The following is a 109,117-nucleotide window of genomic DNA, read 5'->3' as shown; positions in this document are numbered from 1 at the left end:
AAATTGGCTGGTGAATGTATGTAACATTTGAATAATTCCTTCCAATGCTTGTATGAAAAAGCTAAGCCTGTTATGAAAGAAAAACATTTTAACATCGTCATCCTCATGACTGCACTTCATGTTGCGATTTGCGGGGTCCAAGCACTTTTATTCAGCTCTATTAAAAAACAAACAAATCAGGTTATTCAGTTCACACTATAAATCAAGTGTTGTGATTTATATCATTTCAATTCTAACACTTGTATGATTCAAATGCACAGCGTTAGTTAGTCGCCTCTTAACAAAGAACAGTTTATAGAGAGTTAATAACGTAATATGGTATGCATGATGGGATTTTCTGTCTGGCTTTAGCAATGGCTGTTTTATCAAACGTGTCTCTCTCCAGCTAGACACAAGTGGCATGGAGACGCTTGTTCATAAATGTTATGTCCGAGCCAAATTAAAATGCAAATGGATATGCTCGGAGGTGTAAGCTGATTGTTGGTGTGATGATCAGGGTCGTGTAGAGCTATAAAATATTGTCTTCTGTAAGATGAGTGCTGGTTTATGAGTCATTGGAGGTAATAGAATAAAAGAGAGAGACATCCGGCCAAATCCCTCTACCAGATTTAGAGGGGATTTAAGTTTAAATAAAACTTCCTGTTATTTTTTCTTGCTATTTAGTCATTTTTGCCTTTTGTTTACTTACACTACAGCACTGAATTCATGGATCTGACTGGTCAGAAATCAAAGGTTTATATGAATGCGCTCGCTAATATGTTACTGATTCAGCTAAACTACAGGGCTCTGTATGGCAGATGCTCTACAAAAGCTTTGGAAGGAGTCTCCAGTGCCAGTGTTTGTAAAAGTCAGAGGTATAAAGCTGTAAATTTACGTTTGCAGACACTGGTCAATTCTTTAGTATAGAGATTTTCATGGTTTTTGGTTTCTATGTGATGATAAGATGCATATTTTGTCTTATTAACTGTAAGGCGTGTGAGGGGACTACTGGTATTAGATAAGTGATTACTGTATAACTGTACATTAACATGAATTATAACTATAAACGGAAAAAAAGCACAATATGTCATGCTATAATTAATAAAACACTGTTAGGAGTAGAAAAGGAATAAAATGCTTTGAGACATAAATACCGTCAACTTCAAGCTGGTAAATGTAGCTCTAGTTGGTGTTGGGCTGCTTCACACCACTGCATCATTGATTATTTTCCTAGAAATCACCCTCATAGTGTTTTATTCCATTCTCATTAAATAAACTTTAAAGGAACAGAGTAATTCTACTCTCGTTCTTCATCAAAGATCACCCAAAAGCATTATAGAAAAAGGTCAGTAAGTAAATTCCTGACTGGGAAATCCAGACCCCCAGCGTATACTTCATCATGAACGATTACAGGCGATGAATCATAGCTCACTGTCAGCTTTGGAGACTCAGCTGACTCTCGAAACCTGAACGAAGATCATTCACACAGTCAGTCATCAGCTCATCTATAATAAACTGTTTAAAAGCTGATGATCAAAGATGATCGAGGGCTTCGGAGCCAAGCTCAGTTCTTCACAACACTGCCAGTTTCCATAGAAACAAAAGTTCTTACCGAAGCACATCGCACTTTTGGACGTTAACACGGCACACATTGTTCTAATCACCATGGTAAACCGCAGTGTTAAAATAGTCAGACTTGTCATCAGATTATATCAGGCATCAGGTGTGACGCAGTGGAATACAATAAGGACCAATTAATTAAGTCAGTCACCCAAAGATCCCAGAAAATTACACTGATATGATGGAGGTGTATTTTAATGAACTCGAAATGAAGATGCATTGTGTTACATAATGATAAGAATTATATTCCAAAAGGTTATATTCTTTATAATCAGCTTTATTCTTAACTGAAAAACTGCTCAACCTCGAGTTCAGTCATGATGTCATGGCCAATCACAACATCAAGAGTTTTTACTTTAGATCAATCAACATAGACACAGTAGTTGGATAAATCTATGTTCAATTGATATATTCAATCGAGATAATAACGAAATTCTCAAATAGAATCAACATAGAACAAAAATGGACTGAAAATAGAATTACAATAAACATCTAGAAAATTGTGAGCTTTTGTACATAAGACTTGCTTCACTTTTAAAATAGTGCAATATTGATATATAAGATATGATTAGATATATAAGTTTCTTTAGTTTTAAATTGACTGTTTATATATATATAGCCCATGCATTTCACTCCTAGGCCTTCACTGGCCTTCACCAAATCAATTTCTTCTCCTCTGTCAGCCATTGTGATTTAAAATATACATATTTTATTTAGTTTGTGCGGTTCGCTGCCTACTCCAGTTATCCAATCAAAGGATGGGAGGAAATCGCTGACGTAATCGTATGCCTGCTAGATGGCCCCAGTGACGCCAACTCGAAATCTGATTGGTTAAGGTAACAATTTCATTGCCACTTATTTTAAGCTACGGGCGCCTGCACTATTGATTCTGAAGGCCTTACGGCAGATTTCTTTCACCCTGGCAACACATGATGTCAGCCACTGGCTGAAATATGATTGGATAAATACTCTTAGCACAAATATATACTACTGGAAGCAGCGCAACCAAGAGAAAAGCTATGAAATGTAGAGAATAGACTATTATATATTATTAAACATATATATATATATATATATATATATATATATATATATATATATATATATATATATATATATATATATATATATATATATATATATATATATAGTTTTTTACATGAGGACATGGTTTAGCCTCCTCTGTTACAGGTTAATAATACAGATGACAGGATAATGCAGAAGACAGGAGAGTACTGTACTCCTTAGTTCTTCTGCAGCAAAGAAAGATGAAGGCTGGAGAAGCTTCTGGAGCTGATGAGAGTTCACAGTTGAGAGGTGTGTTGTGTGGCCTCGGTGAACAGTCTCTGGAGGAGAGACACTTTCAAAGCAGCTCTTAACATAGCAGCTGCCTTTGATTTCTGCACCAGGGAGGTCACAGAGAATGTCCTGAAGATCATTTTTGTTTTAATGAGGATTGATTAGCTCAGCTTTAACCTCCCCCAAACCTCCCGCCCTCTCTCCTGAACACACACACACACGGCACACACACGTCTCTGTTTCATCATGCTGTTCTACTGATAGCATCATCAAAGGCTCGTTATATCCGTGTCTGATCTCATCTCGCTGTCTCTCTAAGGCCACATCCCTTCATCTGTGGTAATTAGTTTTAAAACATAGAGCTGCTTGGATCTGCACTAGGTAAATAAGGTGCTCTATGTTGGCGTGACCTTTTAGGATTTCTCCTAAATGTGGTGCTGAGACAGTAGCAAAGCCTTTGGCTGGTAAATCAGGTCATCTGCATGCCTGGCAGGACACTAACACGCCATAAAGGCTTAGTCACGGCTCATGTAGCTGCCTGCATTGACATCAGCGCTTGGTGTCAATAGCGGCAATGTGGCTTGCAATATGATCCTCTCTTAATCAGTGTAGTTTTTTTCTCACACACATTATGCACAATCTTACCTTTCCTTACAGGAGAGGATGTAATGAGACACGCCCCTGATTTTCTGGGGTCTGCTTTCGGACATCATCATCATCATCATCAATGAGGTAAACAAACAAATTCTGTTCACTGGCTTTTGAAATACTACCAATATAAGATATGCTGGGGTTTTCTGTTGCCATGGAGACACCACTGACAATCCTTTAGCCCGTCTTGCCCTGTGACACACCCACACAGCTCTGATCAGGCATAAAATGAGTTTTCTTGCTTTTGAAGACACCCTGAAATCAGAGCTGACCTTTTTTTTTTTTATCTTGTTAGATAATAGCTGTAGTCAGATTCAGCCATACAAATTACTTCAAAAAACTATATTCTTCTTTCTACAAAAATCCAAGATGGTGCAATCTGTTATTTACTTATCAAATTTTTCCTTTTATTTTCCCTTTTTATATAAGTCTTATTCCTTATATACTACAGCATTTTACTATCACTAACAATTATTTATTTATTAAAGAACTTGTTATACGTGTTATTTATTTATTGTTACATTTTATGCTGTGGAATATCCTCAAGTGTTTTATTCCTCTTATACCACAGCAGTAAAGACTAAACTTTAATTCATTTAAACTTTTTATTTATTAAAGACAAAAATAAATATCTTCCAGAATATTCCAATAAAGTGCCATGATTTTTGCCTTCATTTTTTTGTAGATATAGAATAACCAAAAATGTTGTCATGTCTTCCACACCTCCTAAATAAATACAGCTACTCACACATAGTGTTTCATTCAGAAATACATCAAGTTGTGGGAAAAAAAAGAGTTTAAAATTCTGTTTCGTGAAATTGTTCATACTTTGGCTCAATATGAGTTAATTAGACTTAATGCAATAAAAGAATTTTTTGCTTACATTCTTTTCTGGCCCTGAAATAAGCTCCACCCCTTTCTCATAAAACTCAACCCAGAAAGTATCATTCCAACAGATTAGATGGGGTGTTTTCGTTGCCGCTGCGATTCTTCTGGCAGTGAGCAGAGGCCTCGAAGAATGACAAACTGCACCTTTAAACTGGTTACAATGCATTACAGTTACCAAGACAACTTTCCAGCAGGAGGCAGGAATAAAGAGAAAAAATGCTGTGTGTTCGTGGGTTTGAGACTTATTTAAGTACACATAAATGTCAGGGTTTGAAATACAGGCTATAGGCAGAAAGAAAGGCGAGCCAGAATTGAATCTCCGGTCTAAGATTCATCGTTTTGCAACCAAATCAACTCCTCCGTCTCTTTTACGCTTGGTGCAGCATCTGCTGGTTACAAAATGTATTGCTTTTCTGACTGAGCAAAGTGGAAGAAAGGATTTTTTTATGTTTTATTACAAAATGTGGTGTTGTCTAGAATGTGATTACACTATTAATCCTGCTTACAATGTTTTACGGACTGAAAATGTGGTTGCAGAAAAGTTTATTAAAAAGTGTACAAAGTGCTTGTACAAGACTAGTTAAAATATACTGTATATATATACAGTATATAAATATGTATATATTATTAATAATAATAATAATAATACTATTTGTAAATGTAAACATTCTATAATTACACCTTCCTCTCTGTTTGTCAGCAAAATAGGTCGTTTGTAAGTTGTTAATTTGTTGTGATACGATAGAGCTGCTGAATTCTTGACTCTGATTGGGCAGGATTTCTGGGAGAAGATATTTTTGAACAGTTATGGAAGGAGTCTCCAGTGTCAGGACTTATCAGTAACAATCAGAGGTGAAGCTGTAACATGAAGTTTTCCAAAACACAGAGGAGGTCGACGAGGTGTTTTTTTTAACCATAAGTCAGACAGAGAGAGAGAGAGAGAGAGAGAGAGTGAGAAAGAGACAGATTGAGAGAGACATGAATGAAAGAGAAAGTGATAGAGAGAGAGAGAGAGAGAGAGAGAGAGAGAGAAAGGGGGGGAATAGAGTGGCAGAATGAGAGTATGTGTGTGTGTGTGGGTGAGAGAGAGAGAGACAGACAGACAGACAGAATGAGAGAGAAAGTGATAGAGAGAGAGTGAGAAAGAGAGAGGGGAGGGGGATGGGGATGGGGTGGCAGAATGAGAGAATGTGTGTGTGTGTGTGTGTGTGTATGAGAGAGAGAGAGAGAGAGAGAGAGAGAGAGAGAGAGAATGAGTGAGAAAGAGAGAGGAGGTGATAGAGAGAGAGTGAGAAAGAGAATGAGAGAAACAGGTACCTGATTCACGCAGGTTGCATAACACTAACTGTAAATAATATAAATATATATAACTATATTTAGTTGTTGGTCTTGACAAATTGCTGTAGTAAATGAATAAAAGGTCAAGATATGTTGCTATCGGAAGATAACTACTTATCACCTCACCAGTTGTTGATTATTTATATTAATAACCAGACGCACTCCGTCACCATTTACTCAGCAGCAAGACTTTTATTACATGCAGTTACACACTCCGTCATTGCACGAGAGGCACTACAAGCGCTTGATAACCACTTTGGGGGAAAAAACACGACTGACCTCGAACATAGAGTTCACGATTTTTTCACGCAAAGAGTCAACAGTCACGTTCACGAGCAAAACGTTACACATTGGCGGTGGCTCTCGGACAAACTCATGCAGCAACAGCCACAGGGACTCAACCTACACAGCAGTGATACCTGAGTGACAGTTACAATCGTGTATGGAAAAGGTAAAAAAAAAAGTCATTAAATTAAAAATAAAACAGCCATTCATGTGGATAACGCATCGAATATTTCTTGGAATTCACATACGATTTGCCGCAACTTTAAAATGATGGCCAAATTCAGCAACAACAGATTCACGGATTTCATAAATACACTAATAACTAGCACACGAGAGATAACCTTCACATGGCATTACAGAAAAAAATATATAAATAAAAATAACCAATCATAGTTAGGCTGGGTCAGGCACTTAAGACTGGAGAGCACTGACAGGAAGTGCTGTCTCAGCAACGATTTGACATCTTGTTAAGTCTCCAAGTACAATCAAATAACACTGCATGGTAAATATTATACTGTATAACCCACTGCTGCCTTTTACAACAGAAGCAGGCGTTTATTGAAATGTTCATCCATCCTTTGGTGCCTCGATTACAAGAACATCCACAGAACGTTGTTAGAACGTTGTGAGAAGATGACCATCAATGAAACAGCCGTGTTTCTTTTTTTTTTTTAATTAATGTAATTTTTTTTAACCGGCACACAAAATGTGCTTTAATCATTACACAACGAAGCAGTCCACCAAATCAAAATACGTTTACAGTACATAACTGCTCCGAAACGAAACACAAACAAGTTCCGGTTACATCCTGCTTGTTTTTTTTTTGTTTTTTTTCCGCGACAGAATGATAACAAACGTTAGCATGCGTCAGTGTTAGCGTCCATGCGACATCCCTGAGTGGATGTGCCAACAGAATCCACATCAGCTATCCCAATGTATACTAATGTGTACTAGTTTGCATAAAAACCGCCGTTATGAATAATTTACCGTCAAATTATCGCTGCACCAAAGTTTCGTGTGCGCAGAGCTTATAATGTTACAAATTTTTTGGCTTTCATAGAATCTATTGCGGCACTGCAGCATTTTAATAACATGACGATCAAATTAAAATGTGATGTTTTCATTTTTTTCGAGAAAGAAAAGAATGCAAAAGATGCAAGAGCTCAGCACACCGTATAATTATCACATCACACGTCATTTTAAAATCCACTCAGTTTGTACTGAACCGACAGACCGACGGTTTGACCACTTGCATGGAGTTTGGATCAAGTAAAACCAGACACATGATGCAGTACAGGATAAAATCCCAAATTCTCCAAATCTCCAGCAGTGTATTTGAAAGATCTACATGCTGTTGGGGTTGTAGCACAACATATTGAGCTGCAGGTTCTCGTCCCAGTGTCTGAGGATGATGAAGAGCTGATTGGCTGCCGCCTTGACCGCCGTCAGCTCTCGTCCCTCAGGCACCACCTGCGCATCCAGCCACAGGCTGGCTTTGGCCGCTATCAGCTCCCATTCTATGAAGTAGCTCGCTGAGTTGTTCTCGAGCCACGCCAAGGCCACGGCCGTAGCCCACACCATGCCCTCTGGCTCCTGTGCCGTCCTCTGCGTGCCTCCAGGTGAAACTGGTGTCTCCATGCTCCCCAAATCGGACCCTCGTCCGCTGTCGGACAGCGAATAGCTAGGAGAGAATGATGCCTCTCCCAAACCAGATGAGCAGCTTTCGGTTCGAGGGCTGCGAGGCACAGTGTCCTCAGATTCAGAGAGATCGGAGTCTTTAGGCGGAGGTGAACAGCCGTGATGGACCTCCAGGCTGTCGGTTCTCCTGCTGCTGTGGGAGTGGGAAAGGTGCGTGAGGCTGAGTCTGTGGCTGGTGAACGGCGACGTCCACTTCAGTTTGTCCATGGGGACGTGGATGGCCTCGCACAAGGCAGCGTCCAGGATGAACGCACCACAAGAGAGCTGCAGAGACACCTGCAACAGTCAAAAACAACATTAGGAAGTGTGAGGGAGACCAGGAGCAGTGTCCAGCGTGATCACGTGATCAGAAGCCTGCTGTAAACTTCAGCTGGCTTCAGTGTTACATTGTGTTTTTAGTTTTTTTCTTGTATTTCTGTTTTTGCTGTTGTGCGTGTGATTATTTCTTTTTGTTTAGGTTGTTGTGTTTTAGTTTACTTTTTTGTGTGTTTTTAGTTCTGATGTGTTTTGTGTGGTGTTCTTGCTGTTGCTGTTGTACTTTCGACTTGTAATGATGCGTTTATTTGTTATATTCTTAGTTTTTCTGTTGTGTTTTTCCCTGCTGATGGTGTATGTTTAATTTTTGTTTAGTTTTTTTTTTGTCTGTTGTGATTTTAGTGTTGTTATTATGATTTCGGTTGTGTTTGGCTGTTGAAGCCCAGTAAACATATTCATGCTGTAGACCGCAAGAAAGTCTGAATCCAGTAGATACTGTACTAGGGTCACTGAGAGAAAATGTCCAGCTCATTCTACAAAAGAAAAAGAAGAAGACAACTGTTGTAACCACGTTTCCCAAACCAATTCTGTGCCATTATTCTTCATTGTTTGGTGTTTTTTCCATACATCATTAGAGCTAATTGCTCCCTGGTTGTCAACATTATTTCAGCCTGAGAGGACTAGAGACCAGTTGACATTTAATTTCAGTTTCAATACTCACCTGCTTTTTAGGAGCAGCTACATAGTGAAGCGTCCTCGGAGACGACTGACCAATTTTAGCCATTGTTTCATTAATTTCTATAAATCCAAATAACTTTTAGATGTAGTGGCACACAACAGACAAAAAAAACTGTCATTTTAACAAGCAAGGAAATGTTTTACAGATAAGAAAATGCTACCTGAAATAAATTTTTTATCAGGATTAATATTTCATTATGCGCTTTGTCAGTGTTTTTGTAATAATGAAGGAAGATCATTGTCAGATTTTATGGGTTTTTCATTAAGCTCAAAGACATTTTGCACATGATAATGAGAGGAGCATCTGTTATGATGAGAAAATATTCTTCTTATTACAAAAATATATTTGACTGTTAGAACATTTAAGAGAAAATCATTGTTATTTTTATCTTGTTGTTTACAATGCATTGCATTGTAAAACATGGCAATATTACAAGAAGGACATACGAGAAAAACATCTCGTTATTATGAGAAAATATGTTTACAAGAAATATTTTAATGTGAGAAAATGATCACATTAGTGTGATAGTAATATCTCATTATTAAGACAAAAAAATCTTGTAATTATGAGAACATATCTCATTATTGTCAGGAAACATCTTGTTCTTTAAGAAATGCATCAAATTACGCAAAAAAAAAAAAAAGAATCTTGTTATTACAAGAAAAGTTTCTCCGGAAAAGCACCTTGTTGATATGGAAAATCATCATCATATGAGAAACTTCTCATTATAACAAGAACAGCATACTGTTATGGGAAAACATCTCATTATTATGCACAATCTTGTTATTATGAGGAAGAGGTCTTGTTAGTTTGCGAACACCTCTTGTTATTGCCATCTTGTTATTACAAGACTGGATTCTTGTGTAGTTGAGTTCAGATTTGCTCATTTACCTCAACTGTATGTGGCACAGGGGGTGTGGTCAAGCGAAAGGGGGAGGAGTCATGGAATGATACCACACTATGTGTGATTTTAGTTGCTGTATTTATATGCTCTATATGTGCTGCTGAACAGCTCAGAGCGAGACTGTGAGGTATTTGTTACGAGTTACTACAATTTGTGAAATATTACTTATTCTTTTTGGATGGTCTTTGAAAGAAAATCCTGGATTTGGTATAATGAAATCCAGAAGCCTGAAGCAAAAAAACTTTCAGTAAATACTTAATCCTTGGGGATTTTTGACTCTATTTTTGAGAAAAACTGACTGATCCGATTACAGTCGCTGTCGTGCTCTAATAGTATTAACTAATCTGTAGTGAAAGCTGAACATGGCGTAAATAGGCGTGTGAATAGTTGATTTCTGTGACCTTTTTACTCAAAAATCAGCCCTGTTCAATTTGTTAGGCCAATTACACAGGATGATGTGCATTAAACTCCTCCTGCAATCTATAGAGTCTACAGCATCGACTAGAAAAATAGATCTGATATACAGGAACCTGATGAATGTCACAACTGGAGGTTAATTCTAAGCTAATTAGGCCATTTTTTTTACACGTAGTTACACATGTAAACACATTTTGAAACCTTAATAGAAAAGAAAACAATGGAAATATTTTTTTTTTGTTATGAACATTTTGGATTCTATTTTATTCTTCCCCTGGAATTTCTTACAACCTCAGAGTTGTTTTTTTCTCCACAAAGAAATCAATATCTTTCATTATTAGTTTACACACCAATCTGTTTCATGTTTACATGAACAGTCTGTTGCGAATAATTACTCACATCCTTCCTAAATCTTTCTAAAAAATTCCATGTATTCCTGTTTCTAAGGAAGAGAGGTTTGCTAATTAGCTGTTGCTAATAGTATAATAAGTAATAAGTAATTAAGAATAGGGTTATTTAAAATTTAATAGTGTGATTTATTCTCAGGGAGATTGTTTTTTACCTTTACCACTTTAATATGAAGAGAATGTAGTTGGTTTTCTTTAGCAATTCTACACTAGATAAACTCTTATGTGTATGTAGTGTCTCTGGAATTGCAATCAACCTGATTATGCCAATATGTTGTTTCTGTGTTTAGGTATTTGGTCATAAAACGGAAAAAAATATGGTATAAGCTAAACAAATGTCTATAGTAGTTTGTCATAAAAATGATCTAGAATTTAAAAGAAATGTATTACTTGCCGTTTTACTTCTATATTATATAAGCAAATGCCTTATCACGGAAATATATATTTTTGGAACTATATGTATTTTTGTAGCTATATTATTAGATTATTAGATGCATGTTTGTTTATGGGAATGACTAGGGACATCTGTCGAATTTAACTTATTCCTGTGAAATATTTTGAATGTTGTGGCTTTACCACAGTCATTGGTTCAAAGCCATAAGAACTCCATTCATTTATGTGCACACACACACACACACACACAACAAATTTTTAGTAATTGTACTGTACTTTTGTATCTATATTTTGCATCTTTTACCATTGCTTTGCTTTTTTGTATTTATTCCAGTTCAGACAGTGAATGTTTTTTTGTGTTTCCAGGCTTGACACAAGCTCCACAGTGGTACAGAATGAAACACTACGAACCAGAGGGATGTAGTCCTTGTTGTCATTATCGCTCTCTCCCACTGAATCAGCTTTGCTTTGTGCACGGCACATGAAGCCCCGGGCTGCTTTAGTCAGGAGTCGTGTTCTGGTGAGGCTCAACCTGAGAGAACAAAAGGGGAAAAAAATATTGAAAAACATGAAATGCCACCAAAGCTTCATGACATGACTCTGTGGAATGATTTCGCTTCAAACAGCACTTTTAGATTAACTTCAGCATGAGTTTACAGGCCAAAGGGGCTATTGAGAATTCGATATCAAATATACATCACGTACAAGTGGATGAGCAACTGTCTTTCAAATCATATTACATAGAAATACATGTGCTTCCCAAGAGCTTCGACCTCAATAAAATTTGAGACGTAAACATACCCAAGACGTTAAACATCAATGGATTTTACATGTGACAGAAAGCAGCAAGAGCAGCGTCTCAGACAAAACAAACACCCAAAGAAGACAAAGAACCACAACTGGCTCTAATGAAAATGTCTGCTCATGAATCTGAATCAGCCCATTTGCTGTCTTACTATTGTCTTTTGTGTCTTACTATTTCCTGACCATGAAACCCTTGAAATATCTCTGATATGTTTAGTGATTCTGGGACTAATTTATCAGTTGTTACCACGCCGATATTTTTGCTAGTGTAGTTACAATGGAGAACAAATTACACTCATTTCAAACATACTGTAAGGGATATATTTTTCCACTGACTCTAAAAAACAAAAGAGCAAAGCTTTTTTAATTGCTCACCTTTTTACAGAAATTAAACACGTTAATGAGAACAGTTTGACTCTAGTGTCTAATACAGGGCTAATATACACTGACCAGGCATAACATTATGACCACCTGTCTAATACTGTGTTGGTCCCACTTTTGCTACCAAAACAGCCCTGACCCATTATGCACTGTGTATTCTGACACCTATCTATCAGAACCAGCATTAACTTCTTCAGCACTTTCAACAAAAGTAGCTCGTCTGTTGGATCGGATCACACAGGCCAGCCTTCGTCACCACTGTTCCTGTTCTAGATACTGACCACTGCAGACCGGGAACATCCCACAAGAGCTGCAGTTTTGGAGATGCTCTGATCCAGTCGTCTAGCCATCACAATATGGCTCTTTGTCAAACTCACTCAAATCCTTACACTTGCCCATTTTTCCTGCTTCTAACACATCAACTTTGACAATAAAATGTTCACTTGATGCCTAATATATCCCACCCACTAAGAGGTACCATGATGAGGAGATCATCGGTGTTATTCACTTCACCTGTCAGTGCTCATGATGTTATGCCTAATCTGTGTATATAGGTCTTGATTCAACAAGAAAAAAAAAATATATATATATATATACAAGATTATATTTGTGTATAGTGTAAATGATGCTTTTGGGGTTCACAGGCATGCAAAACTGTGACATTGTCCTGATTAGAATTTTGTGATAATTTATAAAGACTTTTCTGTTGCACCACATTGAAACACTCTCCATGTTGGACTTTCATTTGATTGACAACCTCATCTGAAAAATCAGTCAAAATACATCAATGAGAAGAAAGAAATGAGTAGGAAATAAACAGATTGTAGATTAATTTATCTAGTTTGCCATGTTATTTACATCTGAAAACTTGAACGCTTTTCTGTCGCACTACATGGAAAGCCTTTCCATGCTGGATTTGTTTCGTTTGACTGACAACAACCCTTATAAAGCAATCACAATGCATGTTATCAAATAGTAGATTGACTGGTGGCAGTGTTTGCGATGACAATTACTTCTGCATCCATTTTCACCTTAAGAAAAAGCTGAAAGACTGCAGGTAATTTATAGTTTCTTAGTCACAGTCTGTGGTTAGCCAGTTTAAGTGGACTTGGACTGTTTTTGAGAGTCACTATTCTTTTCTCTATTTCCTCTCAAAATTGAATGACATTTACAAGCAAAGAAAAATACACTGAAAACTGGTGTTCTGTCATTTACTTTCAATATATCTCTCTCCTGCACTCGGAGGTTCTTCATTTTGGCATCTATCCCTGACTCAGAATGTGGTCGTCCTTTTTCGCTGCCTCTTGTACCCACCTGGCTGAGAAGAGGCTTTCCACTGATCTCTGCAAATGGTCTGAAGTCACAGTCGGACTCCTCTGAGAGGCTGAAACAGACAGAGCGGTGGAAACAGGTTAGCCTCCAGTATTTGTTCCTCAAAGATAGCTACAGAGGGGTGGATGTTCAGTTTAAACAGCAGCAGAACTCCCTGTGGAGTGTGTGTGTGTGTGTGTGAGAGAGAGAGAGAGAGAGAGTATGTGAGTGTGGGGTTTATTTCTGCTGTAGTGCCAGAAAACCATACCTTCTGTAAAGCTGAACCGTTCCCATCCAGCTGATGAAGGAGTGCTACAAGGAGAGGCTTTGTCTTCAACTGGGGATAAAAATCACAGATTTAATTACATTTTGTTTTTTAAAAAATTATTTGATGCAGGCGTACATTTTGACAACTTTCGCCAGCTTAAAAATAACAATATAAAAAAAATATTGTAGGACCATAGAGTGTAATTTATGTGCATTAAATGAAGTATATACTTTTGGATTTAAATATAAAATATAAAAATAATTCAGAATTGTGAATGGCATCAGATGTAACCAGAAGTGATCTCATGACAGATAAAGATGATCTTACATGTTGGAGTAGTTTGGTCTTCTCCATCAGCCAGGCAGCCGGACTGTGAGTGGCCCAAACCCACTGGATGGCCGCGGCTCTTCCTACTTCCCGAACGCTGGCTCAAATGTGAGCCGCCCTTTCGCTCTTCCCCTGAGAATAAACACGTGACTGATATCAGCACTGAGTAATCAGTATAATTGGGAGCATTTGGACTTAATACCTACATTTTTCTCACTTCAGAACAACTTTTTCTATGATCTAAAAAATCAAAAAGCCTGGCGATTTTCCCTTCTGCTTCTCTTTGGGGAATAAACAAGGACTGCTGCAAGCATCCGTTAATTAGCTATACTTGCCAATCTTGATTGCTTAAAAGTCAGGAGATTTTCCAATCCCAAGGGAAATGGTCCTCTGGCAAGCAAAGTTGGATTTTTCTCTTAAATTACAGTTAGCAAATTAAAGCCTTTTTAATACAGTATATATTAAATTGTCATAAATTCAAAGATGCATGAAGGAGCATCTGAGGACTGAGAGCTAATTTTTGCTAACTGCCTTTGCACTAACTAAACTTATTAAAAATAAGCAGTTTAAAATTCTGGCTAGAAATGGAAAATAACTATTGCGTCAATGGAGAAAACGAATATAATATGTCCCAGAGCTAATGTGTGTCTTCCTGAAGATGTGTAATGCTAATACATAGACAGAGCTATCAGCTGTGAATTAGCAAGAACGTTTGAATGTACACATCATCTATTATTTTGCTTGCTTTGAGGCAAGATGAAGGTAACATGAATAGTTCAGGAGCCAGTAAAGTATTGACAACTTGCATGGAAAAATAACAAAGAGCACAAAAAATATCTTTCAGTGATATGGTATTTGCAACGTTGGGTTTTATCTGGGTAAAACTTACATCTACTGTATTTATGACAGCTGACATAATTGCAGTATTTTATTCTGATAGAATAAGTCCAATCGTGTTCTTCCCACACATGGAAGTGAAGATCAGACCTGGTCTCCTCCGGCAAAATCTCAGAGTTTAAATGAACTCCCAGAGAGACTGACATAATGAGAAAGTTCAAAAAAGCTTATCAAGGAAACAAAGATGTGACTCACCAGTGGAAAGAAACTCAATGGAAATGGGTAAATATTCATTGCTGTCTAGATCAATGGGCATGAAGGCTGTGTATTTGCTCAGGATGTTACAAGCTTTGCTAGTCTGCATGGCATACAGCTGATAGCGTCTACCAGAACCTGAGAGAAAGAGGGCAGATGTGATTGCTCACACAAAGTGATGGATGCAGACTAAAGAACAGAGCAGGTCTCACACTATCCAGTAGATTACTCCAAACTCTATACTTACCATGCTCAATCTCACATTCTTTATCAGCCATCTGTTCAAAGTCCTGAATAATGGACCTTGCAGCCAGATGATGGAAGGTTTCGTTCCACAGATCCTCATGAACCTTTTCCTCTCGCTCGCGTCCTTTCAGGTAGGGTTCGATGTCGAAGCACACCTCCCATTTCACAGGTTTCCCACACAGCAGTCCCGAGATAACTGCTTTGCAGTCTCCTTTACCTTTGTTCATGGGCTTGAAGTCTGGAGCATGAGGGTCTTGAGGTGTTTCTGCTTCACAGAGCTGATGACTGTAGCCATCTGCAAGAAAAAAACAGTGAAGTCAACATCTGAACATCTGACCCATGATTCCATCTTGAAGCTTATAATCACAGCAGCAAGAGTGCATGGATCATTTTACTAGAATGGATTATTTGTTGTAGTAACAGAGCTTAAATGAGGCTAGCAGGATTAAGAAATTAATCTCTCTCAAGGATAAAAAAAATGTCCACATTGCCTTATTTGCTGCTAAGAAATGATTTAAAGCAAATCGGGGTTTATTGTTGTTGAACCGGAGACATAAAACACTATCAGTATCAGTGACTGTAAGAAAAATACACAGAATGCTATGAAGTACAGGCTTGGGCCTGGATTTCTGTGTAGCTCAGACTGTAGATTCATGTAGCCAGTCATTGACTGGTTGTGATGTGATTACACTGAGCGAGATCACTTAATCCCTTTGTGTCTATTGCAGCTAATTAGCATCAGAGTTAAAGTTAGCATCAAGGAGAGCATATTTACAGTGCTTGCTACTGAAAAACATTTCTCAGGGATTTCTGTTTGTCTTTCAATAAGCATTCATAATATTTCCATAACACTGTAGGGCTGAAAAATTTCACTATAGTAAAAAGTTTTAAACATTTCTTCAAGTATCTCGAGCAGCCGTCACACTGGTCTTTGAGGTTTATTATGAAGTATGTATTTAAATTCTCAGGCATCCAGTGTTTCCATCGGCTTTCCCTGCAAGTAAATGGAACAACCAGCAATCATACCAATCAGCCTTTATTTTCACTGCACACTGCGTCACCAGACCACTGAACCGCTCAAACCCCAGATATAATGGCAACATTCAGCTCATTCATTCTGACACTATTGATCTAAACGGTGGTTCATTGTGATTGGACTGACCTGCTTCTCCTGTGCTGCCCAGGGAAGGGCTGTCGCTGGAGGATTTGGAGCCATTCTCCTTGTTGTGGCCACGGGTGGCTGCATGCACACTGGGGTCCACATGGGTTTCTTCTGGTTCAACGTCTCCATGGGGATCGTCAGGCAGTGGGCGTCCGTGGCCTTTGGATGAAGTGGCACATAGGCTGGCCAGCTGAGGCTACATGTGGAGAATGTTAATAACTGTTATAACATTCTCGTGGTTTGTATGATATCGTGATTATAATGTGGCCTAAAGCAGGGGGTTAGTGAGTTTTAAGTTTCTCCACACAATAGTTTCTCAGAGGAAAACTTTAGTGACACAGGTTGTGCAAGCGGACAAAATGGACCATCAACATCTAAATGAACATAAGGAAGTACCAGAATGCACTTTTAAAAGGAAGAGAAGCAAGAAGAGAAGAGAAGAAGAAATGGATAGTACAGAGCTTTTCCTGGAGCTTGTCAGCAAATAAGACCGATTATCTAATTTAGATACCAATGATTTCTCGATAATCTCTTGAAAAGTCTTATTGTGAAGCTGAGATTGAAAGCTTGAGTGTTTTTTTTTAACTATATTACATTTAAAGCATTTGGCAGATGCCTTTATCCAGAGCAGATTAGATTTTATCTTGTTTGGTTTTTTTTTATATACAACTGAGCAATTAAGGGTTAAGGGCCTTGCTCAGGGCCCCAGCAGGGGCAACTTAGTGGACCTGGGATTTGAGCTCACAACCTTCTGATCAGTAGCCCAACACCTTAACCACAGCCACCTAGCTTGCTTGTTGTGTGTAAAAACTATTGCACAGGTTCAACATTCTGAAGCTTGTGGCTAGAAAGGTATACAAAAGATATGAGATATCATGTTCCATATCCCATGAGCAGAGTATGTGAGACTGAGATTACTTTATAGCTGACTGTGTCAACATTTTAATAAAGGATAGTCTTCATAGAGTGTTTGGTTAATGATCTTACAAGATAATTGGTGGGGCTTTTGCACATTTTAAGAAATTCTTTGGGAAACATTTTTTAATGACATTCTGACAATCTTTGTTATCTTTATTTATTTCAACAGAGATAGGAAAGAGGAAAAGGTAAAAGCCTGCCCCCACATGCAGCGATGCCACTCGATAACAATTTCTAATTATTTTTTCTTATATTTCTAAATGTATTGTTTTGTGCAGTAAAATCCTCTTATTTGATTATATAGGATAGGCAAATGCTTAAAGGTAAATCTCAAAGTCTATTATTACCATTATTTATTTAACATTTCTCACAGTCTTGTTCATTTCATCTCAGTCTTTTTATGCTAATTTGAATCTTCATATTGATCTTCCTTTTATAATAAAACTCCACTTAATACTTAGCAGATGCTTTTGTCATGCTGAATCCTTCAAGGAATAATGAAGCGTATACATTAAAAGGCCCTGAGCGATATATGAATAGAATAGTGAAGCATTAACAACCTGTGACTCACTGTGTTGATTAATATCATGACATGCAGTAGAAATAAACAATGATTGAATTAAAATAGGCAAATAGTATTAAATATATCTCCCATTTTCTCAGCTGTGTTATTTCTCTTATGAAATGTGGCCAACTAGGAAAAAAGCAGGCTGAAACACACTCCGGGTTAATAAAAGATGTACTCCTGAATGATATCCGTACACTCTCACACACCACTTGTTCTTTTCAAGAAATCTTTGAAGTTGGTGCATAAGATGGTCCTTGTTAGGAAAGAGAAGAGGAGGAGAATCACATCCTTGCTTTGTATTCTTGATTGCATTCAAGTTCCTCTTTTGGGTCGGGCATATTTTTGTCACCTCATTATCTTTCCAGTGCCATGGCAATTGCAGCACTGACACATCTTTCCATGACAGCCAATAAACCGCCCTTTTTCTTCATGTCAACTGAAGCAAAGGCGATTTTGTATTACCGGGAATGTGGCCATGTACCGCAGGAAGTCATTACCAGTGTCTACCTGGAAGCTAGTCTGTCTGCGAAGTGAATTACTTTTCTGCATTTTAAATTCCAGTTTTGACATGATTGTCCAGGGAATGGTCCGCTGTTCCAAATAGGCAAAACTATGTTTGTGCATGGATGTGATAGAAAAAGGATTGAATTGTTCAGAGTCTGGACTCGAGGTAGGAACTGCAATCAAATAACTTCTGTGAATAAAACGTGGAATCCTCAGGGTTTTGTTCCTTTAGTGTCTTATCATCGTGCCAGATGCTCGGCTGCAACAGATGGCACTGGAGAGATTAGCCGAGGAGATCTCTACATCAATAAGAAATAAAGCCATGATACAGAATTTAAAGATAGTCCTTTCATGTATAAAAAGAAATAACAAACACTAACAAAAACTTTTCACTACTGAGACCTGAAAACGATGTGAGATCTTTTCTCACCCGATTGTGTTGGTGTGTTAAACGCAAGTTAATCTCATTTACATCTTCTTCTTCTTTCGGCTTCTCCCTTCAGGGGTCGCCACATAGTGTTACATAATCATGTCATAGCTAAAGCTAACTTCTTTTTTATCCTTTATTAAGTGAGGTTTGGTGTCTATTGGGAACCAGTTACCCCTGAGATTGCTATAAATTATTTCTAAGCACAAAAGCACCCAGTGAATTACATTTAGTGGGCAGCCTCCTCTGGAGATCTCTGAAGCAGCTGGAAAGATTCATAGGACAAGCATAGCTCAGAAAACTGGGCTGTATGGAAAAGTGGTGATCCAGTGAAGAACAGTGAAGCATGATGGTGGTAGTATCATGGATTCCTTGGCTTTTTGGTTGCTTTTCTGAATAATATTCAAAGTCTTGGTTGTCTTTTCATACCTTAATAATGTATTTAATGACTCTTCAACAGAAATCTTATGATTTTTTTCCCCATCTCTGATACTTTCAGAAACTTAGGCTTGTAATAACATTTGTTTGATCTTCATTTTTGCTGTTTGTTAGGTATGTTCTTTAACAAACTTTATGAGGTGTGCAGCTCAAATCCATTCATCTAATTATGTGACTGGTAAAAAATTCTCTTCAGTAGGCGTAAATACTTATGCAGTCACAAATTTTTACCTTTTTTAAATTTTTTAATTTATTGTATAAACAGGACACTTCAGTATATGGGATATATATCCCATATACTGAAGTGTCATGTTTATATACAATAAATTAAAAATTGTATTAATATTGCAGTCATGTCATTGTCATTGTGTAGTCTCTTCCTCATTGTAGAGTCATGCACTTTGGCATAAACTGTAGCAAAAGCTTGCTGTAGGTACCGTGATGATATTTTAGGGTTTTTGGAAACGTCTTTAAGCATCTTGCGGTCTACTCTTGGGGTGAATTTGCTTTGACGGCCTGACCTGGCCATGTTGGCAGTTGTTTTAAACTTATAAATGATTTTCTGGACAATGGAACGGCTGATTACAAATTCTTTTGAGATCTTTTTATATCCCTTACCAGACTCATAAGCTTCAAAAATCTTCTTTCTGAGGCCTCAGAGAGCTCTTCAGAGCTCACCATGATGATTCCTCTCACTTTATCAATTAAGAGCAAACCAAGCTAAATGTCTGAGGTTTATAATAATAAGGCAGTTCTCCTTCAAAATGCTCTGGAACAATGTTCTAGTAATTTGCATCTGATGTGATACATCTGTAGGTCATTTTATCCATTTTAAGTACAAATAAATGTCCTTACTTTTTCCTCATAAAAATTTGGATTGTACTGTAAAATTTGGATTGCATTGTAAAAGCTTACTAACCTGATAGTTCACCTTCCACTGGGCTCCATTATCGGGACTCGTCTGTCCAATGAGCTCCTGAGCCTTGGCTCTCCTCAGAGGGTTTTTCCCCACGACAGAGCTCGGGTCACTGGATGTGTAGGCCTTCTTCACGGGATTATAGTCTTCAATCTGATTGGTGCTGTACGCACGCCTTCTCGGAGAAGAGCTCATATTAGTCCCTGTGATGGGAATTTCCATAATTAAACAATCACTAAGCCAAAGAGAAAAGTAAACAGATGAAGGCAATATCCCTCTGTCATCTTCTAGTCTTAGAGGAACAGCAGCTATTTTACATCATTACACTGAAAAAAAGCTCAATGAATTTACTCAAATCTGTCCTTCGTTTCCAGTTAATTGAATTGAAGCATGATTTGAGTGGGGATTTTGAAAGCCCTGAATAAAATTGAATTCTGTGTTCACACTGGATCTGAGAATCAAATCCACAACAATGCTGTTTGGCATCACTGCATTATTCTAACATACATGCTTTAACTGCCTACATTTGATATTATAGCTACGCTGTGGTTCCCATTAGTGCCAACATCCTTGTGAGATTTCACAACGTAACTGGTTTCACAACATGACTGGTTTCACAGTTTAACTGGTTCACATGATTTAATCCCACTCACTCTACACCATTCAATCTAGTCATTAGAAACGTGCTTAAATTAAGTATAAGCAATAAAATCATGTTTCTTTATTTAAACGACATGTAATATTTCTGCTTAAATCTGACTGATCACATATTCTTTTTTTTTTCTTTCGCAACCTTCTGTAGTGCAGAACATTTTCAGCTATACCAAAGTTTACTCTTCATGTTTAATGAGATAGGTATTTAGCTATTTATATAGGTATTGGTATTTTAGCTGTGCAAGATCCGTTTGGTCAGTCAGCATCACATGCAAATCCGATCTAATATCAGCCCTAATACCAATCTGTACAGATTGGCGTGTCACAAATACCTAGAGTAATCCATCTGTGAAATACTCAACTGCACCCTCTCATGAAAGGAGCAACATTCACTACACAGAGCACTTTGATGAAATGTTGCTTGAAAAGTTCTAGGTTATTACCAATGCCGTCTTGGTCCACCATGCCAGGGCTGCTTTCAGACATGGTGCTATGGTATGGATCAAACATTCCCGTGCCTGATGTATCCCGGGCAGCGCCGTGCCCGTCCGAGCCGCTCTTCCCTGGTTCCTCCTCCTGACTGTGGTAGAACACGGAGCTGGCTGACTCGTTGGAGCGCATCATGCTGTATCGCCGTCGCTTGTCCTGAGAAAGAAAGAAAGAAAGAAAGAAAGAAAGAAAGAAAGAAAGATTTTGAACTGGTGAGCTTTGAGATTTTGAACATTAATGAGCCATAAAAAATGTAAAAACAGGTAAAATAACAGAAATGTGAGAAGTTATCAATATAGAAGGGAAACAGTTAAAAAATGAAATCTTTTTACCCGCACTTTTCAGTCCCAGTTCTGAGATTTCAACTAATGAGCTGATCAGGGAAAACCTCCCAAAGGTTCTAATCTCCAGAGTCGCATAGATGTGATTACTCCAGGTTTTGCTCATGATGGATGTGAGGCTTGTGTTTTCTTCTCATCATTCCTCTTTATCGGCATTTCATCTCAGTAATATTCTCACCACATACAACGTATGACACCCCAAACAATCCGATTTGTATCTTTAACAGTCCTAAACCTATCAGAGATTTAAAGGGGCAGTTTGCAATGCTTAAACAAGCTTAACAAGCTGCTGCTTTAACCTCCCTGGCTAATACAATATATGACATGTCACAGATTGACTTTAACCCACAGCAAAACATCATCTATGGATATAATTCCTTGCTTCCTGCAGGAGAAGTAGACAACTTCAGTGGGTTTTGAGCCTATTTATTGCCATCTATGGAAATCACATTATGGTCCACACAATAAGTATGATTAAAGGGGAATAAAACATCACGGATGCTGTTTTAGTCAACAACAAGCTGGTATAATGTACATATATAACATTTTATCCTGAAGGGTTTTTTTATTCATGTAATACTAAAGAAATTAGCCATGTAGCCAAGTAAATGTTATAATATTGATCTCTATTTGGTCACATTTAACTTTGTGTAAAATACACAAAATAACTTCATATGTCCCTGTTATCACTTACGCTACAACAGCAATAAACTGTCGCTCTGACACTTTTTATCTTGAATTTGCTTCAATTTTATAAAACTGCAAGAAAACCAGCTTGTCATTTTACCGTCCTGAAGACTTTCCTGTAGTGAAAAAGCTACTGAATATTACAAAATCACAAAAGACACCGGAGACTCCAGAGAAATATATCCTTATATGATATTTTTAATGTTCTTATTATTAGCCTTAATAACTGTACATATACACTATATAATATAAGTGCCTATAAATGAGCTGTTACTATAGCAACAATAATGCATTAGTATGAGACCTTCTGACTACCTGAAGGAGAATTCAACAGCACTGTGGTTCAAATATAAATATCGTGTAGATGAATAAAGACAGCAGAAGTGGGGTTTTTTTCCTGCATTGACTCAGTTTTCTCATTGCAGACTCCTGCTGATGTTTACTCACAGACTTGGGGTTGGAGTGGTAGCGTGTGGTGTCACACACCACGCTGTATCCAATCAACCGGTCACCAGGAAACAGGTACGTCGTCCCCACCGGAGACAGGAGCACCTCCTTGGTCTCAGGATAGAGCCATTCGATGGATATGTCACTCAGAACAGGTGCCATGAACTTCTTCAGGCATTTAATCATCTATAACATTTACGAACACATGGATGAGTTCATTCCTCTTGTTATGTAACAGACCATTATTTTATAGGAAGTAGACGGTAATTGCTAAGCTGTCTGACAAAGCAAGCAAAAGGAAAATGTGTCATTTTCTTTAAAAAATTGTCCTACTGTTTTAATTGTTAATTGCTATTGTAAGCACGCCACAATTTATATTCAAGCTTTAATTGCAAGGCTTTGACATTCAGAGCAGGATAAACACATCAGCGTGAAGAAAAAAAAACCTTCGGCTGCAGTCTCTCTCCTTCTGCAAGGAACTCGGCGGCGCCTCTGGAAACAGTTGCCAGGCCCTGGATCAGCCGCCTGCAAGCTCCTTGACCTATACCGAAGGTGTAGCACCTGCAAAGTAAACAGTCACATTTATATTGAGATGAAGAGCAGAAGCAGGCCAAGTCTGATATTTGATATCAGGCTAGATGTTATAAGCTTTCGGAAGCATACTGCAGCCTCAGAGGAAAAAAAAAAAATCTCATCAACATCTTGTTATTTTGATGTGTATCTCATACAAGAAGTGCATCTCATGTTAACACAAAAAAAACATCCTGCTGTTACAAGAAGAAATCTCAATATTTCAAGAAAATATTGTGCTATTAAGGGAAAAGCTTCTCGTTTTTTATTACAAGGAAAGTATCCTGTTATGAGACGGCCTTCTTGTTATTCGGAGTAAAGCATCTCATTAATTCAACATAAGTCATTAAACCAGAAGAAATCGGATCACATTGTGACAAGAAAAACATCTTATGTTTTGGAGAAAAGTATCCAATAATCTGGAAAGAAATCCCATGATTTTGATAAAATCATCTCATAATTCTTAAAAAAGCATTGCATTACTAAGGCTAAGAATTTCATTACAACAAGAAATTTCTGTTATTTATTTATTTTTATTTATTTTTTTTACAAAACAAAAATTTCTTATTATTATGAGAAAACTGTCTTAATATTCCAAGAAAATATTTTGTCAAATCTTGTTCTTATAGGAAAAACAATTCGAAACATCTCGTCATTGCAAGAAATGGAGCTTGTTATGAGAAGAGCTGCTTGTTATTCCGAGTAAAAGATCTCGCTTGTATGAGAAAGACGTCTCGTTAATTTCAGGAAAGCATCTCATCTCAATGTATCTCAATGGGACAAGAAAAATGTCTCGTTTTTATGAGAAAACATTGCTTATTGCTGAGACAAAACATGCTGTTAGTATGAGAAAAGCATCTAGTTTCTACGATAAAACATCTCACAAGAAAAGATCTTGGCATTGTGAGAAACTGAGAAAACTCTTCGTTACAAACAAAGCATCCTAGCCTGTGTTATCCTGAGAGAGATATACAATATGAGACTTTTCTCATAATAAGATGTTTTCTTGTACTCGATTCTGTTCACATAATACATATTGCCAGAGAAATATTTTGTAATAACAAGATGATGATGAGTTTTGTTTACTTTGAATGAATAATGCACTTTCATTCAAACTTCATCATTATAAAATAACTTCTTGTGTTAACCTAACATTTTATTTCCGATATTTACCGAGTGTAAATCAGGCTTCTCATTTCTTTCCATGATTAATGTTTTGATGTATTTTGGGTTCTCACATGCATACCAGATGAAGGAAAACAAAAAGTGATTAAAACCTCAGCTTGACCTTTAGCTTTGTCAGTGACGTATCCGAGATATTTCGGAGTCGGTGATGGAGATTCATGACTATTTGCTCGCTGTGCAGGGTTTGCTCTGTAGCTGATGCGAAGCAAGGACAATTCCATATGCCTTGGGGGTCTGGGCAGACTGTGTGAGCCTAATGAAATCACAGCATGGGGTTCATTCTTTATAAGGCAAGGAGTTGGAGTCGTAAGTCGCTCTTAGTGTAGGTGTGTTTTTCACGCTCTCATACCAGAATAGTGCTTTAGGTAGTCAAGTCCATCTTATCTACTCAGATGAATAAAACTTAACAGAAATTTGCATAAACATTAGACCAGACATTGCTTATCAACACAAGACTGATCTGTACTGATGATTATTCTGTAAATCTCAGACACCCATCTGAGTGAACATAGCCACATCTCGTTTCGTTCAATCTGAAGTGGATTAAAGACGCATGCCATTTTGCATACAAGACAGCCAGGTTGATTCGATTACACACTTGCATTATTTTCACTTGTTTTTTAAGAACAGTGTTTTTCAGCAATACTTATGAAAAAGAATTAGAAAAAAAAGGATACATATATCCTTATTTATATACATAAACATCCCATATCGTTCTGGCTATAATAATAAAAACAGGTTTATATTAATATGCTGTTTGTAATGCATTACCGTTTCTATAGTAACGACACACACAAGGACTTGTTGGATGCTCTACAGTAATCTAAGCCTAATAATAAACAACATGTGTTGCTACAGTATTTAACAAAGAAAACATATACTTGGTTTTAAAAAAGGAGAAAGTTTAAGGAAGGAGTCTCCAGTGTTAGAGATCGGAGGTACAGCTGTTTTTTAGAGAGTCAGAGAGAGTCAAGCAGAAGGGGAAGGAGATTAAGACACAGAGACACTATTCACAAGAATCAGACATCAGAAGTCTACAGAGAACAGTTCGGATGGCTGAAAGGATTATTTGTGCTCCCCTGCCCACCCTTCAAGAACTGTATACATCCAGAGTGAGGAAAAGAGCTCACATCCAAGCCATCTCCTTTGTGAACTTTTGCCATCTGTCCAGCGCTACAGAGCACCAAATACCAGGAGAGCCAGACACAAGAACAGTTTCTTCCCCCAAGCAATCTACCTCATGAATTTATTTGTTACCACCCTACATCTCATCTTATTCTATTCTATTCGTACAATTTATTTTATTTTTCTAATTAAATATGTGTATTTCTATTTCTTATTTTTATTCTTTATTGTCTGTGTATTTCTGTTGTCTCTGTCCACTGGAGCTTGTAACACTAAAACAAATTCCTTTCTGACTCTGATTCTGAATAAATGTAACTATTAATGGATAAATGGTTTGCAATCTGGTGCAGTAATAAGATTAAACACTCCAGGTTGCACTGTCATAGAACATTAATCAGCTCCTGCAGTGTATAGTGTCTATAGTGTCTTTAATCTATAGCATAGCTACAGTCTTGTTTTCTCATACCTGATGAATCGGGCGTGACTTCGGACCAGCTCGATGACCTTGCCCGTGTTACTGACGGCTCCGTCGGTGAGGAGGAAGAGCAGGCGAGGATGGCCGCGCTGCACCGGCTGCCTCAGGATCCAGTTCAGAGGGGCCAGGATGTTGGTGCCACCCATGTCGGCTCGGATCTTCTTTATATAGTCACCCGCAGTGCCTAAGCTTTCCTGTGATGTCGTAATGCGTTTTATCAGAGTAATGCAAGGGTCAAAGCAATCAGTTCATTAAGCTAATTTCGCCAATTAATAAAAGAATATGAATAAAACATCTGATAAGGAATATCAGCATTCAATAGTAATGAGTTGATTTTATGTTGATTTGAATTAAGTGGAATCTAATTGATCTAAAGCTTGAATGGAAATTAATGTAATGGTCTTCTCTGTGGGTTGATTAAAAAGCACACACACACACACACATACCTGCTAATAAAACATGTCTATCCAAGCCAAGTTTTGCCAAACCACCAACTGTGCAGCGTTTCAGTTTTAATGAATTGTCTAATATTGTCTAATGTCTGATGTTTTTCTAGTAACAGCTCTTGTGAGGACACTCCCTTTCATCAAATCCTATGAATAAATAGATTTATACAAAAATCTGTGGAAAAGAATCATTGTATAATATGGTGAAGATTTCTGTAAACAGAGATCCATTGTGTTCAAGATGGTTTACGTTTGGGGGGCAAAGACAAGAACATGTTTCTTTTTTTAAATGTGTTCATTCATTCATCCCTCAATTTATCCATCCATCCATCCATCCATTCATTTATTGATTCATTCATCCATCCATCCATCCATCCTTTCATTCATTCATTCATTCATTCATTCATTCATTCATTCATTCATCCATCCATCTATCCATCTATCCATCTATCCATGCATCCATTCCTCCATCCATGCACTCATTCATTCATTCACCCATCCAATTATTCATTCATTCATTCATTCATCCTTTCATCCATCCTTTCATTCATTCATTCATTCATTCATCTATCCTTTCATTCATGCATCCATTCCTCCATCCATGCACTCATTCATTCATTCACCCATCCAATTATTCATTCATTCATTCATCCTTTCATCCATCCTTTCATTCATTCATTCATTCATCTATCCTTTCATTCATTCATTCATTCCTCCTTTCATTCATTCATCCATCCAACCTTTTATTCATTCATTCATTCAATCAATCATAATTAGTGATCAGGTTCATCCTGGTTTAATTTAAGTTACTAGTTTGTTCCTCTATTTGGGGAAAATAAATTAATTTGATATAAATAGGTAAACATTGGGCAGGTGTTAAAATAAAACAGTTCTGATCTCTTAAGTCAAATTGTCAACTTCACCGAAGCATCTGAAGTTGTGGAACTTTCTGAGCCAAAATTCACACAATGTGATAGTAGGTCTGTCATTTCTACCTATTTTATTACACTGTTTTGAAGTATTTCTGGAGCACATGCAATAGTGGTTTATTTAAAAAAATAAATAAATAAAAAATTTTAAAAACACAGCTTTCTGTTTAGGTCAGGCTGACTTTTGGTTTAATTCCAAAGACAGATGGAGTTAAGGACATTGGAAGCTCTAAACAAATACAGATATGGATACAGATAGTGGCATTGTGTTACACCACTAATGCATATATAATAGGCTGAATCATCTCACAAAGGTAAATGGTTTAGAAATGGGCAATGCTGCTTGCTTAAAAATGTAAGCAGGAAGCAATATAAAGTCTGTATTCAGAAGTTTTACCATTGCTGCATGAGCTGTACAGAAATGCTTTAGCATTAAAAATGCTAACATTAATAAATGTAAACCCCAAGAAAAAATGCCCTTCTCAGCAATCACTTATTATTAACAGCGTTAGTTCTGTATGAAACATTCCCCCATCCCACTGCAAAGCTAGAGCTAAACACTGTTGGAAGTGCTGTTTGTTTGTGTTGTAGCTCTGATGGTCAGTGCTGTACCTCATCGTAGCTCTGACTGGTGGCAAACAGCGGTTTAAACGTCGAGCCAAAGCCGATAATATTGAACAGGCAGGCGGGGAAAAGGCTTTTCAGAATCACCACCATGGCATCCTGTCAACAGAAACACTAGGAATGAATGATTGCCAAGAGAGAGAGAGAGAAAGAGAGAGAGAGAGTGAAATAAAAGCTGAATGAGGTATGAAATGAAAAGGACAGATGAAGAACCGAGAAAAGGTCAAAGCTGCCACTCAAGAGCTGTTCTTTATATCTCAATACAAAGTTATATAGAAGCGGAAACATTCCATATGTCACCGTATTGTAGAACATTAAAGGTTATACTGACATCTGTAAACAAATGCGTGAAATAAATATACATACACAAAAAAAAGTCAAATATCATCCATCCAACAATTCAAAGAGTCCTAATGAAATTTCTCAATCTGACAAATCAAACATTTCAACAGTGTGATATTTTCATCAGTTTAAATCAGTTAGTTCACCTGATTTCTGAAAAATCAGTATAATGTAAATACTGTATCTCGCTGTTCTTTCAGCTGCTCCTTGTTTGGGGTCGCCACAGCGGATCAGTTGGTCCACATGTTTTGATTTGGCACAGGTTTTACGCCGGATGCCCTTCCTGACACAACCCTCCCATTTAACCCGGGCTTGAGACTGACACTGAGAGTTAACTTTTCAGTGGCTGGGTTAGAGCCCTGCCCGAGAGTCGAACCCGGGCCGCAGCAAAGAATCCTGCCACTGGACCACCAGGAGGCTACAACATAAATACTTTATATAATATAAATATAGCATAATAGTATAAAATTGACAATTTATCACTTGAGTCAGATAACCTATAAACCTTTTAATAAACAGGGCATTTTTCATTTCTTGTGAAGATCCAATGTAAAGCACAAAAGTAGTGACACATGCTAGACTTTCAGCCAATTAAAATTAAGGATCTGTCACATAGCTATACAGGTGTGCATGCTGAACAACATGCAAGGAGCAAACTGACCTTAAAGTACACATTTGATGGGCAAAAAAGCAAGCAGATCAACTAAGATGTTCATCAAATTTCTTATTCATCAAATTTCTTAAAAAATCGAATGTAAGATAACAACCTCAGATTCCAGAAGAGGTCAAACTACATTCTACTTCCTGTGTGCCAGAAAACACTCTGTGAAGGTTGTGTCACTAAAATCGAGTCAAGAAATGGCTGCTTTAAGTCATGCCACAAAGACACATTTATATAATGTATTCAAGCTAGACGTGATGTAGACTGTAATCTAACTGTCCTGTGAATTTAAATATCCTGGATATTATATTTAAAAATAAAGTTTGCTTAGCAGGTGTAAAACAGCTATATGAAGGTGTATCTAATATTTTCATTTCATTGTCTGTACCGCTTATCTGATCTATCCTGGGGTCACGGGGAGCCTGTGCCTATCTCAGGCATCAAGGCAAGATACACCCTGGACAGAGTGCCAACCCATCACAGGGCACACACACTACAGGCATTTTAGAGACTCCAATCAGCCTAGAAGCATGTCTTTGGGAGGAAACCCACCGAGCACAGGGAGAACATGCAAACTCTACACACACAGTGAGTGGGAGCAAGACTCAACCCCAGGACGCTGGAAGTTTGAGGCAAACATGCTAACCACCAAGCCACCATGCCACCTGTATCCAGCATAATAAATGTCATTATAGGAAGGAGGTCAAAAATTGGGCAAGATTTTTATTATTTAATTAGTAAAAAATAGCCTGAAGCTTTTAAGTTCCACCCAAAAAGCAAATGTGATCTTTTTTTTCTTTTTTTTTATGGTAAATACATCAGCATACCTCCATCTACTTTGAAGGGCTAATCCATCCATCCATCCACCCACCCATTTTCTATACCTGCTTTATTCCAAATTAGGGTCACAGGGTTCTGCTGGAGCCTATCACAGCACACACTGGGCAAAAGGCAGGGTACACCCTGGACAGGTTGAGGGCTAATCTATTTCTAAATGATTGATTTTGCAAGTTATTATGATTACTGTTCACACAAAGTTAAGTGCGAAGAGGGAATTAAATCTCCTTCTAAATTAATCAGTCATTTTTTATAATGTTACTGAAGATCTGAATGATGGAATTTGAAGCAGATAATTATGGAAGGTGAGAAAGATCTTCCATATTTGTGAAATCTTCCGGCTTTACATTAATATCTGGTATCAAACACGTTATTGGTTGATTGACTGTATGGAAATTGTCTCTCTTTAAGGTCAGATGCTGTCCTCCTTCCATACTGTCCAATTGTCGGACTTTAATTCTTCAATTTTTCTGCAAGTGGGTCATGTGACAGTTTTTGTCTCAGTCTGAGTGGATTGCATTTTCTTTTCAGATCCCGTGGCAGCAGACTGACCCGATCCTGTAAGAGTAGAGTCTGTGGTGGCAGAACAGGAACGTTCTCAATCAAACCCAGAATGAGTCATCGCTGCATCGTGCGTCACGCGCTCCAGCCTCACACTCCGCCGCATGGTTAACATTTGCTCCCTTCACCAAATCCTCAGACGTAATCACTCATGCTCACTCGGCTCCAGCCGCATGCTGACCAGCACCATCTGATATTTCAACTACTGCCCTTTCGTGCTAGACTACTTCAATGGATTCGGTGTAGCCAAAAATGCTAATCACATGCATATTTTAATAAAATGATGTGCTTGTTATCTTTTCAGGGCCACAGTGGTATTGATAATTTAATAGAATCTCAGGGGTGTGGCAATGTTGTGGAAAAACTGACGCTTGTTGACACTAGATTTATTTTAAATAAATATGAAATATTAAATAAATAAAAAAATAAAAAACAATTTAAATAAGGAGGAAAAATACTGAAATATAAATTTCCCCAACAGCTGCTCTTCGATTTTAATGATATAACTTTTTTTTCCTAAACAGATTTTCTGTTCTTTTCCCAGCAGGCCCCGTCCACACATACAAATCATTAAAAAAAATTCCATAAGTCCATAATTTCCTTACCTTAACCCGGCTGATATTGACGCCACTCATACTCCCACTGCGGTCAATAAGGAAGATAAACTCCCCCTGCATCCTTCGCAGGTCAGAGGTCATTGAATGCAGGTCAGGACAGAAGTTAAGCATAACCACAGGGTTGTGAAGAATGTCTTTATGGAGCCTTTTATGGATGATATCCACCTATACAGAGCAGGAGACAAGCACGGATAACAATACAGCAGATTGTTTTTGTTTGTTTGTTCGGCATGAACATTAATACATGGTCCTAATATTTAGAACTGGATATGCAACAGAGCAGCGAAAGATTCTCATAAAAAGGACTGGCCTGGTTAATAATTCAGTCTCTTCTGAACAAAACAAGTAGTAATTGCACTTCAGAAACCTACTCTAATATATTACCATATTACTTTTTGGTTTGTGTATGCTAATTTGGCTAGAGGCTGCATTGCTAATGCAGTAGCAAAATTCAGTTTAATCAATGCTTGCAGAGTTCAACACACTCGATCCATAAACTGATCTCAAAATGCAGCACACACTCTTACACCCAGAAATTAATATCTTTTATAATTTATTACATTTCTTTTTTGCAGTTCGTTGTCATTCCGTGTTCAGTGGCAGCTTTAAAACTAGTTTATTAGTGGTGTAAACCTAATGAGAGAAAAAGGCACATTGTACACTTCTTCTGCTTGTTCTGCCCTGTAGGTAGAAACACCATGCACACTCTATCGGAGACCTCTTGATAGTTTCCATAGAAACCCCTTTTCACTGCCGATCATATTTACGGCTGAATGTTCTCAGCCTCCTGTTGAGGAACAGCAGTCAATTAAGGATCTAATTGAACCTGCCTTCATGCAAGTCCTTCTCAAGGATACAGCTGTTCTTGCTACAATGTGCAGGAAGTACAGGAAGTAGATACTAAATGACTAAGAGAAGCTTTTCCAAAGCAGTGCATAAGAACGATTTGTGGTTATCAGTGTCGTGATCAGTTTCTCCTAGTTGTCTTTTTTCTTACTTTCTTTTCATTGCTTGAGTTCTTCTTGATGGCCTTGATGTAGTCACTCCTCCCCTTCAGATGTTCATCATACTCTTCCAGCGTCATGTCTCCGTCCTCGATAAGCACATGAGGCAGGTGTGGCTCTGGAGACAGCAAAGGAAAGGATAGTGGACTTCAAAGCTGCACTAATCAGTTTCCTTAAACCACTTAGTTAATAGGTGTGGCAGTAAGTGAGCAGAAATTAGTTAAAGTTCTCAAGGGAACTCTTCATTACACAGCCCTGTCTATATAGTGCTGTAGGAGTGAGTCCTAAAACCTGGAAACATTGGTTTTTGGTTAAATGCCTAGACATAAGGTCTGTGGTTAACACAAGCTCAATTAGCTCAAGCTCAACACACAAGCTTAAATTATAGAACTTTGTTTATTTCTGAAGATTATCTTGATGACGAAGTTTTATTGATCAGAGATACTATTTTGTGCAATTATCCAAAAGCCAGTGGAAAAATCCTCCTGGCTTTTTGTCAAGAGAACTGTGGTGATGCTACAACTATGTTATCCCTGCAGTCCCCTGTTCAGGGTTCTTCTGTTCTAAACAGTTCTAGAGGGTTAAATTCTAGGACTGTTGGGTGACATTCTCATTCAGAGACACCTGATTTCCCTTACGAGTTAATAACAGGTTTATTAGTTGTGTTAGATGCGAGTAATCACTAAAGTGTGGTCCTGGGGAACCCTGGTCTACTCAATAACTGATTATATGAAGAACTGAGAACTACTCCAATATTCACACATATTCTTTTTGCATATTACTACTAGATATTATATACTGTATTGAATGTATTGAATATTATTCATTTGGCACAAGCCATACAGATAATCTTCACTTATTCTGTCTTACCACTGTATTAAAAATTGCCCTGAAAAATTCACCTTAAGAGCATTCAAGCATTCCGCTATTATGTCCTTTTAAATGGATTTTATTAAACACACACACACACCAATTCATTTCTAGAGTCAAGGTTAAACTCACTACCAAGAGTCAAAAAATAGACTCTTTCTGATGGTACACATGATGTCAAGGCTTGCATGATTCCACCATTGAATAAGTTTTCTGGCTCAAAGGTGTAATGTACTTTGTGACACTGATAGTATTCCCCAAACACCTACAGTGTGTGAATCAGCATGTCATGATATATTAGTGCCATTATTAGCACCGCTAACACATGTTGAAGTGGCAGTGGGATCAGTGAACAGATTGCTTTATGGCTGTCCATCTGTAGCCCATGGGCAAGTGAGATTAGCAAACAGCAAAGGATAGAAATAGCTTGTTTCTTCATGTTGTTATGGTAGGACTGCTTACCTGATAGGCCTGGACCTTGAAATGGGTATCTATCTGCCCCATCTACATCTCCTCAGCATGAGATTTGAAGAAGCAGCTAGACAAAGGCAAAATTTGCCCACCAAATTCACTTGTTCCTCAGCTACCTTGATGAGAGAGCAAAAGATTGATTTTTCCCAAGAGATAGAGGTCAGGAAGAGCAAGTTTCGTGGGAAGAAAACGTAATAAGGGGAGAAGTGGAAGCAGAAAAGCTTGCATCTTGCTCAGGGCTGCCTGAAAGCAAGCATTCAAACACCAGCCCACACTGACAAGACCCCAACAAGAAGGATGGTGAGGATGATGTTTCAATATTTGTGATCTAATAACAGCCCTTCCTTGGTGTGGGTATGTGGGAGCATTAAGAGGTATAAGGGGAAGCCTGAAGGCCGATTTTTTTTCACAGACTTTGTTGGTCAGAGAGGAAAGTGGTCATCTGTGTGTTTACAGTATATGCAGTTTGGGTAGCAAGCAATTCCATAATGCCATGATGATGTATACATCCCCATTCGAGAGTATTCAAGAGTTTCATAATGCATGGTGTTTGCTTGTATTCCTTAGAGAGTGTTGCGGAAGACGGTGGAGGCCACCAGCAGAACAACTAAACAGCAAGCAGTTAAAGTAACAGCTGAATTGCACTACGGCGGTAATGGTCCACCACGTTTGCTTTGAAAGCCTGCAGCAAAATAGGACTCTGTTGGGGTGGCTCCATTCTTCAAATACCTGTGTAGCATCCCATCTGGAAATCTCAGTAATGAGTAGGGAAAAAGAGGAGCTTAAAAGCTGCTTTCTCTCTGTGAAACCTGAAGAAGAGTGTATTATATAATGAAAAACACCATCTGTATACCAAGATTGCATACTCCTTCTGGTTTTGCACAATGGATCTTGGAGCCTGGACATTTGTTGATAACATAAAAGGCAACAGTGTATGACACATCAAGATAATATCCAGTACAGCTTCTCAATAGGGATGGAATTGGCCAGGTGATGAGTGGTACCTAGATGTTTGGCCTTGAGGGCAATGTCTTTGTTTCATCAAATTCTAGAATCTTGTTTCTTGTGGCATGAGAGTACTTTAAGTATTTCTTGGCAAACTCCAAGTAAGCCACTCTACCACAAAGGTCAGATTGGTGACAGGCTACAGAGGTAGTTGTCCCTTGGACAGATTCTTCTCTGGCAGAACCTCTGAAGGTCTTTCAAAATAACCCAAAGTTTCTTGGTCACCACGCTGACTAAATTCTTTTTCACACATTATGAGATGGTCATCCCACTAGTAGGTTATCTTCTAGCAGAACCTCTGGAGTTCTCTGGAAAATGTTCACTAAACTGTTGTGACCACAGGAATACTATTTTCAGGGTGTAGAAACATTGAAAAAGAAACACTTGCAAAGGATCTATTTTGAATGCACTGTGTATCAAAGCTACATGAGCAACAAATATAAGATATTTATAGAAATATGGAACCTAGTAAACACTCATCCTTTTTATGCAAGAGAGCCCTTTGCCAGCATCATTTTATGAATGAATGGAATTATTCTAGTGCACACTGACTACACTGACTGACTATTTTATAACGCACAGGCTTGCACTTGTCTTGTCTGAGCTTCTCAATCTTCAGTTGAGTCATCTCTGACAAGCTTAGGTATGAACAGTTGTTTTTTCAATAGGTTTTACTCAGTGTTAGATTTTACACCATCAAATTTATGAGGGCTTGTGTGGGATGCTGTACTGCGGAGCACACCTGCTTTTACTAAAGTGCTAAAATAAATCTCTTTTTTAAAAAAAAACTTTAATTCCAGTAAGGTATATGTGCAGTTGTGGTTGCTTGTATAAGTACATACCACTGGGGTAGATAAGGATTTCCACAGGACAATCATAGGTGTATTTGTCTGCCAGGGTGACCACAATACTGGTAGCAGAATGGGCTGAGGGGTCAGCATCTGCCCGGATGGCGTGAGAAGGGCTCTCCACTCCTGAACATAGAAACCTTAACTTACAAATACATTACATTTACACATTCGTTTACCAAGTAGGTCTGTTCAGACAAGTGAACAATCAGCATCTTAGTTACAATCAGTGTTCATATGATCCAACCATCCATCCAACCTACCAACCAAGCATCAATCCTATTGTCTCCTATCCATCTAATGATCCACCCTTCCAATGAACCAAAGCAATCAACCAATCAACCATCCATTCGAATGTCTCCCAACCATCCGTTCTATCCATCCAATCATCTATCAAACGTCCCCCTACATATCCAACATACATTCATAAATCTATCCATCCATCCATCTATTCATCCATCCATCCATCCACCAACCTATCTATCCATCCACCCCTCCATCCATCCATCTATCCATCCATCCATCCATTTATCCACCCCTCCATCCATCCTTCAATCCACCCATCTCTTAACCTAACCATCTATCCAGTATCCACACATTAATCAACCTCTTATTTGTTCATTTACTTATTTTTATACCTGTCCATCCTCATCCCATCTATCCATCTATTCCAGAGGCCAATCTCTGTAACATTCTGACCTGCCAGTAGATATGGTCCTCTGATCTCTAACTGAAAGTTGAACTTGTAGTCAATGGAGTTGATAGACTCCTGCTCCAGTAGCCAGGAGAGACACAGTTGGTTGCTTGAGCCCATCTGCTCATGAGACCCCATGGAGCAGTGGTGTCTGTCTCTCCTGAGTCAGAGACAAAAAAATAAATCTCACATGTCACTACCTATTCATCTAGGATAAGACACTTTATTAGAAAAAAACAAGAATATATAAGAAATTCCAAACTCCTACTGTTCGCATAAGCAGAGATGTTGAACATATTTAACCAGTGGGCTATAGGTGACTTTTCATCACCAAACAGAAAAAAAAATGCACATAGGAATAATAACTATTATAATGTCCTACTTCCTGCTTGTGTTGGGAGAGAAGGCCTGCTCCTCTTTAATGGACCTCTGGACCCTCGGAGTGCAGACAGGCGGCGAGGTTACACGGATGCCCCCATTTGGAAGGGTGGAAAGCTCATAGGAGGTACTGACCAACACATTCACAGTCTCTAGTGGTGGAATGACCCCTAGGTTGACCACCAAAACCATCCTCTCCAGATCCTCATCAAGTACCACATGACCTGTGGCACAATCACAATGTACTATTCAGGGTCCAATCAAGGCCATGTAATCAGTGTGTTCCATTACCTTTAATAAGCAAGTGAAGTGGAGTCACTGCATCTAACTGTAAGAGTGCTCCTGTAGGATCATGTCACCCCTCATCCTTATCACGATATTCATTAGGACACAATACACTTGTTCTAGACTGGCACTCTGAGAAGGATTATGGCTGCAGATAAAATACTTACATAATCCACACACAATTTTTGACTTCAGCGAGCACTCAAATGGCAGTAATGCAAAGGAAGTTCTGGATCAGGTCAAAACAACACAAAATTTGAGGGAAGTTTTAAAAGCAAAGCACAAAATCCCACCATTGCCAGTCAGTAGATTTCCGTTGGTCGTTGTGCAGTAGTCGACATAACAATCCTCAATTTTTGTCTTGTCTTTGATCTGCAACGTTATTATCTGGGTGGATATCATCGCCTCAAAGCCCACCACCACTGATCCCTCCTCCAACGGGTAAATGAAGATACCTTCAAAAAGGAAACCAAATCAAGGGATACTTATATGTAATCTTACATGTAATATATGCAAACATGAACACATCTACATTTTATCCACATAAGGAAATAAAGTGTTGAATGATTTTTTTTTAATTAGCAGTTTAACAGTAATAACAGCTTTGAGAAAATTGCCAAGTGGCTGCTCTTTCAGTATTCAACAATAGCATTTCATAAATTGATTTCACTACCTGGGTCTTTGAAAAAGCACTTTTATTCAATTTTGCCTTGAAGGTTTTGAGATGTTCAGCTCTCATTTAACACCAACCTAAAAGGTACTAAAAAGCTATACAGATATCATAACACACCAGGGATAGTCCTGGCCTTTATATCAACAGCTAAACTAGTTTGGATGTGTAAAGTAGAAGTGTAACACAATGTCACTTCTTGTATCTAAGTCTGTACTGTATGCTCCAAATATCTGAATTCAGTCTCTGCTAGGTCTTCAACCAATCGCTCAAGTTCATAACTGCTTGCAACTAAGGATGTGTGCTGGATTGTTTTTGTAGTTGCTCTGGCAAAGTTATTATTTTTCTTTGTACCTGCCTGCAATATTTTCTAATGAATGAAAATTCAACACAGTAGCCTCATTTAAACCACCATGATTCGGACCATCCATCCATCTAAATTGTTAATAACACTCTCCACACTGACAACAAAGCATTAACATGATCTTTCTTTGTAACATGAGCTTCATATCTGATTGCCTGCTTACACTTGAATAAAAGTAATAAAAACCCGACACTCAAGCATTACAAACCCAGTCCTGATGCAGTTTTGACCAGATGAACCACTCTGGCAAGCTTTCTTTAAAAAAGAAGAAGAAGAAACTAGTAGTATACCTAGTAGTATCTCTGGCATCTGATATATTTTCTGAAAAACTAAAATAAAAATGGACCTAACATAACCCCCCCGTGTTGTTCTTTTATTGTGAATTTGCTGTACCATGTCCGAACTATGACTAAGTCTGTATCAATCACCTTCCTCCAAGCATGTCACAGGCTAATTCTGTAAAGCTACTACGCCTGACAGCAGCAAGCTTTCCCCAGACAGAGTGAGGAATGTCGGCTGTCTGGCCTCAACGACTTTGTGGCTCCTTGGAGTGCAGTTGAAGCCCCGGCTAAGCATTCAAGTGCATCCACTTGCCAGAAGAAAGGATTAGAAGTACTATATAACAAAAAGAACATCTTGGTTGTAAGACATTAGGTCTGTAACAATATACACATCACATATTTTTGTGGGCTATGTTTATGCAGGTACAGTATATGTTTATGCAGGTATATATAAATTATATATTTATATATTTAAGCTAAGGCATGTAATAGAGGGAAAATCATCTGTAATATCACCTGATACAATCAAACCCACCATTTCATACAAAGGAGCTCAGATCATCATTGATGTGAATACATAGAGAGAGAGAGAGAGAGAGAGAGAGAGAGAGAGAGAAAGAGAGAGAGAGAGAGAGAGAGAGAGAGGACACTCTCACCTTCTATGGGGTGATCCTCAATGTTTTCATATGTCATAGACGCCGTCATGGCAAGGGTGTAACCCCGGACACAGGAAGTGATGTCAGAGACGCTGAGGGGTAGTGCGGTGCGCTTGGCCTTGTTGATCAGGCCTGGCATGGTTGCAGGCTGGCAGCTGTTCTCTCACACACACAGAGCTGACGTTTCTGAAAACACGGATCATCAACAATATTTATTTATTTACGTACTTATGGGATCATCATGCATTCTGCTGTCAGTCACTTTGTTATGATTATGTGCACTACAATCACTTTGTTCATTACTTATCATTTACTTGCTTAGAAGTTGATGTGTAATTTCATGTGCCTTGTACTGCTGTGACAAAGCGATTTTTCTGTTCAATCAATAAAATCTAGCGATCATGCATCATCCTGATCCCGGTCACGGTGGAGCCGTGGAGTCTATCATGGAAACGCTTCATATGAAGCTTGATTACACCCTGGAGGACAATCATAGAGCACCATGCACACATAATTTCACTAGAGACAGTTTTTCATACTGGGAACTTTGGGACGTCTGAGGAAACCAGAGAACCCTGAGGAAACCCACAGGGAAACGAGAAGAACAACTTCAAACGGACATTAATGTGAGTGCAGGATAAAGCTGAAGACCTGGCAACCACATACATAACTATACATTATGATACAGAATAACACATGCTAAAGTTAATTATTTTATAATCCATTATCTGGTGTCACCTAGATGAGGATGGGTTCCCTTTTGGGTCATTTATCATTTATATTATTATCATTTATATTCTCAATATTTGATCGGCTTTGCAAATAAAATTAAATAGAGTTGAATTAACCTGTGCACCCAAGTTGTTAAAGATGATTAAGAATGCTTAATGCTCTATTTGCATTTTTCTAAGGAGAAAGGCAACAAGGAGAGATAATCGGCTTTGCTTATTATCATTAAGTCACAGCGACGGATTTTAAACCTTATTGTTTTATAACATTATCGACTTTTAGCAACACTGTTAAAGTGTTGTTTTAAAGCATTAAATGTTAACAGACTGTCTTGTCGACTGTTTTGCTTTTCAATGCAGTAATGTATGAGGTTCATGTGAGAGCAATCTGTTCCCTGTTCCTGTAAGGACAGCCTTTTGAAAAGCTGACTTAATTGCATGTGGCAGAAATGTATCTCTCCTAACCTAATCCCTCGGCTAGAATAAGGTAAGAGATGGAAGATAAAAATATCTCTGTGAGTGTTATCATCGCACAACATCAGCGTTCAGCATCTCCATCCAATCCATCCAACTTCCAGCCCGCAATAACTCATGCACAGAGGAAGCAATGTATTACATTAGGCTTTGGCATGTCGCTATATTGAGATGGGAATGAGAAGGGACAGCAGTGATGCGTTAAACCACACCACCTTGCCAGTCCATGCCAAGACTGCCATCATGTGTCTGAAACAAAGCAGGTGCCTCTGGTAATCTGATCCCATGATAATCAGGATTTTGTGAGCAGGCGAATAAACCGAGCAGCCCACCAAATAATCTATATTTAGCCAGATTGATGGTTAAGCCAAAATCAATTATAGTGTCCCTGTGATGAGAGCAATGTCTGTGGATTAAAGCTATCACATCTGTTTCAAATATAAAGAAATGAACCAAAGGAAGGAAAAAAAAGGAGAGCAGAGGATTGGGGAGTCCAGGAAAACCCTGAGCGTGACTCAGTTCCTCTCCCAGGAGTCTCAGCTGACTGAATCAGTGCACAGGCTAATAAGAGATCTCCTCCGTCTAATATAAACCGTTCTACCCGTGCGACCATTCATGCTGAGAGACGAGACCACGCTGCAGAAGTCACCTGTTGCTGCATATTCACATCACACCAGCTTCACAGACCGCCCTGATTAATTCTGCTTCACTTTTTTTTTTCCAAACCTACATTCATTAAATCTTTTTGGTTTGTAGTGAAAGATTGTAGATTCAGCCAGACTGGATCCTATGCACTCTTAATACACTCTACTCTTTGCAGTTAACACAACTAACCTGAGACTTTTTTGAACAAAACAAAAATAAAATTCAACATGCAAAGCTGCAGGCTTACCTCACATTGGTGTTGAAGTGAAGGAGGAAACCTCTTCTAATACTTGCAAGGATTTGAGAAAGCAGCATGAAAAGCAGTCCTTTTGTTCCTGCCTCTTTCTGCGGTCAGTGATGTCTGTGTGAATGGCGTAGAGGAAACAGCAGCTGTCACAGGTGGTTGAAACTCTGAATTAAACCACTCTCACCAAACAACTGAGAGAGGGAGACAGAGAGACAGTGAGATGTGTGTGTGTGTGTCTGTGTCTGTGTGTGTGTGTGCGTACGTGAGCAGCAGCTGCAACCCCACCGATGCAGTCGCTCGCCACAGCAACATGTGGTTATAAAAAGTAGCTCTTGGTCTGTGCCTGGAGTTGGTGGCGGTGGGGGGATGCAGAGAGAGGAGGATGCAGAGAAGGATGTGGATGCATGTCTCATTTAGCAGCATAACATCCCCCTGACTATTCCATCCCCTTTTTCCCTCCAAGCCTTAGCACCACCTAGTGCCCTCCTCCCCTCGGTTGGCCGATATCACTGATGAGGACGCCTATTCATGCCTCCTTTTTGATAAATCAGAGCTGAAATGAAATGCAGCAGCACGCAGAGACTACAGCAGGTTCTCGGGCTCTGTTTTGGCCCCTAGAGACAGCTACATGTTTTGTTTGACTGCTAAGCTGTAAAAAAAAATTTGCTTTGAAATTTCTCTTTATGTTTTTTATTTTCTGCCACTGTGGCTCATTTGATCCATCTGCTTTTGCACAGAAGGTAACCATGACAATCAATATGGAGCCTCTAGAGCTTCTTAAAGACAACAGGTTGGTGTGTGTGTGTGTGTGTCTGAATGAGTGTGTGGTAGGAGGGCTTATCTAAGGTTTTACAATTAAATTAAACCCCTCTCTCTCTCTCTCTCTCTCTCTCTCGCTCTCTTTCTCTTTCTTTCATTCACTCTCTTCCTTTCTTAATTACAGCCCACGCAATTATGCTATAATTTGTCATTACTTTTATAGAACATGCATGATGATTCTTACACTTTATTCATCAACAGTAAATGTCTTTATCAGACATGAGAATATTATCTAAAGTGTCAACAGTATCTGGCCTCAGCCACTTGTCTCTACATTTCATTAGAGGTGGAACATCTCTGAACAAATCTTTTGAACAAATTAAAACCAATTGGAAGATCCTTGTCTGTTTCAGCACTTCGTCACTTTAAAGCAAATCGTATATATATATATATATATTTTTTAGATCTTCAGCATGAATCGTGAAACAATATAAGTGTGTGATTATTATTTCTGATAATGGTCATTACATGTGTACATTATTGTCTTTACTGGGTAGGATCTTCTTTTCATGGCAGGTTCTGGTGACTTCTGCTTTGTAAAATGGTACATTATCATCCTGGAAGAAGCAATTCAGAAATGTTGGATGTTTTTTTATGATTATGATTTTTTTATGTTATAAAAAAATATGTTATATGTGTTATATATGTTATGTGTGGCCACTTCCAGCTCCACTAACATCGTTAAGTTTGTGGACGACACTGAGGTGGTGGGCCTGATCTCCAACAACGACGAGACTAACCTAGAGGAGACTAAAAACCTGGAGACATGGTGCAAGGTCAACAATCTCCTCCTGAACGTCAGCAAGACTAAGGAGCTGATAGTGGACTTCAGCACAAAGCAGGAGAGGAATTACCAGCCCCTCACTATAAATGGGACCCCAGTGGAGAGAGTGGACAGTTTCCGGTACCTAGGTGTTCACATCACGCAGGACCCGACACATCAACACCCTAGTGAAGAAAGCCTGGCAGCATGGTATCACAGCCTGGTTTGGAAACAGCACCAAGCAGGACAGACAAGCTCTCCAGAGGGTGGTGCGATCAGCTGAGCATACCATCCGCACAGAGCTTCCTGACCTGGACACTATATACAGCAAACAGTGCTGGACCAAGGCCAGGAAGATAATGAAGGACCTCAGCCATCCCAACAATGGACTCTTCACTCTGTTTTGGTCAGGGAAATGTTTCTGTTCCTTGAAGGCAAACACAGAGAGAATGAGGAGGAGCTTCATTCGCAGGCCATTCGGGCCCTAAATCAGAACACCTAGTACCTGGACTTTCTCGACTCCCCCACACATGACATTCATGGCATTCTACCTCAGCTGATTGTCGCACACACAATAACTGCACTACTCTGCATTGGTCACACTCACTGTACATCTTTTTTATGTGTATACTGCACCATCACTTTACTCCCTGGTATTCCTGTTACAACTCGATATCTATATTTATCTTATGTATGCACATAATGTACATACTGTATTTATTGTCATAACTGAATATTTATATTTGTCTTTTTATATCTACATATATGTATTTTTTATATTATATTATATTATATTATATTATATTATATTATATTATATTATATTATATTATATTATATTATATATATACATATACATATACACTATATTGCCAAAAGTATTCGCTCACCTGCCTTGACTCTCATATGAACTTAAGTGACATCCCATTCCTAATCCATAGGGTTCAATATGACGTCGGTCCACCCTTTGCAGCTATAACAGCTTCAACTCTTCTGGGAAGGCTGTCCACAAGGTTTAGGAGTGTGTTTATGGGAATTTTTGGCCATTCTTCCAGAGGCGCATTTGTGAGGTCACACCCTGATGTTGGACGAGAAGGCCTGGCTCTCAGTCTCCGCTCTAATTCATCCCAAAGGTGTTCTATTGGGTTGAGGTCAGGACTCTGTGCAGGCCAGTCAAGTTCCTCCACACCAGACTCTGTCATCCATGTCTTTATGGACCTTGCTTTGTGCTCTGGTGCACAGTCATGTTGGAAGAGGAAGGGGCCAGCTCCAAACTGTTCCCACAAAGTTGGGAGCATGGAATTGTCCAAAATGTCTTGGTATGCTGAAGCATTCAGAGTTCCTTTCACTGGAACTAAGGGGCCAAGCCCAGCTCCTGAAAAACAACCCCACACCATAATCCCCCCTCCACCAAACTTTACACTTGGCACAATGCAGTCAGACAAGTATCGTTCTCCTGGCAACCGCCAAACCCAGACTCGTCCATCAGATTGCCAGATGGAGAAGCGCGATTCGTCACTCCAGAGAACGCGTCTCCACTGCTCTAGAGTCCAGTGGCGGCGTGCTTTACACCACTGCATGCGACGCTTTGCATTGCACTTGGTGATGTATGGCTTGGATGCAGCTGCTCGGCCATGGAAACCCATTCCATGAAGCTCTCTGCGCACTGTTCTTGAGCTAATCTGAAGGCCACATGAAGTTTGGAGGTCTGTAGCGATTGAGTCTGCAGAAAGTTGGCGACCTCTTCGCACTATGCGCCTCAGCATCCGCTGACCCCGCTCCGTCAGTTTACGTGGCCTACCACTTCGTGGCTGAGTTGCTGTCGTTCCCAAACACTTCCACGTTCTTATAATACAGCTGACAGTTGACTGTGGAATATTTAGGAGCGAGGAAATTTCACGACTGGATTTGTTGCACAGGTGGCATCCTATCACAGTTCCACGCTGGAATTCACTGAGCTCCTGAGAGCGACCCATTCTTTCACAAATGTTTGTAAAAACAGTCTGCATGCCTAGGTGCTGGATTTTATACACCTGTGGCCATGGAAGTGATTGGAACACCTGATTCTGATTATTTGGATGGGTGAGCGAATACTTTTGGCAATATAGTGTATATATATATATATAATGGGTCGCTCTCAGGAGCTCAGTGAATTCCAGCGTGGAACTGTGATAGGATGCCACCTGTGCAACAAATCCAGTCGTGAAATTTCCTCGCTCCTAAATATTCCACAGTCAACTGTCAGCTGTATTATAAGAACGTGGAAGTGTTTGGGAACGACAGCAACTCAGCCACGAAGTGGTAGGCCACGTAAACTGACGGAGCGGGGTCAGCGGATGCTGAGGCGCATAGTGCGAAGAGGTCGCCAACTTTCTGCAGACTCAATCGCTACAGACCTCCAAACTTCATGTGGCCTTCAGATTAGCTCAAGAACAGTGCGCAGAGAGCTTCATGGAATGGGTTTCCATGGCCGAGCAGCTGCATCCAAGCCATACATCACCAAGTGCAATGCAAAGCGTCGCATGCAGTGGTGTAAAGCACGCCGCCACTGGACTCTAGAGCAGTGGAGACGCGTTCTCTGGAGTGACGAATCGCGCTTCTCCATCTGGCAATCTGATGGACGAGTCTGGGTTTGGCGGTTGCCAGGAGAACGATACTTGTCTGACTGCATTGTGCCAAGTGTAAAGTTTGGTGGAGGGGGGATTATGGTGTGGGGTTGTTTTTCAGGAGCTGGGCTTGGTCCCTTAGTTCCAGTGAAAGGAACTCTGAATATCCGATAACTATTGAATTTTCATAATTTATCATGTCTTTAACTTCTAGTATGTTCGTTTTTATTTTTCCTATTTTTCTCGAAATATTTCATCTATATCCCTATATTTTTCATGTCCACACACTTTAAATTTTCTCTATTCTTCTTTCTTCAAAACGAAGGACAGTCATAAAAAGCATTTCACTACATGTCGTACTGTGTATGATTTCGTATGTGAGAAATAAAATCTCAAATCAGCTTTCAAACAAGGAAACATTTCCCACCACAACACACCACCAGCCTCATCCTTTGACACAAGGCAGCTTTGGTCCATGGATTCATTAGTTGACATTAAATTCTTTAGCAATTGCAGAAAAAATCGAAATTCATCAGACCAGGCAACATTTTTCCAATCTTCAAATGTCACCTCAGATTTCTCTTCTTGGCTGAGAGGAGTGGAAACCAGATGCAGCCCATCTGCCTGATGGTTTCATCTGTTTAGCATTCTGTGGTGCTTTTCTGCTCACCACAGGTATAAATCACACACTATGTACAGTGGATATAAAAAAGTTTACACACCCCTAATGAAATTATAGCTCTTTGTGAAAAATGATCAATCAAATCAGATATTTTCCATGATATTTCATGATTATTAACAGAATTCGAGTTAAAAACATATACACAAGTTTTGTAAGAGTCTATCAACTCAAATCGATCTTTGATCACATCTTGATTTGGCAATTTTATTACATGCTGCCTTGAAAAAGTCCTCCATATCTATCATATTGTGAAGGGATCTCCCGTGCACAATCCTCTTCAAGCCATTTCACAGGGTTTTTTGATAGGATGTAGATCTGGGCTCTGAATCGATTGATCCAAAATTCTGATCTTCTTCTTCTCTTCTTCTGTTGTTGTTGTTTAACAGGATTGTGTAGACTTTTTATATCCACCGTATATTACTGTAACTATTTGGGATTCAAATTTTTAAAGTGGTCCAATGTAATGCGTAAGAACAAAACAAGTACATCACGTACGAGTGCATATTTATTTTTTTAGGCACTGTACTTCCCCTGCAATAAGAGAGATTTATGGAGGCAGTTTATGAAGAACAGCTTTATAAATGAACAGTCACCAGAGGAGATGCGGCACTGAGAGAAGGAACATAGCCTTTAACTCTTATTGCACAAGAAATGATTACATTTTTCTATAAGAAATGACTGATCTCTATGTTTTGGGTTACATTACAAACCCTAAACTATAAATAACTTCCTATATATTTGTAAATGAAAGTTCTTGGTCTGTGCCCTACGTTGCAGATCCATAGTTAAAGACACTTCCTGAGGTGGAAAATGCTTATTAGAGCAGGGACAACACTAACATTGTGCAGGACCATGGTGGGGAACCTGTGCGTGCCCTATAAATTAGTGACAGGAATTCGTTTTGATGAGTCGAATCTTTCGGCTTCCAAACGACTCATTGCCACTTTGTTCAAGAATGGACAATTAATTTGAAGAATTTAATTTACAACAACTTGTTTTTGATTCAATTGAAATACAGAAGAAGAAGGAGAAGAAGAAGAAGAAGAAGAAGAAGAAGAAGAAGAAGAAGAAGAAGAAACGGTTCATAGATGCGACTCAGTCCTGAAACGGGTATTCAACTAAAAGAACCGAGTCAAAGAGCCGATTCGCTCACATCACTACTGCGTATGTAGTAATTTCTCCGCACTTAGGTTTCAAGTCAGACTTTGTAGGCTACTTCCACATTTTCCAGAAAACCTGATTTTATAATTAATTGGTGCTATTTCTGACAAGCAGGAACGAAAGTTTGGTTTTTCCGAAACCAGACCGGACAACTGAAGAAGAGACACAGAACCGTAATAAACTGATGCTCAGTTCAGCGAATCCGCGTGTTGGGAAAAGTTGTCAGAAATTGTAAAAGCAGCAAAAAAAATATTATCAAGCAAGAAAGAAATGGCTTCTGACTCGTGGGCATTTTCTGTCGATCTACAAGAAGCAACAACCAAAACAGTAAGAAATTGTTTGGCCGTTTACTTTTTTCCTTTTTATTTAATATTAGACTCGCATCATCATTATGCTGCACATGCTAACAGGTTAGCTAACAGAGGCTGCAGTGTTTGGGTCGCGTGCGCTGTTTATATTTAGCATTTATTTTTACGATTTTTTAGTTAATTCGGTTCTGTCATCAACCAAAAAGATTCAAAGAGAACAACATATATTAATTTAGTTATATTCATAATTGTACTATTAAAAAAGGTCATTTATTTATGTTTTTTAAAAATAGTTTGAATATTTCTCTACTGTAATTTATTGATCACTATAATGCAATATCAGTAATCATTCCCAATAATTCAGTCCCAAAATTAAATACTCTTTTTAAATAAATAAATATCAGGCTTGTCCTTCACAATATGAGCCTGGATTACTTTAAATGAATAATAAGAATGAATAAAGAAATGAATTCATGAGAAAATAAGACGCTGTAAATTAATCCTAAAATCTACAGTCCTAAAAAAATAAATCAAGAAATATAAGAATATAAAAAAAGATGCGAACAAGGAACTTTAAAATGATAAGCGATATGACAAAAATAAATCAGATCACAAATCTGGAAAACATTTTTAATGATACACAATATGCATCGTGATATAGATTTTATGCTTTTATATATGCATTTCTTGAAATAAACTTTACTGTGATTTTTTTTTTTTAATTTAAGGTACAAGTTTTAAGGTATTTTGTAATGATGTAAAAATGAAAAAAAGTCATAAATGTAAACCTGTAATTATATTTTTATATATATGTACACTTTGAAAGTAAAAGATTTCAGCTTCTTCTAATCAGTTTCTGTTTACAAAAAGAAAATGTATTAAAAAAAGAAATAATAAATTTATAAATTAAATCATAGATTTAATTAAATTAATTCAATCACATTATATCTTAATAAAAATAAATTATTAATAATTAATATTACATACAAATCCAGGCAATTTTTTTATTTTTATTTTTTTACTAATTGCAAAATCCTTTTTTATTATTATTGTAGTTAAATATAATTAGCCATATAATTAGCCATCAATTTAAATTACAGTATAACTCACAATCTTATATTATTCTATACTACACCGATCAACCATAACATTATGCACACTGGCAGGTGAAGTGAATAACACTGATGATCTCCTCATCATGGCTCCTGTTAGTGGGTGGGACATATTAGGCAGCAAGTGAACATTTTGTCCTCAAAGTTGATGTGTTAGAAGCAGGAAAAATGGGCAAGCGGAAGGAGTTTGATAAAGTGCCAAATTATGGATCAGAGCATCTCCAAAACCGCAGCTCTTGTGGGGTGTTCCCAGTCTGCAGTGGTCAGTATCTATCAAAAGTGGTCCAAAGAAGGAACAGTGGTGAATCGGTGACAAGGTCATGGACAGCCAAGGCTCATTGATACACGTGTGGAGTGAAGGCTGGCCCGTGTGATCCGATCCAAAAGACGAGCTACTGTTGCTCAAATTGCTGAAGAAGTTAATACTGGTCCTATTATTTTCTGGTGGCAGGAAATCCTCCAGTGTGTTTTTACTTCTTAGATAAAATATTTTCCAGGTGTTTTTTAATGCGTTGTCAGTAAATAACTGCTGTTTAAGACTGTTATTGTTCTGTGTGTTATTTGCTCCAAACAGAGTGAAGTGCTGTGGATTAGAGACCGGCGAGTCATCCCGAACACTGAAGCGAAAGGTCATTGTTTATAGCACACACACACACTTCAGTTTCGTTTTATTTTTTTGTTTGCTTGCTTGTTTTTAAGTTCTGAAATATTTTGTGTGTGGGTATTCTTTCATGTTCAGAAACAGCAAAACCTCCAGATGGTTACAAATCAGATGAAGAAGAAAAAGGCAAGTGCTGTCTCTTTCTCTCTCTTTTACCACGGTTTAAGGCAAGCACGTGGTATTTGTACAGCTTCTTGTGTGTGTCAGATTTATACAAAGAGCTGACATTGATCCTCTGATAAAATGGTTCCCAACATTACTGATTTGACAGATTGATTTTCTGGCCTATGCAGTGTGGAAAGAATCAGAAACTGTAGGCAAAATTGCAGTTTCACACAGTTGTAAGTGAAGTACCAGTATCCAGTAATGCTAAATTTAAAAGCTGTTACAGGAAAAGAAATATCCATAAGGAAGCTACTGTTACAATCCCTAAATTTTCTAATGACTGCACCTTAAAATCAAGAACATGTCATACTGTTAATGATGACCAGAAATTACAATGTGTAAAATATTTAACAGAAAAAGAAATGATTTCACACAGTACCTGATTTTATAATAATTATCATGATGATGATAGTCATTTGTTCAGTAGCTCAATTATGTAGCATGACATAATTCATCGTATTGATGATCTTTGTCAGGATCTCTGTATCAGATGTCTGCCCATAATGTTAATTTCGATGTGGCTTTATTTCATTAAGTTCCAGTGGATTTTGTATATGTGTTCTAGTGGACAGAGCGGCACAGTCTCTTCTGAATAAATTGATCAGGAACAGCCTCGTCAACAACACGAACCAGGTGGAGGTGCTTCAGAGAGACCCGAATTCACCACTCTACTCCGTCAAGACATTCGAAGAGCTGCGTCTGTAAGTAAAACGCGCTGTAATACACATTAATCTGTAAAGACAGTGTAACACAATGCCAGTGCTAAGGTTCATATTCAGTCACAGTCTGACGCCCTGTGGACATTTCCAGCAAATGTAATCATACTGTGACTGTGTGAGCAGTATCTCACACTCTCAAATCACACCTCCGATATTAGATTAGATTAGATATTAATTCTTTTCGAATATATTATGTTTGTGAGAAAGTTATTCTGACCCCTAGTAAAAGCCCTCATAGTGATTAAAGTTTCCTGGACAACAAACAATACTATTAATTTGTGACCCATGTTAGGAAAATAATTGCCTATATTATTAGTTGTATAATTATTTGCTTTTGAAAGATTCTACAACTGTTCCGTACTCGCTGTGCGTAATGAACCTGATGAAATCGAATTGCCTTGACAGATACGTCCCTAATGAATTCACGCTTACTGTGTTCACAGAAAACCTCAGCTGCTGCAGGGAGTCTATGGAATGGGCTTCAACAGACCTTCAAAAATCCAGGAGACTGCGCTACCGATGATGCTGGCAGAACCGTAAGTGAAACATTTCTACCCACACATCTGAGCCAACTACTGATCTTTGCCCAGAGGCTTTTCATTATGATGCAGAGTGTAACTCTGACCCAAGACGTGCATTTGAGTACTTTATTAGAAAGGGAGAAGGAAACAGCTTTGGAGGATAGGAAGAGCAGAGAGTAGAAACCGAGGCTTTCTGCTACACTAATTATACATGAAGGGTTTTAGATCAGACCCATCATCTTTAAAATCCACTTAGAAATGTTTCAAAGCTCTGACATCTGTAATGTGCTGTTTGTGGTGTTGTGCCATAATATATTTGGAAAATATCTTGTCATATTGGATTAATCTTTTTACAACCCTAATCCTCTGTTTTCCTAATGTGTGTGCTCCTTTTGGTTGCAGACCTCAGAACCTGATCGCTCAGTCTCAGTCCGGAACGGGGAAAACCGCCGCCTTTGTACTGGCCATGCTAAGCCACGTAGACCCGGCAAACAAGTGGACCCAGGTGAACAGGAGCGTTTTGAGTGTGTTCTTACACCACACCATAGTGCTGCTGAATGCTTGATTCTGATTGGCCAGAAGGTGCTGTATCTCAGTCTCACGACCTTCATTAACCATTGTTTATTATTTTCCAATAACAGCACGCCCCATGTGTTTTATTCCTTACTTATCGCACAAGGGTTCAGTTTCAGTGAAAACTCATTTGGATCTCTGATGATGGCCTTTACCATGAATTCCAGAGAATGCCTTAGATGCTATAAATGCACTCACATTTATATTTTGTTTATTGTAAAACTCTCAAACATTCTCAAATGGAGATTCTCACAGCTTTAATCAGTCCAGTTGAACCAGTACTCTAAAAATCGAGCTTAAGTCTTGTCAAATGACACACTAAAAATTACATTTGTGATGTTTACTGTATCTTTAAAGCTTTGTCGCTGCTCCCAGGTGACTAAAGTGTTTTCTCTATAATCAGCTTAAGAGCTGGAATCGGCGGTGAAACGGCCAGCCAGTGCTGGGAGTTCAATAATAATTGGATCTGCTCTGGTTTGTTTAGAAAAGATTCCTCCTCCCTTGTTGATTATTAGATAATAACAGGTATCTGTTTAATTAGATCTGCAGAATAGGACATTTGGTGCTCTCCTCTAAGCGTGTTGAGCTGCTCTCGGACATTGCATGAGTGTTGAGAGAACTGGATTTCAAAAAATTGGGAAATAAGTGCTACTACATGTAAAGTGTGGAAATGAGTAAATTGTATTTTCTGGTGCTGTGTTGTCTACCCTGCAGTGTCTGTGCATCTCTCCAACCTATGAGCTCGCTCTACAGACAGGTAAGGTCGTGGAGCAGATGGGCAAGTTCTACCCTGAGGTGAAACTGGCTTACGCCATTCGAGGAAATAGAGGTTAGTGACCTACACAAGCACAAGGCACCACGTCCCATTTAGTGACTAAGTTGAATAATGGGATTTAGCGCAAGCACATGTAATTTCCTGTGCCGTTCCTCAGTTGAAGGAGGGAGCACAATCCAGGAGCAAATCGTGATCGGCACCCCAGGCACCATGTCCGACTGGTTAACCAAAAAAAAGTTGATAGACCCAAAGAAGGTTCGGGTGTTTGTACTGGACGAGGCTGACGTCCTGATCGGCATGCAGGGTCACCAAGACCAAAGCATCCGCATTCAGAGGTTGCGAGACCTGACCCACATGTGACAAAAAAAAAAACAACATCTTAGTATATTTGTAATATATACACATCGAATATGGATCTCACCGAGTCATGTGATCTGTTGCTCTGTCGGCAGGAAACTGCCCAAAGACTGTCAGATGCTGCTCTTCTCTGCAACCTTCGAGGACTCAGTGTGGCAGTTTGCCGAGCGCGTCGTCCCCGATCCCAACATCATCCGACTGAAGCGAGAGGAGGAGACTCTGGACACCATCAAGCAGTATTACGTGCACTGCGGAAGCAAACAGGACAAGTTCGATGCACTGTGCAACATCTACGGCGCAATCACAATTGCACAAGCCATGATCTTTTGCCATGTATGTGCTATTAATGACCTCATCCATACCCAGGATGTTTTAAAGGGGAATGATCTTGATATATGTGCCACAATCATGTCTTCTTGCTGCAGACTCGCAAAACCGCAGCCTGGCTGTCAAACAGGATGGCAGCAGAGGGTCATCAGGTGGCGCTGCTGAGTGGAGAATTGACTGTTGAACAAAGAGCGGCCATCATCCAGCGCTTCAGAGAAGGCAAAGAGAAAGTGCTGATAACCACAAATGTGTGCTCGAGAGGTGAGTACTTCAACACTTACTGTACTAGGGCATTATAGGAATTCACAATGACTGATTCTAACACATTAAATGAGTTCCATCAGATTGAATAAATGCTTTTGTCACCAGGTACAATTTTTATTAATCAAAGACACCTCTTATAGTCATGGTTATTGATGCAGAGACACTGGAGACTCCTTCCATGAATGTAAAATTTAACATCTTACAGAAACCTTTGTTAAATAAAAACACTTTTTTAATTTGTCTAGACTAAGTTTTAGATTACATGTAGTATCTGTAGGTTAGCTGTTCCTATATAAATGATAACGTATGAGAACGAGTACATTCATGTCATTTGTATTTGGAGCTGCTGTTACAGAGCATTACTCAACAACATCTGACCAACAGGTTTGATCAATTCAACAAGTTTTCATCAACCCATCATTAACTTGTCTCTTCTAGATGGAAAAGTGTATAAGGAAGCAGCAGTAAATAACACACCAAACCGGATTCAGACAGGACTAAATGTTGACTGGAAACACACCAATTTGAACAGGAAATCATAAATTGCAGTGTTAAAAGTGATTTTCTTTATTAACTACACCGTTAACCCACAGTTCATTTTGCTTTAGTGTTCATTAAAACATTTTCATTCACAGTGTATCTGTTCTGTACTATTAAGTTGTGTACCAGTAAGAATTCAGTTGCTGACCCCCAGATAGTGCACTACCTGGTGAACAAAGAAGGAACTCTTGACCTGTGCTCAACAGGTATCGACGTAGAGCAGGTCTCCGTTGTGATCAACTTTGACCTCCCCATGGACAAAGACAGCAACCCAGACAATGAGACCTACCTTCACAGGATCGGCAGGACGGGGCGCTTCGGCAAGCGAGGCCTGGCCATCAACATGGTAGACAGCGAGCAGAGCATGGCCGTGCTCAAAGCCATCGAGGAACACTTCAGTAAGTAGATGAATGAATTCTCAACCAATTTGGACTAAAAAGTTCGATGTTGAAATCTGAATTAAATTTGGACGATTACACCATGTTACATTGGTGTTCCTGGGTAGTGAATGACATTTTCCAATTACTCTTGATGGAAAATGATAAATAGCCATTAAGCCCCTTGAAGTTTGGGTTTGGGCTTTTAAGAGAATGAAAAACTCAGAATTAGCCCATTTTACTAAAAAACAAAACTGCCCAAAATGAACCCAAACTTTTATGGCTAAGATGGGTTTTTTCTCTTTATTTGGGTTACAAAGAATGGGGAAATAATAGTTATTTCCCGGGAACAAGAAAAAAGTCAAAATTTCTTACATAGTGATTATTTGTGATTTTGTAGGTAAGAAAATCGTTGAGCTGGACACAGAGGACCTCGATGAAATTGAAAAGATTGCACACTGAGGTGAAGAGAAAATGCACTACATGAGAACATAACACTTAACATCTGCTGTCTAGTGTTCTCACTTGAATTTAGCGCTGTTTAATCTGAGCTAACCACATGTTTACATTTCCACTTGAATTGCGTTACCTTTAAGAAAACATTTTAAACTTCAACCTTTGCCAAAAAAAAAACAAAAAAACTTTATCCTTAGCTGACCTTCATTTAATAAGTTTGAGGTTGGGGTGTTTTATTTATTTATTTATTTATTTATTTTTTGCTTGATGCACTTTGTTTTCAGTAACAACTCAAAGCTCCGTATATGAAGCTAATTCATTACTGAGGGGTTTTCTTTAACCGCATTAATTACATGTTCTCATAGCTGTGTTCTCTTGTTTTCTACTGTGACATTAACACCTTTTTTTGGTGATACTTAAAGGACTAGACATATTTTTGATGTGCTGTGGAAAGCACATGGGTACAACAACCACCAAAGGGCATATTACTCATATCAAAATCGTGCTGATGTTGCACTTTGACATTTTGTAGCTTTGAAGAATGTGAAAGACGTCTTCCTAAAGACATTCCTTAAGAGTAATATGTGATATTACTTAAGCACTCCTTAGATGGAAAAACTGTTAAATATGCAATTGAGAGTTTGAAGATTTTCACCCATCTGTTTTAGGGGGGAGTTTATCCCTTGTGATGGCAGTAAAATGAAAAATCATTTCATTTTTGGATATAAGGACCAGTTGCTAGATATTTGATGATTATTGTGATAGGTTTTTGTTTGTGTGGGTACTGACATATTCCTGGATGATTGGGGATAGTTACATTTGTGTGATTTATTTTACAATAAGAAATGGTTGATTCATATTATTTTGTTTTGTTACTTGAAAAAAGTATGCACTTTGGTTTGAATTGAGAATGCTGTGGTTCGATTTAATTGAACTTGGTTATAGACTAGCTGTAAAATTTTCTTTGCAGCACTCGCATTGTGTTTTTCTGTTCTTCTGGATGCAGCTGTTTCGAGTTGTTTATTGATATGTTCAATAAAAAATTCCTGCCTACTGGAACCTTCTCTCATAGTTTTTTTTATATACTTCTAAGTTATTACCATCTTTGTTTGTACAATAATTGGCCATTTTATCAGATGAATCTGATACTACTGTCCCAGCTGCTGTTCTGCAGAGATTTGAGAATTTAATGGCAGTGTGGCTTTGTTCTCAGGATGAAGCATGTTCACCTCACACAAATAGGAGACAACATAAAAATTTAGAACTGTTTTAATAAATAACTGAAAGCTACTATGCTGTAAAAATAAAACACTTTTGATCCTTATGCAATTTGACATTGTAAGGAGATGATATGATGTAGAGCAAGCAAAGCTCTTCAAAACGGTGCATAAAACTGATATTCTCAACTATTTATTAATAAAGACTAATTGTTTATAGGAGCCATTTTGAAATGTTAAGGACCGTCTTTGAGGCTGATGCATAAGACCGATTTATTAATGATGCCACACTGAGAGAGAGTCATGTTCAGATTGGAGAAGCTCCTCCGAGGAACCTCCATGGTCTCAATCAGAACGTGCTTGTACCGTTTTCCGGATATATCCTCCGCTGTAGCGATGACATCCCGGAGTGTGTCTGTGGGTTGGAACTGGCACTTCAGCCTCTGACCACATGGAGTCCTGAGAGCAAGCAGAATCCCTGAGCCACCTGTCTCACCCTCCTGGTACCGAGACGAGGCCCTGACCGTTCCGCTAGATGCCCACTCAATCTCCTGATCACTGAAATGTTGGGTATGGAGCCTTGATCTCATGGACTTTTCCTCTATGTCTGCACGGGATGCCTCTTCTGATCTCTTCTCAATAGACGGAAGGACTTTGTATTTGTTTAGCGACATCACTGGGATGTTGAGGGCTGTTTCACCTGCTGAGCTCATATTATTGTGCCTGAAGAAAGCTCGGGGGGATGGAGATGAGTCGAACCTGTGGTTTGGTGTGGGTGGAGGACGAGGAGGATAAGAAGGAGGGTGGGGGGAAAACGGACGTGCCTCATGTAGAAGCCCATCATCTGCAGTATGTGCCTCTGTAACTTTAGGTCTGGTGCGTCCTTTGGCGGATTTTGGTCTTATCACATCCATGTTTCCTGCTTGAAAATGAAACAGCACTTTATTGAAAAAACACTAAGTTAAACACTAAAACACTGGTGTTACTGTAAGAGTAACTATCAGTAAGGTATTAAACACTTGAGAGCATGCAGTTATAAGAAAATAATCAGTGATGCTTGATGATTTGGTCCCACGCCAAAGACAACTACATTATATTGCCAAAAGTTTTGGGACACTCCTCCAAATCATTAAATTCGGGGGTTGGGCTCGGCCCCTTAGTTCCAGTGAAAGGAACTTTTAATGCTTCAGCATACCAAGACATTTTGGACAATTTTATGCTCCTAACTTTGTGGGAACAGTTTGGGGATGACCCCTTCCTGTTCCAGCATGACTGCGCACCAGTGCACAAAGCAAAGTCCATAAAGACATGGATGAGTGAGTTTGGTGTGGAGGAACTTGACTGGCCTGTACAGAGTCCTGACCTCAACCTGATAGAACACCTTTGGGATGAATTAGAGCTGATTCTGAGAGACAGACCTTCTCCTCCAACATCAGTGTCTGACCTCACAAATACACTTCCAGTGGAATGGTCAGAAAATCCCATAAACACACTCCTAAACCTTGTGGAAAGCCTTCCAAGAAGAGTTGAAGCTGTTATAGCTGCAAAGGGTGGGCCAAATCCATATTACATTCACGTGCATGTAAAGGCAGATATCCCAGTTTTGGTCTGGCTCGCAGTCTCTGCTCTAATTCATCCCAAAGGTGTTCTGTCAGGTTGAGGTCATGAACTCACTCATCCATGTCTTTATGGACCTTGCTTTGTGCACTGGTGTGCAGTCATGTTGGAACATGAAGGGGTCATCCCCAAACTGTTCCCACAATGTTGAGAGCATGGAATTGTCCAAAATGTCTTGGTATGCTGAAGCATTAAGAGTTCCTTTCACTGGAACTAAGGGGCCGAGAAAAACCCCTGAATTCAATGATTTGGAGGAGTGTCCCAAAACTTTTGGCAATATAGTGTATATTCCAGTGCCTGAACATCTTGACTCATCTTATTTCTCTTTTACCACAGTGATTGCTTCAATGCCAATGATTAAACATACTTTTGAGGGTGAAACATTTATGAGACAGGTTAGTTTAACAAACATGACGCTTTCTGTAAAGTGTTGATTTAACATTTACGGAAGGAGTCTCCAGTGAGGCAGTGAGTTTTTACTCTACAGGATACACAGGATTGTGCTTTACGTTTCTTACGCTTCTTGGTCACATGATCATGTTATCGTTGTTGTTATTAATTTCAGGAAACATTTCTTATTAATGTCAAGAAAGAGAAAAACACAGGGTGGGGAGGAAATGACTGTTTGTAGCTGATGTTATGGATAAGCGGAGATGATTCGCAGTATTAAAGTTGACTATAAGTGAATAAGAGGTGTGACGTCATTTTTGTCACACCACCACGTCACAGTTGTGACCAGGTCGTTTACTTTAAGCTCTCAAGCAGGATATTATGGAGCAGCCACTTCTTTAGTGACAAATAAACCGCAATTATTTATTAGTTTCTGTCTATGCTGAACTCGGAATGTCAGCTTGAGTGGGCAAATATATATTTTAATTATTTGTCAGAGTCAGCCATTTCCTTTGTGTCATGACGTAATGCAAAGGTTAAAGTCTGGAATGAAATGGTTTCATACAGTTGGACTGGTTTTATAGCTAATAAACCTGCTAGCTAAGTTAGCCTGATAACGACTTTCGCAGAAGGGATATTTAATGGCGTTTAGCTTAGCTTAATAATAATAGCTTTAGCGTTTAGCTTAGCTTAATAATTATATATATATATATATATATATATATATATATATATATATATATATATATATATATATATATATATATATAGGAAGAGGAAAACTTTACCTTAAGCTTTATTCTGTCGCTGGGTGATAAAATTACGCACGCGGACATTTTTGGTGGCGTCATTCATGTTGCTAACACAGTAACGTCTCCTTGGCAACGGCTCACGTGCGCGTGAACGACGACATGCTACTGCAAAACAATACAAATCTATAGCGAGACACTGGCCTGCGATGATATAATTAGTTATAACTTTATTTATATTAAATAGATTTCCCAAAAAAATCTATGCTTTGTAATAGACACGTCTTATTACTGTGAGGTCATTTATTTAACGGTGGTGCTGTCCACTCATTTTCATGTCTATTGATGTTGAACATTAAACAAGACTGGGACTGGCTGTGGTGGTATTTATTTTCCATTGTAATCAATATCTACATCAACCACTGTTTTACATACCGAACAATAATTCACACATGAATAATTGTGTAGAACAAATGATGTGTCATTTGCGACTGAGTCGACTCTTTGAGTCGGTTCATTTCGGTGAATGTTGAGAGCTAATATCAGATTTTCTTTGTTATTGTTTGTCATAGTTGTAGGTTAATGACATTACACCTTCATTCGTTTATTCATCCATTGATCTTCGATAACCACTGGTTCCATGGACATCTATTTTTCAGACTTTGAGCTGTTTGTTTGCATAAATGAGTCACGTCTTTGACTCTTTGTGTGGAGGTAGAGTTAATATAGCTTAATAGGGGAGGCAACTGGGTATCAGGATAAATGGAAATAAATCTTAATAAATCTTCTGTGTATATGTCTATATGAGGGATGCTTACTGTTTCTGTCAGTGTGCTTTTGAAGAACTTTTGAATTACTGAAATTGATTTTATAAAATGCAATGCAAAGTAAGGTACAGTACAATTTCACTAAATTATTTGGTCTGCCCTTAATAGTGCAAATGTTGTCCAGTTTGGAAAAATCACAGTTGAAAGAGACGATTCTCATTGGTGAGCCGAGTCAAATGATTTGACTCTTCAAAAAGAGCCTTAATTCACCTACATGAATGTAGGTGTACCTACATGAACCTACATCAAAAATTAAGAGTACATTAAGATACATATTACATACATTTCATATATGTAAAGCACTGTATATGATCACTATGCTGAATATTTTTCATAGAATAGTAATTCAAGTACATTTGATATATCCCTTTAAATCAATAATAAATATGTGAATACATTTTCTCAACTTTGTATTAATAAACTATGCTCATGTCCCAGTGTATTTGGAAAGTGAAAGAAACAGCAGGAGTATATACAACACACAGTAGCATAAAGTGACCATGGAGTATGTCAAGTAGTGCAGAACCACCTAGGGTAAGTCGAGCAGGTTGTTTTTTGCATACAGGTCCTCTGTGATCTGATAGACTTCTGAGATCATAGGTAAAGCTTCACCCAGAAGTGTGATCACCTCCTGGTGGCTGCCTGCATTCATCACCTCAAAGAACGTATTGCGGTATGGCAAAGCACAAAACGCCACTCCAGCTGCTTTCCGGATGATCCAGGGGTGGTGCTGCGCTAGCGAAGCATTATAGGCCTCAGAGCACATGACAGAGGTCTTACTGTCCTCATTGCTGGTGCGCAGACTTTCCAAAAAGAGCTGAAGCCAGCGGAGGGCACGGTGCAGACGTAGCAACGTGCGGCAGCCCGACTCCGGGTGGATGCCTCGTTTGGTAAGATCCACCAGCTCGTTGTCCAACTCGTACTTCACCATGGACTGGACAGTGAGGTAGTGAGTCCCATTCTCACCCACCAGAAAGTTCTCCAGGATTTGGATTTTGTTGACTGCATCCTTAGAGATGAAGGAAAAGACACTTCCCAGGCTGTTCATAAAGCTGCAAGAGGGGAAAAGAAAATAGATTCTGACTGAACTGATAAATAAACAAATATATTTTCAGTTTGTGATCTGTGAATGTTCATGGTGCCCCGCCATGGACTGACTTCCCATCTAAAGTGTAAGTCCTGCCCTGCACCCAATCTTCCCAGAATAAAGTAGTTTCTAAAGTTAGACAAATCGAACGAACGACTTTATTCAATTTTGTTATAGGTTTCTACAACTTTTGCTCAGTACCATACACTGATCAGGCATAACATTATGAGCACTGACAGGTGAAGTGAATAACTCTGATAGCAAGTGAACATTTTGTCCTCAAAGTTGATGTGTTAGAAGCAGGACAAATGGACAAGCGTAAGGATTTGATCTATTTGACAAGGGCCAAATTGTGATGGCTAGACGACTGGATCAGAGCATCTCCAAAACTGAATATCTCTGAAAAGACTGAATATAACATGACACCTAAACACAAGGGAAAGCAAATCAGTGTAAATCACATACCTGACCAGCTCTCGCCATCCTGATATATAGTACTTTATAAAGACCTCCTTATTATCACTGAGACACGACTTGAAGCTGTCCAGAACATTCTGGAGACTGAATGAATCTGCCATTTCTAGTTATTCTTGTTATCCTGTAAGTATTCCTGTCTTTGAAATGAACGAGTCAGGACACAAAAACAGAGCACTGAACACTATTCTTTACAATTAAGCAAAAAATACCTATATAAAATTATTCAGAGCAGTTACTAAGCTATGTAGCTACTCTATACAGCATCGCGGTTTTAGCTTCAGCGTAAAAATCATTTTCTTCACCCGTATTCCGTATTCTTCGTCCGGATTGTCAAAGGTTCACTCATCTGATTGGTGTATTTTTTTGTTTTGTCAGAATTCTATCCAATCACTATCTAGATTCAGAGAAAAGGGCGGGATTTGTCAGAAAATGGGTATACAAACAAAGCACAATATCCTAATCGCTCCTGTGGGTTCTTCCGGGTTTGAGAGTTGTGCACGAATTAAAGTGCGCCTCGGTGTCACGTGCTTAAATTAACCAATCGGGTTGTTTTTTATCGGTCGCAGCATTTGTACATCATGCCCGCCGACATTTTTTTGTGTATTAATGTTTTGATGCTTTGTACACATGTTCTGTTAAAGTAATCGCTAGTTTTTGTTTAGTCCTGAATAGGTTTGAGGTTTCGTTTATAAATGTAGTTGAGGTGAGCGTCGGTTTCTTTATCAGCTAGCTAACATAGCTAGTAAAATCTGCCGCCCTTTAAAACAAAGTTGTTCAGAGTATATAAAATTGTTAAGATGCCGGACATCAAAGTGACGCCTTTGGGTAAGAACAATGTCTTAATAACGTTATAAAGTATCACGTTAGGTTAATATTCAAGATTTAAAGAACTTTATTAAACCCAGGGTGGAAATTCCTTAAAGGAGGAGGAAGAAATAAAAGGAGAGCAACTGAAACAGGCTGCTGCACGCTCGCGCATGCGCACTCATTACGATATGTGCGTATTGTGAGGAATAAAACAATTTGGGGGTGTGCGGTAATAGAAAAATAATCAACGACAAGGCGGTGAATGCAACAAGTGCTTTATTCCTCATACACCACGCTAATTTAACCTTGTCCAGGCATAGAAAGTGGATCAACATCTTTTCACCAATCAGATTCGAGCTTTCAGCAGCGCTGCAGAATAAAGTCATACGTCCAGTGATTGGCTGTAAAGAGTCATAATTTGTTCTCTCTAGTTATTGCATGGAGTTATTGTTTTGTTTTGTAGGTGCTGGACAGGATGTTGGGCGCAGCTGCATTCTGCTCTCTATAGGAGGCAAGAACATTATGCTGGACTGTGGGATGCATATGGGGTATAATGATGATGTGAGTTACTGACCAGCAGAATACTGTTCTTTTTTGCTTGCTTTGTTTACGTTGGCACAAAGTTAGACATTTGTCAAACGGTGCAGAACGTCTAAACCGAGGCTGATTTCTTATTTTCCCTTAATAGAGACGTTTTCCGGACTTTTCTTACGTCACTCAGAATGGCCGCCTTACAGACTTTTTGGACTGTGTTATAATAAGGTATGTTTTCTACTCTTGTTATCAGACCTAATGGTTGCCCCATACGTGACGTACCCATGATGAGTGATGTAAGCGTAACAAATTCAAAAACCAGCACAGAGGGTTTAGATTGAAATCCGTCAGCCGACAAAACCAGGAACCTTGCTCCAGGAGCACTTAGAAACATCATTACTATGTCTCTCTAACACATTTAAAAAAAGAATTTAATGATCAAAGATTTAATGTTTTGAAGACATTTTAAAAACTGTGCTCCTAGAATAACCCGGGAGCTTTATGCTGTTATGGGGGAAATAAAACATGAAAAATGAGAAATATCTTCTCACAAAAAACTTCACTGTATCAAAACATGACGTGTTTATGTGGCATATCTGCTATACACCTCAAAAATAGAAAATTTAACAGAGCTGTGGTTTGTGTTTAGTATTGACAATAAAAAAAGCAGTTCTCAGAAATTATATTAGATCTAAACTCCTCTTTTCTGGTACCTTCAGTCATTTCCATCTAGACCACTGCGGCGCTCTTCCCTACATGAGTGAGATGGTGGGGTACGAGGGCCCGATCTACATGACCCACCCCACCAAAGCCATCTGCCCCATCCTGCTGGAGGACTTCCGCAAGATCACGGTGGACAAAAAGGGCGAGACCAACTTCTTCACCTCACAGATGATCAAAGATTGCATGAAGAAAGTAGTGCCATTGAACCTGCACCAGACCGTTCAGGTGGGTACTGCCTGGGTCATGTCATTTCCTAACCTGTTTGTTGAATATATTTATGATTTATAATAGTACACATAGTGGATATAGAACTACATGAGACTTCACACTGTATTACCATTAAAAAAAAAAATAAATAAATAAAATAAAAACCACACAGCGTGTTTGAAGCAGACATCTTACTAATACCGCAAGTGTCACTGATGTAAAACTTCTCTCTTATAGGTGGATGATGAGCTGGAGATCAAAGCGTACTACGCAGGACACGTCCTCGGGGCAGCGATGGTGCAAATTAAAGTCGGCTCGGAGTCCGTCGTCTACACGGTGAGAGCTGTGCTCCTGGTTTCTAATCTTCTGTTATTTATTTCTATCTGAATCAGTATATATGTGAACATCACATTTATTTTATTATATTTTTATATATAAACAGGATATGTATATAAAAATAAAAGAACCACAGGAGGCCTAAAATGGAACCTTGTGGGACGCCAAACAATGTCTATGTGTTTGATCATTAGGCACAAACCCTGGGCTTCGTTTATAAAACCGGATACAAGCAAATTGATTTGGAAAACGTTTCCAGGAACATTCTCTCTAGTAATGTCGTATTGATAGAAATTCTGTGTGTTTTGGAAAATGTTTGTATCCCATGAGTTTGTCAGTTTAAATAATTTCTTTTAATTTAATGGCACTCACTAATATAGATCTGTTTCAAGTCACATAACTGCCAGAGTACGGCCAGTTAGTAACTGTGGAAATATATATATACATGGAAATAAACAGCTATAAATGTTATATATATATATCACTATATTGCCAAAAGTATTCGCTCACCTGCCTTGACTCGCATATGAACTTAAGTGACATCCCATTCCTAAACCATAGGGTTCAATATGACGTCGGTCCACCCTTTGCAGCTATAACAGCTTCAACTCTTCTGGGAAGGCTGTCCACAAGGTTTAGGAGTGTGTTTATGGGAATTTTTGACCATTCTTCGAGAAGCGCATTTGTGAGGTCACACACTGATGTTGGACGAGAAGGCCTGGCTCTCAGTCTCCGCTCTAATTCATCCCAAAGGTGTTCTATCGGGTTGAGGTCAGGACTCTGTGCAGGCCAGTCAAGTTCATCCACACCAGACTCTGTCATCCATGTCTTTATGGACCTTGCTTTGTGCACTGGTGCACAGTCATGTTGGAAGAGGAAGGGGAAAGGGCAAAGTTGGGAGCCTGGAATTGTCCAAAATGTCTTGGTATGCTGAAGCATTCAGAGTTCCTTTCACTGGAACTAAGGGGCCAAGCCCAGCTCCTGAAAAACAACCCCACACCATAATCCCCCCTACACCAAACTTTACACTTGGCACAATGCAGTCAGACAAGTACCGTTCTCCTGGCAACCGCCAAACCCAGACTCGTCCATCAGATTGTCAGATGGAGAAGCGCGATTCATCACTCCAGAGAACGCGTCTCCACTGCTGTAGAGTCCAGTGGCGGCGTGCTTTACACCACTGCATCCAACGCTTTGCATTGCACTTGGTGATGTATGGCTTGGATGCAGCTGCTCGGCCATGGAAACCCATTCCATGAAGCTCTCTGCGCACTGTTCTTGAGCTAATCTGAAGGCCACATGAAGTTTGGAGGTCTGTAGCGATTGACTCTGCAGAAAGTTGGCGACCTCTTCGCACTATGTGCCTCGGCATCCGCTGACCCCGCTCCGTCAGTTTACGTGGCCTACCACTTCGTGGCTGAGTTGCTGTTGTTCCCAAACACTTCCACGTTCTTATAATACAGCTGACAGTTGACTGTGGAATATTTAGGAGTGAGGAAATTTCACGACTGGATTTGTTGCACAGGTGGCATCCTATCACAGTTCCACGCTGGAATTCACTGAGCTCCTGAGAGCGACCCATTCTTTCACAAATGTTTGTAAAAACAGTCTGCATGCCTAGGTGCTTGATTTTATACACCTGTGGCCATGGAAGTGATTGGAACACCTGATTCTGATTATTTGGATGGGTGAGCGAGTACTTTTGGCAATATAGTGTATATATATATATATATATATATGTATGTGTGTGTGTGTGTGTTTATATATTATCTTTGGCATGTTTCAGTTGGTTTATATGTTTAAGTTTTATCTTGTCTTCATGCAGGGAGATTACAACATGACACCAGACAGACACTTAGGGTGAGTCCTTTTTTTTTTTCTTCTTCTTATAGTGGAGTCACTTTATAAGTCACACCTAATGTAGCATCATAATACTTTCCTCCAGAGCGGCCTGGATTGACAAATGTCGTCCAGATATTCTGATCACCGAGTCGACCTACGCCACCACGATCCGCGACTCGAAGCGCTGCAGAGAGAGAGACTTCTTAAAGAAAGTCCACGAGACCATCGAGAGAGGAGGAAAGGTCAGAACATCAGCGCAAATACACGAGCCCTCACATGTCGGTTAGTTTATTCACTATATGCTTTGTTTATTGATTGATTTTTATGATGTGGCAGGTCCTCATTCCGGTGTTTGCTTTGGGAAGAGCTCAGGAGCTGTGCATCCTTCTGGAAACGTTCTGGTGAGCAAAGAAGCAGTCTGGCTTTATGCCCAAACAACTCTTTCATAACTCTCGAAATGTCAAAACCTTTAAATACAGGAATCCCCCACAAAACCCCCTAAAAATGAGTAAGAAAAGTGTGTATCTGGGTTGTTACTCTTTGCTAAAATTTCTGTTAATTATATACAATGTATAATTATCTATATAAATAATGAATTTTTTTAGCATCATAATAATTTGCTGTAAATCTCTTGAGTTAGCTCAAATCCCTCTAAGCAGCATGTGTTTGCTTTACCAGGGAGAGAATGAACCTTAAAGCGCCCATATACTTCTCCACGGGCCTGACGGAGAAAGCAAACCACTACTACAAACTCTTCATCACGTGGACCAATCAGAAGATCCGCAAAACCTTCGTGCAGAGGAACATGTTCGAGTTCAAACACATCAAAGCCTTCGATCGCTCCTACGCAGACAATCCCGGACCCATGGTACGATTTATTAATATACGCTTCCTATGCTCATACACTCACATACCCCATACAGAATCTGCATAATAACTGAATGTACACAAATGAAGCGGTTCTAAAGTTTCTCACCCTGATTTTCTAATACTCTGTGTTGTTACCTGGATGATCAACAACTGTTTTGATGCTTTTTGTCCTGAGCAATTTAACTGCTGACTGAAAATACATGATACTCTAGGAGAGTGTGATTATAAATTATTATAAACACCGGACAGTGTGATTATAAATTATTATAAACACCGGAGAGTGTGATTATAAATTATTATAAACACCGGAGAGTGTGATTATAAATTATTATAAACACCGGAGAGTGTGATTATAAATTATTATAAACACCGGAGAGTGTGATTATAAATTATTATAAACACCGGAGAGTGTGATTATAAATTATTATAAACACCGGACAGTGTGATTATAAATTATTATAAACACCGGACAGTGTGATTATAAATTATTATAAACACCGGAGAGTGTGATTATAAATTATTATAAACACCGGAGAGTGTGATTATAAATTATTATAAACACCGGACAGTGTGACTATAAATTATTATAAACACCGGACAGTGTGACTATAAATTATTATAAACACCGGACAGTGTGACTATAAATTATTATAAACACCGGACAGTGTGACTATAAATGACTATAAACGTGATAATAAATGATTATAAACGTTATTATAAATGATTATAAACAGTGTGATTATAAATGATTATAAACAGTGTGATTTATAAATGATTATAAACAGTGTGATTATAAATGAGTATAAACAGTGTGATTTATAAATGATTATAAACAGTGTGATTTATAAATGATTATAAACAGTGTGATTATAAATGATTATAAACAGTGTGATTATAAATGATTATAAACAGTGTGATTATAAATGATTATAAACAGTGTGATTATAAATGATTATAAACAGTGTGATTATAAATGATTATAAACAGTGTGATTATAAATGAGTATAAACAGTGTGATTTATAAATGATTATAAACAGTGTGATTTATAAATTATTATAAACACCGGACAGTGTGATTATAAATTATTATAAACACCGGACAGTGTGACTATAAATTATTATAAACACCGGACAGTGTGACTATAAATGACTATAAACGTGATAATAAATGATTATAAACATGTTATTATAAATGATTATAAACAGTGTGATTATAAATGATTATAAACAGTGTGATTTATAAATGATTATAAACTTCAGAAAGTGTGATTATTTATAATCACACCCTCCGGTGTTTATAATAATTTATAATGTCCTTTCTACAGTCATATACAGTCAACTGGAACTCCTAAATTAGCTCAAAATACGAGTCTATTATAAATTTAACACTAACTCCTCCATGCCAAAGCCTTTAAATGCTGAATGATGGAGATACGGCATATGTAGAATAAATATGTCCTCATCTGTATATAGAACGAAAGGAAGAATGTAAGAGCGCTGATCTGTAACCACGCATCTGTTTGTTCCAGGTGGTGTTCGCGACTCCGGGGATGTTACACGCCGGTCAGTCGTTACAGATATTCAAGAAATGGGCCGGCAATGAAAAGAACATGGTGAGGGATTATAGCGAAGGTGCTGTGGTTTTGTGGAGGTTTTGAAGAATCCTTTATCTCTATCTTTTTTCTCAGCCCATGGAGCATGTATGTACTGAACTGTCAGTACTTACACAGGGAAAGTTCTGTGTATTCAGAATGTTTCTATCAGTTTAGACAAGCATACTTTATACAAGTATAGTTCACACCATCGAGGTTGTCAGATTTTTCAAGAACAGAGGAGTTTGTGTTTGCCCGGTTTCCCATTATGCAGCTGGTCGTGTTATTTTCCTTTACATTACATACACATGAGAGAGGAAAAAGAACCTGGTGGATAATGGGACTGATTATAGATTACCTTATAGATGCTCTCATGTCAGTTATAACTTGTTATGGACCTAACTTGTTATGAGTTTTATTCCTTATGCAATGATGAAGTTGCATTTTTAATGTTAATTAATGTGTTCGCATGTATACATGCTGCATTCTGTTTCTATCTACGATATCATTTCTGTAAAATGGCTTGAAGAGGCAAATTTTTGTGTCTGTTTTAAACATTTGCTGGACAGGTCATTATGCCTGGGTACTGCGTGCAGGGAACGGTCGGTCACAAGATTCTCAACGGCCAGAAGAAGCTGGAGATGGAGGGAAGAGCCACGGTAAGGCTTCCTGCTTTAGCTGAGTGCTTTTTACTTGCTCATTACCCTGTCTATAGATCCTCAGCACATGGCTTTAACACACACACACACACACACACACACACACACACACAGAGCATCTGATCATACATATCACAGATCATCTGCCACAGGTGCACATGCTAAAGACATATTAGTGTACATACAATTTTTCATGAATAAACAGATATTTTTAGTATGCTCTTATTGCTCTCTGTGTGTGTGTGTGTGTGTGTGTGTGTGTGACAGCTGGAGGTAAAGCTGCAGGTGGAGTACATGTCGTTCAGTGCCCACGCCGATGCTAAAGGCATCATGCAGCTGATCCGCATGGCCGAACCTAGCAACATCCTGCTGGTTCATGGCGAGGCCAAGAAGATGGAGTTCCTCAAGGACAAGATCGAGCAGGAGTTCAGTGCGTGCAGCACACACTCAGTTCTATAACACAACCTCACAATTGTACACACCCGATTTATACACTTCAACCTAAAACAACATGACTATTACAGTTTACTATATTAAGCTAAAATATGAAATACTGTGAATTAGGGATGAAACGATTCCTCGAGTAATTCGAATACAAAAAATCATCGAGGCAAATTAGTTGCCTCGAAGCTTTGTTAGGTCCATTTACTGTAACTACACACAGAGAAGATTCAGGCCAAAGAAAACGGCAGAAAGTTTTCAAAGTTTGGGATCATTTCAAACTAAAGCAGACAGAAAACTCTGTACAGTGTGATGTAATAATCGGTAGAATACTCGATTACTAAAATAATCGATAGCTGCAGCCCTACTGTGAATCGTTAGCCATTACTGGAACCCAGTGAAATGACTTAGTGGTATATGTTTACACGGGATATACATGTACATTTTTCATATGTCGAAAACTTCCTACTTTTTAAGAAAGGGGCCATTCATCGACCACAAAACTTTTCGCTTAACCCACTGGCAAACAAATGAGACTGAGATATTCTCATAAGACAGGATGCGTGTTTCTTCTTTTTAATCCAGTGACAAAGTGAGCCTTTTTGGAGGAGATAGAATCAAGATTCTGAAGCTTGTGGCCAGAAAAGTGTACAATAAATATTTGACGCTGCATTTGACCACATCTGAGGTTATACTGGAGGAATGAAAAAAACCTTTGTCTCATATTAGTCATTTTTGGTAAAGGTCTTTTTGTTTAACACCAGAGCCCAAAGCTTTCAGAGCACAAGCTTTCATTTTGACTTCAGTCTCATCCAATGTCCTGTTTCTCTCACCGCAGATATCAGCTGCTTCATGCCGGCTAACGGAGAGACCACCACCGTGACGACCAACCCGAGCGTACCGGTGGACATCTCACTCAACCTGCTGAAGAGGGAGATCGCCCTGGGAGGTGTTTACTTAACACGCTTACCAATACTAACTAATCACCATGAGTTAACACGCTCCAGCACTAATAGCCAAGCCATCATACTTCCAAAGTAACAGTAACTTCACTCCACAAGAAACACCAGCAGCTCTAAAGGGCCATACACTGGACTCTAGGCTAGATGTGGTGACAGCTCTAGTCTTGTGCTTTTAAACAGACTATATAGACCAGGGGTGGGTAATTATTTTTCCAAAAGGGCCACATGAGAAATTTGAATGGTTTTAGAGGGCCGGAATATATATATATATAATATGTTTAATATATACTTATTGCTTATAAGTGTATGTGTGTATCTATACATATATATACACGGGGCCGGTCAAGGGTAGTCAGTGGGTTGGATGTGGCCCACGGGCAGTAAAATGCCCAGGTCTGATATAGACAGTCTAAAAACGTGCATTTTTAAGGAGGCACACTTTAAGAAATGTCCATTAACACTACGATTCAAGTCCAACCTCCTAAGCTTTCTTTTCATGCTTTAAGCAAAGGCAGTTTGAATGTGTGCTGAATTTTATAAATAGGAGACCAGCTTTACTGCAGCATGTCTGGGCTTCAGTGTAATTGAACTGAACCTGAGGTGGTTTATAGTCTCGCCGTTTATATGTCTCGCCGTCTTCAAGTCTCGTTTTAAACATAATCAGCTAGGAAATGCTTTAATAGTATCAAACACTCACAATTTTTTCCCCACCCACATCAGGTCCTTTACCCGACCCTAAGAAGCCGCGCACCATGCATGGGACTCTGATCATGAAGGACAACGTAAATAAGATTATTATTTTTATTTTTTGTATTTAATTTATTATTATTATTATTATTATTATTATTTCTTTACCTAGTGACTTTGCTATATTTTTCTTTCTGATTATTGATGTTTAAAGTGGCCTCTTTTTTTCGTTCCGTGTGTGTTTGTGTGTGTGTTTGTGTGTGTGTTTGTGTGTATATATAGAATCTGAGGCTGGTTTCCCCAGAACAGGCATTAAAGGAGTTGGGACTTTCTGAACACCAACTGCGTTTTACTTGCCGTGTGCACCTGCAGGACCCTCACAGCGATGCAGACACACTCGCCCGCATCTACAGCCATCTCAAGAGGTCACACAAACACACACACACACACTCACAAAACCAGCGTTTCAATCGGTTTGTTCACTATGTGCTCATAATTAGTGAATCCTTTAATAGGCTATAATAATAATATTAATATTATTACTTAATTAGTAATGACAGTGTGTTGCATAAGTATTCACCCCCTTGAAAAACTGACCTGAAATCCACACAGCTGCTATTTCATGTCACACAAAATGTACAGTTCAGTATAGTTTAATATCTAAAATCTAATATCTAAATCAAAATATAAGAAATATATTCTTATATATATATAAAAAAAAAAAAAAAAAAAGCATTCACCCACTTTCTTCCATATTTAATTCTTGTGTCATTCATTTAAATCCACTTGCCACTTGTCAGGTGAATTCAGTCTAAATGCAGACTGAAGCACTACAAAGTGTGGACCACGGGGTGACGTGTATTAGACGGAGAATGTGCTATAAACTGTACGCACTTTATTCCGAGCCGCTTTTCCTACACCTTGGAATAAGTAACTTGATCATTGTAACTTGGAAAAGCAGTGAAACAATGACATTCATTCGGACTGCACCACACACACACACAGATACCAGTGGATTGTGTTGTGTAGTTGGAACTGTGCGTAAAATTGTTTTTTAGCACTTAAACAGAGGGGGCTTTTTTCCATCACTAAATGAAAACGTAGTGGTTTAGTCGGTGACTCATTTCCTCCCACATGGTGCGATGCCTTTCCAGTGTTTAAATGTCACTACATAGTGTTGAAGTACAGTGTGTTTGTTTTGTGGATTTTTTGCGGGTTTTCTCCCTCACCCTAATCGTAACCCTTTGTCCCTGCACATTTTCAGCTTGCTCCGAGGTTACACCGTGCAGCACCATCCGGACGGCACGGTCATCGTCGAGTCCATCGTTCTCAAAGTGTCTTCGTCCACCGACGACCCCAATCTTAAAGTCATCCTGCTGTCCTGGAGCTACCAGGTAAATCAGTCAGAAGCATTGACACACGCGATCATACACATAACAAAAGGTATACTCAGACACATCTGTATAGGTGAACTCCGATCAAACTGTACCAAAATCTGATATACGGTGTAACAAAGATGATTGTAATTTTATAAAGTTAACTCGTGTCCTGCAAAAAAAAAAAAAAATCTTGCCTTGATTTTTGTGGTCTACAGAATTGATCTGAAAAAGGAAGTGAATTAAACGTTACAAGTAGGGAACTTCAGATGTTGATGTGAAAGAGGGACCTATGAAGGCACGCGTACAGCGGACACTTTATTAAGGAATATTTCCATCGCAGTCGGAAAAGGAGACGCAAACCTTTCTTCCACTATACGCTCACCAGCCACTTTATTAGGAACACTGGCCCAGCTGCTCATTCATATACAGTTATCCAATTCGTGTGGCAGAGGAACGGAGCATAAAATCCTGTAGGTTCAGATTTTCAGGTCAGCGTGACACCGGAGAAAATCTGAAATCTGTGACATGGTTGTTAATTTTAGATCAGATGTGAGTAATTCAGAAACTACTGATGTCCTGAGATTTTCACACTTTTCAGTCTCTGCAGTATACAGAGTGGTGTGGGGGAGAAAAAAAAACCCAGCATGTCAGGCTGAAAAATATTGCTGATGAGAAAGGTCAGTGTGGAGAGAACGGGAGAGAAAGAAAGCGGCTTGTTTCCGTTTTTTAAGTAGGAAATTGATTAATTTTTTATTAAAAATGACTTGTTTCATGTTTTTATTTGTTTCACAACACAAATACTAGATATTCATATTTCATATTTTGTGAGTGTGTGTGTGTGTTAGAGGGAGAGAGAGAGAAACATAACAAGCGCAAATGTTCCACGTCGGTACATCTCGAGTGTGACCCTTGACCCAAGGGGAATTTACAGCGTAAACACGTAACAAACTGTTTAACACTAAGCCTGAGTTTATGCCCAGCTTTATAAAAACACATCACTCAAACACCACAAATATCAGCACTGGTACACACTCATGTCTCTTTATTTAGCTGCAAATGCAACTGCAGGCCAGTCAAACAATCATTTGTTAGGGCTAAAGCCAAAAATGTAGGAGTAAAAATCTTTTAAAAAAAAAAAAAAACATTTTCATGGAGACACAATAGCTTATTAAACTTATTAAACTATTAAAAATTCTGCATAAACATCTATAACATTTTTTATTATTTGTGATTAGAACAGAACGCAAGATGCTTGGAAGAGAATTTTAATTAACATTATCTTAAAAAATAAACTTTATATACATGTTATATAATAAATCTACTTAATGAATATATTAAAAAATGTAATATGTCATACTTTATATTTTTTAATAATAATATAATTATTTTGCCACCGACATGGCAGATTTTCAGATTTTTTTTTTTTTTTAAATATTTTTTCTTTCATTTTTAATTTTTATTTATTTATTTTTAGGACGAAGAGCTCGGCAGTTTTCTTTCGAATCTGCTGAAGAAAGGCCTTCCCTCAGGATTGTGAGTGTCTTCTACTGTTGTTCCGAACGGATTAATAAGCGCTTTGTAAAAAAGGAAATAATAAATAAAACAAAATAAGAAATCTCACTTCCCCACAATGTGTTATTTCACAGAAGCATAAGTATGTACATTACTCTCTACATTACAAGACACTTTACACTGTGCAGGTTAATTTTAGGATCTGAAAGAGTACTGTGTGTGTGTGTGTGTGTGTGTGTGTGCACAGTAAACCTTTGTATATCTGTATATTTACACACCTACTAATATCATTGGTATAAAATGTTCCAGTAATTATGTATTACACTCTACAGGAAATCTATTCAATTCACAGCACACTTTCTATATTATATTATATATATAATGTATATAGCTAGGGGTTTTTTTTGTGGTAACTATGGCAACAGAAACGGCATACAGTACATTTTACATTACAGTTTTATTTTTCACTTCCTACAGGGCTTTTAGTTTTCTATATCATGGATAGTTATGGTTTCCTGTGGTAACTATGGCAGCAGAAACAGCATACAGTACATTGACATGTTTCTTTTGCACCAACCAACAATCGAATGAATGAAAGTTTCTAGATAAAACAGAATTCCGCTTCATTTTATACACAGCATCCATGATGGAGTACTAACCTTCAGCGAGTTTTTCATTGCGTCACAGTTTCGTTGCTTCTTCACAACATGTGATGGGATGGCTGCCTCGGTGTATTACTGATTTAAAACTCTTTTCCGTCTGCTACCATCTACCCAGTCAAGCTCCTTACTCCAGTGATTATCATCCCTTCTCTTATTGTCTCAGGCTTGGACTCAAAATCATTTCATTTCATAACCCTTCCCCTAGACATGAAGCACGCTCGAGCAGCCTCCTTGCGCCACTTGATATAAAACACGAATACATCCTTTAAACCCTTTGTGTCCTTGTTGTAAACATGTTATACTTCTACCGCTCAGTGGTTTTTATGACTAGAAATTACACTGTGGTGATGAACGCAACATGTCTAACCAAAACTATGCCATTTAACCCTACAACTATTTTTATCTTAGTGGTAATGTTGCTCTTAGTACATTTTCCTTTCCTTCCCTCACCCACTCACTCTTTCAGCTTATAACAACAAGCTCTCTACTGACGGTGTATGAGGAAAAAAAAAGTCTTTTGTTTGCTTTATATATATACTTATGTACAAAGATTGTGTAATTCATTTTTCCTTAAACCACCAGGTTGTGTGTGTGTTGTGGTCATTTAAATTAGATTAAGGTCCTTCCTTTATCAGTATGACTCACATAGACCTCCATTTCTATGTTGATTCTGAGAAAGTGTTTTTTTTTTTTTCTTCACTTTAATGAGCTTGTAACCTCTCCGAGATGATGTAGACGCCTCTCTTCTTCTTCGGCTTCAGCAGCTTCCATTTGCAGTTCAACTTGCAGTAGCTGGTGGCGAAGTAATACAGCAAAGGGTCAAACAGACTGTTCATGCTGACCAGTGCAATGGTAATACGCCTCGCTTTGTAGATCACATCAGCTAGCAGGCAGTTATGGATGACCTGAGTTCTCCACAGCAGGTGCAGGAAGTACACAAAGTGGTAGGGTAAGAAGCAGAGGAGCGTAATGGCCAGGATGGTGTAGATGATCCTCTGGGCACCGCGCGCTGTTCTCGTCTTGATCCGCGCGATACGACGCGCCACCACCGGGTAGAGCACCAGGATGATGATGGAGGGAAGCAAAGCGCCGAACACCAGGCTGAAGGCGCTGTACGGAACCAGATTTGTCTTCCATTCGTTCTCTGAAAAGTTCTCGAAGCAGCTGGTCTTCTCCTCGGTGTTGTGCATGTCAGGGAACGTGAAAATGAAGGTTAAAATGACCGTTCCTCCAAATATCCACATGCACGCAGACACGATTACAGCGCAGCGCGTGTTGCGCAGACGCAGGTAGGTGTGTGGATGGACCGTAGCCAGGTAACGGTCCACGCAAATGCAGCTCATGAAAGCGATGCTGATGTAGACGTTGGAGAAGAAGAGCGTACCGGTCAGACGACACATCACCGTCCCGAAGATCCAGTTGTTGTCGTTGAGGTGGTAGTGAATGCGGAAGGGGAGGACGCACAGGAAGATGGTGTCGACCACCGCCAAGCTGAGGATATACACACTCGAGGGGGACCTCTGCTCCGTTTTGAAGATGAAGATGTAAAGCGCGCCCAGATTCCCCAGCAGACCGAACACCATCACGAGGATGTAGGTGATGGGGAAGAGGTAGAACTGGAAATCGGCAGACAACTTGCCGTCACATGTGAAGTTGCTGGAGGTGTTCATCTTTGGAGATTTCCTCTGTAAAATGAAGGCAGAATTAGTAAATTAGTCAGTCTCACTTTTGATTAAAAGATTTTTTAGATCTCATCTTTCTTCACTGATTGTTTACTAATAAACTGATAAGCAATCCACAATCTGTTATAGAGTCAGGACTATAAGATCAGATCTGTGGCGGTACAATAATCACAACATGCATTTCCGAGCCTTATTCAGACACTAAATGTTACAATAAACAACATTTTTACTAGAAAATGCCACAATAGATAGAGACACGACTTACCAGTTTGTGTCTGTCTGATGGTGTGTCTTATCAGTTCACGCTAAAGCAACCTCCGGACATGTGCCTTTTTTCCGTCTGACTCGTCAGCCGCCTCGCTGAGACACTTTGCTGGTGGAAAGCATTTGTTTCATCTCTGTGGTTCACACTGAACAAAAAAAAACACGAAGACAGGAAGTCATGAGGCACATGTTCTTCCTCCAACCTCTGGTCTGTAAGTCACACTCAGAAATACAGTTATTATAGCCATGGTTTGGGGGGCATAGTGGGGGCTTTCACCCACTGGGCCATGGCTGTGAATTTTCTATGGAAATTATTTCTAATTATTTCTTTCTCTTCACCTTGTTTAGTGCCTGCAGCTCTGTGGTGCCTTGTGTTTGTGGTTAGGCGCTGAGCAGACGGTGCAATCAGATGTGCTGCAAAATTCCTGTGGGTAAGATAAAATGATTAAATTAGATCATTCTCATCACCCCAACATACACTATATTGCCAAAAGTATTCGCTCACCCATCCAAATAATCAGAATCAGGTGTTCCAATCACTTCCATGGCCACAGGTGTATAAAATCAAGCACCTAGGCATGCAGACTGTTTTTACAAACATTTGTGAAAGAATGGGTCGCTCTCAGGAGCTCAGTGAATTCCAGCGTGGAACTGTGATAGGATGCCACCTGTGCAACAAATCCAGTCGTGAAATTTCCTCGCTCCTAAATATTCCACAGTCAACTGTCAGCTGTATTATAAGAACGTGGAAGTGTTTGGGAACAACAGCAACTCAGCCACGAAGTGGTAGGCCACGTAAACTGACGGAGCGGGGTCAGCGGATGCTGAGGCGCATAGTGCGAAGAGGTCGCCAACTTTCTGCAGACTCAATCGCTACAGACCTCCAAACTTCATGTGGCCTTCAGATTAGCTCAAGAACAGTGCGCAGAGAGCTTCATGGAATGGGTTTCCATGGCCGAGCAGCTGCATCCAAGCCATACATCACCAAGTGCAATGCAAAGCGTCGCATGCAGTGGTGTAAAGCACGCCGCCACTGGACTCTAGAGCAGTGGAGACGCGTTCTCTGGAGTGACGAATCGCGCTTCTCCATCTGGCAATCTGATGGACGAGTCTGGGTTTGGCGGTTGCCAGGAGAACGATACTTGTCTGACTGCATTGTGCCAAGTGTAAAGTTTGGTGGAGGGGGGATTATGGTGTGGGGTTGTTTTTCAGGAGCTGGGCTTGGCCCCTTAGTTCCAGTGAAAGGAACTCTGAATGCTTCAGCATACCAAGACATTTTGGACAATTCCATGCTCCCAACTTTGTGGGAACAGTTTGGAGCTGGCCCCTTCCACTTCCAACATGACTGTGCACCAGAGCACAAAGCAAGGTCCATAAAGACATGGATGACAGAGTCTGGTGTGGAGGAACTTGACTGGCCTGCACAGAGTCCTGACCTCAACCCAATAGAACACCTTTGGGATGAATTAGAGCGGAGACTGAGAGCCAGGCCTTCTCGTCCAACATCAGTATGTGACCTCACAAATGCGCCTCTGGAAGAATGGCCAAAAATTCCCATAAACACACTCCTAAACCTTGTGGACAGCCTTCCCAGAAGAGTTGAAGCTGTTATAGCTGCAAAGGGTGGACCGACGTCATATTGAACCCTATGGATTAGGAATGGGATGTCACTTAAGTTCATATGAGAGTCAAGGCAGGTGAGCGAATACTTTTGGCAATATAGTGTATGTATGTATATATATATATATATAGTGCCTTCCAAAATTATTGGCACCATTCCTAAAAAAACAAAAACACACACACAACTCTGTGATTTTATAAAATACATTAAACAAAATAATAGTTTTTTTCCTCAAACAGGATAGTTTATTTTTGTGCTAACAAAATTAGATGTATTTCATTTAAAAGAAAAATCATATCTTCTCTGAATTATTCTGATTTTTAGGCAATATTTTACAGAAACTCAGACAAATTATTTAAAAAATAATAATTATACTTTCATTTTTCAGTCACTCTCACTCCCTAGGAACTTTGTCCTGAACCATGTCCTCTTTCCCTGGGGTATAAATATGAGGCACACATGCTAAATGCCTTTTAACACGAAAATACAAGGTTGTTGATCTGCCCGAATCAGCTAACGGATATAATAAGTACTTATAAGTAATAAAATCTAAAATCAGATTGGTTTGCTTTACATTTGTATTACTGCGTGACTCAATCCTTAGTTCTGGCTGCAACGTGTTTACATCAACGCACTCGTGCTAATGCGTTACTGTTTCTATGGTAACGGTTAATACGTCGTGACTTGTATTTTGCACGCTTCACATAATCAAAGACTAATGGATTCATTGTTGTTTGACAAAGAAGCAATGAAGAGAGAGAGAGCGAGAGAAGGTGCTAGAAAGGGAAGGACTGTTTATAGCTGCTAGCATGAAGTTGAGAACAGGAAGTAGCTTTTGACTAAAATTTTCCATAGCATTTAGTTTAATTATAAACTGTTATGAAATGTTTATAGATAAAAGTTTTGGGACGTCTGCCTTTACATGCACATGAATGTAATATGGAGTTGGCCCGCCCTTTGCAGCTATAACAACTTCAATTTGATGTTGGACGAGAAGGCCTGGCTCGCAGACTCCACTTTAATTCATCCCAAAGGTGTTCTATGGGGTTGTGGTCAGGACTCTGTGCAGGCCAGTCAAGTTCCTCCACACCAAACTCACTCATCCATGTCTTTATGGACCTTGCTTTGTGCACTGGTGTGCAGTCATGTTGGAACAGGAAGGGGTCATCCCCAAACTGTTCCCACAAAGAGCATGAAATTGTCCAAAATGTCTTGGACATTTCCAAGACAGAGTTCCTTTCACTGGAACTAAGGGGCCGAGAACAACCCGTGAAACGCAACCTGAATCCAATGATTTGGAGGGGTGTCCCAAAACTTTTGGAAATATAGTGTATGTCTATAAACTGTCATAAAATGCGTGATTTGTCCTTCAGTAGTAAATGAAACATTGCAATCCTTTGTATAATCGTAATAGCACACTCCATACTGAGCTGTTCAATGAAAATAATACACTTCGGCATGGATACCACCTTTCTGTAGTGTAATTTTATTTCTTTTTTAAAATTTAAAAAAATTAAATCTCACACTGTTTTATTCAATCCAGTTTATTTGTATAGCGCGTTTTACAATGGACAATGTCTCAATGCAGCTTTCCAAAAGTAGAGTAACAGAGAAAGTAGAAGAAAAAATGATTAAATTAAATTATGAAACTATTTTATCCCTAATGAGCAAGTGTGTCGACGGTGGCCAGGAAAAACTCCCTGAGATGATATGAGGAAGAAACCTTGAGAGGAACCAGGCTCAGAAGGGAACCCGTCATCATTTGGGTGACACCAGACAGTAAATAATGTAACTGTAACTAAATAAATAATGTCCTTTCTACAACAGCAATCAAGGGCCCATGAGGAACTATTGGGTCAGTGTAGTTTCTGAGTTCATTATAGACAGACGGCAGATCCGTGACAGTGTGATAGTCTCCAGGTATTATTCCTAATCTGAACAATTATACCAATAAACAGAATAAGACTGTAGCAATAAATGTTGGGTGTCTGAAACCGGGAACCGGTGAAGGAAATAAGAGGAAATAGATCATAAGAGGTTTGTTTCATTTGTTTGTTTGTTTATTTGTTTATAGGACACACAACATTTGAGAAAAATACATACAAATCAAAAAATATGAGTCGGAAAGTGAATATAGAATAAAAAGTGAGTGTGTGTTTTCAGGTCATTACGATTCTTGTTCATTCGTGTTAATCACCACTTTATACAAACAAGGTGTTTGGAAATGTTGCAAGAAAGAAGTCCATCATGAGAGCATCTCGCAGAAAAGCACCCTAAAAGCATAGAAAGTGTCATTTACCTGCTAAATAAATGATCTTATCTGTTTAAATCACACTGGTGTTTGGATATAACGCTACAACAGTTCCTGTGTGTCCTCCTGACACTTTAATCTTCATCCTTTCTCCAGACTCTCATGTGATCTGTGACACATGTAGAGGTAGTTTTATTTGATTTCTTTTAATGATTTGCAAAGGATTGTGGTGAGGAACTGAAACAAGCTGCTGAATGAAGCCTGCAGCTACTCATGACCTACTTCTCCCCTGGAAAAAAAACAACCGTTCTGCAGACACACACCTCATTAGAGAATACAGACAAGCATCTGAGCGTCTTTCCCTATTACTTTATCATCTATGTGATGAAATCGTGTCTGAGTGGTGTTTAATATGCAGCCGTGTTGGAATCCTTTCTGCTGTGATGCAGCATGTGCTTTACTGAAGGTTTTGCCATGAGATTTCTAGTAGCTCTGCTTTTCAGCAGGAACTATTTTTTCTTGCGCTGATTCACCTTTAACTCCATCTGTGACACAATCTAACATTATCTGTATCTGTGAACTAAGTAAAGTGTAATTTTTTTTTTTCTCCACAGAAATAGAAATTCTGGTGTGAATTCTGGTTTTGACGCTTCTTCACAACCGATGTTGCTCAATATCATAACTGCCTTTAGCTACAGGGCACTTTGTTTGTTTGTTTCCAAGAAATTTGTTTTTATTGGTTTTATTTCCCAGCATATTGATAATCTAGTAGCCTGATGTAACAGTTTCTTTCCTCAAGCCATCAGGCTCCTCAACACCCAGGACTGAACTGTACAAAAAACTCTCTCTCTCACACACACACTCAGAACTGAACTGTATAAAACTCTCTCTCACACACACACACATACACACACATACACACACACTCAGAACTGAACTGTATAAAACTCTCTCTCACACACACATACACACACACACACACACACACTCAGAACTGAACTGTATAAAACTCTCTGTCTCTCTCACACACATACACACACACACACTCTGTCTCACCTGTGTGGAGACACACACACACACACACATAATTTATATTGTTCATTACTTATTGCACTACCTCAACCTGTCATCTGCTGTTATAGTTACATTTATGTTTATTTCTATTTGTACTACCTCAACCGCTGCGGTTGTATTTTTGCACAATATTTTTTACATCATTTCATTTTATCTAAATTTATTTCACTTACATTCCATTACACATGTCCTTTTCTCTTTTTTTCCGGCACTAAGTGTCCTGTGTTTTTGTGTTGTCTTTTTTGTATTTATTATTTTTGCACTGTCTTGTTGTCGCTCTGTTTGCACCTAGCTGCACACTCTGCACTTTATGTGGCTAAGACAAACTTCTGTCCTAGCTCTGTGTTGTGTTTTGTATTTGATCTTTATGTTGTATGTTTCTGTAGCACCAGGTCCTGGAGAAACGTTGTTTCATTTCGCTATGTACTGCGTCAGCTGTGTGTGGTTGAAATGACAATAAAGCTTCTTGAATTTTGAATCTTGATGTAAAGCCCTGCAGCGCTGAGCAGGAGATTTTTGTTGTTGCATCCTGCAGCTTCCCAGTTTTTGAATCTTTTGGCAAGATTTTCAGGAAACAGATGATGATGATGATGATGATGATGATTAATTATGATGGTAATAATAATAATGATGATGAGGATAATAATGATTAATGGTGATAATTAATGATGATGATGGTTATGATGATATTGATTAATGATGATGATAATTAATAATAATGATGATGATGACGATGTTATTGTTTGATGATGATGATATTGATTAATGATGATGATAATAATGATGATTACAATGATGTTATTAATTGATGATGATGATATTGATTAATGATGATGTGATGATGATGATGATGGCGACAATGATATTGATTGAAGATGATGATATTGATTAATGATGATGGCAATGACGATGACATTGATTGATGATGGTGATAAAGATATTGACTGATGATGATGACGACAACAACGATATTGATTGATGATGATATTGATTAATGATGATGATGATTAATGATGATAATGACATTATTGATTGATGATGATGATTAATAATAAAAATGATTATGATAATACTAATGATGATAATTTATTATTGCTGTTGTTGTTGTTGTTGTTGTTATCTTTTGCATACTAAATAATTCTTTTGTATTCAGTACATTGCCAAACCTAATACGTTCAAAATAATCTTTAAACTGCGGATCTTCATCATCAGGTGAAGTTACACAAGCTGTACACCAGATGGCGCTGTTTGTTTGCGTTCTGCGCAAATGTAATCTTTCTCCTTTACGTAATATTCATTTTCACTCTGGATTAGAAAGCTCATTTCTGGATAACATGGCTTGGCTTTCATTTTAACCTTACTCACATCTTTTATATGATGAAATGTGCGTCGGATTTTAAAGAGAGAGAGAGAGAGCCCAGAGGCCAAATGTTCCATTAGTGAGTCCTGGCACATAATCTGCTGATGGAAGGGGCAGTCAGTCAGTGACATGATATTGGTTTTGAGTCAATAAAAACAAAAGCATAAAACAGAGAAGATATCAGCAGTGAAGATGTCAGGCTTATGGGATGAGCGAGGCATTGTGCACTAAGACCTTTAACTTTGCCTCGTGTCTGTTCATCTCTCAGCACTTCAGACACATCCTTCACTTCCTGTGTGGATTTAGTGGCAGCTGGCATTTGGTTTGGAAAATGATTCAGTGTGTGTTCACATTATTTCTAATCACGTCTGATTTTTTTCCCCTTTACAAAGTCGATGATTCAGAAATTCAAAGACGCTGGAGGAATCTTAGGTTTGATAAATTTTGACCATTTGTTTTATTTTTTCACTTAATGATATTTTTGGGAAGATTTTTCCCAACTCAGTGATGTACTTGTGGCTGGTGAAACAGGAATATTTAAGAATCAAGGGCCTGGCAGTGGGATTGGGATTGGGATTCTGATCAATAGTAAACACCTCTGTCGTGTGTGTGTGTGTGTGTGGAGTTTGCATGTTCTCCCTGTGCTTAAGGGCTTTCTTCCAGGTACTCCAGTTTCCTTCCCAGTCCAAAGACAAGTGTTATAGGCTGATTGGTATCTCTGAATTGTCCATAGTGTGTGAATAAGTGTGTGTGTATGCCCTGTAATGGGTTATCACTCCATCCAGGGTGTCCCCTACTTTGTGCCCTGAGTCCCTGAGATAGACTCCAGGCTTCCCGTAACCCTGCTTAGACAAAGAATAGATGGACAATCGGTAGTAAAAAGCCATAACATCTGAACTCTTACCTCTTCACTAGCTCTTTAGTTTGAATATTTCTTTCAGATGGACTTTAATAAGGTGTGTTTCTTTGTAATCCAGCTGCACTAACTCTGACCCTGAGATGCTTCCCTTGGCTTCAGACTGTCTATGACTTCATTTTTCTTTAAAGCCTGAAAAAGCCTTGACACCCCTGTTCGGACTTTACAGTTTACGGCGTCTATATGCTTTATATGGCACTCTGAGCCTGCTTATGTGATTAGGCTCGCTCTAATGCGATTAGCACAGATTTGCAACAAGGTCAAGCAAATGTTCAAGCGGCAGCTCGGTTCTTCTGATCTTAAAAGGGTCCAGGATAAATGTCAGCACAGCGGCATCCTATTGTGTTATATTCTGCTCTGACTTTTAAGCGTATTTTGGATTTTTATAAGGCCTACTTAGGGATCGCATCTCAATTTTAGTATAGATTAAGAGTTTAAATCTGAAGAGGTCTATACCTGGAAAACCTGCATTAGAAGCGTTACAACTGTACTAGCTGTGAGTTTGTTTATAAAGGACATCCAATTAGTTGGTAGAATCAATCTAAACATTCATTAGGTGTAGCAAAGACTTAATCAGCATGGACCATCTGCTTTTATCCTTCAACCTGCTCATGAATGACCCCTCGCTGGGGAGTAAAGCTGAAAGCATTGTTTTTCCCAATCAAATCTCCACCTACAACATCTGTAGTGTATTAACGATTACCACACATTTCCCCGGAAAACTAAAAAACTGAAGAAAAAAATCCTAATCTCCCGAGCTTTTCTGAGAAGTATTGGACCGGCTCTTGGAGGGTCCTTGGATATTTACATGAAACTTTCTATGGCTTAAGTTAATAACCAGAATGACGATTCGGTTCGCTTCTTTATACAACAGCTCGTCCCAGGATTTTATTATTATATTTTTAGGTAGAAATAAATAATTAAATTGAGATCTGCCCGAGGTTCTACAACACTACAACAGTATTTGAAGTGTTCCTAGGAGTAACACTTTACCAAAAACCCTTTACTTTCCAAAGAATCCTGGGTAAAGCAATAGTTTTGAAATGAACAGCTGTTAGACTTCTGTTATAAGTGGGATCAGATTTTCTTTCCATTCTTTCCCCGGATCAGGGAAATGGCAGAATTTTTATCTGTGATCATTACACATGCACTACAGATACATTCGATAACGATACGGTTTTAAAAAGAGTCGTGTATTCCTTAAAACTTAGACTTAAGGCTGTTAAATTTTCCATGAGAATGGTGTCTACTCTCCAAGCCAGCTGAAAGCCCTTTCCTGCCTTTACATCATCTGAACTCATCTGAAACCTTGTTTTCGCCACATAATCCGCATAAATTTATTGACCAGAGCAGACTGCACAGACACTGAGACTTACTGGATATGCATTTATATAATACGCTCTTCGACTGAATCCTTAGCCCTAAGTGCCGAGAGGGTCTCACTGCCTCAGATCTGTTTAGCAATTCAGTCCATCTAAAATGTGTTTGGGTGGCTGAGGCGAGGCGAGACGCTGTGGAGTTCAGAGGGAATCGAGAGCCTAAATGACTCGTGTGTCGATTGAACGAGTTCCATAATGAATCTGTGGTCAGGATGAATATTGGCAAGGTTTTAAGTCTAATGAGGTTAAAAATAGAAAGCAAAGACACGTGGGCAGAAGATATTAATACTAGAATAAATTATGGATCAGAGAACAAGAGAAAGAGAGAGAGAGAGAGAGAGAGAGAGAGGAGAGTTTTCACTGAATGAGAAATGTTTGGTCTGATCCACACCAGCAGTTTTTGGTTGTATCTTGCACCTGCAGTCTGAATAATGTTACACGCTGAGTGTTCAGAGGTGCAGCACTTGGCTGCCTCTGCCAGACCAGAAGGAGGGAGACTGGGAGGAAAAATGGAGAAGGGAAAAGGAGTGAAAGTAGGTCATCGTCACCGAGCCTGGCTTCACATCCCTCTCCAAACCAAAGCGCCGCTCCACACTGCTCCACTGCATGTGTCTGCCATAAGAGGGAGATAAAAACCAAATTCGCCACTGAGCTGACAGACAGGAGACCCCTTATTGTCCACACACACACACTCACACACACACACACAGTGACCATGCTTCTTTTTTTTTTCAGACTGATATTACAGCATCATTTACTCTCTACATGCTGGTATGGTTTAATAACGCAGATAGTACTTCCAGTTACAAGGTGAATATTAACATCCTCATTCTGATAAAGTATCGTTTCTATAGTAACCATGTGTATGGTGATATTTTTCATGAGGACTTCTTTATTATTATTATTATTATTATTATTATTATTATTATTATTATTATTATTACTACTCCTGCTACTATTTATGGAAGGAGTTTCCAGCACTTTGTAACAATCAGACATAAAATTTTCAAATATGGTCTTCAAGATGGACGACTTTGTGTTTTCTGGTTGCCTGGTGACTTGATTTGCTCAATTTTTTTTTGTCTTATTTGCGGCAAGTAATAATAAGAGAGCGGCTGGTGAAAAAGCAGAGGTTAATACTTTCTCTAACATAAGTGATTACTAGTTTTAAAGTCATTTTCTAACTATAAATGGATGAAAAGTACTAAGTGACATTCTTTAATACACAGAAAATTGTTTTTGTTGGAGGAAACATTGTGCTCTTATTCATAAATAATTAAACTCTGCCATTTCCTGCCACTTCCGTCTACTACAGCTTTTGCTTTTAAACCGTTTAAAACCATTTTTTTTGTACAATTTCTAGCTATAAAATGTAAAAGGGAACGCTTGGGTCAGTATCAGTAGGAGATCCGTTACTCATCGGTTCGGTTACTCATCAGTTCACTCATTAGTAAACTCATCATGCGAGTTAAGCAGATGGTCCGTTTTCCATTCAGGATCCATGCTGTTGATCCCTGATGGTGATAAACTCCTGTCATTTACAGGTGATAATATTTGACCGGCTATGTACAGACACCATGGCTTCTGCCTGCCGAGACTTCCTGTGTAGTATTCATCATGAGCAACCTCAAATCGAAAGGTTCCCTTACGTCTTTTCCAGTTCTGGCTGCTGACTCATCAGCTTCCAAGGCATGAAAAAAAATGAAAGGAAGAAAGAAAGAAAGAAAGGTTGTCGTTTTTGAGCTAGCTGAGAGAGAGAGGAAGTGAAGGAAGAGAGGTGGGAAGCGTGAGAAATCGCAGTGGATTTGAGCTCGGCTAATTTTAGTCCCTGAACACGGTGGAGGAGGTTTACATAAGAGACGCAGGAATGTGAGTGAAGAAACAGAAACAAGGAGAAACTTCTCAAGTTCTCTCATAGTGCTCGAACCGCAGGATTCCATAGCAAGCTCCAAAAGTCCGTTCATGCCGAGTTCTGGATGCTGTTTCAGTATTTATGCATGAGCAATAATTTTCCATATCAAGCCGGAGTGGAGTGGAGAGGGATTTCAGGCAGTAGCTTTTGCCATGCCAGGCTGTCCAGGGGGTTTTACTGCAGCAGTATGTCTTATATTTTAAAGGTGCAGTTTGCGCGTGAGGGGAAAAAAAACAATTGGTGTTTGCTTTTACAGGAAAATAATTGTTGTCAAATTAGTTACTGCTGTGAAGTTGATTATTTTCTATTTAACTAAAGTGTTTTCCTCCTTTTCACCACAGCACAGTGCAATTCTTTCTTCACATAGATCAACTTTGGAATCTGAGGTCAGAGCATGAGGGTCAGCTGTGATGCAGAGCCCCTGGAGCAGAGAGGGTTAAGGGCCAGGCTCCAGGGACCACCGGTGGCAGCTTGGTGGTTCTGGGGCTTGAACCCTGATTAACAACCCAGAGCCTTAATCACTTGAGCCACCACTGCCCTAACTTGCACACTATTAGGAATTTTATTTCTCAAAAAATGACACATCTTCCTTTTTATCTTTTTATAATATTATACCGTATTATAATAATTTTATAATAATATAATATAAGAATAATAATTTTTTCCTCACCTACCTCTATTTTTTCACTCGCTTTTTTAAAAAAAACTGAATTAATTAGATTTAAAAAAAAAGAGATCATCTCTACTAACGTCACAAACTCCATTTCCCACAGTGCACCACGGCCTGCAAACATGGCCACACAGGACACCAACACCCACGTGCACTGCTGCGTTTACAGTTTAGAGTCATCTTCATTTTGATGCCTTACCTGTACACTCACAGACGCAGTTTTGGACAGTTCATGACGTTAGCCAGGTTTGTCCTGGCTTGCCCTTGTACCACTCCTTGCACATTATCTGACCATTGCTTGTTTTTTTTTTTTTTGCCTCACGCTTTTGGATGTGTCGGCCTTTAATAATGAAAAAATGTCTTTATCTGACCATCATGTTAAAAAGAGACCACAAAGATCGAAGTGCTCCGTCCTGAAGACTTTCCTCTGGTGGAAAAAATGTAAAAATTACAGCTTTACTGCTGATGGATACAATCTGCTGACTTCTTCTAGAAAACTTCATCTTAAAGAAAACTTCATCATATCATGTTTTTTTATCCTTTTATGTGAGCAAACACAGTGCAGTATTAGTTCCTCGGTCAAATTGCTAGAAGAGAAATAACAGAGAAAAATCTACAGAATTGCTTTGGATATCCTTGTAGCTGGAAGGAGTGTCAGAGCTGATACAGGAAATGCACCGGCACCTTCTGACCAATCAGAACTGGGAATTCAACACACAGCAGTGTCTTTCTTCCAGGTTTCTGATTACAATTTTTTTTTTACGGTTCAGACTTCAGAGTTTCTCAGCTCTGCTCTGTCCAACATTTGAGTAAAAAACTTAAATTATCTTAATTTTTTATTGGAATGCACTGAAAGCATTATAAACTAATCCTATGCATCAATACATATGACTGAAATGTTTTTATTTCAAACACCAACTGGTATCTAATTTATTGGATTTAAAGAGGAAGTAATTAATACAGTAATGCAGTTTATCAGCATGTTCCCTTTTCATTCATTCACACACACACACACACACATCCTCCCTTCCCCCTGCTGTTTCCATGCTTCCCCTGTAAATGGTTTTCCTCCTTATTTTGCGAACACACTCCCCAAACCCCCTTCACTCACTCGCATGCCGCTCGGACACTCCTCTACCCCACAGAAGGGCAGAATGAGATCACTGCTAATCAGCAGCTCTGGCTCCCTACGTGGGGTAACTCTGAACAATAGCCCACTCTGACAGCTTGTATTGAAACGCTCAGCCGCCCTCCCCCGGGTTGTTCCACTTCCTGTGAATTAATAACATCTTCTATTTCTGGCTTCACTCGGCTAGGAAAAGCAAGGACTATTGAAATAATCTGTTTTTAGTTCCTGCCCTTCAAATCCACGCAGCAGTATTAAAACATCTACCTGCAGTAAGGCTCTTACAATGCAAGCGACAACTGGAATCAACTCTTGTACATCGTGGTTAGTAAATTTGGGACAATTTTTAATCTGCTGAATAAATAGCAGCTATATTTGCAAAACATATATATATATAATAACACAATAATACTGACACTGTCCTCTATGTAAAGTAAAGTACACTTACTTAAACACTATGATCTAAAAGTAACCAACAAGAAAAAAGAAACATGGAGTATCAGCAATTTGCCAACAAATCTAATTTAATCAAATATTTTGTTCTTTTATAGGAACATTCCACGTTGTTGCACCTCTTGCTATCACTAAGCAGCTATAAGCGTGTCATTCTTTATGTTACATTTCCTTACATCACCTATCTTATATTCCTTAAATCTCTGTATTTAGTATTTTTTGTTATATTTTTCAACTCTCTGTATTTAGTATTTTTGTTAGATTTATTTTATTATAGGTTATTTGTCACATTTTTTTTGTTATATTCGTGTTATATTTTGTTATTTATTTTATTTTTCTTTATATTTTTTGCACCCTTTAATTCAGGTATTTAGCATTTTTGGTTATATTCCTTCTTGTTTTATTTATTATTTGTGCTTGTGGATACTGCTGGAAGCTGTAAATTTCCCCTTGGGATGAATAAAGTATCTATCTATCTATCTATCTATCTATCTATCTATCTATCTATCTATCTATCTATCTATCTATCTATCTATCTATCTATCTATATCTTTTATTCTCTCTGTGTGTCAATTAGACAAAAACAATCCAGCTTGTTAGTAAGAAATTCTAAAAAACCACCCTGAAGACTTTCCCATGGTGGAAAACCTCTGACGTTTACAAAACACCGACCCTGCAGACTCCTTCCATGTTACACCCAGAAAGCTTCACCCAGTCAGCAATTATACATCGTTTTTTCTTAAATCGTAACAGGTTTAATCTGTTTATTAATAGTCTGGAGCATATGCCATACACATCCACCTGAATTTGCGGTTACTATAGAAACAGTAACGTATTAGTGCATTTATAAAAACATTAGTAGTTATCTTGGGCACTGCTGTTCACCATTGAAGAACATTTCTAACTCATCAGAATAAAAAGATTTAAGAGTTATTAATTAATAAGAGTTGTTAATCATCTCTGACTATTTACGCTCAAAGATTCCTTTTCATAGTGAAACAGTGTTTGTCTTCAACTCACCACAGATCTAAGGAAATAGAAACCCTTGGTTGACGAAACAAAAACCGAGAAAGGGAACTCAGTTTTTGGTGGAAAGTAGTGTTGATGATTGTTAAAGTATTTCTGCCTTTGCACAGAAGAACAACCTGTCAAGAAAAGAGGAGTGTGATTTATTTCAGCCGTCGGACCGGAATGAGGTTTTCCACCTGCTCCTCTACACTGTGCTATTTCTGCTCTCACTAACGTAAGAAGAGGCCGGACCTTCCTGTCTGATCTCACATCTCAACCCAAACCCACAGCAAGGGATATTCTGAGGGGGAAAAAAAATCATTGTACTTCTCTAATATAATATAATATAATATAATTTAATTTTATTAAGTATTCTTTTGGCTTATTTATATTTTACTGGAAGTGAATGCTTGCTTAATTACATTTCCAGGAATACAATTTCTTCTCTCTTCCAAACAATGACTGTATGGCTATAAATCAGTAGAATGGGTTTGGTTTAAACTCCAGTCATTTTGATTCAGTATCCAATCAAGCTGATCAGTGTAGGAGAGAGCTATAAAAAATCATCTCCACAGATTTTCCCATGCTACCCAATGCAGTTATTTACAGCGTTGAACTTGTAGATGAGCGTCCTAGCCCTACCTCACTAAAACGTTCTGGATCATCTAAAGTTTAGTACGAGGCGTTTCCTTTGCCTCACTAGAAGCCGTGGACTCTAATTCACTTAAAATGTAAGTTTGCTAACATTAACTATTAGCTATTTATCAAAACAAAAAAAAAGTCAGTTTTATTGCTAATGTTAAAGGCTAAACTAGCATTGATTCCAGTAACATAAACTGATCAGGTTAGAAGTTAAATGTAAATGTAGATTTATGTCTTTAAAGAACAAGCCAGAAGTGAGAGGAAAAACTCCCTGAAACAACATGAAGAGAAAATCGTTCTGAGGAACTCAAAAGGATTTAGCATCTAAAAGGCCAAGACTAGCATAAAAAAAAGCTGAGGTCAATATAGGTTAAAGGTTTACAGCGTATGATTTTTTGACACAAAACAAATTTAAAAAAAACCCATAAACCAATTGGTTTCCTAACTCTCTGAATAATAGGTGATCTACTGAACGCACTTCTGATGAATTGTTTATTCCTGTGAAATATTACCTAATCAGTTTCAGGCACTGTTTTTCTCTAACCAAAAAAAAAAGAACCTAAAACCACACAAGTTCTCTAAACAACGAAGGTCATGCCAGGACTCCAAGAAAAGAAAGTATTTTCGTTTCACGGTTGAAGAAGTGATGCCACTTCACAGCTCCAGGGCCCTGATTCGATCCTGATCTCTTGTGGAGTTTTGTGTGCTTTTCTTGTGTCAGTGTGGGTTTCCTTCAGGCTTTCCAGTTTCTTCACACCTCTCAAAAAACATGCCAGTAGGTGCTTTAACTATGATAAATTGCCCCTAGGCATTGTTTAGTCTTGCGTCCCTTACTCGGCATATTCCCACCTCATCCTCAGGACCGGTGAGTTCTGGATACGCCGGACAGTTTGTGTAAGACTGGTCAATAATTCACAGTTCCCCTTGGACTTGCACCATATCAGACTTTTTATTTATCATATTATATTGTGGCAAATGTTTTAATTATAAGAAACCAACCATTAGATACTCCTATCATGTTTTTTTTTAAAAGAAATTACATTAAACAGAGTTCTGCTCTAAACAATCAATTATTTTTTTGCTTGCGATTGGAACAATGGCCACTTTCAAATGAGCGGAGATCAGATTGTGATGGACTGTTTATCATTTCAATTAGATTTCTCAAGCAATCATAAACTATCCCAGGAGCGCAGTGATATGCTCTGGGGCTTTCTACATGCTTTAAGTAGGTCTTGTTATTCAGAGGATGATTCAATTAGTGCACTATGGCAGAAAATAAGGCACAAGAACACTATAAGTTTTTTAAAATTGCTGATTTCAGTCACATTCAATGTTATGTACCTAAATGTTCCTTTTTGACATCTGAGTAAAGTACATAGTTTGCTGAGATGCTCTGTAATTGTCATATGTATGCAGTTCCCAGGATTTTATTTTAGCTTTGTTCACGTTGAACATGGTTACTGAGTATTTTGGTGTGATATCCTGCCGAAAAACAAGCACGACAACCGAAATTAGCTCCTCTTTCTAATTATGTCAATTCCATGTCATTATGGCAGCATGATACATTTTGTTTATGGCATGCCTTTATTTTAACTAGGGGTAATCTAGTCACGTGGCCTAACTGTGGCCTAGAGCTTGTCATTAAAAGAAGTGTAAGTGGCCCTTCACGCACTACTTGTTCTAATTATGGCTTAAAATGTTCTTCTCGTGTGCCTTTCGTGCAATTATGTTATTTAGTGTATGAAGCTGCTCAGGCAAATTTGCACTGATCAGAGATGCAATGTTTGGCAGTAATTTTGTCATACAAGAAGAAACTCTCTCTCTCTCTCTCTCGCTCTCTTCCTTTATTATTATTTTTTAATTCTTTTAAAAGGGTTTTTTTTTAATCATTTATATATATATGGACAGGGGTATGTATGTAAGGGAGTGAGTAGTGAGGTCATTTAGGGACTGTCTCAAAAAAGTTTTATTTTCATTTTTTTTTTTAAAAATACAATAACATTGAATGCATTCAGATAACTCTGGTTAACTCTGGCATTTGCCTAATAAAACTTAGTGATTTACTGTGCAATAATTCTACACATGTCAGACAGAAATGGTTACAGTTATGTCTATGTAACCATAACCAAGGTGTTTGATGGTCTTTATTATCACAGGAAATGAAATTCATAATGTGTCTTTTAGACTCATTAGACCATATTCACACCTGTACTCAGTGCAATCCAGCCCCATAGGATACATGTTAATACCAGGCGTGAACAAGGTGATACCTTCTGGGTCCTTGGTTGCATGGTGAGCTCTGGTTACTGTCTGTCTGGATTTTGCATGTTCTCCTTGTGTGGATTTCAGAAGGTGGACTGATTACATCAAAATTTCCCCTGGGTGTGAATGTGTTTCTGCATGGTAACCCCATCCTCACAAGAAGTATTCCCACCTCTAGACCTGTAGGGGTGCTTACTAAAAATGAATGAATGAATGAATGAAGGGCTAAATGGCGCCCAAGTCTGTGTTTTTTTTATTACCCCAGCTCTTTTTGGACGTTTTCTCACAGAACCGACACTTTAGCGACGCTCCCTGACTCTCACGCCGAGCCTGTAAAGCCGCTCAGCTCCAGTGTTACAGTGACACTCCTCTTCTGTGGACGAGTTCATACGGACTCACTCAGGATTGCTCATCATTCATTTTCACTCTCTTTCTCCTTTTCTCTGCCTGCGATGAAATTTTTGCTTTAAACAAAAAGGAGGACCAAATTCGCCCCGGCAAAATGACGGTGGATTTTGAAGACTGCCTCAAAGATTCACCCCGCTTTAGGTACATTTTTAAAATATATATATATTTATATATATCCACTTCTATTGCATTGGTGTTGCTGGCGATTTGTATTTCCTTTTAGATAACCATGTTTGAAACGATTAGCTTGAAGACAGCCCTTGTTTATTAACATTACTGAGACCTTATAATAGCACGCTGTTTGTCTTTATTTCCTTTCTGTTCATGTAAACGCAGACATCCCGCCTAAGATACAATTCTGGAGGGTTGTTCACTGCCCACTGTGTGTCTAACGTCTTCATGGGTTTCGAGTCCACTATATTTCAGTTGAACATTTACATCCTGCTATCTTGTCTGCTTTATAATTTAATCGTAAAATATAAGAAATGAACGGGACCGTTCAATCGCATCTCTGCGCTGTTCTCAACAACCTGTAGTCCGTTATGGACAAAAAGAGTCAATGTTGTCATTTTATCTGATTCCCGCGCTCTTGAACGCGCGTCATTTTCTAACAAGAATGAAATCCGACGTGAATTAGGCGAACAAGCCTTATAAAATACACCGTTTCTGTAAGGATAAGGTTTAATGAAGCACTACTGGGAGAAAAGAATCGTTTTTATGCCTGTGTTTTATGGTCAGGTTGTGTCATGTCCTCAGCAAATTGATCCATATTTCATCTATAGCTGTTTGATATAACGTTAACGTTATAACACTGTTATGACTGATGGCAGAGCTGTTATGATAGAAAGCTAATGCTGCATGGATAAAGAGAGAGAGAGAGAGGGAGAGAGAGGGATGAACAACGCGATGACGGGAAACCCAGCCGGAGTTATGAGACCTTCCTCTTCATACTGACTCACTCTATAAGAGAAGTGACATGATGACGCTGAGCTTCAAGATGATCAGATCACTCAAGGAAACATTCGTCCATTCATTAATCTTCCATCTGCATTTCCTCTTGGTGGTCAACAGGCTGGGAAGGTCAACCCAGACTTCTCTTTTCCCAACCATGGATTCCAACTCTTCCTGGGTGATCCCCAGATATTCCTGTGAGATATAAGCTCTGTAGCGGGGTCGAGGTCTGCCCCGGTGTCTCTGTCCAGTGGGACGTGACTGATACAGCTGTAACGGAAGCTGACCGAAGGGACATCCATATAAAGTGTTCGAACAGCCTATTCAGAAAACATTGGCTTCATGTATTGGATTGTATAGAAAAGAATAATTGGATATCAGATCTAAGATGCTCAGATTTGGTACTGCACATTCTGTACTCTCCTAAAATACCGACTTGGCATCACGTATATTTTTTGTTATGATCCGCTACCCCGTTTAATGATGTAGATGGATGTGATGCTGACCGAACCAACAAGTATCTTGCAGGTAGTTACAAGCCACCTTCACGTCTCTAATTTCAACAATTGACGACAGCCTGCAGAGAGGTGACTCAGCTACTGTGTGGGCATCCGTATCGAATCAGTGTGAAGTCTCAGAGATTCTCAGAGACCTGATAATGCAATCGTATTGAAAATGGTAAAAAAAAAGGTATAAACTGAGAATTTATGAAGGGCCAGCTACATAAAATTCCTACCTTTCAGTCATCTTTAAACATTCTCTGTTTTTAAGCAGTCCATGCCATCATTTCGCTAATCATACCAGAGACGGTTTTAAACATCTACAAAAAGTCATTGAAAACTTTTCTTTCTTTATGATCTTCCTTCAGATACATGCTGTATTTCGAATGCTTGGTTTGCTTTTCTGGAATTCTTTTACTGACAGACCATCAGCCTTTTACAATAAAGTCTTGGGTCTTTTGCTTCTGCAGCTTTTGTTTCTGTAGATTTCACCTCAGATTGGTTGTGTAGTGTTGTGTAGTTTGATCCTAACCATGTGGCACACTGGAAATACATCTGGCTAAATTCTGCATGTGGAAAATACAGATTTGTTTCCTCTTGTAACAGAAATGGAACATTTGGCAGGAACGGCATGCAGAGTTTCGTCTGCGGGAATCCCATTCACTGAGAGAGCACCGTTCTGTGTTAAAAGGGAAGCTTCAATTTACACAGCAGCATGATCACTTTAAGTAGGTTATTCCGTGTCTGTGTGAGGGCTTTAAGTCCACTTGATTAATTTGTTTTGGATGTGTTAATCTTTTGAGTCAAAAAAAGGTCCACTCTTGGGCTTCAATTTACAAAGGACCTGCACTTAATGGTCCTCTTTATTGTATTTTTACTGTCGTGGAAAAATCCCTAAATTTATGAGAGAGTGGCCTTTCTGAGGGACGTTTTATGAGGAACCGGATCGCTTGAAAAGCAGTGTGTCTGATGCACACATGTGTAGCCCACATGCCGAACCAAATTAGCTCGTTCCCATGCAAGTGGTCCACTGACCCATAGAGGAGGTGATGGACATGGAGGGAGCAAAGGAACAGGGGATGGCATGAAAGATGGGAGTCTCAAACGCTGGCCCGACTCTACAGGTCATGCTGGTGAGGTTAGACAAATAAAGGATACATTCCTTCTTGGCCACATCCCCTCCACACAACCAGCTCCCATTACTGCGCACATGTGTGTATGTGTGTCTGTGTGTGTGTGAAAGAAATACAGCGAGAGTGAACGTTCTGCCTCGAGAGTGTGTGAGAGCAGGCAGCAGATAGGATCTCTGCTCCAAATCAAAGACTTCCAGACTCACTAGCAGTAATGGCTGCCATCTGTCTTTGTATCCGTGGTTCTGTACAGCGAAAGGTATTTACAGGAACCTCCTCATGTTTACGTGTGAAAGAAAAACGGTTCTCAGTCAGCCTGTTAACCTATATTCATTTCCCAATCCCCTTTTAATGACCCTGTTATCCATATCCAACTTTATTTTCTGTCCAAGCTTTTTTAATAGTCCTGGGAAGAGGATCAGATGAGTTCAGTTGACGCCCTGATTTTTATACACAGTATTGTTTTTTTTTTATTTAGTCTGGTGCTAAGTCGGTTTCAAGAAAAGCCCATAACTTGAAGTCATGAAGAACCGTGTTGAAAAGGTTCCCAGACCAAAAGAGCAGCTTGAGAAGAGCCTGGTGCATTAGTGGCTCTTTTGTGGAGGTAAAAGCAACAGAACTGTTACATAACATCCCAGGAGGTAGAGACGGACGAAAGGAAAGAAAAGCCTTATTTCTTTTTACGCCTTTTCTCTCAATCAGTATGTGAAATGAGTTCCACTTCCTTCATATGAAGGAGCATGCTGAGCGCGGTCACTGCATGGGTGCTTTCACACTCTACCTTGAATGAGCGCTTCGTTAAAGTTGCTTCGTCAGACTTATTTAATCTTTGCCAGGTCCTGGCAAATATTTCTTTTCAAGCTGATGTCCTGCCTGGGTCCAGTTTCCCAAAGCATTAATGTGATACAACCATCTTTTGTCTTGTGGGGCTTTGGGGAAATTTAGGTGGTCACATCCTTGCCTGGTATACTATCCAGTTTTTGTTTGTGTGTTAAATGTTTTATGATGAAAAACAGGGAATAAAACCTATATTCTGAGCAGAATACCTCTGACTGTAGTAATAACCTCCAGTATCCTCTCATGTTCTCTCTCTGGTCATAATTCTAGTACTGAGAGATGTGGCGTCCAGCAGATTGGAGCCACCTGACCAAATATTATTCGTTAGTCTTCTTTTAAGACTGCTGTGTCACCCTGTGGTTCAAGCCATCAAACATTCCTGAGCGAAATAGGAAATTACAGTTTGATTACATCAAAAGACTCGGGTTTAATATGAACTTCCCTTGAGTCACATTTATCTCCGGTAACTGTACATGAGCACATGAGAGGGGGGGGTTGAGTATTTCAATGAGCTACAATACAAGGTCATGCACTGATAAATATTGGAGATTGTAATGTGAGAGCAAGCAGTTAAGCAAGCATGTTTAAAAGCCAGTGTCTGGGAGAAACATGGTGTAAATATACAGTGCCACGTGCACTGATTTGTGGTTTTGCCTGAACTATTTTTGAGTCATGTGACAGCGAGCCTGCGTTGCAGCTATATTTGCAGGACCGCACATGCTGACTCCTAGTGACAGCGTACAGTTAAAAGAACTTACTTGTGGTTAAAAGTCAAATATAATAAATATAAAATGATTCTACAGCTGCAAAATCCATCAAGCTGAAATAAAAAAGATCCAGTGGTTGAAGCTTTATTTAGCTTGCTGACTCAAGTCCATGTGATTTTGATTCATATCATTTTGCTTATTCATGAATTAAGCCTCTGTTTCTATATAAGCAAGTTACATGACATGAACATGGACCTTACAGAGATTCTTCCATGTCTTCAATGATGGCTTATTTGATTCCCATGCGTGTCTGTCCTACATCTCTGGCAGAAAGCGGCCATTGTTTTGAATCGTCATGCTCGCTGCTGTCATACTGGCTCTTTTCACTGGCCTTGCTTCTTCTGGAGCAGCTGCCGGATGCGTAGAGGCCTTTTCACCATGGGGCTTCTTACTGACTCAGGATCATGATGCTCGCAGTCAGAGGACATGAGAGAAAAATCATGAATAACCCTCCTCATGGATGGGGTTTTTTTTTTGTTATCTATTTCCCGATTGCTGTGAACTCTAAGGTTCATATAGTTTCATGACTCATGAGAGACTGAGCTTATGATGTAAAGCATGATCCAGAACCTCTTATCTGAAAACAACACAATCTGACCTATCCTGCAATGGCAGCTGTTTAAATGTACAGCATTTGGTAGACTTACATTTATCTCATATATGCAATTGAGGGCTAAGGGCCTTGCTCAAGGGCCCAGCAGCGGCAGCTTGGTCCGTTTCAAAATTATGACCAGTAGCCCAGCACCTTAACCATTTATGATTTTTAATATTTACAAAGCACAAGTGATTTATATAAGTAGATAAGGTGAGAATTTTTTGGACCTCAAGATTTGATCCGATTTCATTTCAGGATGACACAGTGACATAATTAATACTTTATTTATTTATTTATTTATTTATTTATTTATTCATTTATTTATTCATTTATTCATTCATTCATTCATTCATTCATTTATTTATTTATTTATTTATTTATTAAATCTAACCCTGTCTATAACCCTAATCTATTTTTTCTTACTTTTATTTTGATATTTTCAATATTAATACTCACCTCACCATGAGACCATGAGGCTTCTGTTTCTTGGTAAAGAAAAAAAAAAAATCAAGCTCATAATTTTAGTTTTGCTCTTCACTTTTCTTACCACTTTGCAGCGCATTCTGTCTTTCCCTCCTAGGGGTTTCCTCAAAATCGTATTCTGTGCTAAGAGAGCCTATAAGCAGTTGATTGTAGGCATTGGAAGAGATCCTTCTGTCTGGGGTAATGTTGGGATTATACTTAACATGCTCCCCTAAGAAAACAAAAAAGAGTAGTAATAACTTGGTTAAGCATCAATCTAAGCACCTAAGAAAATCTGTTAGTCCTCACAGACGTCTTGCTCCATCTCCAGTCTCAGCCCATGCGTGTTAATTCGATTCAGCCACTTGCCTCGTTTCTGAATAAGGCTCTTGATGTGTCATGGTCAGAAGAAGAAGGAAGACCTTCTCATCTCATTAAGTGTGTTAGGGAACTGGCCTGCCTCCCAGGTTAACCACAGAAGGTGACAATAAACAACGTAGATTAAAGTCAGCAGGTTGGATGCCTTGGCTAATCGTGCATTAGCCCACATTCTGTTTGTCTATATCCAGTTCCAAAACATTAAGGTGTTTACACACTACGCCTCTAAAGGGAAAGGTTCTGTCTATCCCTTTAAATGAGATTATTTAGGGTGTCCCTCAGGGGGTATCATTTAAAGTGTTGAAAACAGAGAGTTTCCCCTATTTCAGAACCATTCATTTCATTCATCTTTGGGTTGTGGTGGATCCAGAGCCTATTCTGGGAACACTGGGTGTAAGACCCTGGATGGAATGCCAGCACATTACAGTACACTATGCACACACATTCATTCCATGGGGCAATTTAGCAGAGCCAGTTGACCTAGTGGCATATTTTTGGCAAGTTGGAAGAAATCAGAGTATCTGGAGGAAACCCATATGGACGCGGGGAGAACTTCGCACAGCCAATAACCAGAGCTCATGTTTCAACCCAGGATCCTGGCAATCTGAGGTGGCATTACTGGTTAATTATATACCTAATCTTACTTTTCAGTGAAAGACCAAACATATTTTGAACAAAATCCCCCAGTTCCCTTAACCACCACATTTTCATCTTCAAGTTTTCATCTTTCAGAATACAAGATGCTGCTTCTTTGCCAGTTGGGACTCAAATATCTGGTCTCCATTCCACGGTACTGATTGGAGGATCCTTCTAGCTTTAGGGGTCTGAGAGGAAGCATTCCCAAGCAGCAGAGAGATTTGCAAACCGCAGGGATTGTGGGAGAGAGAGCAGCCTCGACAGTATGGCTGAGGATCTGAGGAAAGCTTTGAATCCTCTTTCTCTTTGATATGGAGCTCTGTGCATTTTTGAAGAAGAAGCTTATTTTAAAGTGGGTAAAAAACTCAACTAAAGCCACATGGTAGCATTTCTTCTTTCTTGTAAGTCCTCCAAGTCTTAATTCCTAATTTGACCCCATTTAGATAGAATTCAGTATTATCTGGAATTAAAGAATTTGCAACTGAAAATGAAGAGGTACTTGACGGTGTTGTGTGAGGGAATTACAGGGGCTGAGATATAATAATTTTTTGGAAAAAATTAGCAAACCTTAAAACAACAATGAAGGAGATGCTGTACCAGATTTTTAATTTTCTTCTTTCCCCTGGCCCTAAAATGCAAAACATTTTTCAAAAATTGGACAAAATATACCTGATAATTGATGGTGACCTGAAGCTCTGCATGGACACATGGATAATCTTTTTTCCTTCATGCAGACATTACTTAGAAACCTTCAGAATCCTTACATGACTCTAAGGCGATGATGTCATCTATCTTAGCCTTTTGTTGTGGGGACACCATGTGAAGCTCGGCTGTCCTTCCTGTTTTGGCGGGGCTGAATAGCTGGTCCGATCGAATACAAAGCGCTTGGTGCAGACTGACGCATTTTGAGCAGCATGCTAATTTATCACTATAGACCCTCCTACAACATGACAAAGGGCCACCGAGGGGGAAAGTCAGCACAAATGCAGGCCCGAGGGCACCTTGGAGATGGGCGCATGAGTGCGTGCGTACGGTTTATTAAGTAAAAGACAATCAGATCATGACTCACCATGTGACTCGGGACTCTTATTCCTCAGGATTAGGTCACTACACATTTGTGTTTTGTTGCTTAGGGTCAGCAAGCTCACATTTCCGTGAATCAATGGAAGAACTGGATTTCTATGAAAAATCTGCTTACATTCACTGCCCTTTTCCTCTGATCTGAATCAACCTCAACTCCCAGGGACTGTCAGGGTTAGGGTTCAGTTTTAAGCTCTGTTCTGCAAACTAGAACATAGGGCTTTTCCTATGCTGTTTATTGAACTACATCAAAAGATGCTCGATGAAATGCTAGTTTTCCACTTAACAAATCCCATCACTAGTCACAATATGGGGAACGTCAAGATTTTCCAGAAAATAGATTTAATTGTGTACTATTTCCCTTTGTGGAGATTTATTGGTTTTGCACAAGATCCACCCTTCCACTGCTTCAATCACTGTGTCAAGAGGTGAATGACCTTGATGAGGGTAGACAGTTCAAGCTCAGCGCTTTCCTCACTGTCCTTGCACGAGAACATCAGTATTTCCTGCAGCATAGAAATTACACTCTTTTGAATGAACTGGATTTCTATCAGAATGCAGTCTTTACCTAATGTCTTAATGGAAGAGTTTATAATGCCATACCTTTATGGGTGCGTGTGTGCTTTCTCAGCCAGTGCAGGAAGTGATGCCAGAGTGAGTGTTAACATTTATGAGCTTTTGGTTGTGTTGGAACACTTTACCTCTCAAACAGATCTTACTGACCAGATGTAGGGCTGTGGCCTTTCTGAGTGAGTCAACTTGCTGGTAAATGGTTTGTGTTCGTGTTTGGGTGGTTCTTGGGGATTTTTCCTGTTATTTAACCCTGCCACAACTGGCCTACCGTGTGTTATACTATAGTACTGTTAAATTCTTGGTGCTGCCTGGTCACAAGGTATTCATGCATTTGCTGTAACAGCAGTAGTGCTAATAATAATACATAGAATCATAATGACAAATGACAGGGAAGAGAGTAACACCATCACTATAGCTATGACATCAATGAGCTTCAAACTCATGGTCTCCTGATGATAATATGAACATGGGTTGGTTGCACCACTCAAGACTTAATTCAAGGCTCAATTCATTATTTGCTTAGCCCACAACGACATTTTCCCTTGGTGAAGACAAGCACTAATTTGCTTCGACACAGAGTACTGCTGAACCTGAAAAAACCTAAAAAGAAACAGGGTATGAATTTGACTACATTTGAATCCATTTGGCTTAATTTGCAATAACAGATATTATAGGATGGGCAGCCCAGCACAGCATGCATTAGTTATTAGCTATTCAGAAATAGGTTTCAGCAGTCACAGCTGCCAGATTTAAATTGTATCCCCAGACATTTCAAGCCAAAGTGTGATTTAGAATCTCTCCAGTGGGTTCTGGGTCAGCCCCAGGATCTCTTTTACATTGTGATGTCCCTGCCAAACAGGGGGCATCAGTCTAAGGTGACTGGTGGTGGAAATGGGATTCCATCGTAGGGTTACTGGGCTTACTCTCTGTGATAGCTTAGAGATTAAGGTGTTAACCTACTGATCTGAAGGTTGTGAGTTCAAATCCCTGGTCCACCAAGCTGCCACTATTGGGCCCTTGAGAAAGGCCCTTAACACTTAGTTGAGCTATATTGTTCTTCGCTCTGGATAAGGGCGCCTGCCAAATGCCTGACAAACTGAGCAATTAAGAGTTAAGGGCAGTGGCAGCTTTGTGGGCCAAGGACATGAACTCAGAACCTTCAGATCAGTAGGTCAACACCTTAATCTCTAAGCTATCACAGAGAGTAAGCCCAGCAACCCTACGATGGAATCCCATTTCCACCACCTGTGTCTGCAGCCTTATGCTTTTCAGCCACTACCCACAGCTTGTGACAATAAGGGCTTATCACCTGCAAGCTGTACAGTGGGGCTCAGGTGCAATGCCATTTGCAATGGGGATTCTAGACCCTTCGAAATAAGAAAAAAGACAGTATAGCTGAATTATTCTCTGCATTCCATGCTTCCTTGTTAGGATGCCATGATAGAACACAATTGAGGGTTAAGGGCCTTGCTCGAAAAAGCCCAGCAGTGGCCAGAGGGTGGTACTGAGTGGTAAATTTAACCACCTTAACCACCAAATTAATATTATTATTATTATTATTTTTATTATTATTATTATTATTATAGAAACTACTCTTAGTATTGGTGTCTGACTTATTGTGGCCTTCAGGATTGTTAAGATGTGACTTTGGGATCCATTTTAGGAGGCTTACATATAAACTCCAAGCTTCCCTAACCATACTTTTGTCGGGTTGGAGATGAAATCTTCAGTCACATTCATTCCATGATTCAGTGCAGCTGTCTAATGCAACCGGGTGAAATCATTCCCTCGGCAGCCATGACCAAAGTCAGACTAAAGCCTCCTACAGAGCACACTGGGAATTTTCCAGGTGTGTAAACACAGCCTGTGCAGCACCATACACACATCCCATTTTCCCAAATTCATCACATGGATCCCCCTTGATCAGGAAGTGGAGAACTCCCTGATGTACCAGAGATCACAAGCCTACGCTTCGTGTCTGTCTCTGTTCACTCTCTCTGGAAAGGCACCAAATCCAAATGTGTTCCAGCAGCGATGCATTCGCCGATCACGCAATCAGAAAAACATCTATTCAATTCACTTATCTATGTAGGGAAGTAGCAACACCGAGCAAATTGGATTGTCTTTATAGTTACTTCTGTGTCTTTGTTCTGTAGTTCTTCTTCCATGGTTTGTTCCCGATTTAGCAGAAGTGAGACTGAATCATGCGGTTCAGTCATTAGCCGAGTGCTGCTGGTGCCGAGATGTTTGCTGACTCACATCTGCAGCTCATCTGGTTCTGATTTGACCCAGCCTGCACACTAATCTCCCAGCATGCTCTGAGGCAGTCCTCCAGCTCACCAACAGGAAACATTCGAGGCCGACGGCGGCCCACTGAAATATTAACACGGGCCTGGTGCCTTGGCTAGAAGGAAGGGTGTGTGTTTGGATGGGACTGACCTCATCATCTCTCTAAGGATTGAATCAACCCTCAGCGGTTTTTATGTTGAACTGAATCAGATCTTAAACGACTATTAATGATGAATTAACCACATGAGTAATGAAGGGTGGGTTTTTCTTCCATGAAGACGCTGATCTAAGTAGCAGTGTAACTCACATGCCTCAGTAACATGTCCAGTATAAGAGGCATTGCCAGGCTCAGTGCCAGCCCTCACCTCTGCCGGTGGTATGCCGGAGCTGCAGTGTTGTTATTGCAGCAGTCTCTGGAGGCTCTGTGGTTTGTATTGGTGTTCACTGAGGCATGACAGGAGCTCCTTAAACGTGACGGTGGTCAGTTTGTGTAGTATAGTCCAGCTGCCCATCCGGACACCACCATTCATACGCAAACAGTGTTCTCACTTTGTAACACATTTACAAACACGTCTTTTTAAGGTCCATCTGTTGTTTTTATTTTATTATGGGTTAAATGTGCGGATTATTAAATAGCAGCAATAGTCAGCTGGAATTATAGTCAGTGCTGCTGGTGCAGAAAATTTATCAGCACTACAACACTACTTCTGACCGATCAGTTTCAGTTGGTAAAATGTTCACCACAAAGGCTTCAATAAGCTATACCTTCTGCATTATTGACATTTTATGTCCCATAGGATGTGAAAAGCTCACTCTCTATTAACACTATGTACGTCACATGGGGGTCCATTTCCTACCCACACTTTATCTCTCTGCCCATCTAGAGGGACTTTGTTAAGGCTACGTGAGTGAGTGCATCAGCATCCTGGCACAAACCCATACGATTACGTCAAGAGAGCAGCAGTGAAAACGAGCTAACGGAAACACCTGGAGAGAAAAAAGGATAGATGGCTATAACCTACAGCCTTTCAGTCTCGCTGCCTCCCTTTCTCTCTCATTGGGAATGTTTATTTTTGTTTTTCACTCACAAAGCTTCTTTATGGCTAAACGGTCACGTATGAGTTCATGCAATACAGCCTCGGTTAGGATAACGTTATTAGTCGAGTACGAAAGATTGCATAAGAGGTATAAGTGATATAAGAGGAATAAAACTCTTCAGTATGTAACCTCCATTTCCAGTCGGGCTGCATCATATTACTCCGTCCTTGATTATTGTTATTTCCTATAACATGCTGTTGTGATTTTTTTTCTGTATTATCTTTTCTGTTATCTTTTTCCTTACATCTGCCAGAGCTCAATGCAAAATTTTTAAATACATATATTTTCTGCTGATATTAGCTTAGTAATTGTTGTCTTGATATGTATTTTAGTAGATGAATTCTAAAATACAGGCATATTTTTCATCCCAAAAACCACAAACCGTGGGCGATGAAAAATTTGGGGACAGTCAGACATGCTGCGGTACAAGACAGACATGTGATTCTGTTTAGGACCTTTTTCTTGCTTAGCACAAACTTCCCAAAATGCCAGTGCTCTCTAAAAAAAACGATGGCGGGGTTTTTAATTCAACTTCCCATTCAGTGAATATGACAGAATAGCGCAAGAGGTGTCTGAATTCCACTATCTACAGCATGGCGAGATATTTCCCCCATTCATCTTGGAGAATGAGAGCCAGTGGACAATGGAGTATTGTGTAAGATCGTTCTCACAGCCTGCATGTGTGTGTATGTGAGTGTTTCAGTTCCCGCCTGTATATCCACGGACATTTTTGTACGCTGCAGTCATGATGGACCACCCCGTACTAAATTCTACACGAGTCGTCTCACATATTTTACACTTGCTCTCTGTTCTCCATAGACAGCCTGTTAAACACTAAACACTTGCCTTGTCTCTCATATAGAGGGCTTTTCTACATCAACTGCATTTTAATCCTAACATGGACAAAATCTAACATTAACAAAGCAGCGCATTTTAGATAAGATCAGTTTGGTGAAGAAGTCTAATAATTATTAAGCTCGGGAAAACCTGACGGTAATCAAAGCGAGATCTTATTTCCTGTTGTGAACTTTATCAGTAATGTTATACATGCAGAGGTAGGTCGAGTGTCTTTTAGTGGATTTGGATTTGGGATACATACCAAATGTACATGTGTGTGGGTGTGCGTGAATAAAGATTTAGACAGTCATGGGACTATCAAAATGGCCTGAACATCTGTAAGATATAAATCTAATTCTTTCATGTGCATTTGTGAAAATAAGCTTGAGCCAAGCCTGTAGTTGGAAAACCGTTCTCATTATACGAGTTGCCTTATGAAAGATTTAATATGGGAAAGCAAGGCTTGAAACCTTGATTTTAATCATGTGATCAGTCTGTGGAGAAGTGAAAGGCTATGCTAAGTCAGGGTTTGGCATTAATCACGGCATTGTTATTTGAGGAATGTGTGCTAACTGCTCTCTGCGTACAGCGACTCAATAGCAGGGACTGACTGAATGAAAGCATAGAGCTGTCTGAGTGACCTGCAAGGGTTAATCTCACCACATCCTCCCCATGACAGCCTTTGTTGGACCACCATTCTGTCTGCCAATGTGTGTGTGTGTGTGTGTGAAGTGTTCCCCAGGGACCAGGCCTAATTACTACTTACTGGGATGGCAGGATGCTTTGTGATGTTAGACACTCCTGAAGTAACCTAAACACATGCAGAAAAAAACATACTGGATCTGCAAAGAGAATCTTATGTAAGAAGTAACTGATGCATTACTGAGTATTTTAGTCTTTCTATGAACCTGCTGAGGTCATATGCTCTTGAAGCCATTCATGTGAAGGATTTTTAGTCACTGTACCACTTCCTGTGAGCTTGATCCAGCCTGGCATCAGAGGTTTTTGGTTTTTCACACCAACCTATAGACCCAGAAGAATAACAGTTTTGATATTTGATGTGAATATTAGCTAAAGCTATTGATGATCAGGTCAAGCTATGCACGATTTTATGCATTGTTCTGATTGGATCATTTAATTTGGATGCTTATCTGTTATGATGAGTAAGAGAAAAGTATGGGTCACAAGCAAAGCTTTTTGGTCAAACCCAGTACCATCTGCCACGTTTTGTTCAGACCGTCTTCTTCAGACGACTCATCCGTCTGTATTTATGGAAACTGGCCATGGTTAATGAGGACAGAACGCCACAGTAATTAGGCATCTGCTGGAAAAAATGAAGCCGCTCTGAAAGCCAAGACGTTAGTTCTCATGCTCTCAAGGCTGTGTAATTTTTGGTTATTGTTATATTAGTTTGCTACAAAGTGTTGCTTACTTTGAGGGCATTATAATACTGTGTAAACATTTCATTACTCTCAGGCTCAGCTGTTTACTCAACTGTATCTGACGATTTCCAGGTCTGTGTTATCACATACTCTTGATGACTAATCACGTGCTGACAGTCGAAAGTGACACCCTCCTCTTCTGCTGAGTGATAATGATCCCGGAGGAGGAGACGTGTAGCGACCTCCGTCTTCACCTAAATGCTTATCTTGCCCATGTAAGAAGAACTTCAGATAGCATGAATGTAGACTACAATTAGTTGAGGAAGTGCTTAAGGGTGCTGATGGCAACATCCGAAATTCTTAGAATTGGTGAAGTAATATATATTGATAATATTCATAAGGAAGTATTGCCCTTACATTATTATGCTCCTTTAATAAGATTTGATACATTAAGAAACAGAAACACATTTTTTAGGGTGAAGGGTTTGCTGCATCTGGTGAATGTCAGGAAGGGAAGAAAGCGGGAAAGCGTTCGGACTGACCCTGCCTCTTCTGGCAAGAGTCCATCGGACGACGTGTGTATGCGTGTGTGTGGGGGTGTTGAAGTGTGTGGAGTCACTGCAGCCTCTTGCTCTGTGTATCCCTGAAAGCTCATGTTGTCTAATCCTGGCTGGGATCAGGCAGCGTGGGGGCAGCTGCTCTCTCGGCAGGGGTCAGAGGTCAGCACTCAGAGGGTCATGCCTGAGCATCAGCTAAATTGAGAGTGACTAATCAGCTCATCAGATGCCCTGCGGGGTTTGGCTGCATTTCCTGTGAAATGTACTTGATCGTGATATTGCACAGCATGGTCCTGGAGCAAACTGACAGATGATTATCATAATAATAAGCATACAGTGTTAAAATGATCCATTTTGATTTTCACAGTAAAGACTAAATGGAACTGGAATGCAAGGCTGTCAGTGAAGGAATGTAAATCCTTTAGTGCAAAACTCTTCAATATCTTCTGCTGAGAAACGTTTGCACAACTCTGAAATAAGTTATCTTTTAAAAAAACAAAAAAAAAACCCTCAAGAGTATTGCCGAGACAATGTCAGTTCCACATTCCTGGAAATACTTTGAGACTCGCCAAGAGGCATATTTTCCCTTTAGCTGTTATGTTTCTCACAAATTGTCTAAGCCCTGAGAATTTCCAGTTCCCTCACTGTTCCTATGACCTTCTCTGATTTTTTTTTCTTCTTCCCACTGTGGATCAGTGCCTTAACACACTCCATGGATTATTCCTTATCACTCAGGCCAGAGCTTTATCAGCTGAAGCAGTGTGGCCCTGTAAAGGATGACAGGAAGGAAGGAGGTTTCATACTTGCTGTCACTGCAGAGGATCTGTCCTCTCTGGTTTCCCTCCTGATCACATATTAGCGACACCAAAATGTGTGTGACTAGGGGATTGTGTAAGTATAGGTTTACGGTTGTTGGGTTAAACCTGATGAATGTCAATAGTTTAAATTCTCCTGAACCTGTCTCCTGAACACCAGACAGTCCTTTTGGTGTCATTGCTGGTCCCTATCTACAAGCATCATTGGGGCATCATTATAATCATTACCATATAAAAAAAATCAACTGGTTATGGTAATATTACATAATCCTCATTCATTCATCTTCAGTAAGTGCTTTATCCTGATCTGCATGAATCTGAAGTCTATCCTGGAACCAGTGGACGTGAGGTTTGAGGTAGGAATACACCCTGGCTGGTACAACAGTCATTCCATCGCAGAGCACCATGTAAACACATTCACACACTTGTTCACACGTACTGTAGCGGCCTTTTAGCAAGGCCAGTCCGCCAACTGCCATGAATCAGGAAGGTAAGAGGAAACCGAAGGATACCAACATGAACACAGAGAAAGATCTTTACAGAAAGTTACACAGGATCAAACCTGAGACCCTGGAGCTGGGAAGTAACAGCATTGTCTGTTGTCTTCAGACCCAGGAGATTTTCCAGATACAGATCATCTGATTGTCAGAGCAGATCTGATTGTCAAACCCATACAGATCATCTGATTGTCAGTGTCTGTTTCTCTGTTCATGCAGATGGTAAACCTTCTAAAGGTCCTGAAAGGGCTTCAAGTAAAATGACCCTGATTTTGAAATCCCCTAACCTAATCATTATCTATAATGCATAATGTTATAACGATTCCAGATTTCCATCACACCCCTGATAAAGATCCCTCTCTCACACTCTAGATTTCAGCAGCAGGTTTTGGCCAGTGATGGGTGATAACAGAGCCAGACTCCCAAAGGGTTTACAGTAATAGTCTGCAGAATGTTATCTATGGGAGAAGGCCTGCGTTGCTTAACCAGTAGTGTCTGGTTCCTCAGAGCCAAAAGGGTATTAATCTTTCCAGGAGACTTGGACACTCCTGTCTTTCTGTCTCGACCTGATCATAGAGGATGCACATGCCAAGGTTGCAGAGCAGAAACATATTATCATTATTTAAACCTTTCCAGTTTGCCTGGGGAAGAACGGACATAACTTTCGCACAACAAGCATACTTGGCTCCTTGTTTTCATTTGAAAGAAGGCCAGTTTAACGGAAGCATTCTCAGCTGTCCTAATCTGTCTTTAAGAACTGAGACTTGTGACTCTGCCAACCTTTCAGCTGCCTGAAACATATCAGTGTAGCAGTTAAACAATCAACAGTCCTGTGCAAACCCAGAGGTGCCGTCTATCTAAGTGCCCATTTGTTAACAGACGATTTCTGTTCGGCTTAATATCCATGACATGCCCTCGAACATCTGCATGCTGGTTTAGCTGAGCGATCGTCTTCGCCCACGGTGGCTGGCAAAGAAGAATGCACTTGGCAAATGCTCCACAGATAGAAACATTCTCCTACCACGTAGACCCTTTGGAAGTCTCTGGATGATATTCTGTCAGACTTTAGAATAGGGTCCAAACGCAAGCAGCCGAGA

At 39.2% G+C, this 109,117-nt stretch overlaps 7 protein-coding genes across 12 annotated transcripts in view; 3 read left to right on the top strand and 4 right to left on the bottom strand.

Moving 5' to 3' along the window:
* Positions 1 to 5,957: 5,957 nt before the first annotated feature.
* Positions 5,958 to 41,211, bottom strand: vwa5b1 (von Willebrand factor A domain containing 5B1). 2 transcript variants are annotated; one of them, XM_058409118.1, is made up of 23 exons: positions 41,131 to 41,211; positions 40,846 to 41,036; positions 38,752 to 38,937; positions 37,074 to 37,235; positions 36,500 to 36,719; positions 36,123 to 36,277; positions 35,418 to 35,549; positions 32,223 to 32,347; positions 31,214 to 31,390; positions 28,196 to 28,306; positions 26,200 to 26,402; positions 23,300 to 23,414; positions 22,854 to 23,039; positions 21,333 to 21,534; positions 20,239 to 20,438; positions 16,465 to 16,660; positions 15,304 to 15,597; positions 15,057 to 15,194; positions 13,965 to 14,096; positions 13,638 to 13,706; positions 13,373 to 13,442; positions 11,285 to 11,405; positions 5,958 to 8,034 (listed from the first exon to the last, which is right to left on the bottom strand). In XM_058409118.1, the coding sequence occupies exons 3-23, from the start codon at positions 38,888 to 38,890 to the stop codon at positions 7,405 to 7,407; spliced, it is 3,777 nt and encodes a 1,258-aa protein (XP_058265101.1). In that variant the 5' UTR covers positions 38,891 to 38,937; positions 40,846 to 41,036; positions 41,131 to 41,211; the 3' UTR covers positions 5,958 to 7,404. The 2 variants fall into 2 exon arrangements, with proteins under 2 accessions (XP_058265101.1, XP_058265100.1); XM_058409117.1 differs by having other exon boundaries at positions 40,846 to 41,210.
* A 5,666-nt stretch (positions 41,212 to 46,877) lies between these two features.
* Positions 46,878 to 55,090, top strand: ddx19a (DEAD-box helicase 19a). The gene is made up of 12 exons (XM_058409082.1): positions 46,878 to 47,203; positions 48,871 to 48,925; positions 49,036 to 49,083; positions 49,688 to 49,823; positions 50,285 to 50,377; positions 50,765 to 50,867; positions 51,650 to 51,764; positions 51,868 to 52,045; positions 52,163 to 52,400; positions 52,493 to 52,655; positions 53,405 to 53,596; positions 53,976 to 55,090. Exons 1-12 carry the CDS (start codon positions 47,147 to 47,149, stop codon positions 54,035 to 54,037), a joined length of 1,440 nt encoding a protein of 479 aa, XP_058265065.1. The 5' UTR covers positions 46,878 to 47,146; the 3' UTR covers positions 54,038 to 55,090.
* Positions 55,091 to 55,311: 221 nt separating this feature from the next.
* ubxn10 (UBX domain protein 10) lies at positions 55,312 to 58,144 on the bottom strand. 2 transcript variants are annotated; one of them, XM_058410356.1, is made up of 2 exons: positions 58,044 to 58,144; positions 55,312 to 56,170 (listed from the first exon to the last, which is right to left on the bottom strand). In XM_058410356.1, exon 2 carries the CDS (start codon positions 56,160 to 56,162, stop codon positions 55,485 to 55,487), a length of 678 nt encoding a protein of 225 aa, XP_058266339.1. In that variant the 5' UTR covers positions 56,163 to 56,170; positions 58,044 to 58,144; the 3' UTR covers positions 55,312 to 55,484. The 2 variants fall into 2 exon arrangements, with proteins under 2 accessions (XP_058266339.1, XP_058266340.1); XM_058410357.1 differs by having other exon boundaries at positions 55,312 to 56,167; positions 58,044 to 58,132.
* Positions 58,145 to 58,375: 231 nt separating this feature from the next.
* On the bottom strand, positions 58,376 to 60,707 carry cptp (ceramide-1-phosphate transfer protein). The gene is made up of 2 exons (XM_058410222.1): positions 60,384 to 60,707; positions 58,376 to 59,883 (listed from the first exon to the last, which is right to left on the bottom strand). The coding sequence occupies exons 1-2, from the start codon at positions 60,494 to 60,496 to the stop codon at positions 59,361 to 59,363; spliced, it is 636 nt and encodes a 211-aa protein (XP_058266205.1). The 5' UTR covers positions 60,497 to 60,707; the 3' UTR covers positions 58,376 to 59,360.
* Positions 60,708 to 60,964: 257 nt separating this feature from the next.
* On the top strand, positions 60,965 to 73,049 carry ints11 (integrator complex subunit 11). Its single transcript, XM_058410220.1, has 17 exons — positions 60,965 to 61,220; positions 61,666 to 61,763; positions 61,891 to 61,964; positions 62,456 to 62,684; positions 62,904 to 63,002; positions 64,828 to 64,862; positions 64,948 to 65,086; positions 65,181 to 65,245; positions 65,523 to 65,712; positions 67,244 to 67,327; positions 67,876 to 67,965; positions 68,233 to 68,395; positions 69,245 to 69,355; positions 70,089 to 70,150; positions 70,338 to 70,480; positions 71,320 to 71,449; positions 72,909 to 73,049. The coding sequence occupies exons 1-17, from the start codon at positions 61,193 to 61,195 to the stop codon at positions 72,969 to 72,971; spliced, it is 1,803 nt and encodes a 600-aa protein (XP_058266203.1). The 5' UTR covers positions 60,965 to 61,192; the 3' UTR covers positions 72,972 to 73,049.
* A 122-nt stretch (positions 73,050 to 73,171) lies between these two features.
* Positions 73,172 to 75,713, bottom strand: LOC131366068 (lysophosphatidic acid receptor 6). Its single transcript, XM_058410221.1, has 2 exons — positions 75,556 to 75,713; positions 73,172 to 75,293 (listed from the first exon to the last, which is right to left on the bottom strand). Exon 2 carries the CDS (start codon positions 75,276 to 75,278, stop codon positions 74,310 to 74,312), a length of 969 nt encoding a protein of 322 aa, XP_058266204.1. The 5' UTR covers positions 75,279 to 75,293; positions 75,556 to 75,713; the 3' UTR covers positions 73,172 to 74,309.
* Positions 75,714 to 92,574: 16,861 nt separating this feature from the next.
* acap3a (ArfGAP with coiled-coil, ankyrin repeat and PH domains 3a) overlaps positions 92,575 to 109,117 on the top strand; it is a 52,260-nt gene continuing 35,717 nt past the window's right edge. For 3 of the 4 annotated variants that reach the window (XM_058410239.1, XM_058410240.1, XM_058410241.1), the window contains exon 1: positions 92,576 to 92,777. In XM_058410239.1, the coding sequence (XP_058266222.1) occupies positions 92,731 to 92,777 (47 nt within the window). In that variant the 5' untranslated portion in view covers positions 92,576 to 92,730. Of the gene's footprint in view, positions 92,778 to 109,117 lie in introns of all 4 variants that reach the window. The other variant, XM_058410238.1, reaches the window with a different exon arrangement.

This window comes from Hemibagrus wyckioides, linkage group LG15 (assembly GCF_019097595.1).
Source record: "Hemibagrus wyckioides isolate EC202008001 linkage group LG15, SWU_Hwy_1.0, whole genome shotgun sequence".
Taxonomy (NCBI): Eukaryota; Metazoa; Chordata; class Actinopteri; order Siluriformes; family Bagridae; genus Hemibagrus; species Hemibagrus wyckioides.
The sequence above is the reverse complement of the archived record's forward strand: the minus strand, read 5'-3'. Positions and strand labels throughout refer to the sequence as shown.

What these genes read in the sequence shown, in the direction of transcription:
- ubxn10 (XM_058410356.1), bottom strand. Translation starts at nt 56,162, where the DNA reads ATGGATGTGATAAGACCAAAATCCGCCAAAGGACGCACCAGACCTAAA.
- cptp (XM_058410222.1), bottom strand. Translation starts at nt 60,496, where the DNA reads ATGGCAGATTCATTCAGTCTCCAGAATGTTCTGGACAGCTTCAAGTCG. An exon ending in GGATGGCGAGAGCTGGTCAG is followed by an intron (nt 59,884 to 60,383) that starts GTATGTGATTTA and finishes CCCCTCTTGCAG; the next exon opens with CTTTATGAACAGCCTGGGAA.
- vwa5b1 (XM_058409118.1), bottom strand. Translation starts at nt 38,890, where the DNA reads ATGCCAGGCCTGATCAACAAGGCCAAGCGCACCGCACTACCCCTCAGC. An exon ending in CCAGTCAGAGCTACGATGAG is followed by an intron (nt 26,403 to 28,195) that starts GTACAGCACTGA and finishes ACGACATCACAG; the next exon opens with GAAAGCTTAGGCACTGCGGG. An exon ending in GAAAGCCTCTTCTCAGCCAG is followed by an intron (nt 11,406 to 13,372) that starts GTGGGTACAAGA and finishes TTGTTCTCTCAG; the next exon opens with GTTGAGCCTCACCAGAACAC.
- ints11 (XM_058410220.1), top strand. Translation starts at nt 61,193, where the DNA reads ATGCCGGACATCAAAGTGACGCCTTTGG. An exon ending in CAAGATCGAGCAGGAGTTCA is followed by an intron (nt 68,396 to 69,244) that starts GTGCGTGCAGCA and finishes CTCTCACCGCAG; the next exon opens with ATATCAGCTGCTTCATGCCG. An exon ending in ATCTACAGCCATCTCAAGAG is followed by an intron (nt 70,481 to 71,319) that starts GTCACACAAACA and finishes GCACATTTTCAG; the next exon opens with CTTGCTCCGAGGTTACACCG.
- LOC131366068 (XM_058410221.1), bottom strand. Translation starts at nt 75,278, where the DNA reads ATGAACACCTCCAGCAACTTCACATGTGACGGCAAGTTGTCTGCCGAT.
- ddx19a (XM_058409082.1), top strand. Translation starts at nt 47,147, where the DNA reads ATGGCTTCTGACTCGTGGGCATTTTCTGTCGATCTACAAGAAGCAACA. An exon ending in AAGCCATGATCTTTTGCCAT is followed by an intron (nt 52,401 to 52,492) that starts GTATGTGCTATT and finishes TTCTTGCTGCAG; the next exon opens with ACTCGCAAAACCGCAGCCTG. An exon ending in CACAAATGTGTGCTCGAGAG is followed by an intron (nt 52,656 to 53,404) that starts GTGAGTACTTCA and finishes TGTGCTCAACAG; the next exon opens with GTATCGACGTAGAGCAGGTC.